The 144,179-nt window shown below is 41.6% G+C and overlaps 6 protein-coding genes, 1 non-coding gene and 2 pseudogenes across 10 annotated transcripts; 4 read left to right on the top strand and 5 right to left on the bottom strand.

Moving 5' to 3' along the window:
• Positions 1-10,929: 10,929 nt before the first annotated feature.
• Positions 10,930-12,103, top strand: Lce3e (late cornified envelope 3E). The gene is given in 2 exon segments (NM_001408839.1): positions 10,930-10,977; positions 11,587-12,103. A coding segment is annotated over 1 exon segment (297 nt). The 5' UTR covers positions 10,930-10,977; positions 11,587-11,603; the 3' UTR covers positions 11,901-12,103.
• A 3,968-nt stretch (positions 12,104-16,071) lies between these two features.
• On the bottom strand, positions 16,072-16,173 carry LOC120101192 (U6 spliceosomal RNA). Its single transcript, XR_015678796.1, has one exon. It is a non-coding gene; the product is annotated as a U6 spliceosomal RNA (small nuclear RNA).
• A 6,043-nt stretch (positions 16,174-22,216) lies between these two features.
• Positions 22,217-23,315, top strand: Lce3d (late cornified envelope 3D). The gene is given in 2 exon segments (NM_001402595.1): positions 22,217-22,264; positions 22,798-23,315. A coding segment is annotated over 1 exon segment (297 nt). The 5' UTR covers positions 22,217-22,264; positions 22,798-22,814; the 3' UTR covers positions 23,112-23,315.
• A 6,485-nt stretch (positions 23,316-29,800) lies between these two features.
• Positions 29,801-30,997, top strand: Lce3el2 (late cornified envelope 3E like 2). The gene is given in 3 exon segments (NM_001401891.1): positions 29,801-29,850; positions 30,438-30,474; positions 30,477-30,997. Coding segments are annotated over 2 exon segments (294 nt in total). The 5' UTR covers positions 29,801-29,850; positions 30,438-30,454; the 3' UTR covers positions 30,751-30,997.
• Positions 30,998-47,995: 16,998 nt separating this feature from the next.
• Lce3fl1 (late cornified envelope 3F-like 1) lies at positions 47,996-49,221 on the top strand. Its single transcript, NM_001401886.1, is given in 2 exon segments — positions 47,996-48,045; positions 48,644-49,221. A coding segment is annotated over 1 exon segment (297 nt). The 5' UTR covers positions 47,996-48,045; positions 48,644-48,660; the 3' UTR covers positions 48,958-49,221.
• Positions 49,222-66,224: 17,003 nt separating this feature from the next.
• On the bottom strand, positions 66,225-67,710 carry Crct1 (cysteine-rich C-terminal 1). Its single transcript, NM_001416389.1, has 2 exons — positions 67,640-67,710; positions 66,225-66,852 (listed from the first exon to the last, which is right to left on the bottom strand). Exon 2 carries the CDS (start codon positions 66,828-66,830, stop codon positions 66,528-66,530), a length of 303 nt encoding a protein of 100 aa, NP_001403318.1. The 5' UTR covers positions 66,831-66,852; positions 67,640-67,710; the 3' UTR covers positions 66,225-66,527.
• A 2,216-nt stretch (positions 67,711-69,926) lies between these two features.
• Positions 69,927-71,129, bottom strand: Lce1m (late cornified envelope 1M). 3 transcript variants are annotated; one of them, XM_087634212.1, is made up of 2 exons: positions 71,076-71,129; positions 69,927-70,697 (listed from the first exon to the last, which is right to left on the bottom strand). In XM_087634212.1, exon 2 carries the CDS (start codon positions 70,684-70,686, stop codon positions 70,192-70,194), a length of 495 nt encoding a protein of 164 aa, XP_087490338.1. In that variant the 5' UTR covers positions 70,687-70,697; positions 71,076-71,129; the 3' UTR covers positions 69,927-70,191.
• Positions 71,130-72,801: 1,672 nt separating this feature from the next.
• On the bottom strand, positions 72,802-106,839 carry Eno1-ps11 (enolase 1, pseudogene 11; annotated as a pseudogene). The gene is made up of 2 exons (XR_015672300.1): positions 105,195-106,839; positions 72,802-73,339 (listed from the first exon to the last, which is right to left on the bottom strand). The product of XR_015672300.1 is annotated as an enolase 1, pseudogene 11 (transcript).
• On the bottom strand, positions 73,006-73,956 carry Gapdh-ps60 (Glyceraldehyde-3-phosphate dehydrogenase, pseudogene 60; annotated as a pseudogene).
• Positions 106,840-144,179: the final 37,340 nt, after the last annotated feature.

Consider the following 144,179-nt stretch of genomic DNA (forward strand, 5'->3'; position numbering starts at 1 on the left):
TACCATGTATGTCTTTCTGTGATTGGGTTAGCTCACTCAGGATGATATTTTCCAGTTCCAACCATTTGCCTACGAATTTCATAAAGTCGTTGTTTTTGATAGCTGAGTAATATTCCATTGTGTAGATGTACCACATTTTCTGTATCCATTCCTCTGTTGAAGGGCATCTGGGTTCTTTCCATTTTCTGGCTATTATAAATAAGGCTGCGATGAACATAGTGGAGCACGTGTCTCTTTTATATGTTGAGGCATCTTTTGGGTATATGCCCAAGAGAGGTATAGCTGGATCCTCAGGCAGTTCAATGTCCAATTTTCTGAGGAACCTCCAGACTGATTTCCAGAATGGTTTTACTAGTCTGCAATCCCACCAACAATGGAGGAGTGTTCCTCTTTCTCCACATCCTCGCCAGCATCTGCTGTCACCTGAGTTTTTGATCTTAGCCAATCGCACTGGTGTGAGGTGAAATCTCAGGGTTGTTTTGATTTGCATTTCCCTTATGACTAAAGATGTTGAACATTTCTTTAGGTGTTTCTCAGCCATTCGGCATTCCTCAGCTGTGAATTCTTTGTTTAGCTCTGAACCCCATTTTTTAATAGGGTTATTTGTTTCCCTGCGGTCTAACTTCTTGAGTTCTTTGTATATTTTGGATATAAGGCCTCTATCTGTTGTAGGATTGGTAAAGATCTTTTCCCAATCTGTTGGTTGCCGTTTTGTCCTAACCACAGTGTCCTTTGCCTTACAGAAGCTTTGCAGTTTTATGAGATCCCATTTGTCGATTCTTGATCTTAGAGCATAAGCCATTGGTGTTTTGTTCAGGAAATTTTTTCCAGTGCCCATGTGTTCCAGATGCTTCCCTAGTTTTTCTTCTATTAGTTTGAGTGTGTCTGGTTTGATGTGGAGGTCCTTGATCCACTTGGACTTAAGCTTTGTACAGGGTGATAAGGATGGATCGATCTGCATTCTTCTACATGTTGCCCTCCAGTTGAACCAGCACCATTTGCTGAAAATGCTATCTTTTTTCCATTGGATGGTTTTGGCTCCTTTGTCAAAAATCGAGTGACCATAGGTGTGTGGGTTCATTTCTGGGTCTTCAATTCTATTCCATTGGTCTATCTGTCTGTCTCTGTACCAATACCATGCAGTTTTATCACTATTGCTCTGTAATACTGCTTGAGTTCAGGGATAGTGATTCCCCCTGAAGTCCTTTTATTGTTGAGGATAGCTTTAGCTATCCTGGGTTTTTTGTTATTCCAGATGAATTTGCAAATTGTTCTGTCTAACTCTTTGAAGAATTGGATTGGTATTTTGATGGGGATTGCATTGAATCTGTAAATTGCTTTTGGTAAAATGGCCATTTTTACTATATTAATCCTGCCAATCCATGAGCATGGGAGATCTTTCCATCTTCTGAGGTCTTCTTCAATTTCTTTCTTCAGAGTCTTGAAGTTCTTATTGTACAGATCTTTTACTTGCTTGGTTAAAGTCACACCGAGGTACTTTATATTATTTGGGTCTATTATGAAGGGTGTCGTTTCCCTAATTTCTTTCTCGGCTTGTTTCTCTTTTGTATAGAGGAAGGCAACTGATTTATTTGAGTTAATTTTATACCCAGCCACTTTGCTGAAGTTGTTTATCAGCTTTAGTAGTTCTCTGGTGGAACTTTTGGGATCACTTAAATATACTATCATGTCATCTGCAAATAGTGATATTTTGACCTCTTCTTTTCCGATCTGTAGCCCCTTGATCTCCTTTTGTTGTCTGATTGCTCTGGCTACAACTTCAAGAACTATATTGAATAAGTAGGGAGAGAGTGGGCAGCCTTGTCTAGTCCCTGATTTTAGTGGGATTGCTTCAATTTTCTCTCCATTTAGTTTAATGTTAGCAACTGGTTTGCTGTATATGGCTTTTACTATGTTCAGGTACGGGCCTTGAATTCCTATTCTTTCCAGGACTTTTATCATGAAGGGGTGTTGAATTTTGTCAAATGCTTTCTCAGCATCTAATGAAATGATCATGTGGTTCTGTTCTTTCAGTTTGTTTATATAATGGATCACGTTGATGGTTTTCCGTATATTAAACCATCCCTGCATGCCTGGGATGAAGCCTACTTGATCATGGTGGATGATTGTTTTGATGTGCTCTTGAATTCGGTTTGCCAGAATTTTATTGAGTATTTTTGTGTCGATATTCATAAGGGAAATTGGTCTGAAGTTCTCTTTCTTTGTTGTGTCTTTGTGTGGTTTAGGTATAAGAGTAATTGTGGCTTCGTAGAAGGAATTCGGTAGGGCTCCATCTGTTTCAATTTTGTGGAATAGTTTGGATAATATTGGTATGAGGTCTTCTATGAAGGTCTGATAGAATTCTGCACTAAACCCGTCTGGACCTGGACTCTTTTTGGTTGGGAGACCTTTAATGACTGCTTCTATTTCCTTAGGAGTTATGGGGTTGTTTAGCTGGTTTATCTGTTCCTGATTTAACTTCGATACCTGGTATCTGTCTAGGAAATTGTCCATTTCCTGAAGATTTTCAAATTTTGTTGAATATAGGTTTTTATAGTAAGATCTGATGATTTTTTGAATTTCCTCTGAATCTGTAGTTATGTCTCCCTTTTCATTTCTGATTTTGTTAATTTGGACGCACTCTCTGTGTCCTCTCGTTAGTCTGGCTAAGGGTTTATCTATCTTGTTGATTTTTTCAAAGAACCAACTTTTGGTTCTGTTGATTCTTTCTATGGTCCTTTTTGTTTCTACTTGGTTGATTTCAGCTTTGAGTTTGATTATTTCCTGCCTTCTACTCCTCCTGGGTGTATTTGCTTCTTTTTGTTCTAGAGCTTTTAGGTGTGCTGTCAAGCTGCTGACATATGCTCTTTCCTGTTTCTTTCTGCAGGCACTCTGCGCTATGAGTTTTCCTCTTAGCACAGCTTTCATTGTGTCCCATAAGTTTGGGTATGTTGTATCTTCATTTTCATTAAATTCTAAATAGTTTTTAATTTCTTTCTTTATTTCTTCCTTGACCACGTTATCATTGAGTAGAGCATTGTTCAATTTCCACGTATATGTGGGCATTCTTCCCTTATTGTTATTGAAGACCAGTTTTAGGCCGTGGTGGTCCGATAGCACGCATGGGATTATTTCTATCTTTCTGTACCTGTTGATGCCCGTTTTTTGACCAATTATATGGTCAATTTTGGAGAAAGTACCATGAGGAGCTGAGAAGAAGGTATATCCTTTTGCTTTAGGATAGAATGTTCTATAAATATTCGTTAAGTCCATTTGGCTCATGACTTCTCTTAGTCTGTCTACATCACTGTTTAATTTCTGTTTCCATGATCTGTCCATTGATGAGAGTGGGGTGTTGAAATCTCCCACTATTATTGTGTGAGGTGCAATGTGTGTTTTGAGCTTTAGTAAGGTTTCTTTTACGTATGTAGGTGCCCTTGTATTTGGGGCATAGATATTTAGGATTGAGAGTTCATCTTGGTGGATTTTTCCTTTGATGAATATGAAGTGTCCTTCCTTATCTTTTTTGATGACTTTTAGTTGGAAATTTATTTTATTTGATATTAGAATGGCTACTCCAGCTTGCTTCTTCTGGCCATTTGCTTGGAAAGTTGTTTTCCAGCCTTTCACTCTGAGGTAGTGTCTGTCTTTGTCTCTGAGGTGTGTTTCCTGTAGGCAGCAGAATGCGGGGTCCTCATTGCGTATCCAGTTTGTTAATCTATGTCTTTTTATTGGGGAGTTGAGGCCATTGATATTGAGAGATATTAAGGAATAGTGATTATTGCTTCCCGTTATATTCATATTTGGATGTGAGGTTATGTTTGTGTGCTTTCATCCTCTTTGTTTTGTTGCCAAGACGATTAGTTTCTTGCTTCTTCTAGGGTATAGCTTGCCTCCTTATGTTGGGCTTTACCATGTATTATCCTTTGTAGTGCTGGATTTGTAGAAAGATATTGTGTAAATTTGGTTTTGTCATGGAATATCTTGGTTTCTCCATCAATGTTAATTGAGAGTTTTGCTGGATACAGTAACCTGGGCTGGCATTTGTATTCTCTTAGGGTCTGTATGACATCAGTCCAGGATCTTCTGGCCTTCATAGTTTCTGGCAAGAAGTCTGGTGTGATTCTGATAGGTCTGCCTTTATATGTTACTTGACATTTTTCCCTTACTGCTTTTAATATTCTTTCTTTATTTTGTGCGTTTGGTGTTTTGACAATTATGTGACGGGAGGTGTTTCTTTTCTGGTCCAATCTGTTTGGAGTTCTGTAGGCTTCTTGTATGTCTATGGGTATCTCTTTTTTTAGGTTAGGGAAGTTTTCTTCTATGATTTTGTTGAAGATATTTACTGGTCCTTTGAGCTGGTAGTCTTCACTCTCTTCTATACCTATTATCCTTAGGTTTGATCTTCTCATTGAGTCCTGGATTTCCTGTATGTTTTGGACCAGTAGCTTTTTCCGCTTTACATTATCTTTGACAGTTGAGTCAATGATTTCTATGGAATCTTCTGCTCCTGAGATTCTCTCTTCCATCTCTTGTATTCTGTTGGTGAAGCTTGTATCTACAGCTCCTTGTCTCTTCTTTTGGTTTTCTATATCCAGGGTTGTTTCCATGTGTTCTTTCTTGATTGCTTCTATTTCCATTTTTAATTCCTTCAACTGTTTGATTGTGTTTTCCTGGAATTCTTTCAGGGATTTTTGTGTCTCCTCTCTATGGGCTTCTACTTGTTTATTTATGTTTTCCTGGAATTCTTTCAGGGATTTTTGTGTCTCCTCTCTATGGGCTTCTACTTTTTTATTTATGTTTTCCTGGATTTCTTTCAGGGATTTTTGCGATTCTTTCAGGCATTTTTGCGATTCCTCTCTGTAGGCTTCTACTTGTTCTCTAAGGGAGTTCTTCACGTCTTTCTTGAAGTCCTCCAGCATCATGATCAAATATGATTTTGAAACTAGATCTTGCTTTTATGGTGTGTTTGGATATTCCATGTTTGTTTTGATGGGAGAATTGGGCTCCGATGGTGCCATGTAGTCTTGGTTTCTGTTGCTTGGGTTCCTGCGCTTGCCTCTCGCCATCAGATTATCTCTAGTGTTACTTTGTTCTGCTATTTCTGACAGTGGCTCGACTGTCCTATAAGCCTGTGTGTCAGGAGTGCTGTAGACCTGTTTTCCTCTCTTTCAGTCAGTTATGGGGACAGAGTGTTCTGCTTTCCGGCGTGTAGTTTTTCCTCTCTACAGGTCTTCAGCTGTTCCTGTGGGCCTGTGTCTTGAGTTCACCAGGCAGCTTTCTTGCAGCAGAAAAGTTGGTCTTACCTGTGGTCCCGAGGCTCAAGTTTGCTCACGGGGTGCTGCCCAAGGGCTCTCTGCAGCGGCAGCAACCAGGAAGACCTGTGCCGCCCCTTCCGGGAGCTTCAGTGCACCAGGGTTCCAGATGGTCTTTGGCTTTTTCCTCTGGCGTCCGAGATGTGTGTGCAGAGAGCAGTCTCTTCTGGTTTCCCAGGCTTGTCTGCCTCTCTGAAGGTTCAGCTCTCCCTCCCACGGGATTTGGGTGCAGAGAACTGTTTATCCGGTCTGTTTCCCTCAGGTTCTGGTGGTGTCTCAGGCAGGGGTCCTGCCGCTCCTTGGCCCCCCCCCACGGGAGCCCAGAGGCCTTATACAATTTCCTCTTGGGCCAGGGATGTGGGCAGGGGTGAGCAGTGTTGGTGGTCTCTTCCGCTCTGCAGCCTCAGGAGTGCCCACCTGACCAGGCGGTTGGGTCTCTCTCTCACAGGGTCTGGGGGCAGAGAGCTGCTGCGGAGGCCCATATTCTTAAATTGCTTCAGTTGCCTAGAGTCGTGTGGGACAATAGGGAACTGGGGATGAAGGTGATGGTGGGTATAGATCTTCTTCTGATAGTAGTTGAAGTGGTATAAAATCAGTTACCATAAGTGTACACTTTGAATATCCTAAGTCACCAAAATCAACACCTTACAAATGTAGATGATCTGACATGTAACGACAGTCATGGTATGTATTGTCCATCTCTCCTCCAGGTTTGCCTAAGTGTGACTCAAGTAAGTGTCATTATGGTAACAAGAAAATCTTGAATTGGCCATTAGTTCTGCTAAGTAGGAAGGAAGGAGTCACCGCTGACGTAGAAGTCATATGATCTGAACAGAACACACCAATGAGGTAACCCTGAAAGGCTTCAGGCCTCTATCATAGCATCTGTGGGCATTAGTAAGCCAGAATTCCTCCTAAGACGTACTTCTGGATCAGCTGCTGCCTCCTATGGCTAAGAGAATGCCCATATTCCCTGAGGAGCCATGTGTCCCTTCTGGAACCCTGCACTGCAGTCCTCATATCCTTTGCTTTTTCAGGCAGGATAGGTTCTTCTCAGGGTAAAAGCCTCAATAGGCAGGAAGGGATGGAGCACTTGAAAGTACAACAGAATATAGCTTGCATTTCATCAGATGATTTTTGGCTGAACCTTTATGAATGTTTTGATGTGAAACTTGCCAAAACATGACAAAGGTTACTTTTCAAGTGTGTTTCCCAATAACTTAATGTTCTACCTACATTGTCAAAAATGATGTCTGTCCTTGCTTCTGAGAAATTAGAAAAGGTGAAATCAGTGTTTCACTTCTGTGAAGGACCTGAGGCTTGAGTCTTTTTGCAGCACAATTTAGAGAACTGTGAGTCCCATCTCTAGACAACGAAATTCTTACTCTCTCACTGTTTGTCCTATGTAAGCTCCCCTGGATCCCAGATGCATTCGCAATGTCATTCATGTTACCTGGTTCATGAAGCATGCTTCATCACATGATATCATTTAAATTACAGAGAAATGAATGGCTTATGTGAGAGGAACTTCCAGTAAGAAGGGCAAGTACAACATCTGGAAATCTGGTGGCCTTCAAGAAAACAGGGGTTTCCTCAAGACAGTCACGTAAAGACAGCTGGGGCTTTCTTAGCTCTTTCTCAAAACAGCTAAGACTTATTTCTTACAACATAATTATAATTCAAAGGTACTCCTAAGGTTGACTCTTCTAAAAGCACAGAATTAGGAGTTAGACTTTCCACATGAGATTTAGGGAAAGGAAATATGCATTCTACAACTGGACCTTAGGCTAAACACTAAGACTGTTGAAGATGATAGAAGGTCCTCACACAACAGGATCTTAGAGTAGATGGGCCTTAGATACAGCCCAGAATTCCCTGAAAGTACTTGCTAATTAGAACATGGACTTCATCAACCCTCCAGAATGTACCAAAGACCTGGGAACTGAGAGACTCTAAAGCCTCAAAGGGGGAACCGTAGGTGAAATGTGCTATAGTAGGCCGAGAGAATTTGTTCAGCCCCCCTCCAGCAGAAAGGGCATCAAGTGAGGGATAGGGTTGCCATCCCACAGTCAAAACTCTGACCTATAATTCTTTCTGTCTAAAAGAAATACATGGATAGAAATGGCGAAGAGCCTCAGGAAAACAAGGTCCAGCAACAGGCCCAAAGTGGGATCCAGCTCAAGGGGAGGCCCCAAGATCTGACATGATTACTAAAGCTATGGGCTGCTCACAAAAAGGGGCCTATCATGACTGCCCTCCAAAAGACACAGCAAACAGCTGAAAGACTCAGATATAGATATGTGAACCAAACAAATGAACAGAAGCTGCTGATTACACTGTTGAAATAGGGAAAAGGTGAAGGAAGCTGAGGAGGAGGGCCATCCTGTAGGAGGACAAGCAGTCTTAATTAACCTGGACCCCCAAGATTCTCAAACACTGGATCACCAACCAGGCAGCATACACCAGCTGAGATGAGGCCTCCAACACATATGCAGCAGAGGGTTCCCGGGTCTGGATTCAGTCAGAGAAGATGCATCTAACCCACAAGATGCTGAAGGCCCCAGGAAATTAAGAGGTCTGGTGGGATGGGTGGGATGGAGACATCCTCTTGGAGAAGAAAGGAAGAGGGGACAGTATAAGATGTAGAAAAGTTTGTGGGTGGACAGGGAGGGAAATAATATCTGGACTGTAAAAAAAATTGAAATAAAATGAATGTGCCCTTCTTCTAATGGTGCATTTCCCAAGGTGTGACACCATCAGCAAAACAAGTGAATGAGAAGACATAAACTGCCCATTCCACATCCATCTACAGCATTGCCATGTGGAAGGACAGGAAGATACCAATTACCCTTCCTTGTGAGCACCTTATCCTACCATGATAAGTTTTATAGGCATCAAACAATGCTAGTGACATGGACATCAAGAGAGAAATGGTGGTGGGGGTACATCACTGTCCGATAAACATACTTAGCTGCTTTTTCCTTTAATAAGGATTCATATTGTCACAAATGTCTCAAGAAAAGCTAGTGACATTAGTGCCAAAAAAGAGGATGTCAAATGGGAGGCAGACAGAAAGAGAGAGAGAGAGAGAGAGAGAGAGAGAGAGAGAGAGAGAGAGAGAGAGAGATCCTATTAAATAATTTTTCGATCTTTATTAAATTGGGTATTCTTATTTACATTTCAAATGTTATTCCTTTTCCTGGTTTCCAGGCCAACATTCCCCTAACCCCTTCCCTCCCCTTCTATATCGGTGTTCCCATCCCCATCCTCCCCTGATTACCACCGTCCCCTGCCCGCAACAATCACGTTCACTGGGTGTTCAGTCTTGGCAGGACCAAGGGCTTCCCCTTCCACTGGTACCCTTACTAAGCTATTCATTGCTACCTATGCAGTTGGAGCCCTGGGTCAGTCCATGTATAGTCTTTGGGTAGTGGCTTAGTCCCTGGAAGCTCTGGTTGGTTGGCATTGTTGTTCTTATGGGGTCTCAAGCCCCTTCGGCTCTTTCAGTCCTTTCTCTGATTCCTTCAACAGCAGTCCCGTTCTCAGTGCAGTGGTTTGCTGCTGTCATTCCCCTATGTATTTGCAGTATTCTGCCTGTGTCTCTCAGGAGAGATCTACATCCGGTTCCTGTCAGCCTGCACTTCTTTGCTTCATCCATCTTATCTAGTTTGGTGGCTGTATATGTATGGGCCACATGTGGGGCAGGCTCTGAATAGGCGTTCCTTCAGCCTCTATTCTAAAGTTTGCCTCCCTATTCCCTCCTAAGGGTATTCTTGTTCCCTTTTGAAAGTAGGAGTAAAGCATCTGCATTTTCGTCGTCCTTCTGGAGTTTCATTTGTTCTGTGAATCTAGGGTAATTTGAGCATTTGAGCTAATAGCCACTTATCAATGAGTGCATACCTTGTGTGTTTTTCTGTGATTGGGTTACCTCACTCAGGATTATATTTTCCAGTTCCATCCATTTGCCTATGAATTTCATAAAGTCATTGTTTTTGATAGCTGAGTAGTATTCGCTTGTGTAGATGTACCACATTTTCTGTATCCATTCTTCTGTTGAAGGGCATCTGGGTTCTTTCCAGCTTCTGGCTATTATAAATAAGGCTGCTATGAACATAGTGGAGCATGTGTTTTGTTATATATTGGGGCATCTTTTGGGTGTATGCCCAAGAGAGGATGCTCCAGACTGATTTCCAGAATGGTTGTACCAGTTTGCAATCCCACCAACAATGGAGGAGTGTTCCTCTTTCTCCACATCCAAGCCAGCATCTGCTGTCACCAGAGTTTTTGTTCTTAGCCATTCTGACTGGTGTGAGGTGGAATCTCAGGGTTGTTTTGATTAGCATTTCCCTGGAATAATTTTTTCTGTTAGGCCAATCAATCATTTCATCTCTCATTGACACAGGAGAATAAAGTAATGGTAAAATGTTCTAGACTGTCTCACATATAAGCCTCTTACATTGTATAAAGTGTTAAAACCAGGCATAAACAATCCAGAAAATGTGCCTCAGACCAAAAATATAAAAGTGTTAAATGAATTAAAATAAAATTTAAAATTATTAAATGTGGAACATGTTCTTTATTGGCCTTTTTAAATTTTGGTTTTTTGTGAGTGTCTCCATGTATGCCTATCTGCCACATTTGTGTTTTGTGACCATGGAGGTGGGAGAAGGCATTGAATACTTGGAACTGGAGTTGCAAACAGTTGTGAATATCCATGTGAGTGATGAGAATCAATCCTAGGTCCACAACAAAGCAACAAGCACTCTTAACTATGAGCCATCTCTACAGCTGTGTTGGTCATGTTTTTTTGGTAGCTATTTCTTTCTCATTAAAGCTGTAGGTGACAAACGTTAAATGAAACTCAATGAAAGCTTGCAGTCTATTTATAAGTAGATCAGTCTCATATATTATAAATTCTACTGAGTTGTTCTCATCAAACAACCATCAACTCAGTTCAACCTCCCTCTTCTCCAGAAGCACTATGATAAAATATCTGAGTGATGAAGCAATATGATAAAATATCTTGGATCAACAGCATTTTTTAGCTACTCTTTTCATCATCAGAGCTCAAGAATATAGTCAGTGGCTTCAAGCAGGTAAGGCCGTATACTCAGGATTACATATAAAGTGAAGCAAGGTTCACACCAAAGGCCCGGCACTGAAGACTGATGACAGAGCACAGAGATAGAATACAGCATTTGCCATGTGATTGATGACTCTGTATTTAAAACTGTGTGTACTAATATTTTCACCTCTTTCCTAGTACAATATCTACCCAAAAAGAGAAAATACAATAGTAACCTATTTCATGGCTTCCCAGGAAAACCACAGACACAGAGCTTGTATTTAAGAACATAAACAGAGCAAACGTGGTAAAGGTGTCAGAAGAACAGCCTCATCCCTTCCCCCTTACTACGCAGGCCTGGGTGAGAAGTCACAGAGACATCAACATTTCCTGGTTCCCTACTGATGGTGATTGTACTAGGAACACAGAGAGATGATGAATGGATGGACCTGGCTCTGTCAACTCCCCTGTTGTGAAAGCAGCAGCATGCTTGGGTTGTGCATCACACACCTGCCAAGGATAAAAGGGCTGCTGCCCTGGACTATTCACCCACAGCCTCTTCAGCAGAGCCCTCTTCTCCTGCCTTTGCTGTACCTGGTGAGTACCAAACTAGGGACAGAGCCTCAGCTAAGAGGGTATACAGATGAGAAGCAGGATTTGACCGAGGTGAAGGAAACAGAAGTATCTACTGAAGACAGCAGAAAAAGAACCTGCCAGGGGCCAGTAAAGAAGGAGGACATAGGCAGGAACCTCTGTGGGTACATCCAGACCTCTGATACCTCATAGACCTGTCTCTCAGCATTGCTTCTACTCTGCTGAGAGATCTGCACCAGTCCAGAGGTTTCTCTAAAAGTCATTTTCCCATTACCAGTATTTGCTACAGTTTATCAAAGAGCTATTAGAAGCATCACCATTCTCTACTGCAAGCACTGAAAATAAAAGAGAGTGTAGCAGGTCATGGAGATCAGTTAGTCTTTACCACTCTAAAGCTGATTGATCTGAGTGCATTAACTAGAGATGCATGCTAATCTGATAGTTTTGAGAATGCTGTATTCAGATGGATCTGTGCATCACTGGTCCTATTTATTTCATAGAAATATTGGTTTGGGAAACAGATAGGTCATGGGAGGCATGTGCTTGATAGACTAAGTCAGTAGACATTCACCAGAAGCGTCTCCCTATAATGCTTCTATCCTACTCTTCTAGGTCAAGTTCCTGCCAAGATGTCCTGCCAGCAGAGCCAGAAGCAGTGCCAGCCTCCTCCCAAATGCCCCTCCCCGAAGTGCTCCCCAAAGTGCCCCCCAAAGAGCACAGCACAGTGTCTGCCTGCAGCTTCTTCCTGCTGTGCTACAAGCTCTGGGGGCTGCAGTGTCCCCAGCTCTGAGGGAGGCTGCTGCCTGAGCCACCACAGGCGCAGGTCCCACAGATGCAGGCGCAGGAGCTCCAGTTCCTGTGACCGTGGCAGTGGTCAGCAGTCTGGGGGTTCAGGCTGTGGTCACTCCTCTGGGGGCTGCTGCTAACCTGGAGCATGATGCTGAGACATGAGAGTCTGGAGGAAAGACATATCCCAGGGGTCAAGGAGAGCCCAGCCAGTCTTGTCTTCTCTGATCCTGGAGAGCATTGTCTGCTTGTATGATGTCCAGGTCCCTCGTTCCCGCCCTTCCTGTGGAGTCCCATTGCCTATCCCTGATTTTGACCAAGAATAAACCTTCTGTTCCCATCACATTGGTATTTAACTGTCATTATTCCCTGTCCCTCCAAAGGTGACAATATGTGCCCTTCCTCTCTAACTCTAATTCTAGCATTACACATATCCAAAGCATAAAAACACCATAGCTCTACACCAGGAAAACTTTTAAGGTCTATCAGAAATGTTAATGTTCACTTGGGTTGAAGCATCAGAGGAGGAATTGGACAGGTCTGGGATTTGTAATGGGCAATGGTGTATCCTATGACATGTAGAATATATATTCATCTCACAGTAGAACTCTAAGCCTACTGTGAGGAGCTACTGTTTGGTATGTAAGCGATTTAGCTGACTTTGCAGTTAGGTGAGTATTCAAATAGAGTAGCCCATTCTTTTTAAATAGGGATGTTGTGACTTTCTGGGGATATCTAGAATATCCAAAAACAATTTTGATCATAAAAAATGGGCTTCAAGTCAGGAAAACACAAATTAAAACCACAATTAGATTCAATCTCACCTAAATCATTATGGCTACAATGAAGAAAATAAATGACACTGTATCAGGCAAGGTTGTGGGAAAAAGTAACTGTTTTGGAAATATAAATGAATGAAGACACTGTATAAGTGAGATTATATGTTTCTCAACAATCAAAACCAGACCCACCATTTAACTCAGCTATATTGTTTCTAGGCACAGATACAGAGGATATTTTATCCAAACACAGAGATACTTACATATCTCTGTGGCTTTCCATGTTTATTGCTTATGTATTCACAATAGCAAGGAAATGGAGCCAGCCTAGTGCACATCAATAGAAGAATGGAAAATTAAAACATGTAACATATTTCACAATGGAATTTTACTGAGTGAAGACTGAAACTGTGAAATTGGAAAGGAAATAAATGAATCTATAAATTATCATAGGAAGTGAGGTCACCCAAACTTCGAAAGAAAAAAACCTGAATCTCTCTCATACAAAGATATTTTAAGGTTTGTGTGTATGTGTGTAAGAAAGGTGTGTAGGTTTAGATAATAAAATTAGTTTGAAATCAGGAAATAAGTAAAATACCTAGTATTAAAGGGTGAGAAAGAAAGGAGACACAAAATGAAAGTGGAAAGGGAAGTAGGGCAGTGAGGAGTACAAGAGAAGAACAGGTGGCAGAAAGAGGAGAAAGAATGAAAATTATGTTGTTTTTCATAATTAAACATAAACCTTGTATGCTAACAATTTTTTAATTAAATAAGCTAGAGCTATGATCAGTGTTGCTTGCAGTTTTGTGGATAGAAGCCAGGGATAGCCCTAAACATACTACTGATCATAAGCTAGACCCTACATCAAGGAATATCCATTCTAAGACACCAGTAAATCAAAGACTGAAAAACTTCCAAAAATCAGTAAAGAAATAAAGACTATTGATATAGGAAGTACAGACACAACAAAACTCTAACAGAGAGGCCAGGTGAGCAAATTCAAGTTAAAACAGGGTAAGTCAGGAGGGCAGAGGGAGCTGCTGATTTAGAAAATGAGATTCTGACAGGTAGAATATCAGGCAGTTAGAACAAGGAAGAGGAGAACAGAGAAATACTGGTCCGAATATGGATGTATTTATCTGTCTGATCAATAGATTACTAGAACTTATTATGTGAAAAATTCCTCAGTATTAGGCACTCAATTTTGTAAGTAGCCTGTAAGATCATTTCTCAGAAAGTGCACACAACTTACAGTGGAGAAACTGATTTATCCCAGGAACCAGAATGAACACAGGTTATAAATCCCTGCTCTTAGCAATTTGGAACTTGACCCTCCCTTGAGATTTTTCAAGACCTCTGAAGGGACAATGATCTTTTTTTTCTCCATCTTTATTAAATTGGATATTTCTTATTTACATTTCAAATGTTATTACTTTTCCCGGTTTCCAGGCCAACATCCCCCTAACCCCTCTCCATCCCCTTCTATTTTGGGTGTTCCCCTTCCCATCCTCCCCCCATTACCACCCTCTCCCCAACAATCCAGTTCACGGGAGTCCAGCCTTGGCAGGGTCAAGGGCTTCCCCTGCCACTGTTGCCCCTACTAGGCTATTCATTGCTATCTATGGAGCCCAAGGTCAGTCCATGGGTAGTGGCTTAGTCCCTGGAAGCTCTGGTTGTTTGGCATTGTTGTTCATATAGGGTATCAAGCCCCTTCAGCTCTTTCAGTTCTTTCTCTGATTCCTTTTACAGGAGTCCTATTCTCAGTTCAGTGGTTTGTTGCTGGCATTTGCCTAGGTATTTGCTATATTCTGGCTGTGTCTCTCAGGAGAGGTCTACATCCGGTTCCTGTCAGCCTGCACCTCTGCTTCATCCAACTTACATATTTAGGTGGCTGTATAGGAACAATAATCTTTTATTGAGACTCTATCAAGTTGAATTTTCTTCTTATATTTAAATTTTATATTAAGAACTAATATCCTAATATATGACTCAAACACCATTTTAATAATCTGGCTCCTACATTTGGAATCTAGAATGTGAGACTCACTATCCCTCTAGATTGTCATCATTTCCTCCACTTGTCTCATTCACCTGCTAGGCACTAAAAAATATGACTGTGAAAGAGTGGCACACCAAACCCTGGAAACTATAGAGGTTTATTCAATTTATAAACCGATGCTGGGAAATATATGATTATCCCTATCCCAAGATCCAAGGACTCGGGGATTTTTAATCTTTATAACTTAATGAAGAAAATGGGTTCCAAAGAGTGGCATGAGATAACCTGGCCAGGATCAAGTGGAATTCACTCTCTAGAATAATCCAATTCCCTAAAGTGGGACCCTCAGCTGCCATGATTAAATCTATGAGCACAATATGCTCATGACTCACTACTGAAAGACAGTTCGATATCCTTTCATCGTGGGCCATAATGCTATGAAGATGTTTTGAAAAGATAACTCAATGCAGGTAAGCTTGATAAGCTGAGCAGGAACCTGCCACATAGTCTTGCTCTATAGAGCAAGAGCCATGAACCTAAAACAGAATCACCCTAAGGTGGGCACTGAGAACACTGTGGATTAGTGTCTGGACTTCATGTTCCATGTGTCTGGTTAAAAATCAGAAGGAAATGTATCTCCAGTGTTAACAGGAAATTTTAAAAAGCTAATTTGAATGCACCTTGTGACTACAATTCGTGTGGCTACATTAAGTCAACAGCACTGTCAGGTGTTCACAAAGTCACTGCTACCTTTATTTGTTATTAATCTGCTGATTTCCTCTCTGGATCCCAACCCAAATGAGGGAGCTCCTTCTGACCTATATGTGAAGCTTAGAGATATGCAAACTCGCAGACTCACAAGTTGTTCAGGAGATGTTGTTTAGGTTTTATTCTGACACCTGAACCACCTTCTGCTTTCACGACACCATAGCCTTTTCTCTCCTGGAACACCCATACCTTAAGACAGTCATCACCTATGGAGTTCAGGCGGCAAAGCCATCTGGGCTCCTGAATCAGCATTTTTACTGAGCATATTATTCAGCTCTTACTAGACATAAAATTTTATTCTCAGATGTGAGATCTATGTGCACAGTCTACTCTCTAGAGACCTCTCTGATCCTTGGGTTTCATGAATTACTCTCAGTACCCAGAACCAGCTACCCTCCCCCACTTTAGTGGGGTGGAGTTCCTCATCCTACTGTTCCTTCTGCATTCCCAACACTGTCATCTCTGACACCCTGCTGACCTCATATTAGGCACTCCTATGTAACTTTAAATGACAAAATGCTAACACATAGGGTAATAGAAAATTGATATGCGTGAACTCTTGCCTAAACCTGACTACACCTCTGGTGTTCGTCTGTGAGCCTGTCACTTGATGCACTGACTTGATTACGTGACTCTCTCTCCCGTTACATAGCAAGTTATCCAACCAGGACTGTGCATGTGCATTTGTGTTCGCATGTGTTTATCATCTCTTGGGTTAAATGTCTATCACAGTAATCTGGCTTTGAATATCCGTTTGAGTTCTGTTTAAATATGGACCACTTCATAAATTTGCATGTGATTCTTCCAAAGAGCTATGCTAATTTTCTCTGTATCATTCCAATTTTACAATATATGCTGCCAAAGCAAGCGTTATTTTTTTTTGAGAACTAAAAATAATCAGGTCCTGAAAGATGGCACAACAATTTAAGAGCAGGAGCTGCACTTCCAGATGATCCAGGATTGGTTTCCAGCATCCACATTGTGTATCACAGTTATCTGTAGATCAGTTCTAGGGGATTTGACATCCTCTTTTACCTCCATATACATGGCACACACATAGTAAACAGACAGACCTATGTAGAAGTAAAACTGCACTACCCATAAAAAATAAAAGAACATAAACAAGAAAAAAGTAGTTTTAAAGCAATCCTCAGTGAGGTTGAGAAGCAAATACTTAGGAGGCTTTAGGGCACTCCTCAGGGAATTTTCATGCTCCTTTCTCCTTTCCTTTCTTCAATAACTTTGAGCCTGTGAGCAAAAAACAAAAGGTCTTGTGATAAGGTCCTTGGTCCTGGACTCTGACTCAGGAATCTTTCCCCAAGATGTTCATGTAGATACATAGAGTGCTAAGCATCGGTCACTAAGGTGGCCTAGTACCAGCTCCTTGGAAAAATCCTTGGGTCTCTGAGTGTTGCAAGCATGTGAGGAGTTGGAGATGAGAATTTTAGGGGAAGAAGGCAGGAGTGAAGATAATGAGTGTTGGAAACTAGTACCAAGGGGGATTTTGTCTTTGAACTAGAAGACAATACACCCAGGAAATCCCATTCTACAACACTGGTTCTTTCCCTTCCTTTGATGTGATTCATTGAGGGGAAAAAAAGAAAAAGAAAGTTTCCTTACTTCAGATATCGGCACCCAGAGCAGATAAAACTAATGATTCTCTGAAACTTCAGTTTTGCATACCAATATTTATTGGGTTTAAAGGCAGCTGGATCACCACAATGCCCATCCAGCATAGGGGATGAGTCATGAAAGCTGCATCCCAGAAGCTCATTGTGTGACTTGCAGACGGCTCCAATGGATGTAAAGTCTGAATCCCAGCAATCATTACTATATACGTAAATCTTGGAGAGGGGTTTTGTGAATCCTTAAGTTTCAAGAGTTTCTTGGCCTCGTAAGTTTTGAGCCTGAAAATGAGCTATAAATTAGTACTTGTACATGACATTGGGAGTTACCCACCATTGTTGTTTTGTTTAACATGGGTGAATGGTTTGATAATTTGTTTCCATACATGCCTAGCCTGCACCTTAGCTCCATAATGATTTAATCTGTTTCTGAGTATCACTGCCCACTAACAAAACAAACAAATCACAGGAGCCCGGCTCAAGGAGGGTAACCACAGAAGAGTGACTAGATTTCAGTGCCTCACAGATGTTCATAAGACCTAGTTGTTTGAAGAGTGATAGGAAGTTTAGAGACACAGTTCTTTCCACTGTTGTTTCTAAATATCCACACATTTCTTTTAGCACAAATCTGATCAATAATGCCAACAAGGAGTGGTTTCCTAAAGAAATCTAGAAAATGTTACATGCTGTGAAGGGACTCTGGACAGTCCTAGTTTGCCAAACATGACTGCCAGGCACTGCCCCACTCTCCGATTCCCTTTACTTTGAGAAAGCACATTAGATTACGATTTTAAAACTAACCACCATTCACTTATTTAACCATTTCCTCCTCCTAAGCCTAACTACCATGGTCTAACTATCAAAGTTTGAAGATCAACAATCAAAACCACCCGTTTTGCCTGCCTAATTAAGTTGTTCAATCAAAATTTAATACCAGATCCTAGCATTGCATTTCTTCTTTTATCTTTATAAACTTGCATTTGCCTATGGACCACTCAGTCTCCTTTTTATCCAGAGGCAGTCCTATGTCACCACCCGCAGCCCCTGCACAGGACAAATATCCCTTCCTCCCTTTCCCTTGTTATTTATCTTTTATCCCAATCCTCTATCTCATGTCTTTGTCTCTATTTCACTGTCCTCTGTCCCTCTGAGACAAAAAACAAAACAAAACAAAAAAACCTCCTTCGAATCAGAGAAAGAACGGGAAGAGCTTGAAGGGGCTCGAGACCCCATATGAACAACAATGCCAAGCAACCAGAGCTTCCAGGGACTAAGCCACTACCTAAAGACTATACATGGACTGACCCTGGACTCTGACCTCATAGGTAGCAATGAATATCCTAGTAAGAGCACCAGTGGAAGGGGAAGCCCTGGGTCCTGCTAAGACTGAACCCCCAGTGAACTAGACTGTGGGGGGGAGGGCGGCAATGGGGGGAGGGTTGGGAGGGGAACACCCATAAGGAAGGGGAGGGGGAGGGACTAGGGGGATGTTTGCCCGGAAACCGGGAAAGGGAATAACACTCGAAATGTATATAAGAAATACTCAAGTTAATAAAAAAAAAAAAACCTCCTTTGTCCTGATAATTTTTGTTGAACTAAACAATACCAGTCCCTAAAACTACTATATTGTAAAGAAGGAAATGATCAGATGAACAATAGTTAAGACACTGATGAAAGAAATGTAAACCAAGCTCAAGAATATAAAGAAAAAGTAAAGATGGTATTCTATACTATCTACAAACAGTAAAAAATTAAATATAACCCAAATGTTAAAAACTGGGACATTGAAAGAACATTAAAAGAACAGGAATAACTCTACAAATCCTGATGATGGAAGTTTTACCCAGATAATTTTGTCTCCATATTGATCAGCTTTTTCAGAAACAACTTTTAAGAACTTTTTGAATTTTTATTTTACATGAATGGGTGTTTGGCCTCTATGGATATCTCTTTACCACTTACATACTTGATTCCCACAGAGGCCAGAAGAGGGTATCATACACCATGCAACAAGATTTACAAGCTATTGAGAGCCACCATGTGGGTGCTAGGAATAAAACCCAGGTCATCTGAAAGAGCAGTCAGAGATCTTAACCACTTAACTGTCATTTAGCTCTCCTTTTTAAATAATGAATCATTAGGGTTTTAAAAATAAGCTAAGTAAGAGCAGAACAAGAAGCTCATATTTTTAAATCGCTTCAGTTGCCTAGAGTCATGTGGGGCAATTGGGAACTGGGAATACAGGTGATAGTGGGTATGGATTTTCTTCTGATAGTAATTGAAGTGTTATAAAATTAGTCACAGTAAGTGTACACTTTAAATATCTTATGTCTACCAAACTGAACACCTTACACAGGTAGATGATCTGGCATGTAATGACAGTCATGGTATGTATTGCCCATTTCTCCTCCAGGTTTGCCTAAGTGTGACTCAAGTAAGTGTCATTATAGTAATAAGAAAATCTTGAATTGGCCACTAGTCTGCTCAGTAAGGAGGAAGGAGTCATCACTGAAGTAGAAGTCATATGATCTGAAGAGAATCCACCCATGAGGTAACCCTGAAAGGCTGCAGGCCTCTATCATAGCCAGAATTCCTCCTAAGACGTACTTCTGGATCAGCTGCTGCCTTCTGTGGATAACAGAATGCCAATACTCCCTGAGGAGCCATGTGTCCCACCTGGAACCCTGCAATGCAGTCCTCATATCCATTGCTTTTTCAGGGCAGAACAGTTTCTTCTCAGGGTAAAAGCCTTGATGGGCAGGTAGGGATGGAGTATTTGAAAGTACAACAGAACATGGCTTACTCTTTATGAGATGATTCTTGGCTGAAAGTTTCTGAATGTTTTGATGTGAAACCTGCCAAAACATGACAGAGGTTACTTTTCAGGAAAACAAGGTCCAGCAAGAGGCTCAAAGTGGGATAAAGGTCAAGGGGAGGTGCCAAGACCTGACATCATTACTAAGACTGTGGGGCACTCAAAAAAAAATGGGCTTATCATGATTGCCCTCCAAAAGACCCGAAATCAGCTGAAAGAGTCAGATGCGGAAACGTGCACCCAACCAAGGAACAGAAGCTGCTGACCCCCTCTGTTGAAATAGGGAAAAGCTGGAGGAAGCTGAGGAAGAGGTCAACCCTGTAAGAAGACTAGCAGTCTCAATTAACCTGAACCCCCAATATCTCTCAGACACTGGATCACCACAGGCAGCCTACACCAGCTGAGATGAGGCCCCCAAAACATATGCAGCAAAGGACTCTGTGTCTGTGTTCAGTCAGAGAAGATGCACCTAACCCTCAAGAGACTGGATGTCCCAGGAAATTTAGAGTCCATTTGGATGGGTGGGGTGGAGACATCCTCTTGGAGAAGAAAGGAAAAGGGGACAGTATGAGATGTAGAACAGTTGGTGGGTGGACAAGGAGGGATATAATATCTGGAGTGTAAAAGTAAATAAAAAATTTAAAATAAAAAATAATATGCCCTTCTTCTAATGATGCATTTCCCAAGGCCTGGCACCATCAGCAAAGCAAGGGAATGAGAAGACATAAACTGCCCATTCCGTATCCATCCACAGCATTACCATGAGGTAGGACAGGAAGATACCAATTACCCTTCCTTGCGAGCACCTTATCCTGGCATGATAATGTTTATAGGCACCAAACAATGCTAGTGACATGGCCATCAAGAGAGAAATGGTGGGTGGGGGTCCCTCACTTTCCAATTAGGATACTGAGCTGCTTTCTCCTTTAATAAGGATTCATATTACCACAAATGTCTGAAGAAAAAGCTAGTGACATTAGTGCCAAAAAAGGAGGACTTGAAATGGGAGAGAGACAGAGACAGAGACAGACAGAGAGAGAGAGAGAGAGAGAGAGAGAGAGAGAGAGAGAGAGAGAGAAATTCTATTAAGAAATAACTTTTTCTATAAGATCAATCATTTGTTTCATCTCTGATTGACACAGGAGAATAAGATAATAGGAAAATATTCTAAGCTATCTCACATACAAGCCTCTACATTGTATAAATGGTTACAACCAGTCATAAACAATACAGAAACACTTGCCTCTGTCTGAAAATATAAACATTACATAAATTAAAATAAAATTTAAACAAATTATTAAATTTTGAACATGTACTTTTTTAAATTTTGTTTGTATCAACGTGTATGCCTATGTGCCACATATGTGTTTTGTGACAATGGAAGTGGGAGAAGGCATTGCATATCTTAGAGCTGGAGGTGGAAACAGTTGTGAATATCCATGTGGTGCAGAGAACCAATACTAGTTCGCCAGCAAAACAACAAGTGTACTTAATTGATGAGCCATCCCTACAGCCATGATGCTCATGTTTTTTGGTAGCTATTTCTTTTTCCATTAAAACTGTACATAACAAACGTTAAACTGAAGGAAAGCTTGCAGCCTATTTAAGTACATCAGTCTCAAATATTATAATTCTACTGAGTTGTTCTCATCAAACAACCATCAACTCAGCTCAACCTCCCTCTTCAGCAGAAACCCTAAGATGAGATTTCTGAGTTCCATGAGATCTTCTGAGGGACTTCTATCATCAAGACAAGTACTTGGATCTACTTTGACTTTTTTCTTTTACCTACTCTTCTTATCATTAGAGTTCAAGAATATAGTCAGTGTCTACAACCAGATATGGCAGTATACTCTGGATTACATATGAGGCAAAGCAAGGTTCACACCAAAGGCCCTGCACTGAAGCCTGATGACATAGCACATAGGTAGAATACAGCATTTGCCATGTGATATATCATTCTGTATTTAAAACTGTGTAATTTAACATTTTCACCTCTTTCCTAGTAGAACGAGATCTACCAAAGAAGAGAAAACACAATAGTAACCGATGGTCATGGCTTCCCAGGAAAACCACAGGCACGGGGCTTGTATTTAAGAACATAAACAGGGTTGGGGATTTAGCTCAGTGGTAGAGTGCTTGCCTAGCAAGCGCAAGGCCCTGGGTTCGGTCCCCAGCTCCGAAAAAAAAAAAGAAAAGAAAAAAAAAGAACATAAACAGAGAAAATGTGGTAAAGGTGGCAGAAGAACAACCTCTTCCCTTCCCCTTACTACGCAGGCCTGGGTGACAAGTCACAGAGACATCAACATTTCCTGGTTCCCTACTGATGGTGATTGTACTAGGAACACAGAGAGATGATGAATGGTTGGACCTGGCTCTGTCAACTCCCCTGTTGTGAAAGCAGCAGCATGCTTGGGTTGTGCATCACACACCTGCCAAGGATAAAAGGGCTGCTGCCCTGGACTATTCACCACAGCCTCTTCAGCAGAGCCCTCTTCTCCTGCCTTTGCTCTATCTGGTGAGTACCAAACTAGGGACAGGGTCTCAGGTAAGAAGGTATACAGATGAGAAGCAGAATTTGACTGAGGTGAAGGAAACAGAAGTGTCTAGTGAAGACAACATGAAAAGAACCTGCCAGCATTGCTTCTACTCTGCTGAGAGATCTGCATCAGCCCAGAGGATTCTCCAAGAGTCATTTTCCCATTACCAGGATTTGCTACAGTTTAGCAGAGAGCTATTAGAAGCATCACCATTCTCTACTGCAAGCACTGAAAATAAAGGACAATATCTTGCAGGACAGGAAGATCAGTTACTCTTTACCTTTCTAAAGCTCATTGTTCTAAGTGCATTAACTAGGGATGCATGCTAGTCTATCTGATAGCCTTGAGAATGCTGTATTCAGATGGATCTGTGCATCACTGGTCCTATTTATTTCATAGAAATATTGGTTTGGGAAACAGATAGGTCATGGGAGGCATGTGCTTGATAGACTAAGTCAGTAGACATTCACCGGAAACTTCTTCCTATAATGCTTCTATCCTACTCTTCTAGGTCAAGTTCCTAACAAGATGTCCTGCCAGCAGAGCCAGAAGCAGTGCCAGCCTCCTCCCAAGTGCCCCTCCCCGAAGTGCTCCCCAAAGTGCCCCCCAAAGAGCACAGCACAGTGTCTGCCTGCAGCCTCTTCCTGCTGTGCTACAAGCTCTGGGGGCTGCAGTGTCCCCAGCTCTGAGGGAGGCTGCTGCCTGAGCCACCACAGGCGCAGGTCCCACAGATGCAGGCGCAGGAGCTCCAGTTCCTGTGACCGTGGCAGTGGTCAGCAGTCTGGGGGCTCAGGCTGTGGTCACACCTCTGGGGGCTGCTGCTAACTTGGAACATGATGCTGAGATCAGGGAGTCGGGAGGAAAAAAGAATCCCAAAGGTCAAAGAGAGCCCAGCCAGTCTTGTCTTGTCTGATTCTGCAGAGCATTCTCTGCTTGTATGATGCCCAGGTCCCTTGTTCCCACCCTTCCTGTGGAGTCCCATTGCCTATCCCTGATTCTGACCAAGAATAAAGCTTCTATCAACCGTCACACTGGTATGTCACTATCATTGTTCCCTGTCCCTCTAAAGGTGTCAGGTATATGCCATTCTCCTTCTCTCAATTCCAGTACTAAACACATCCAGAGCATAAAAACGTTATAACTCTACTCCAAGAAAACTTTTGAGAACTATCAGAAATGTTAATGTTCACTTGGGTTGAAGCATCAGGGGAGGAATTGGACAGGTCTGGGGTCTCTAACAGGCAATGGTATGTCCTATGACATGTAGAGTGTATATTCATCTCACAGTAGAACCCTAAGCCTACTGTGAGGAGCTTCTATTTGCTTTGATAAGTGATTTTTAGCATCTAATTAGTAAACACTGACTTTGCAATTAGGTAAATACTCAAATAAAGTAGCCCATTCATCTTTAGTAGGGAGGTTGTGGCTTTCTAGCGGGTATCTAGAAATACCCAGAGACAATTTGAGCCAAAAAAAATATATATGGGCTTCATGTCAGGAAAACACAAATTAAAACCACAATTAGATTCAGTCTCACTTAAGTCATTATGGCTACAATGAAGAAAATAAATGACACCATATCAGGCAAGGTTGTGCGAAAGAATAACTGTTCTGGAAATATAAATGAATGAAGCCACTGTACATCAGAATATAAGTTCCACAACAGTCAAAACCATACCCAGCATGTAACTCATTTATACTGCTACTGAGCACAGATACAGAGGGTATTTTATCTAACCACAGAGATATTTACACATCCATGTTTATTGCTTATCTATTCGTAGTAGGAAGGAAATGGAGCCAGCCTAGAAGAATGGATACTTAAATATTTAATATGTTTCACAATGGAATTTTACTTGCTTGTAAAGAAGACTGAAATTGTGAAATCTCAGAGAAAATGAATGGATATGTAAATTATCATATGAATTAAGGTCACTCAAACTCTACAAAACAAAATCTGCATCTCTGTCATACAAAGATACTTTCACTGTTTGTGTATATGTGTGTAACAGAAAGGCATGTGGTAGGTCTAGACTATAAAACTAGATCAATATCACTAAAAAAGTAAAAGACCTCATAGGAAAGTGGGGCAACAAAAGGAGACACAAAAACAAAGTGGAAAGGAAGTTAAGGAGGTGAGGAATACAAGGGAAGACCAGGTGGAAAGGGAGGAGGAAAGAGAATGACATTTAATTGTTGTTTCATAATTAAACATAAAACTTTGCACTCTAATAAAATTTTTAATTAAAAATTGTATAGGCTTCTGAACAATTTTGCTGGCAGTTTTGTGGATAGAAGCCAGGCATATCCCTAAACATGCTACAAATCACAAGCTAGCCCCTACACCAAGGAATATCCATTCCAAGACACCAGTAAATCAAAGACTGAAAAACATCCAAAAATCAGTCAAGAAGTAAACAACATTGGTATAGGAAGTACAGACACAACAAAACTCTAACAGAGAGCCCAGGTGAGCAAATTCAAGTTAAAACAGAGTAAGTCAAGAGGGCAGAGGGAGCTGCTCATTTAGAAAATGAGATTCTGACAAGTTGAATATCAGGCAGTTAGAAAAAGGAGGAGGGGAATAGAGAAATGCTGGTTAGAATATGGATATATTTAACTGTCTGATCAGTAGGTTACTAGAGTTTATCATGTGAAAAACTCTTAAGGGATAGACACTTAATTCTGTAAGTAACCTATAAGGTCATTTCTCAGAAAGTACACACATCTTACAGTGGAGAAAGTGCTTTGTCCAAGGACCCAGAATACACAGCTTATAAATCCCTGCTCTGAGCAAATTGGCACTTGACCCTCCCTTGAGATTTTTCAAAACCTCTGCAGAAACAATGATTTCTTATCTAGCTTCTGTCAAGTTGATTTTTCTTCTTATATTTAATTTTTTACATTAAGAACTAATATCCTAATATATCACTCAAACCCACTTTTAATGATCTGGCTCCCACATTTGGAACTTAGAATGTGAGACTCAATATTACTCTAGATTGTCCTCATTCCCTCCACTTTTCTCATCTACCTGCCAGGCACTAAAAGCTATTACTATGAAAGAGCCACTGAGAAACACCTAAAGAAATGTTCAACATCTTTAGTCATAAGGGAAATGCAAATCAAAACAACCCTGACATACCACTTCACACCAGTCAGAATGCCTAAGATCAAAAACTCAGGTGACAGCAAATGCTGGTGAGGATGTGGAGAAAGAGGAACACTCCTCCATTGTTGGTGGGAATGCAGACTGGTACAACCATTCTGGAAATCAGTCTGGAGGTTCCTCAGAAAATTGGATATTGAACTACCTGAGGACCCAGCTATACCTCTCTTGGGCGTATAACCAAAAGATGCCCGAACATATAACAAAGACACATGCTCCAATATGTTCATAGCACCCTTATTTATAATAGACAGAAGCTGGAAAGAACACAGATGCCTTTCAACAGAGGAATGGATACAGAAAATGTGGTACATCTACACAAGGGAATACTATTCAGCTATCAAAAACAATGACTTTATGAAATTCATAGGCAAATGAATGGAAATGGAACATATCATCCTGAGTGAGGCAACCTAATCACAGAAAAACACACATGTATGCACTCATTGATAAGTGGATATTAGCCCAAATGCTCGAATAACTCTAGATGCACAGAACACATGAAACTCAAGAAGGAAGACCAAAATGTGAATGCTTCACTCCTTCTTTCAAAGGGGAACAAGAATACCCTTAGGAGGGAATAGGGAGGCAAAGTTTAGAATGCAGGATGAAGGAACACCCATTCAGAGCCTGCCCCACATGTGGCCCATACATATACAGCCATCAAACTAGAGAAGATGGATGAAGCAAAGAAGTGCAGGCTGACAGGAACCGGATGTAGATCTCTCCTGAGAGACACAGGCAGAATACTGCAAATACATAGGGGAATGACAGCAGCAAACTACTGAACTGAGAACTGGACCCCGGTTGAAGGAATCAGAGAAAAGACTGAAAGAGCTTAAAGGGCTTGTGACCCCATATGAACAACAATGCCAACCAACCAGAGCTTCCAGGGACTAAGCCACTACCCAAAGACTATACATGGACTGACCCTGGACTCCAACTGCATAGGTAACAATGAATAGTCTAGTAAGGGCACCAGTGGAAGGGGAAGCCCTTTGTCTTGCCAAGGCTGAACCCCCAGTGAACGTGATTGTTAGCAGGAGGGCGGTAATGGGGGAGGAACGGGAGGGAAACACCCATCTAGAAGGGGAGGGTGAGGGATTAGGGGGATGTTGACCCAGAAACTGGGAAAGGGAATAACAATTAAAATGTAAATAAGAAATAACCAACTTAATAAAGATGGAGGGGGCGGAAAGAATAAAAGAACAAAGAAAGAATACTTAAAAAGAAAAAAGAAAAAGAAAGAGCCGCCCATCAAACCCTGGAAACTATAGAGGTTTATTCAATTTATAAGCCAAGGTTGGAAAATGTCTGATTATTTCCATTCCAAGATCCAAGGACTCAGGGTTTTTTTAATCTTTATAATTTAATGAAAAGAATAGTTTCCAAAGAGTGGCATGAGATAATCTGGCCAGGTCCAAGTAGAACCCACTCTCTGGAATAACCCAACTCCCTAAAGTGGGACCCTCAGGTGCCATGAGTAAATCTATGACCACAATATGCTCATGACTCACTACTGTAAGACTGTTGGGTATCCCCTCACCATGCTGTCAACACAGTGAATACTGTCAAGATATTGTGAAGAGATGACCCAGTGCAGGTAAGGTTGATAAGTTGAGCTGGGAACTGCTACCATGTATATATTGTACTGCTCTGTGAACCAAAAACCATGAACCCAGAACCAGTGGACCTCCAGAAGCACCAGAAAGTGGAAACTGAAACCCTCTCTGTACATAGTGGCTTTAATTTGTTTTGCCTATGTCTGGTTAAGAATGAGAAGGAAATGTATCTCCAGTGTTAACAGGAAAATTTGATAAAATTAATTTAAATGATCCTTGCATGGTGTGACTACATTATGTAAACTGCACTGCCAGATGTACACAAAGTCACTGCTACATTTATTTGTTATTAATCAGCTGATTCCCTCTCTGATCCCATCCCAAATGAGTTAGCTCCTTCTGAACTATGTCTGAAACTTAAATATATACAAAGTGGTAAACTCACAAGTGGTTAAGGAAATGTTTAGGTCTGGATCTGATATCTGAATTAACTTCTGCTTTCACCACACAGGAGTCTATCCCAGAACACCCATACCTTAAGGCAGTCATCACCTATAGAATTCAGGATGCAAAGCCAGGAATACTGGGCTCCTGAACCAGCATTTTTGCTGAGCATATTATTCTGCTCTTTCTATACATACAATTTTATTCTCAGATGTGAACTCTACGTGCACAGTCTGCTCTCTAGAGACCTATCTACTTCCTGGGTTTCATGAATTATACTCAGTGCCCTAAAACAGGCTACTCTCCACCTTTTTTGTGGGGTGGAGTTCCTCATCCAACTGTTCCTTCTGCATTCCCAATACTGTCACCTCTGACAGGCTGCTAACCTCATCCCAGGCACTCCTTAGTAGCATTAAATGAAAATATCCCAACGCATGAGACACTAAATACTAATAAGTGTGAACTCTTGCCTAAACCTGATTACTCTTTGGGTGTTTATCTGTGAGCCTGTCACTCAATGAAGTGATTACCTGACTGTCCCGTTACAAAGCAACAGGATCTTAGACTAGAAAGCAGATGTGGAAGATGATGGAAGGTTCTCTCACAACAGGATTTTAGACCAGAAAGCAGATAGGCCTTGTGTGCAGCCCAGAATTCCCTAAAAGTTGCTGCTAATTCGATTATGCCCTCCTTCTAATGGTACATTTCCCAAGGCCTGGCACCATCAGCAAAACAAGGGAATTAGAATCCATAAACTGCCCATTCCACATCCATCAACAGCATTGCCATGTGTAGGACAGGAAGATACTGATTACGCTTCCTTTTGAGAATCTTATGGGCATCAAACAGTGCTAGTGAAGTGGCCATTGAGAGAGAAAGAGGGGTAGGTACATCACTGTCAATTATCATACTGATCTGCTTCTACCTTTAATAAGGATACATATTACTACACATTCCTCTGAAGAAAAAGTGAATGACATTGGTGCCCAAGAAGAAGAATTCTAATGGTTGAGAAAGAAGGGTGGGAGGGAGATTGGAAGGGGGAAGGGGAGAAGGAGGAAGAGGGAGAGAATCTATTAAATAATTTTTTCTCTAACAGCAAGTAGTCATTCAGCCTCTGATGGTCACAGAAGAATAAGATGATGTGAAAATAGTACATCTATGGCATCACACATATAACCCTTTACATTTTATAATGGGCTATAACCAGACCTCAATAATTTGAGAACACATTTCTCTTTCCTAAAATATAAACTTGCTACATAAGTTAAAATATAATTTACACAAATTATTAAATTTTAATCTCTTTTTAATTTTGTTTTGTGTGGAAATGTTTGCATGTATGCCTATGTGCCACATATGTGTTTTGTGCCCAGGTAGGTGGGAGAAGGCATTGAATCTGCTGTAGCTGGAGTTGCAAACAGTTGGGAACATCCATGTGGGTGATGGGAATCAAACCTAGGTCCTCAGCAAGAGCAACAAGTGCTCTTAATTGATGAGTAATCTCTCCAGCCCTGTAGGTATTGTTTCTGGTAGCTATTTCTTTTTTTTTTCATTAAAACTATAGGTAACAAATGGTAAGCTCAAGGAAAGCTTGAAGCCTACTTAAGTAGATCAGCGTCATGAATGATAAATTCTACTGACTTGTTCTAATCAAACAACTATCAGTTCAGCTCAACCTCTCTCTTTGCCAGAAGCCCTATGATGAGATTTCTGAGTTCCATGGGATCTTCTTGTGATTCCTATCATCTAGAAACAGTCTTGGATTTACTTTGACATTTTACCTACTCTTCTCATCATCAGACTTCAGGAGTATAGTCACTGGCTACAACCAGATATGGCAGTATACTCTGGATTTCATATGAAGTTAAGCAAGGTTCACTCCAAAGACCATGCACTAAAACCTGATGACATAGCACATAGGTAGACTACAGCACTTGCCATAAAATATATGACCCTGTATTTACAACTGTGTATGTTAATATTTTCACCTCTTTTCTAATAGATCATGATCTACCCAAGAAGAGAAAATACAATAGTAACCTTCCCAGCAATCAAACAGGCACAGAGCTTATGTTGAAGAACATAAACTGACTAAATGTGGTAAAGGTAGTTGAAGAGCAGTCTCATCCCTTCCCCTTACTAGGCAGGCCTGGGTGAGAAGTCACAGAGACATCGTTTCCTGGTTCCCTACTGATGGTGATTGTACTAGGAACACAGAGAGATGAAGAATGGATGGACCTGACTCTGTCAACTCCCCTGTTGTGAAAGCAGCAGCATGCTTGGGTTGTGCATCACACACCTGCCAAGGATAAAAAGGCTGCTGCCCTGGACTATTCACCCACAGCCTCTTCAGCAGAGCCCTCTTCTCCTGCCTTTGCTGTATCTGGTGAGTACCAAACTAGGGACAGGGTCTCAGCTAAAAGGGTGTAGAGATAACAAGCAGGATTTGACTAGGGTAAAAGAAATAGAGGTGTCCAGTGTAGAGACAGCACGAAGAAGATCTGCCAGGGGCTGATAGACAGGGAGGAGAACTCAGGTAGGAGTCTCTGACACCCCAGAGTTCTGGATCTCAGCATTGCCTCCACTCTGCTGAGAGGGCTGCATCAGGCCAGAGGATTTTCCTAGAGTCATTTTCACAATACCTGTATTTGCAGCAGAGAGGTACCTAGAAGCATCCACACTCCCTTCTACAAGCAGGGAAAATGGAAGACAATAGCTTGCAGGTCATAGAGATCAGTTACCCTTTGCCTTCGTAAAGCTCATTGTTCTAAGTGCATTAACTAGGGATGCGTCTATCTGATAGCCTTGAGAATGCTGTATTCAGATGGATCTGTGCATCACTGGCCCTATTTATTTCATAGAAATATTGGTTTGGGAAACAGATAGGTCATGGGAGGCATGTGCTTGATAGACTAAGTCAGTAGACATTCACCGGAAACTTCTTCCTATAATGCTTCTATCCTACTCTTCTAGGTCAAGTTCCTGCCAAGATGTCCTGCCAGCAGAGCCAGAGCAGTGCCAGCCTCCTCCCAAGTGCCCCTCCCCGAAGTGCTCCCCAAAGTGCCCCCCAAAGAGCACAGCACAGTGTCTGCCTGCAGCCTCTTCCTGCTGTGCTACAAGCTCTGGGGGCTGCAGTGTCCCCAGCTCTGAGGGAGGCTGCTGCCTGAGCCACCACAGGCGCAGGTCCCACAGATGCAGGCGCAGGAGCTCCAGTTCCTGTGACCGTGGCAGTGGTCAGCAGTCTGGGGGCTCAGGCTGTGGTCACACCTCTGGGGGCTGCTGCTAACTTGGATCCTGAGGCAGAGACAAGGGATTTCAGTGGGAACAAGAAACTGAGAAGTCAAGGAAAATTCAGCCTGCCTTATCCATTCCCAGAGGCACTGCTGGATTCTTCTGTCCAAGGTTTCAACTCCCCTAGGAATTTCTCTTCCTGTCTGATGTCTGGGACCTTACAGTCCCCATTCCTGCCCTAGCTGAGGACTGCATATGTCCTACACATATGGATTTCAAAAATAAAACTGCTTGAACTGTAACTGCTAGAATCTCATGAGTCATTTTATTCTGTGCCACTCTTGAAGTCCCAGAATCCTTAGATCCTTGCCCATGGCAACCATCTCTTAGACAAATCCCTAGTTAGTTATACAATGAAGAAATAGCTGCCACCACTTCTGCCTGCTTATGGAAGGACTTCGGAGAGTCTTAGTAGAAGATGAGAGGAGGAAAGATTGTGGGTTGCTGTTGGCTGGTGCTCTGAAACCTCTGAAGGACTGTTTTTCCTCTGAAACATGATCCTGATTTAACCTGGAAATGTCTAACCTATGATGTGATACTTATTTTGGTGAACTGTTCTTAAAATCCTCATTACAAAGAAGGCATCAAAACCTTGAGGCAAAGGCATAACTATCAGCAGTGGATGAAAGGAATACAAAGCTCCCGGTCTGGTGATGGAGGTCAGTGAGAGTTTTTCCCTGGAAAGTTTGCATGTGTGAGAGAGGCCCATGTTCTGCTCCCAGCACAAGAGCATCAATTGATCGATAAGTAAATAAATAAACAACAAACGAGCAAGATGGGGAAGTAAAGGGATGGAGTGAGGAGGCTAACACAATTGTATGAAGATCAAAGGAAAAGAAATGAGATGATTGTTTAAGGGCAAGGAGAGATGATGTAGCCAGAGGTTTAAAGTTTAGTCTATGAGGTGACTGGAGTATGCAAAGGAAGACCTTTAGGGAAAAGATAAGGGGGAAATGGTGGCTTTGATGTGGAAACCATTTAAAAAGCAAATATTTATGCTTTTGAAACTACACTATCCTAATCCAACACGTGGAAGTTTCAACCTTAACACAGACTTGCTGTGACCTAAATTGTAAGATTTTAGTGCTTTGTGGTTGAAATAAAGTTTGTTCAAACTTTGATGATCAGAAAAACCTGAATGAAGTTTAATATTAGACATCTACTAACCAAATCTAGAAAGCAAGATATGCATTGAAGTAGAAGCCACAGTTCTAGCCTTAGAGTTTGCAATGACATCACTGGGAGCAGGACATTTGGCAGGTTGTAGACAGGAAGGGCAACCCAGGAAGAACTCTGTACACCTATGCCAGCCTGGGAGGTGTCACATACTAGGTATGAGTGACACCATATAAAGGTTCCACAGTTCAGTGCAGCCTCTCCACAGTGTGCCAGAGGCTGGTCAGAACTAGAGGGTCACAGGCTACTATCTGACAGAGGCTGTAAGCACCCTGATCCCCACTTCAAAAGTACAACAGAACCCCCTACTCGGGATAACTCTTACCCCAGTGAAGAGGAAAGAAAAGACTTAACAATAGATGCCTGAGTGGATACTAAGACCTGGGAGGCTGGGAGTAACAAGGGAACTAGTGATGAACATATCCACAGACCTCATGAGGATGACTGCAATAGAGTTCTAACTCCTAGACCAATTTATTCATTTCACACACTGTTATTGTCTGCTGTGCACTCTACTCTGGGCCCTACAGATTCAGCAGGGAGTCAGGGAAGCAGAATTTGGGTCCAAGAATAATGGACTGATTTTACAAGCAGTGAAGCACGATGGACCAGACCTCAAGGAGCAGCCACTCATTCTCTGGAATTGAGTGGACTCTGGCATTTACTTAATAAGTCCAGAGAAGACACCAGCTTGGGCAAAATATTGAAGCCTTTAGACAGTGGTGTTAGAGGTGTCAGTAAAAAACATGCATTTCCCAGCTTCAACACAAATCATTTATTACCACCAATGAGATGAAGTCAGTGCACGAGCATGCCTCTAGACTCGAGCCCTTCCCCACTTCCCTTCTTTCTCTCTCCACAACACCACAGATACCTGTGCTCCTTCCTTCCCATTACTATCACCTATTCATCACCTAAAAGGGAAGGCTTACTCCTTTAATTCCTCCTTTAACAGGACAATCAGACACATGGTTTTCTTTGATATTGATTAAAAATGATTATGCCTCATTATCCTTATATGTAATATTTGTGACTTAAAAGATTTAATCCATTCTGGAATGTAATTTTTAAAAGAGCAATGTGCTTCCATTGCTATAATAAAATGCAGTGATAAATACTGTACCACTTACCAAGCTGCAATATCCAAACCCTTAGTGAACTACTGCTGAACTATGTCACTACAGACTTCAATAAAATCACACCCAAAAAGGATTACTCACAGCTTAGGTAATCTCCCTATTCACCTCAACCTAGCTGAATCATTACCTCCTAGAACCAATCCTACAATTCTGACAATGGGTATCACTGAAATCATCAAGCTACCTGCACAAGGCTCTTCAATATATTTGAATTTTCAAGCCATGTCCCCTCAGATATGCTGAATTTCTTGTCCCTTCTCCTCTCACTTTAGAAAGACCAGATGTAAAGACAACAGAATTCAAAATCAGAAACATCCAATTCCAAAGTGATTTTGAACAAGTTCAGCTTCATTAAGACTTTCCAGCACCCTCCTATGTGTCACCTTCCCTCCCCACTAGTGCCATCTCTCTGCTGATGTAGATGACCTCAGTTCAAGGAGCCTCTCTCCTTGAGCCTTGGCATCAGACTGGCTTCCATGGACAGATCAATCACCTACAGTCCTAGGACTGCTGCTTCCTCAAATGCTGTTCTTACAGTTTTGATCAAAGCCTGCCACCTAGGGGTTGGGGATTTAGCTCAGTGGTAGAGCACTTGCCTAGCAAGCGCAAGGCCCTGGGTTCGGTCCCCAGCTCCGGAAAAAAAAAAAAAAAAAAAAAAAAAAAAAAAAACAAATACAAAGCCTGCCACCTAATGGGGATTGTAGAACATAGCTCAGAGACCCTCATTCTTAATTCTATACACCAACAGTGAAGCTTGCCTCTGTGGTTCATGCTTATTTCATTGTGACTGTCTGCTCTGATACATATGTGCTACTTAAGGACATCTCTGCTGTCCAGAATGTAAGGTGTGTTGCATCCTAGTGATGCACCAAACATTGAGTAAGTAGATGAGTGAGTGACAGAATGGAAAAGTTAGCTGGAAGGGAGGACAGAAAGTTTGAATCACTGGGCAGTCATTTGGGCAGTCATGTGCCTCCTCTGAGAATAACTCTTCTCGTCTTCCCAGGATGATGTGGAATGCCTGGGATAAAGAATAGAAAAGGTGGGAGTAGGAGGAGGGTGGGTGGGGAGTAGGGGGAGGGAGATGGGATAGGGGGTTTACGGAGGGAAAACCAGAAAGGGGGTAGCATTTGAAATGTAAATAAATAGAATAATCAATTTTTTAAAAATCTGTCTGGTTCAGCACATTCTGGAGAAGGAAGAATAGAAGAAATGGAGGAAGAAAAGGAGGGGATGGAGAGAAAGAGAGAAGAAGCAAGAGAGGGAGAGTTTGGAAGCTGCTTGAATTCTTTCTATCAGAATAGTTTACTCTCTCATCCTCTCCTCTTTCACCGCTGTGATATGGGTTGTGGACAGTGTGTTACAGTCAACTAGGCATCTCCGTGTAGTGCTGGATCTTTGACAATAGTGTGAGAACAAACTGAGGGCCCAATATCAGTGTCCTTCTCAAGGAACAAATGGGCTCACCTTCCACACACCCCATAAGTGACTCTCTCCACCTCATGGAACTTGATTGTCTAAGCATCTTGTCACAGAATGTTCTCTCTCTCTCTCTCTCTCTCTCTCTCTCTCTCTCTCTCTTTCTCTGATAATTGTTTAGTTATCATTTCCTAAATACTGTAACAACTTAGTCCCAACTGTGCTTCATCTTCAAAGACATTCTTAAAATGTAATATTAGAGGTTGTCTCCAAAATTAAAATGACATATAGGGAAAATATGTATCATTGTTTACAGAAACTCACCAAAGAACTGCAGATGTCATGATGGTTAGTTACTTATAGTTTTTATCCACTTTTGCAGCTAATTTCTCTGGGGTTAATCACTCTAATAGAATGTGTGTCACATTTTACTCTGAATTCTACTGTCAGGGACCAGGCATGGTCTTTACTAGTCACATACTATTGCCTAAGTAGAGTATAGGTAAATGTCGGGGCTTCCTGTCCTGTTGTCCATGCCTTGTCCTGTTACCAGAATGATTTTGGTCTAGTGCTGAGCTGGGGATATTTGATTCTATTACCCATCCTCAGGTCCCTACTCTTTCTTGGTACATCAGAGTTGCCCTTCAGTCCACAAGATTTTCTGATGAATAGTTAGCTGGAGACTATTCCTGTATCGGAAGTACTGGAGAGACCAGACCAGCATCTCTCAGAGAAAAGGCAGCAGAGGGTGTGGAGGGAAGGCAGCAGGAAGGCAATGGGGTGATGAGTACCTTTGTTGATGTGTCACAGGTTCTGTCACTATAATGCTCACGGTCTCAGCCACCTTTGTGTTCTTTATGTTCGCATTCTGAAAAATTTACTCATCCTGCCATACCTCCTCCAGGAAGCTTTCACTGAAAGGTTTAATCTCATCTCAGATTATATAGAGATGTTGGTAAACCAACTAGAAAATACTAAGAAGCCTTTTCTAGTGGGAGACCAAAGAAAAGGGGGTTCTTTCTCTAATAAGATCAATTTTATTTTTTCTGACATTTGCTTGGTTCAAAAACAAATCTACTCTATGAAATCCATCAGAGAAGAGATACTGACCAAAGGCTCCTATGCTTCTATGCTTCAAAGCTTGTTTGATTCTAAGATCATTAATTTCTTCAGATACTCTACCAATAAAACTAGCAGTGGAACTGACCTCTAAAGTGTATGCTCCATGTTCTGATGTGCACCCGGCTCCCAGAGCTGTGAAGCTTCTGGCACTGCAGCTGCTGCTTCAGCCATCTCAGATCTTTTCTCTTCCATTCACAACATACACAGAGCTCCAGCTGCTGTGAACCTACTGGGGCTTCTGGCTTCTACCTTTGATCTGGACCATGTAGCTGAGATGAACAGTTTTAGAGGGACCAGAAATTCAAAATGCAAAGGATAGGTCTCAACCTGGGGTGTGTTCCATAACTTCTCATCCCTGTTCTAAGCACCAATGCTCATCTCTAGGAGGATTAAGAATTTTCTATATGTGCCATGAGTAATATCCATGATCTAGGCAGCTCTTGGCAGCACTAATGTCTGTCTATGGAAAAGAAGCAAGGGTCTCTGTGACCTTACAAGCTTCAGAGAGAGGAGCCTCAGAAAGCAAGACAGTTCAGCTCAGCACAACTCAGTAGCCAATGTTGGTTCAAACTTCAAGAGTCCAATTCCAAGCAGTTTCTTTTAGGTATATTGAAGCACTCCCGAAATTGATTAAATCTATTCTGGTGATAATTAACTTAATCCCATGTTCACAACAAAGCATACATAAATCACCTTGAGGAACAAAGTAAGCTAAATAGAGATCAAATGTGACTACATAGAAACGTTTTGTAAAATCCATAAAGATAACTTCTATAGATTGAGAAACACAAAAGTATTATAAGGGTCTGGGGGGAAGATCCAAAAAGGCTCTAGTCACACAGATAGTGCAAAGGTCACCAGGTTAGTAAACATATCTGTTGCAAGTCCTCTGAGCAGATTACAGATATTGCAATCCTTCTCTTGAAAGATCAAGCCTTAAAATTTCAAGTTCCTCTTGTACTTATCTGTGACTTTGTGCCTCCTACCCTTCTTCACTTCTGTTCCAACTTTGTCTCTTCCTGGACTGCTTCACTGATATCCCTTTCTTCCTTCCTATGCTCAAAACTGTATTCAATTAAAAAAACACCAGACTACATTTCAGTCACAGACAGGGAGACCATGAGGAATTTGGATATTGGGAATGGAAAGAGGCTGGTGCAGCATGCAATGGCTATGAGAGTTCATCCACTTTATCTCTAGTGGCTCACAGAGAATTTCAATCCATCATGGTAATGAAAATATAACAGAGTCCATGACAGAAAAAACAGTATGGTAGCAAAAACTTACTATAGTGGTTTGAATGAAAAATATCCCTAGTCTTGGGCATTTGAATACTTGATCCCCAGTCAGTAGTGCTTTTAAGGGAGGATTAGGAAGTTTGATCCCTTGCTGGAGGAAGTATGTTGCTGGGGACAGACTTAAACTAAAATCCTCCAACCATTTCCAATTTGGTGCCTCTTCTCCATGCTTATTGTGAGAGGTGAGCTCTCAGCTCCTTCCACCATACAGACCATCCATGGTCATGTTGTCTCTGTGACTATGGACTCTAGCCCTCTGAAACCATAAGCCAAAATAAACCTTTTCTTAAATGGGTTGACTTTGTCGTGGTGTTTCATCAAAGCAAAACAATATCTAATAAACTCACCTCATGACTCAGAAACCATAGGCCAGAAGCAGCAAACACAAGAGGGCACAAAAAAAAGAGACAACTTTCAAATGCCCATTCCTATGGTCAACCAGCCAGACCCCACTTCCTAAAGGTTCTACAGCAACAGACCACAAACTAGCAGAGTAGAGGGTGTTTTTAATTCAAACTACAACAGAGGGGGAAAGGAAAGAAAGAAAAATGTCTGCAAGGGCACACAGAGACAAAAACAGGAGGAAAGTGATAAATAAAAAGAGATTATTTCCTGAGGTCTAATTTACACATAAGGTCAGAGATTGCAACTGCATATGTAGCAGAGAATAACTTTGTTAGGGAACCAGTGGAAGGGGAAGCCCTTGGTCCTGCCAAGGTTGGACCCCCAGTGCAGGGGAATATGTGGGGGAGGGACAGTAAGGGGGATGTATGAGGGGAATACCCATATGGGGGAGGGAGAGAGGAGGGGAACAGGGCTTATGGACAGGAAACCAGGAAGGGGAATAACATTTTAAATGTAAATAAAGAAATATATCTAATAAAAATTTTTTAAAAAGAGTTCAAATAAATACAAAAAAAAAAAAAAAAGACCAGAGCTTGGCCTACTGATTCTGTGCATCAAGGTCCTGAAATTTGTGAATGATGTAATCCTTAGTCTGATCTTTGGGTTGTATATTGTTCATCCCTATCTTTATGAAGGAGATCAACACAGATTAATTTCTCAGGGTCTCATACAATACCAGCCCACTTTTATGCTAAGTGGACTGTTGCTGACCTCTATGAAACCCAAGTTCCTCTAAAATGTTCTCAGAGATGTTTAGATACAATTAGTTTCCTCTGTGCTTATTTAATCTGCAATAGTTTGCCTTTAAATTTTACTTCACTAGAAACCAAAGCACATGATCCAGTTTTAAGAACCTGGTCTGCCAGAGTTTGCACCCAGCATGTGACACTCAACTTGTCCTCAGAGCTGAAGTCACTGGTCTTCATTACACAAAATGTACATTTCATCTGAGCTATTAAGTCTGTGGCTAATGGCCTACAGGGCCAAAAGTCAAGACTGACACTGAATGTTAATCAGGAAAGCACAGACATCCAAAAAGTTATTACAGACTAAGCTAAACTTAAGAGGGGAGTATAAAGAGAAGATAGCTAATGGAGGCTTGGGGTGGAAGAAATATAGCAAAGACAAGAGAAGGCCTCAGAGGAAGTTAGTTAAGACAATGTCTTCCAAGGATATCAGGACTGTGATGTTAATATTCAAACAAGCTGTGAGTTCACTGCAGCACACCAATGGCTACTCACAGTTTGAAAAGCTTCAAACAGCAAAACTTTCCATAGAAATACTAGGCTGTTAAACCTGACTCTAGAGAATCCTCGTCATCCTAGGCAGATGACACGGTACAGGCCTTAAGCTGCAAACCAAAGGCCTGGAGTTGCTTTGCTGATAAATCTCATCTTATCTATCCTGAACCTTTAGGACCATGAGGGGTATTCTGTAAAGATGTATATTCATCATTAAGAAATGCAAAGCAAACCTCAAAGCACTCATTCATTAATTCATTCATTCGATGAGTATGGTATCAATGATATTCAATGAGTTATGTAATATCGGTCCAGATATTCGAACCACTATGAAACCAAAGTCCCCATACCAATGGGTCTGCTGAAAAAAAAAAAAAAACAACTGATTTCCTTCTAAGGCAGGAGTCCTAAACAGAAGTATTTTAATTTTATTTCACTCTAGGTTATCGTATAGAAACTGCAACAGAGTCACTAAACTCAATGAAAGCATACATCATAAGGAAAATTTGAGAAAGGAACACCATTGTTTTGACGGGCATAAGAGGCTATTCTAATGCCTGCATGCTTCCATGCTCAAGGAAGTCCAACAGCTAAAAAGACAAAGGATAAATTGATGAGGCCAACGGTGAAAGGCTTGAGATTTAGTGTCCCTGTTTCCTTACCGCTCTCCTTTCCCCAGATAACAAGCCTCTGCCAAGGAGCACATCCATCAAGTATTTTCAAAGAGCTCCAGTTGTGCACTGGGCCATAATCTCTGACCATTTAAAAACAAATGGCCACACAGATAGCCTTTCCTGTATTAGAATAACATTATAAAATACATTTTATAATAAAGCTTCATCGGCTTTTGTCATTGTGCAATATATTTGAAATCTAATTGGCTGTCACATTCTTCTATATTTTGATACATTAGCTCAAGATTAAACACATGTACTGCTGTGATCATTGCAATGGGCAAACTCTGGAGAGCATATGCAACTCGACTAGTCACTCCCTCCAACATTTTATGTCAGGTTAGATATGTACAACTATTGCCATAGCAACCTTATTATATGACTGTTCATCACCATTATTCATCTTTAGGTTCACCACACTTGCCACACCAGCCAACTTGAATAACTTGCTTTACTACTTCTCTTAGAATTAGCTTTACAGTCCATGAGATAATGTATTTAACTGTCACAACTCCCACCAGGTAACTACATTAATTTCTAAGACACATAATCATATCCTAAAGATTTCTTACCCTGTCTATAGCTTTACATATTGGTACCTCTTCCAGACATTGCTACTTTCATGTAGTTATGAGGAAAAGTATGAAACGTTTCAAGTCTGAAGATGCTGATCTCCAACAATATGCTCATCATTCTGCTTCTGAGACCTAGGATGTCCCAGAACTGTCCTAAGCACCATTGTCCCTCAACACAGAATTGCTCCAACCTGCTGCTCTGCTTGATAACTTTGGGGTCTATATTTCCTTTAATTGTCCTGGTCAAATTTCTTTCTCTTGAACACAACAGACCTAGGAGATAGTATCTTCTTTGTTCTTGAGTCTCCCATGCTCAGAACAGTGTATACCATTAGCTCAATATGAATTGCTTGAAAAGTTGTATTATTTGAATGTGTGAAAAATCATGAATAATGAGGCTACAGAAAGACTGAAGAACAGATATTTTAATAACTTGGGACTTTTTTGAATACCTTCTTTCTCCAGAGTACTTAATATTTGTCATAAAGATACAGATGGCTGGGTTGCTAATGAAGAAAGCTGCACGCTAAATTATGCTTGCCACTTCTTTTCATCCACCCTTACCTACTTTCCAACTACAAAGTAAATTATGAAAAAACTCAGTTTAGTTAGGCACCACTGGAATCTGGATCCCTCACCTTGGCATTTATCTTTCCTCTGTTCCCAGGAACTATTCCTAACTGGTGGGTTCACAGCCTCAACCCTGAAACAGAAAAAAAAAAGCAATTCTTTTTTTTTTTTATTAACTTGAGTATTTCTTATTTACGTTTCGAGTGTTATTCCCTTTCCCGATTTCCAGGCAAACATCCCCCTAATCCCTCCCCCTCCCCTTCTTTTTGGGTGTTCCCCTCCCCACCCTCCCCCCATTGCCGCCCTCCCCCCAACAATCACGCTCACTGGGGGTTCAGTCTTAGCAGGACCAAGGGCTTCCCCTTCCACTGGTGATCTTACTAGGATATTCATTGCTACCTATGAGGTCAGAGTCCAGGGTCAGTCCATGTATAGTCAAAAAAGGCAATTCTTAAATAGGTGCCATCACATGCCATGGTTTTCATTTTACTTCACACAGCATCTAAACTTCCCCTAAGATGTCCTGAAGTAAAACCAGGACAAATCAAAGCTATCATTAGGGTCTCTCAAAGTCCCCGCCCCAATATCCTGCCTGGTTCACACCTGCAGCCTCTTTTTACTGAGCTTCACTTCTGGGAAATAGAGGGTGTGCCATATCTGCAACCCTGAAGGTTGCTTCTGCCTCAGCAACCCATCCATCAGCAGGGTTGGATGACCTAGTAAAACAAACAGATGATGTTTCCCTCATTCCATCATCTCTACATCTGGGCTGAGAAGTCCCAATGGGGAATCGTGATGATTGTAGTCATGGGGAGTCCTTTAAAGAATTGGTTTAACCTAAAGCATATACCACATATTGTTGTTAAACCCTATGCATCAGTAAATGGATGGTTTCCAGTCCTCACCATGGTCTGATCTTTGAAACATTAGCTTGGGTCTCATTTTTATAAGTCTCTTACTCAGCAAGATCTTCTTTTGTTTTCCCAGGCACTCTATTCTTGTGCTGTTTGCTCCTGATTATATCTGTCGAATGTCATTGCATTTTTTCAGTTGTCCTATTTACTTTCTCTCTCAACCACTCTGCAGTTGCCAACCCCACAATGAATGAACCTGAGTGAAGTTGAGACCTCCTAGAGATAAGACCTTTCCAAAAGTGTATCCCCTAAGCACTGAGAATTAACAAGTGACATGCCTACCTTGGATCTGAATAGATGGCCCATTCCTCTAGTGTGTCAACTCCTCTCCACTTATTCAGTAAAAATAATGTATTAAGATAACAATGTAAATAAAATAATTTTAGTGAGAAACTGAAGGAATATGGAGTAAGGATTGAAGCCAAAAGATGCTGGCAAAGTCATCTGCCTCCCAGAGGTTTCCTTTTTCCTTCTTCCCCATGCACTACAGGTGAGCAGCACACAGACATTCTTATCCTTCCACACCTAAATTCCTCTCCTCTACTTTGTAAACTTCTAAGATGCTCCTATCCTTTGAAGATTTCTTCTCTGATGTTCAAGAATTCATCATGTTCTCCTTTAACCCTTCCAGTAACATCCCAGTTTCCACTTCTAAATAACTTTGTAGCGTCTTCCTGTGGTCATTATGAAACCACTTTTCATGAACCACTTCTCACTTGTCCTCTGGGACCTGGAATCATAGAACTTGCTGTTCTGAACTGATACTGCAGAAAGCAGAGAATCATTTAGAGTCTCTTAAATGCCCATGGTTCAGTACACTAATATAAAAAGTGAGTGTTTTTGTTTTACTCTGTCTTCTGCCCCTTTGCTGTGTTGACTGAAGCATAGTATCTCATAGTGCACAAAGGTCATCTGTTATTTTCTGCTGTGAAGCTTTAGCCAGAATTCCAACATCAGAATAAAAGTCTAGTCTAAGCTTCTCTTACACGCTGCATCCACCTAGAACTTTCTCAAATAATACAATGAAGATATGGATACTTTCAAATGGCACAATTCATCACAAACGTAAAATCTATATAAGAACCTTACAGTACATATATGCAAACTGATATTAAAAATAGGTGGCTTCCAGGTGCCCCTTCCCCTGTTCCTTCAAAATGTCACAGCTGCTTGTTATAGGATACAACTGTTATGAGGATGGGAGGAACTGAGCTAAGGAACTAAATTGTAAGGAGAAGGAGATTATCTTTGTGTTGTTGACTCATTCTAGAATACCAGGAAGAATACTGAAAATGCACTCCAAAGACCTGACTTCAAAGATCCTGTACTGTTCCTTCCTGTAGTACCAATTAGAATGACTAAAGCATACAGTTCTGCCAAGATTCATCCAGCTAGACAAGTCTCTGTATTTCCTCGATGTGTTGAAACCATATAGAGCAGTTTCCACAGGATGAGAATCCTGGGATTGGGACCTTTGTACCCTAATGAGGAGTGAGCAGATAGTGATACAGGCTGTCATCACAAGATGGATGCTCTACATGGGTCATCACAGGGTGTATGCTATGTAGATCACATGATCTCATAAAGAAAAGGAAGTAAGGAACAGAACAGTTCACCAAGAGGTGAGATTAAAGATCTCCATCTTCAGGTGTCTCAGGAAGCTTCCAGATAGAGAATCTAGAAGGGGGCTGGAGGAAAGCCCTTTAGGAGACCTTATGTTGCATAAAGAGAGGTCAGACTATGTACTGAAAGTCTCTGGGAAGTATATTTTGGTCCTGTAAAACTTGCTCAAATGTGTGACATATGTCCTTGTTCAATTGTTGCCATCTCCTGATGTCTATTACCCATGGCTGCAACCCATAGGCAAAATGGCTGTATTCTGGCTACTATTATGACAAAACTTGCTTCTGATGACCATAGATATGAAGCAACAAAAGACATTTTGTGGAAAATCTAGGATCCAATATCTTTTTTCTTTTTACATACCCTATAGCATTTAGAATTTCTTTAGGCGCTCAATATCTTCATGTAATTAACTGTTCTGTAGTTGTCAATCTTTCAAAAAATTAGATCAATGAATAAACTGTGTACAATGTTAACCACTGTATCTCTATTGCTGGTTCAGATGACTGGCCTGTAGTTATTGCTAAGAAAAGAAAGAGCAGTATTATAGACTAGAAGAAGCTGACTGACTCTAAGAGCTAATGTATAATGTTCTGTTGGATACATTTCACAGATCTCTAACAGCAAACAAGGCTACTCTGGCAATGAGAGAGAAAACCACAAACAAAGTCTTTCTGAAGGCCAAAAAAAAAGATAAGGACATTATTTAAGCCACACACGACTAAACATCTACTTTTTCCTCTAATGTGAATGAATGCCACTTCTTTAACATTTAGAGCTTTAGCCTGCCTCATTGATCTAACTAAAAATGATGAAGATTTTCAAAACCTTAAAATCTTGATGAAGAAAAAATAATTAAGAAAGATTTAAATACTTCCTTGTTGAAAGTGATGAAGATTGCCAGTTGTATTTTTAAATAGCTTGTGCTTTTTGACACTATCCAGTTGATATAAACTTCAACTCCCCAAATGATATAACTAAAGTTCAATTCCTAAAACACTCATTTCTTTTAAAAAATGATTTTTAATAGTATAGGAGTTTTGCTTATGTGCATGCATGGAGATCACTTCATGCCTAGTGCCTGTGGAGGTAAGCAGAAGGCACTGGGTCCCCTAGAACTAAAAACAAGACATGTGTGAGCCAACCTGTGAGCACTGAGAAACAATGCTAGGCCAATTGCTCTGAACTACTGAGCCATTTCTCCAGTCCCTCATCAATCCTGTCTTAATGTTCCCAGCGAGTCAACTCCCTCCATTATGACAAGCCAATCAGCATGACTTTTGTTTTGCTATCTGGTGTTCCTGATGCTCTTTGGGTGGAGAATACTAACTGTGTTCAATAGCAGTCTATTAATGATCATTTGAAACAGAAAGAATTTCATTGAGGACAGATCCTAGTGATAGTAGTTAGGAAGGAGAAGGCATGTAGGCAAAGTTTTGGAGATTTCTGGGCAAGAAGATGTGATACCTCTAATGGGAGTCTCCAACTAAAAGACACCATAAACCTTTGAAAATGTCTAGAAATCTAAAATTTAGGACCTTCTAATAGAATTCACCTTCATTAGTCTAGCTTCTTTACTGTCTATCTCATATTCTCTTGGCTGCCACAGTGAACATAACATGGTAAAGTGATTTTTTAACATGTTGTGTCCTTCTTCAGCTTCATATATAGAATATGTTAGTTTGCTTTTCTGATGCAGTACTAAAACACTATAGAATTTATTTTGTCTTATTATTCCAGAGGAATCAGATGTCACAAAGGCAGAGTTTGCATAGTAGCGAGCGACAGTCATGGTGGCACAAACAGGAAGTTAAGGAAAAAGCGAAGAACAGAGAGCAAATTAGAAGTAGGCTATGCTTTTCATTTTCAAAGTCCACTCAGTGATATGTGTCTTCTAACAAGCCTGTACCACCTAAACATCTCCCAAACGATGCCACCAACTAGGGACCAAGTGTTCAAATTCCTGGACCACAGAGATGTCTCATCAAACCACCACAATGGGTAATCAATAATCTCATCTAGTACCGTAATAATCAATAGGATGCTAAACTATTAGAAGGAAAAGGACATTTCAGCATTTTTAATGATTTAACCTTTGAAAATATCCTTGGAGAAAGAAACCCCTGAAGTCAGAAGAAAGTCAGAAAGGAGAGTAGCTCAATTCTCCCACCTTCCATTAAGACCACAAGGAGACACGTGCTCCACTATGTTCATCGCAGCCTTATTTATAATAGCCAGAAGCTGGAAAGAACCAGATGCCCTTCAACAGAGGAATGGATACAGAAAATGTGGTACATCTACACAATGGAATATTACTCAGCTATCAAAAACAATGACTTTATGAAATTCGTAGGCAAACGGTTGGAACTGGAAAATATCATCCTGAGTGAGCTAACCCAATCACAGAAAAACACACATGGTATGCACTCATTGATAAGTGGCTATTAGCCCAAATGCTTGAATTACCCTAGATGCCTAGAACAAATGAAACTCAAGACGGATGGATGATCAAAATGTGAATGCTTCACTCCTTCTTTAAGAGGGGAACAAGAATACCCTTGGCAGGGAATAGAGAGGCAACGATTAAAACAGACACAGAAGGAACACCCATTCAGAGCCTGCCCCACATGTGGCCCATGCATATACAGTCAGCCAATTAGACAAGATGGATGAAGCAAAGAAGTGCAGGCAGACAGGAGCCGGATGTAGATCGCTCCTGAGAGACACAGCCAGAATACAGCAAATACAGAGGCGAATGCCAGCAGCAAACCACTGAACTGAGAACGGGACCTCCGTTGAAGGAATCAGAGAAAGAACTCGAAGAGCTTGAAGGAGCTCGAGACCCCTTATGAACAACAATGCCAAGCAACCAGAGCTTCCAAAGACTAAGCCACTACCTAAAGACTATACATGGACTGACCCTGGACTCTGACCTCATAGGTAGCAATGAATATTCTAGTAAGATCACCAGTGGAAGGGGAAGCCCTTGGTCCTGCTAAGACTGAACCCCCAGTGAACGTGATTGTTGGAGGGAGGGCGGCAATGGGGGGAGGATGGGGAGGGGAACACCCGTAAAGAAGGGGAGGGGGAGGGATTAGGGGGATGTTTGCCCGGAAACCGGAAAAGGGAATAACACTCGAAATGTAAATAAGAAACACTCAAGTTAATAAAAATAAATAAATAAATAAATAAAATAAATTTCAAGAGACAACAACAACAACAAAAAAAAAGGTGGAGTTGGCCTGGAAACCGGGAAAGGGAATAACAATCGAAATGTAAATAAGAAATACCCAAGTTAATAAAGATGAAAAAAAGAAAAAAGAAGGGGTAAAGAAAAGTAAGAGAGCTATAGCTGGAATTTTTAGACCCACTAGCAATTAAATAATGATATGGAGACTTACTAATTTTTAGCATAGCTTGGGCATTTAGCTTGTGCTACTCCCCAGCTAGCTCATCTAACTTAATCCTGTTATCCTAGCCCCAGACTTGTCACATGGCTAGCTAGCTCCTCACTTCTCTCTCTAAGTCCCTGTATATCCAACCACATCCCTGTCCTGTTAGTGAATCCCCTAGCCTCTTATTTCTCTCCTACCATCCCTGTCTCTACCAAGAAGTTCCACCTTCCAAAACCAACCAGAAAATGCCTTAGGCAGGTAAAGAAGAACAGAGACACACCTTCACACAGTGTGCTCCATCAGGAGGGAAGAAGTATATCATTACATAATATACTTATGTGAAAATTCCCCTTCAAAACCAATGTACAATGAATAGATCCAAATTTTAAACCTATCCTTTAATTTAACTATAACCAGTGTTCTGCTATAATTATGATGGTAATATGGGAAACAAATAGCAAAATAGTTTTGATAGTGGATGAATTCGAAGACAAATTCATCTCTAACCCAGTAGAAATAGAAGATTCACATTTCACAAAAATCATCTAAAAAGATAGGCAGCACTCATTACTACCACTCATATAATGCTAGCTACTGTGCAAAGCAGTCTCCATTCTCATCAGGTTGGTGCAAGCCTATAAGAGTGCATCACCAGCTGCCTGTTGATTGTTGATGTTCCTTCAGAGAAAGGAGGAGCAGGAAGGGTCCTTGGACCCTCATCTGAAGTTCCAGGTGTTTCGCTCACCCATTTTCGTTCAATTCTGCCCTAACTACACAAAACCTGGGTGTCTTGGGAGGTGCTAAGGTATAAGCTGGGGTAGCTAATTGGGAGAAACTCCATCTAGGTGGATCTGGAGAAGACAAGACTACAGTGCATTTGCCTTTCACACTCCTGTAGGCAACTCCTCATCCATACTTTATAAATTTTAGAAGTTCCCAGGATAATTTCATTAATCTTGATGTTCTCTATACTCCTCTAACATCAACCTTGTCATTAGCAGCATATTAAAAAGTCATTACCACTCATCGATCATGCTCCAAAATAAGGTTATCATCTTATACAATGCCTAAGAGTCCACAGAAAGGTAAATATGAAGAAAATCTTTTGCCACATTACATTGGAGTACTGTACTATTAATAATATAGGGCCTTCACAACATTGCTTCTCATCCATATCCTACCTGAATGTTAGTTCCGCCTCCCACAGGTTCAACCCACCCTCAATCCATTAGCTAATGGCATTTCGACTTCAAGGGCTGAGCGATCTGAGGGCTCAACACCCTTTAGAATCAGAAGCAAATTACATCCGACATTTGCATCCCATTAAAAACTCACACAGTACCATACATAGGTTTCTCTGTGTTTGCAGTTAGATTTGAAAAGGTCAAGGGCAGAAAATTATTCTTTGTTATCTCATATTCACAGTGCCCACAAAAATACAAAGAACAGACAGGTTAAGGTTAAAGCATATGGGCTGAGTGAGTGAAAGAAGAAATGGCAGATCAAAGGTACATCCTGGAAGCAATGACAGAGATCGTTTAATTCTTCCTTGCCAGGAATCTTGGAAACATGAGGAAGATGCTGGGAGTATTAGGTGCTGTCACCTCCTCTGTTGTGAAAGCAGCAGCATGCTTGGTCTGTGCATCACAGACTTGCCAAGGATAAAAGGCCTTCTGCCCTGGACCATTCACCCACCGCCTCTTCAGCAGAGCCTTCTTCTCCTGCCTTTGCTGTATCTGGTGAGCACCTAACTAGGGACAGGGTCTCAGCTAAGAAAGTGTAGAGATGACAAGCTGGACTTCACTGGGGTGAAAGAAACAGAGGTATCTAGCATGGAGGCAGCAAGAAGTGGATATGCCAGAGGCCAATAGACAAGGAGAAGAGCACAGACAGGAACCTCTCTGGGTAGATCAGGGTATTGGACACCCTGAGTCCTGGCTCTCAGCATTGCCTCCACTCTGCTGAGAGGTCTGCATCAGCCCAGAGGATTTTCCAAGAGTCATTTCCCCAATACCTGTATTTGCTACAGTTTAGCAGAAAGCTAAGTATCACCATCCCTTTCTTCAAGCAGGGAAAATGGAAGACAATATCTTGCAGGTCATGGAGATCAGTTACCCTTTGTCTTTTAAAGCTTATTGTTCTGAGTGCATTTACTAGGGATGCATGAGAATGCTGTGTTCAGATTTATCTGTGCCTCCATCTCCATGTTCCTGTTTATTTCATGGAGATCTTGGCTTTGATAGCAGATAGGTAATGCAAGGCACGTGTTTGACGAACTAAGTCAGTAGATATTCACCGGAAGCTTCTTCCTATAATGCTTCTATCCTACTCTTCTAGGTCAAGTTCCTGCCGAGATGTCCTGCCAGCAGAGCCAGAAGCAGTGCCAGCCTCCTCCCAAGTGCCCCTCCCCGAAGTGCTCCCCAAAGTGCCCCCCAAAGAGCACAGCACAGTGTCTGCCTGCAGCCTCTTCCTGCTGTGCTACAAGCTCTGGGGGCTGCAGTGTCCCCAGCTCTGAGGGAGGCTGCTGCCTGAGCCACCACAGGCGCAGGTCCCACAGATGCAGGCGCAGGAGCTCCAGTTCCTGTGACCGTGGCAGTGGTCAGCAGTCTGGGGGCTCAGGCTGTGGTCACACCTCTGGGGGCTGCTGCTGAACTGGACAGTGCAGCTGGGGATGAAACACTCTCAAAAACAAGTCTACAACCTTCCCCCATGTTCACTCCTCTTTTCTAGTTTCTCGGTCTTCCTTAAGTGTTGAAATGTTTCCCAGGAGAGCTCGGATTTCTCCTGGCTCTTCCCGTTCTCCTCATGCCCACAGAGCATATGTCTTGTTATCTTGAGAGTTTTTCATAACTGCCTGGGTGGTGATCATCCTGTACTTGACCCTGTGAAAAGTAAAGAACTTGTCTGTGTCTCTAGTGTCTTGCTCTGTGTGAGTCTCCTCCTGCTCTGTTCCTCTAGCCAGCACTCTTTAACATGTAGAGTAGATGCTATCTACACAGAAGAGCAGCATGTAGGGGATACAGGTGGCAGGGGGTATTGCTTCAGGAAGAAGAGAAGCCACTGGCTTTGATGCCTGTAGGAGACTTGACCACCCCGTAACATGTGTGGTAAGTGCTCTGACTGGTACCCAGATTCTATTATAAGGCAAAGACTAATATTAGAAGAGGTGGTCCATTGATTCCTAACAACAACAAAAAAAAAAAAAAAAAAAAAAAAAAACAGGAAATGGCCAGTCAAAGGAAACAAAAACTAGCAGACGCGTAGCTAAGAGTAAGGAAGTAAAGGAAGGCTACGGCAAAGCTGTAAATGGTTTCTCCAAAAATACCTGAGGACACCACTGAGAGATAATTCTGAAGTGGTTATGAACACCAGGGGAGAGCAGAGCTAAGTTTTGTTTTGTTTTGTTTTTTTAAAAAAAAGGTAAACTTGTGGAAAGAAAATTTTGGGGAAAAAAGACCCTAATTTTATAAATGAATGCTAACTTTAGATAAAATATTTACTGAGCATTTGGAATAAATAAAAGTTAGAAAAACTAAAGAAAAAGCAAGAGTTATCCTGATTCTTTGACATAATTTCTCAATTTTTCTATGAAACAATACTTTGCCATCACAGCTTGTCATAATTCACCAAAACTTACAGCAGCAAGCCTACAATCATTGTGCTCTTTTGGCTTCTTTCAAGCCAAGGAAAAGAATCTTTTCTAAATTACTAATCAGTGAAAGGTGATTCACTAGGACCCCACCAGGGAAGGAGAGTGCTATTTTAGACTTTACATCGAAACACAGTCACCTGATCATGTCACTTCATCTCATACCTAAACCATCGGTTTTGTTGTGAACTCAAAGTGGCGTTCTATACTGACTGGAAATGGTTGACATGATGATAAAGAAATATGATAATCCAAATCCCAGGGTATGCCTTAAAATAAATCTAAGAAAGCTTAAATATATCTTAGAAATCCTCGTCAAAGAATGGAAAATGAGAACTCAAAATGGTGCTAGTGAAGCCGTACCCATAGCAACTGTTCACACTACTGCGAGGTAGAAGCGTTCAGTGTGTCAAGTTCTGCACTGGATTCTAACTCTAATCCATAGCAATATACTTAATTTTTAGAAGACAAAAACTACTTATTTATAGTAAGTGAATAAATTAAGTTGTAATGCTGACTTTTTATGACTAAGATCCCATTAGTTGTACCTGGGTGTCTAGCTTCAGCCAGTTGCCCTTGTATGGAGATGGGTCCGACACCTCTATTTCTGACAAGTACTGTTGACCAACACAGAGATTTTTACCTGGTCCACCATCCACAACGATAGCAAGTAACAGTATTGGGATTTGTCACTCCTTAAGCTTACTGTCATCGAAAGGCTTTCACCTAAGGCATGAAGATGTCTCACTCATGTGACTTAAATTGTTCACCATATTGGATCCTAGCTACTTGGGTGCTCATCTGCCTCACTGTTCTTTCAGTCCCTCAAGAAAAGAACTTGCATTTTGTTCATTTGTGAGTCCTCTTCTCTCAGGAGAGCAAGTGTTTTAAAAGACAAGATCAGTGGCTATAGTAAATGCGTAAGTGAACTAATTAAATAAAGAATTAGGACACCTACGCTGCAGCACACACGAAGGACTGCCACTGGCACCAGAAGAAAACTTTCTAAGCCTCTTCTAAAATCCCTTGGCACCTGTCAGAGAGAAGCAAAGAACTTGGGTCTGGAAGGAAGGAAATGAAAAAGCTTCCCCTCACCAGAAATCTTCAACCTCACCCTGCCCATTCCCCCAACCCACCATCTGGCAGTGAGCTTGGGTCCTGAGAGAGAATTGCTTTAAACCCACAAAAAAACAACGCACGGATATACCCCAAGTCAGCACAAGGGTCTCTTATCATTTAAGCTGGTACATTTTTGCCTGGTTACTTTATTCAGCAAACCACTGTGCAGAAGCCTTGGTGCAGAGCCACCTAGCGGCCACTTGAGGCCAGTGTTCCTCAGTTCTCTGGAAAAGGCTCCTGCAAAGACCTAGACTTTCCATGGGTATGGGAGTGAAAATTAGTGGAACAAGTTTTTTGGGGGGTTTTCGTTTGTTCTGTTTTTAGGGAAATGGACATACAAGCTAAGTAGAGTATTTATAGCATATAGTCACAATATTATGACTAGATGGCATAAGTGGTACATTATTACTTAACAAGGACCAAACTCTCCTAACACATTAAGGAACACAAAATAAATTTTTACAAAACTGTTAAAAGACAAAGACAATACACAAAAGAACTATAAATGGAAAAAACAAAAGCAAAAACCTAGGCTGCTATAAGGTGGGAGAGAAGCTCCAGCCGAGGAGGGGAAAAGGGAGGGAGCGTGGCAGGAAAGATTCACGTTTTGCTTCCAGGTTGTCGTTGGAAGCAGACATAAGCAGAGAGACTTTTTAGGCTCAACATTAACAAAAGCAATGGTTTTCGCCTACACTTAGCTCTTAGTCCTGTAGAGTAATGGATACTGAAGTGTGTGTAGGTTGGTGCGCTCATGGCAGTGGTGGCAGAGTCCAAAAACATTAACAGGTCGTTTCATTTGGCGAACTAATAACTCCTGGGGAATTATTTTTATTATTATTATTATTATTATTATTATTATTATTATTATTATTATTTTAAATGTATGTGTCACTTTTTAGACTTGTAGAAATTAAAACTTGCCTAGATGCCTGCCTGCCCAATACTGTCCAGAAAATAGTCCAGGAAAAGGGGGAGAGGGCGGAGAAACAGGGGCAGGGGAGAGGGAGTAAAGGGAAAAGAGTCGATGGAACCAAAAGAGAGCGGGAGGGGTAAGAAAGAGAGGGTAAGGACAAAAAGAAAAGAGAGAAAGAAGGTGGTGGGAGAGCTGAGGGAAGCCACAGTGTAAGGACGAGAAAGGAAGGGGGAGGAAGAAAGGAAAAAGGGGAAAAGAAAAAGGAAAGGAATGGAAGGAGAAAGAGGACAGAAGGTTGGGGCTCGAAGGGAATCCATAGGGAACCAAGAGGAGGGAGAAAAAGGGAGGGAGGGTCCCAGGAAGGATTGGCATTTTGCTTCAGGTTGTCTCAGGAGGCAGACCGAAGCAGAAAGATGACTATGAAGTTTCTGTAGGCTTTAGAAGAATTTTATTGGTTGGCATGGCCAATTTAGCATCTCTTCTGAGCAACCCGGGAGAGCTGAGAGAACTCTGAGGAACCCTTCGGTGAGGAGCCCCTTTGGTGTTCAACCCCTTTAGTAATCAGTAATATCCTAGGAATCTAACATCCTTGCATGTACGCTTACCCTGTTAGAAATTTTACCCTGATAGAAGTCGGGGCTCCTATCTTCTGTCTACTTGCCAATACCATTTTAAATTAAATTAAACTAAATGAGGAATAAAAAAATTCAAGCCTGTTTTCATTTTAAACTTGGGGACCATTTCATCAATTGTTACTCTTAAAAGGTCCAAAATGACTACCAAGACTTTAGGAAACCACAGTTGTTCCCTGAACTATGTTTTTAGTTAATTTCAGGACCACTTTCCTCATGTGGACTGTCCCCACGCTTGCGCCTCGGGAGTTACTCAACATCTTTGTATCACTTCGCTCTTCATCATAGCAGCCTTAACAGGAAGTGACAACGTGCACCTGTGTAGTCACACGTTTCTTGTCTGTACACTCAGCAGTGCGTGGAATCCAAAAATAACTCTCATAGTTATGTTGCGTATCCTAGAGTGGGCGGGATCTTCCGTGAAGCAAGAAGTTAATTGAAATTAGACACCTAGCTAGCATTAAGTGTGAGCTAATGTCTCCTCCCCCTGACATCCCTAGGGCAGTCTGTGGAGGGCAGTGTGAGGCAGGGAAGCTGGGATCAAACTGGGCGGGGCCACTTCCTTTATTATTATAATTACTGCCTACCTGCCTACCTGCCTAAATGAAAGGGTTGGAAATAAGAAAAAAGGATAATGACCCAAAAAGTGAGCTATACCTCATTAAAAATAACTACAGAACAAAGAATGGTCAAGAGGAGAAATTAGACCTTGTTGAGTGTGCCTTTTCTGTTAGTTATATGCATAAACCAAAATAAAATTGTTAAACTCCCTAAAGGACAACACCAAACTAAAACAGCTGGGTTTAGCCAGTGTTATATCAAGTTGATACAGAGGAAATAAAAATTATCTCTAGCAACTTTAAACTGCTTGTACTGTACATCTTTTTTTAAGGACCAAATAAGTCTCAAGAAATGTATAAAGTATCACATGCTCTTATCAGTGATAACGATCATTATCATTTAGAACACAGCTTTACTGTAGAGTAAATTTAAAAATACCAAAATTTTCAAAATAGTAGGATATATAAGAAGAGAACCGAAGGAGTTAATTACATGTTCTGAAACACTAAATTTAAATTTGAAATATTATAAATTAATATTGTAATTAATAATTTTCTCTCTAAAATATACTATAGTTGTTCACCAAAAAGATCTGGCAATACTTCTTTTTAAAAAATAGTTCATTTTGCATCCATGGTGGCTACATTGAGGTCTCCAAGTGTTATTTTCCACTAAAGAAAAGTAGGGATTCTTGGAGAGACGCTTGTCTAGTTGAGGCTAGTAGTGCACAAGATGAACAATCATGCTGTCTCAGAACGCAGGGATGCTGTGGGAGCCTACTGAGGTTCTGGCAAAGCCACGCAGGAGACCATTTTAAAGGACTCTCACTGGACAAAAAAAATAAGACAAATATTCCATACCTAATCACTGCACATCAAAACAGAGGCCTGAGAATAGTAATGATCATTTAAGGTTACCTTTAGAAATTGACAATGTGTCAACTAGTTGCCCCCAAAATTGGACACATAGATGTTACTATGTTTTCTGTGTAATTTGCAGTTAGTGCTATGAAATAGTTGGAGGGAAAGTTCTTTAACAATTCCAGGTAATAAGTGAGAAATCTGTGGCAGAAAAGCTCCGTGTATTAATCCGTAATGAATTAATGAATGTAATGAAATAACTTCTCAAACAGTAATCAGTGAGAAGCACGTATACTATTAAGTGAAAGGTTTCTAGGCAGCTTTAAGATGAATAAATGACTGGTACTGCCAACATCCAAGTCTACAGATTGGTCTAAGGTAACATCACTCAAGTGGGGCAGGGCACATCAGACTGTGTGAGTCTCTGTGTAGTTGAATAGCAAGCATGTACAATCACACCAGAGTCTTGCTTGCCAGAAATGTATTTGAATCCGAATATAACTTAAGCTTCTATATATAATTACCAGTTTTCAAGAATTAGTGGGGAATGTAGGGACACCACAAGAAAAAGAAATGGCACCAAAACGGATTAATTAGCCTAACTCAAAATGTGCATGATTCCTTAAGTCAAGTAAGCTCTTCTATACAGAGTAAATGATGTGGGAGAAAATCGTCTGAAGACACTATTAGAGGCATGGCAAGCCAATGGGTGGCTCAATTTGCACCGAGAATCAAACAATCCAACTCTTAAACCACACTTTTAAGATTATTGCAAAAACCTGAGCACAAATGATTTTGTGTTCTGCCAGGAATAGCAATGACAAGCAAGTTATTCAAAACGCCTCATGTTAGAGACATTGGATGAGTATTAGGCGGCAAAAGATGTCCCTCTGGACTTAGTTTTAAAATAGTCAGAAGGGGAAAATCATTGTAGAGGTCCAGAGGGTAGAAAAAATACAGAGTAATTGGGGGCTCGTTATCCTGTTCTCTCTCTTTGTTCAGATGTGAAGCTTTTCGCTGAATTAATTAATTAGCTGATTAACTAGAAATGATTACCACATTAAGTTAGCCCAGGAAAGCTCTTCTTAAAGTGCCGGGATCTGTACAGAGAAGGGACAACTTTTCTCACAGGCAGACCGAGAGCAGATGGTGCCAAGATGGTTCAGAGAATAGCAGGAGGGTCAAAGGTGAATGCCAGGCTAAGCAAAGGGCCCAGCATGCCAAGCAGCCAAGCCTCCCACATGGTATGAGTTTGCCTAATCCCCAGTGCAGCGTTCCACTTCTGTGGGTTCACCTGAGGCTCATCCTTCTGCTCTCTGCACAGTCTGCTACCCCTGCCTAAATTACAGCCTGGACCCTGTCACTCTCTATCTTTTTACCGTTGTGTTTTCTTCAGTGTTTGTGGTTCTCTTATTGGCAGTCTGATTCTATTTATCTTCTGTCTCTATCCCTAGCAGAAGTCGTCAGGGAATTTGTCCCATTTTTTTTTTAGTCTTCAGCCCCTTCCATAGTGCTACACAGAGTTAACATACTTCACAAATATCTTCTGAATGAATAAATGATGTGCATCACACTGTACCTAATTACAGTAAAGAATTGGAGGCAATAATAAGGAGGTGGTTAAAAAAACAACAGATGACCATGAAATAAAAAACTATTTAGGCATGCAAAGCATGCTATGTGTTTACTATAACAAAAAGATGGTTTTACACTATTAAGAGAAAATTGGGGGCAGGGGGACTCAATCATAGCCTTTAAACAAAAAAGGTCAGCATAAAGATGAATACAGTGATATATAATCAAGCCAGTGAAAAACAGCATTGCAGCCTGAATAGGTTTATTAACAAGGGCAGCATAAAGAACGATCTGGAGAAGCACACATCAGCCATAAGATAGTTGTTATACTGATGTGAGTTATCTTTTGCTTATTTATAATTGCTCTTGTCCACAACTGATACAATGGGAAAGTAAAATGGAAAACTTACTTTAGCATCAAAACCACATATGTTTTCTTAGAATTTTTTTTCAAAATGAAATTAGTCATTGGACCAGTGGAGCTAATGCCCCATCTCTGATCCATTCAACGTTAACCAGGTCATGGCAGAGGGAGTGACACTGGGCAGATTACCCCACCAAAAACTAGAGGGGTAGGAAATTTGGGACTACGAATCTCCAAAAAAATTTCAAAACATATTTGGAAACTAAAGAAGTAATGTTTTTTAATCATCTCTGGTCTTCTATTGCTTGTAACTTAGTTATGGAATGGATATAATGCCAAAAATGAGTGCAGGTATTTTCCCAATGTTTCTGGACTGGGTGGAGTAGAGGGTTAATGTGCTACTTTGTATTTGAAATGCACCACACCTTGATGTAATTTTCTGATGAGTATAAAGCACAAAGCAAGGATTAAATTGCATAGTCTGAGCTGTCAACAATCAATCAACAGCTCTGTTGAGTAATTTCCATATACAAGCCATGGTGCCAAAATGGTAAAGAAACATCAAGATCTATACAGTCCCTGTCCCCAGGAAGGTTACTGTCTGGTGGTAGCATAGAAGATATAGTATGTAGCAAAGCAGAAGGGTCCAGGAGCTTCTAGGGCCTTGGCTTTCTTTTTCTTTTTCATATCAGTATCATTGCTTCCTCCACAGTAGCCTCAATTCCTCATTGCCCAGCCCACCCCACAAGACAACAGAAATCCTTTACCCTGATTCCCCTTAGTAGTAAAGACAGGTTAGGACTTCCAAAGAGCCAACTTCTGGTTTTGACAGAACTGCTTAATGGAAAGTTTTTACATGTATAGTCATCTCAAATGTTGGGGGCGGGGAGTGTTTAAAATGTACCTAAAGGAATATCTACACTTTCACAAAAATGAGAAAATGACTCACATCCCAGTTGAAGGGAGAAATAAAAGCAGAGCCAAAACAGGAACGCTCTAAGTGGCTTTCTGGAAGTAGAGACTATCATTTCCTAGAAATTTGAGGTCCAAGATTGTGAAGATCAGAATATAAATTTGAACCTAATGATGTGGGCATCCTTACTGTGTAAAATATGGGTCAGAAAGCAAGTGAGATGGTTTAACTACTGAAGGTGCCTGCCAGCAGAGCTGATGTCATGGCTTCTGCCCCTGAGTACACAAGGGCGATAAAAGAAAATAGAGTCTTGTTTGTCACTGAACTATTGACTTACTTCCATATCTCTAACCCACTTCTTCCACAGTGACAAAATACCTAAATCTTAGCAGATTCCTTGGCCACTCATTTAGGTAAGTGTGATCACGTGACTCACTCCTGGGCAATGTAGACATACCTCTAAGACATTTTTAAAGAACAGACCCTTTCCTTCTTCATCCCTTTCTTTTCCTGGCTTGGACTGTATGTACACTATTGGTGTGAAATTGTCATTCTGAATTCCACTTCCTCCCTTAGGGTGTCTAGACGAAGACGGTGTTCAGTGAAACAGCTCTCTTAGATGATATTCTGTGAAGCAGCTTGTTCTCTTTATTCAGGATGAACAAGAGCTATACGAACCTTGGGGAGTGAGAAGGGTTTTCAGGGCGAGAACACATTATTGGCTGCAGTAGATAAGGTGGGAATAATGCATTACTTACATGAAGAGGAATTCCAGGTGCTTGCTGGGCAAGTTCTTATCTGGAGAGAGGAAGTTGAACCTGTAATTTGGCCATGGACTCTGTGACTTTCCAGAAGTAGAGGATGTTGGGGGTCATTCGTGCTCTCCAGACCATGTCAGATAGAGAAGAGAAAAAATGAGTCTGTTTTACATTAAGCTCAAGATCTGTCTGGACTTGGTGGACTGTGACCTTAATACTGGGTCTCCTAACAGAAAATATAAACAGAGATGAAAAAACTAGCATCCTGGATTCAAGGGTCATCTATCTATGAGATATAGATCACGCTATAGATCACCAAGACTGGCTCAGCTGCTCTGGTTGGAAAGGCAGGTATCTGCTTCCTGCCTCACTGACCCCAAACTTCATGCTCTTAAAGGAGAGTGGCTTTTCCAAACAGAGAACTTATCGTTGTTAATGATATGAGTCCTATTTTTCCAGCTACAGCTAACAGGCTGTCAAAAACAAATGTTACTGAATAGGAAGTGATATGAAAAGCTAGATGAACCAGTCTCAGATTGCTACAGAGTCTTATATTGTAAATTACTTTTATACATGCAAACTGTAATACTATCATATGTCCTTTATTTGTAGCCAAAGCTAATCTTTCTCTGCACCCCTCGTCCTTTTCTGCAAATACAATTTAATATAGCTTTTCTTAGGACTATTTGGTTCTTCTCAATCTCTCTCTATTTTATGACTTAAATTCTTATTTACTGAATTTGGGGGTATTTTAACCATACCTCTTTCAAAACTCTTTATAGTTTAGAAAATATTTGGGTTCAGCAAAAGAGAGAGGAAGCAGAGGAATGTTCCATATACTCTGTACTGAAGCACATTTATAGTTCCCTCATTATCATTACCCACAATAGTACATTTGGTATAGTTGATGAGTTTATAATGACATAACACAGCCATCTAGAAACTATTACATTCATAATAAAATATCTTATAATTTTTATCTGATAGGTCGTTCATCAGAATATTTTTGGTAGCCTCACCCTATCTTTTATAGCATTAATTGTCTTGGAAGTTGAATTCATAGTTAAAAAATTGCAAACATACTTTAAAACCCATTCCACACAGGTGCATCCTAGTGAGACTTCATTTGCAGCCAGTGAACAGGGCTTGTGTTGAAAAGCAATCCCTTTAAATTAAATTTGAATTTGTTTCTGAGGATATTCCAGGTAATCTGTCACTTGTCTGAGATCAACCTTATGCTAATTATACAACTGCCTTGTCTGAGGCCTTTAGAGAGAATGACAGCCAGGTCTGACTTGCAGGCCATGCCTGTAAGTTTTAAAGGATGATTCTTTTTCCTCCGTGTAAGCCCAAGCTAAAACAGACATTTATTTTGTAGAATTCTTTTTCTAAGCAACCTTTTTAAAAAATTTTTTAATTATATTTATTTATTTACTCATGTGTGTGTGTGTGTGTGTGTGTGTGTGTGTGTGTGTGTGTGTGCGCGCACACACACACACACACACCAGGAATAATGTATGGAAGTCAGAAGACAGCTTACAGGAATCAGTTCTTTCCTTCCACCATGTGTAGCCTAAGGACTGACTGAATTTAGATCACCAGACTTGTCAGCAGATGCCCTTACACTCTGAGCCATGCTTGAGTCTTGCTAGACTAAACCATATATTGTTTGAAAAGAAATAAAAAGCTGAAAGTTAGATATAATCGTCCATCAGCATGGAAGATGTGTTCTAAGATCTCTGGGATACTGAAGTCCAAGGATACTCAAACCTCTCCATAAAATGGCGCAGTGTTAACATGTAATTATGCATATCCTCTTAAATTCTTTAAGTAATCTCTAGATTAGTTACAATGCCCAATACAATACCAATGCAATATTAATGTAATGCAAATACTTATTATATTGTATTGCTTAGGGAATAATGGCAAAATCTGTATATCGATGCTTTTATTCATGTTTTCAATCCACAGTTGGCTGAATGGATACAGGAAGAACCTGCAGAGGATGGAATCTATAATGAAACTACTTAGAATGTAGTGGTTTTCTAAATACAGAATACAGAAGTCCTGTGCATCTGATGACTGTTCCAGAAGGAAGCATCAAAGTGAGGGCAGATATTGGAAGAGATATCAGTTTAAAAAATTTCAAGACAGAATCAAAGTCATGAATCCTCAGTCATGAATTTCAAAAGAAAATGTAAAACCATATGAGGAGATGCAACCCGCACAAAAGAAAATTAGGCTTACAGCACCTTTTCAGCCATTAATGTCAGGAACCTCTGTAATCATTTGTCACCAGTGATCCAAAGTCACATTTTTCAACTTGGAATTCTATATTAAGCTAAATTGTCACTTAATGTTGAGGAAAGCTCTTTTCAGCTAAGAATCGTCTTACTTTAAAGGTGGATAAGAATAACTAACAGAATATTTAATTCATGAAAATAAAAACTGAATTTCAAAGAAAAAATGACCTAAAGTAATGGTAAGCATGGTGTGGTTGTTTGAATGAGAATGACCTCATAGACTTATTTGAATGTTTGACCCCTGGTTGATGGAACCATCTGGGAAGAATTAGGATGTGTGGCCTCATGGCCTTGTAGGAGGAAGTGTGTCACTGGAGGTGGACTTTGTTTCAAAAGTCACTACCACTCCCAGTGAACTCTTTCTACCTCCTGTTTGTGTATCAGGACACAGTAAATATAAATAACAAACCACTCAGGCAGGCTCTCAGCTACTGCTTCAGAGGATGCCTGCCTGCGGGCTGCAATGTCCCTCACCATCACTGATGGTCATGAACTCTACCTCTGAATCCAAGAGTCCCCAAATTAAATGCTTTCCTTTATAATTTTCCTTGCTTATTATGTTTTATCGAAGCCATAGAAAAGAAACTAAGACACAGGGAGAGGAAAAGCCAAAATGTAGATGATGGAGTAACACGTGCTGACAGTCAAAAGCAGCAGAGTGAAGGTGACTGCAGGGAGGGGCGGTCAGGACAAAGCTTCGATGACAGACAACAACAAAATGAAAGACAAGAAGAGGGGATTCACAGTTAACATGCTTTCACAGGTGTACTGCTCCAGAGAGAAGTGTCTCTGGCATGATATATATCACTTCTCTTTTACCTTATGCATAAAAGACTTGTAATAAAATACTCTACAGAACTCCAACCTCTCTGTAGATGGCTTGTTTCTACAAAAAGGGGAGGGAGGCGCGCGCGAGCGCGCGCACACACACACACACACACACACATATATACATATATATATATACATATATATATATATATATATCCAACACTAGCTAGCTCCCTTGTGTCACATGGGAGGTGACTTACCTAGATCATTGACTTACAATTTTTTTCCTCATTGTGTTAGTGGTGACGAGGAGAGTGATATAAAAGAGGGAAGAAACAGCAGAAAGGACAACTACTGGAGAAGAAAAGGCAGCCTGTGTAAACACAAAACAAACAGGAGGGAACATGTCACAGATTCCACAGCAGGGGCTGGAATGGTAAGTGCTTGCTTCACAACCAGGAGATTGTGAGTTCAGATCCCCAGCCAGGTCCAGCACAAGTCTCACCCCCAAAACCCCAACACCCCGACACTGGGGCAGGCAGAGACATGTGAATTCCTGGAGATTACTGGACAATCAGTCTACCCAAATTGGTGAGTTCTAGGCTCAGTCAGAGGGCCAGTCTTAAAAAGTAAGATAGAGGGTGACTGAGAAAAACACTGATGTCATGGGGCATGCATTAATAAATGAATGAGTGAGACTTCCCATAGAAAGAAAAAAGTCAGAGCCTTAGGTATAATGTTCAGACTTAAAAGAGAGACAGAGAATTGTGGGGATGGACTGACAAATTGGAACACTGATAGAAGAGCAGAGTCCAGGGTGGAAGGGTAAGCTTTGATCAGAACTGGGCAGTGCCTGACTGAGGCCGAAGACCCTTGGGAATGAGGACGGATCATTGTGGTATGTAGAGCTTGAGAGATGATTTGGTGACTGGATCTATATGATGTTGCACAATGGTTGGTGGGACAAGAATTACTTGGTGGAGGCAAGTACAGTAAGGGGTGTCTAGAGAACTGTGAATGACCGTTGGGAAATAGGAGAAGACACTGTCTGCCACATTAAGTCCGAACAGTGCTTTTTGTCGAGACCAGTTTGAACTGATACTTGTGTGGTGCTGATTTCATGTGATGGCTTCAATCACTTATCACACTACCTTGTATTTAACTCTCATTAACACGTCTTTTTCACATCATAAAGTGCCAAGGGTATGGTGACCAATCCCTCTGTTTTTAATGAGTGAAAGATTATAGTGATGAATGAACAGAAAATCGTGTAAGGACATGAAACAGAAGGAGACGGTTAAGTCTTTCTAGTTTTCAGGAACACATAATTACACTTCAAACTGGCAGAAAAATATGGTTTGGGGGTTGGAAGCAAAAAAACATGGTCTTTGAACACTGAAAATTCAGTTCACAAATAAGGAGATCCAACACAGCTTTATTGGAAACACATCATTGACAATAAAACTAACAGACACACACTGTCTGTAGTGTGTGTGTGCTGTGATGTGTAGGTGGCATACACACGAGTGTGCAGATGTATGTATCTGTGCATGAATGTAGAGGTCAGCAAGCTGTCCACTCTGCTATTGCTTTCCTTCTACTGCCTTGAGAACTGGACGCTTACCATTTCACCTAAGCCAACTGGCTGGCATGCTCTCCCAGGACCTGCCCATCTCTGTTCCCCAGTGCTTGGGTTACAGGCATGCACAGCCATGCCCAGATTTTGTTTTTTGTTTTCTTTTACACAGGTGCTGGGGATTTGAACACTGTTCCTCTTTCCCACTGAACCATCTCCCTAATCCTAACAACATTCTTAACAAGATGCATCACAGAATAAGATAGATTAGAAACCTTTATCCTTATCCTGGTCGGTATTTATAAGAGAGGAGGTGATACTTGCCTTTCTAGGGCTGTCATTTATCCTGAGGCAAACTGACATAGTTCAAATTTATCAGAGACAAATCATTCGAATCTGCTGCAGTGTCATCCACAGCAGAGAGGAGTTTTATTCTTACTCACTGTGATACCAATTTGCCTGTTTAACAAGTTCTACCAAATTAAGGAGGAAGGGACTGATGTCCCTCCAGATGGAACTTCTTGCTGTGTCTAATGGTGGCAAGGTTGACTAAGGAATGAGAGCCCCCGTGTGACTGACCTTACTAGGTGACAACATTTACCTTCTGCAACCTTGCTCTGTTCTTCTTATCTTCAGCCTGAATTTCTAGAACCCAAGACTTGAAAGCAGGTAAAACCTGAGTGAGTTTTCTGCCTTCATATTTGACCTCCTTTTGGAATTCAGCTTCTTCCTGCTCCTTCCCCTCAACTCACCTTGGTTGCCTAGTGGTGGCAAGGTTAACTAGGCAATGCATATCAACCAGGTATCTCCAGTGCTCAGTGTCTACTTTTCTAGTTTTACCCAAGCTTTCTATGATGAGTAAGACAGACCAGGTCTGAGTTTTCTTCTACTTCTCCTCCTCCTCCTTCTTAACTTTCATTGCAGAAGTGAAGCTACAACCATTGTCAAAATATTGGGTTCCCACCTCCACAAAGTGTATTCCTCTTTACCTAGATGTTGTCAAATCAGTTTTCAAAGGTTAATTACGTATTTGGCTACACAGCACTGATTTGTTCATGCCCTGGCAACTCCTCAAATCCAGCCATGGGTGGGATTCCCTCCTCTTTCCCCACCTCTTCTTTCATTCTCCACTTCTCTGTCAATGTTACTGTCATTTCCTGGTGACTAGACACAGAGCCCCAGTGACACTTTAACTGGTTTGTCTTCATATACCCCAATGCTACACCCAGTTCTCTCTATTCTTTTCTCTAGGTAAATGCTTTTCCCACCTGTCATTTCCTTTTCTTGCCCAATGCCAAATTCGGATCCTTATCTCAAGCCTGGGTCACTGTAGGTCCCCATTGATAGTCTTTCTAGGTTTCCAGAGTATCCTAATCTTTGCTGTAGACATTCTGTAGGTCAATTTTTGTCTTTCCAAATTCTTAAGAGTCGTTTTTCTATGCCACAAATACAACGCTGTTAAATTCCTATAATTAGGGGTTGGAGATTTAGCTCAGTGGTAGAGCACTTGCCTAGCAAGCACAAGGCCCTGGGTTCCGTCCCCAGCTCCGGAAAAAAAAGAAAAAAAAACCAACCAAATTCCTATAATTGGCATTTGAAGTCACCTGTAGCCTGGCCTCTCTTCTCTCCTCTGAGGACATGTTCTCAGAGATCTATTTGAAATCCCAGAAATACCTTTGATTCTGTCTCCTGCTTCCGTCAGAAATTTTCCTCCTTAGAAGTGCATAGTACAAAAAAGGTGTCCATAATGTTGATTTTGGAGTCAGAAGCACCCTGTTCAAAACTTTGTCCTCTGATTAGAAGTTGTGTCATCTTAAGATAGCTCTGTGCTTCTGCTTCCTTATCAAGAAACAGTGAGAACACTTTGCTCATGCCAGTGTTTTAAGCAGTAAATGAAAGAATGCCAGGTTCACAGTGTAAAACTGATCTTAGTAGCAAGTCTGCATGTCAAGCAGCTGGAATCCCAGATTTCTTTTCTAGTGAAGACAAAGTCCAACTGCCAATATGACCAGAAGGATATCTTAAATACCTGAAGCCTTGGGCTGCCTGGAAAGGAAGAACCCACAACCATGTGTATATCTCCCATACACAGATAAGAGGGAACCAGTGGGGCTGCCAACCTCACAGCTGGCCAATTGATAGACATAAATGTATCCATGGCCAAAGATGTGTATTGCTACAGACTCATATATCTTGCAATGAGTCACCATCTCTCCTTCCCAAAACTCAGTCCTTGTATTCCCTGCTCCTCACAAGGGCATTCTAGTATGTTCTGAGTCAGGCAAGCCCACCCTTCCTGCCTTGCTGTCCAACAAGTCATGAGGCCTGTTGCTTCACTACACATCACTGACTGGTGTGGAGGAGGCAGGTCCTCAGTGAGATCATCTATTTGTAAACAGTGCAATCAAAGATGGAATCACAGAATCTCAGAACCTGAAGTGGGAGGCAGAAGAGGACTGTCCTTCCAACCACCCCCATCATAGGACGTCATCTAGTCTCAACTTTAAACAGCATGGATACATCAGTGGTGCATTTCTAACTCTGCCTCTGAGCAAATACTTTAGCAGATGGCTGCTGGGCAGGTCCCACACAGAGCTCAGCAATCAAGCTGCAATTTTCTAAGAGCTTGGGTGTGTCCATAGAAGCCCAAGTGTCCCTTCTTTCAGGCAGTGGTGGTTTCCGGGATTGCAGTAGAGTAGATTCAATGGCACTGAGTGGATTCCACAGACTTAGATGCCTGCAGATCTCAGTTTAAGTCTTAACCCCTGCCATTCCCCATCAGAGGCCTAGGACACTAACTGACTGTGAAACTTGGCACAGATTACCCAGAGTCTCTGAATCCCAACCAACTCACACTTTAAAAAGTAAGGCAATTAAAACCTGTTTCTGAGATTATTAAAATTAAATGAATATATATGCATACGTTCTATGCTATACCTTGTGTCTGGAACAAAATTAATATTCAACAAATGTTAGCTATTTTGTGCTATTATGTTTTACCACTATTATACAATCTCTTTTGAACCTAAAAGACATCAGGCTAAGGGGTCTTATCTAACCTGAACATAAACTCTATGCTTACAAAGGCTCCAACTGTCACAGTCAGGGGAAACCTGTGGTTCCTGATCATACCTCAGCTGCATGAATAGATCAAACCTAAAAGAGGGTGAGTTTCAGTCTCCTGGTAAGCACAGAAAATGTTCTCATCCAGCAAGCAAAAGTCAATGGTCTTCCAGCAGGAAAAAAAAAATGAGGAAGGGCTGGAGAGATGGCTCAGCGGTTAAGAGCACCTGACTGCTCTTCCAGAGGTCATGAGTTCAATTCCCAGCAACCACATGGTGGCTCACAACCATCTGTAAAGAGATCCGATGCCCTCTTCTGGTGTATCTGAAGACAGCTACAGTGTACTTATATATAATAAATAAATAAATCTTAAAAAAAAAATGAGGAAAGGATAGGAAAAGGCGGAAGGAGTAGAGAAGAAGGGAGGAAGGGAAAAGATGAACAAAGAAAAAGAATGTTCAGCAAACTGAATTCAAATTCCTGAACTTGCCATTTCAAACCAGACTCCCTCGTGGCCTAGGGCGGGGGCGGAGCTTCCTCAGGGAGGAACTCCAGTTTCCTGACCACCTAGAGCAGACCAAGCTAAGCAACGCAATTAGCAAGATGATCTCCTGGATCTTGCAGGCATATCGAAGTGACTCTATCTAAGCTTAACATCAGTTTCCCTCTGTAAAATGGATGCGGCAGCAGCCACCTCAGAGAATCAAAACACAAAGTAGATGGGACTGCCAACCCCAAATCCTTAGAACTCACAGAGTTGAAGTGTTCTCCTTCAGGCGTGAGTCTTTGAGGGGTAGTATAAAGGGCAATAAAATAAGAAAAATGAAGGCACGGATGAAGGAATAAATAGGGAAAGAAGCGTTCATAGGAGGTAGAAGCTTTATTATGATGTCTCCAGGCAACAATCAAATCAGTAGCCTGTTTTGAACACTACTGTGCACACCTCCTGCCCATAGCATGGTCTAAGGTCCCACCCCTGACTTTTGTATTCCCTGGGAGGAAAATCAACTTTAGAGGACAGGTCTAAGAACAGAGTGAGGTTTCTGAACATCAAAGTGCAGTTAGCTTAAGGGAGAACCAAACTCCTAGTCCGGTCCTGCCTGTTTCTACTATGGAGGACAGGGTGAGAGCAGCAGAGCTGTTCGCGAGCAGCTCGGTGGGCTCTCAGCAGCCACCAGAACAGCAGCCTGAGCTCTGATTGTTGCAGGAGCGTTGAGACCTTTGGCTTCCTCCGCAGCAGCAGCAGCCGCCAGTGCGCTGACGGCGGCGTCTCCTGGGAAAGCAGCAGCAGCCGGTGGAACTGGAGCCACAGCAGCCAGAGTCACCACCACAACCGCCCCCGCAGCCTCTGCAGCATCCGCCATCACAACAAGATGAGGAGGACGTAGGGGCCGGAGTCGGGGCGGAGCAAGGGGCGGAGCTCTGGGAAGACCCTTTGGAAAAGCCTTTGGCGCCCTGCTGAGACATCTCGGCGTTTGTCAAGACGAATCTGAAAGAAAGACAACCTTTTTTAAAAATCCCGCCTTTTCTTCCTGTCGTGGAACACAGAGCTTTGGGCGTTTGGCTTACAGAAAAGTCTGTCTGACTTGGGGCAAGAGGGCTATGAGAAAGAAAGAAAAAACAGGGAGGGAGAGGGGAAAAGAAACAAACTCAAACAGGTGCTTCCAGTGGCAGAGGCACAAAGCAGGAAACAATATAAAAAGGATCGATGCAGTTTCCCTGACTGACATAAGGACCATCCAAGGTCTCTATGGTGGAAAGTAAAGAGCATACGACTACGATTTATCTGCATGACTCAATTAAAAATCTCTTGGCTTCAGCCCTTTCCCAACTGTATTTTGACCACACAGCCTTACAAGTGGTAATTTCAGTTGTATTGTATAAGCATCACCTCGGTCAGAAAACACAAAGACTATTTTTGTCCCTCTGTCTTGGGTACAGAGAATCCAAAAACACAAAAGCATATTCTGCACACCCTTTCTTGCCTGTCCTCCACATTATAAGGGAAAGGCATCTGTCATAGCAGAGAACGGGAATAACTTAACCAAGGTACCTAAGACCTGGTTACTCAAGCTCTTCTCAGACTGGAAAACCTTTCAAAGGTCAGGGCCATGCCAGGCCTTTGCATCTTCATATGCAACACAAAAGGCTGGCTCACTAGAAACCGGGTTCCAAGCCCATCTTCCCAACAGCTACATTCTGGTGGCTTCCTCCCTCCTCCTTTCTGTCTTCCATTCTTCCCAGCCTCCTCTCCGAGACCCTGCTTAGATACTTACTAGACTTTGGCTCCACAGGAAGATCCACTCAGTTCTCCAACTGGAACTTGACACCTGCTAGGCAGAAGACTGAACAATGTATGGCCAGAGAAGCTTTTATAAGATTCCAGCAAGTCCAGGTACTTGGGAGGAGCCCATTTCTCAACAGACATGCTCAGCTGACACTTGCATCCCAGAGGCATTCATCACTCAGATAGCACTGTAGGTGGTGCACGTGGACAACCAAGTCACTTCACAGAGGTGCCAGGATTGCTGTGGTGTGTTTACTTTTCAAACCGGACACTGTTCATAGCTGGGAGGGCTGTATGTGAGCTCAGAAAAGGCCTGGAAGGTCAAATGAGGAGAGGTCTGAGGTTCTCTCTTAAACACTGTACACACAAATACACAGGCACAAACAGCTGGGGCAAAGGGAGAACACCTGTACTGTTCCACTTTCTCACACACTTATTCAAGTACAGCTATCTCCTTATCATTTATTGTCTTATTTGCATCTCTATAGCCCTTGATTCTTGTCTTTGCATAGCAGGCTGCAGGCTATGTGATGAACCCTCTGGGTTTGGTCCAGATGCTTGTAGAGACTGAAGACAATGGTTGGGATGGGAATCCCAACAGTGGTTTCTTCCTATCACCATTGACAGGAGGAATAATGCAGACAAGGTTAAGAGACCAATAACACCAAAAACACCAAAAGAAGTCACTTTATCATATTTCCATAATGTAATCCTAATGGATCTCAGACAAAAATGGGTGAGATGTCCGTGCCTATTGGAAAATAGGAAGCTGGCTAGCCTCGGAGCTCCTGTTTCTGATACCACCTTCCTTAAGGATAGATTGACCCTAGGACTACTGACAAATAGGAAAAAGACAAAACAGCACAAAATGAAAAGGATAAAATAAAAGAGCAAAAAAGAGGGGAAAATAAAAGGGAAAATGCCTCGAAAGTTCCCACAGTAACTGTTGCGTTTTAACTAGCTGATTTATAAAACTGGAGGAAACTTTGGAGGTCAACTGCCTCTGAACTGCCTTTCAATCATCAGAACTACCTGGTCATACCAACCATGAGTATGAGACATAAGAGAATCTAAGACTAAGAATTCAGGGATTAAGAGTGAGATAGGTTTTGGGGTGCATTGCTGGGTGTGACATGAGGAAACAGACAAGGAAGTACAAGTCATAGAAGATACCCGTTTCATTTGCCATGGCTTTAGATCCTGATTTACAGGTTGCCTACTGTAGCAGAGCACCTGGCAAGAAGAGGTCAGATTTTCCAAGAAGAAAGATCAAAGTCAGAAAAGAGAAGGAAGTGATGAAGTAATAAGGTCGATGCGGGCTCTCCTCTAGAACATTATGCAAAAGGTAAAGAAAGGGGTTGGGGATTTGGCTCAGTGGTAGAGCACTTGCCTAGCAACTGCAAAGCCCTGGGTTCGGTCCCCAGCTCCGAGAAAAAAAAAAAGGTAAAGAAAATCAGAGATAGGAATCAGTATAACGAGGTCAAGTAGATACTCACTGTGTGGACCTCTTACACCAACTTTATGCATCACTGTTAACTCTTACCAACTGAGGAGCTAGCTGCTTATTTTGCATAAAAAAGCTGACTCTTCTTATCTCTTTGATCGTAAATAGTTTTAGTCCATCCCAATCCCCAACATGAACACCCAAACTCAGTGACTTAAGTTCTCTTGATTCTATTACACATACACATGCACACACACACACACACACACACACACACACACACACACACACACACACACACAGAGAGAGAGAGAGAGAGAGAGAGAGAAGCGCACGCACAAGCTACTACCACTACCATCAGATGGGGGTAATTGTTGGCTGAGAGTGTGTCTTTATCCTCTATTCAAATCCAAACCTAAAATTCAGGGTTCCAAGAAAAATGGATTATAATACTTCACACCTGTCTCCTCAGCTTACCTCTCTAGAAATGCCCCACACTCAGCTCTCCTGGCTAGCCTGCGGACAATCATCAGACAGCAGGGTGTCCATTCACTAGAACCCACAATGTGCACTCCAGGTGATCTTCTCTGTGATTAAGAGATAAACTTGTCTGGGCTCAACTTATCCTTTATCCCCCTGTGCAAGTTGGTATAAGGGACACAGTTCTCAGACCTGATTCTTTTCTTCAACCTTAAAGTTCCAAATTCAGAGTACTAAGTTTTAAGTGGATTTGGTGCCAAAATATGCACTTTACATAAAGAAAGGGACTATGGCTGGTGTGGAGGGAGGGAGTTGGAAGAGGTAAACAAAGCCACATTGCGAGGCCATGATGTCAGGAATCAAAAGCTTTATTATTGCCCAGAAACAAGCTTCAAAGCTGAAACTCTTTTCAAACAGTAAGTTGTGTCAGAAAAATAACAAAGCCAATGAATCTCAGAGCTGAGATCTCAGTACCTCACGGTAGATGAGCTTTAGGGAGATGAAGAAGGGCATACATAGAGTTCTAGAAGTATTTCTGCAGGAAACCCAGAGAAGAGGGGGACCCTCTGCTGGCAGGTCTTCGGCCAATGCTACTTTCCATGTTCTTCATCTCCAGGTCAGCAGCAACCTCCAGAGCAGCAGCTAGAGCCTCCAGACTGCTGATGGCTGCTGCTGCCACCACTGCTGCCACCGCTGCTGCCACAGCAGCCACTACTGCTGCCACCACTGCTACCACCACTGCTACCACAGCAACTGCTGCCACCGCTGCTGCCACGGCTGCTGCCACCGCTGCTGCCACCACTGCTGCCACAGCAGCTGCTGCCACCGCTGCTGCCACAGCAGCTGCTGCCACCGCTGCTGCCACCGCTGCTGCCACAGCAGCTGCTGCCACCACTGCTACAGCATCCAGAGCTGTGACGTCGGCGACGGAGAGAGAATCGGGGCTTGTGGTGGCTCAGGCAGCAGCTGCCACCCCCAGAGCTGCAGCAGCCCCCAGAACTGGAGCCACAGCAGCCCCCAGAACCCAGGCTACAGCAAGAAGAAGGAGGGCACTTTGGGATCTTGCATTTGGGAGGGGGCTGGCACTGTTGCTGGCTCTGCTGGCACGACATCTCAAAAGGAACTGGATAAAAATGAAAATAACACAAAAAATATAAGTTCAATAAGCTCAAATGTTGCTTTGAAGACTGAACTATGAATTTACAATATGTTATCTCTACAATAATTAGAAGTTTGGAAACGCAATCCCCTAAATTCATTTCAAGAATAAAAAATACAAATAATCCCAGTATAGGCACTTCTTCCTTTCAATTAAATTACTGTAAGGTCAAAAAGATACTAGTACAATCATCCATTACCTTTCCCTTTCAAAAAGACCCTTCCCTCCTAACCCTCTTCCCCCCTTGTTCATCTTCAAAATTATCCTCAGTTCCATCCACAGTCTCTTCTGTCCAGAAAACCAGCCATAGAGTCTCTCTGGTCTGGGAGATGTTCTACCTGCCTCAGGCACAGGAGTAGATCACTCAGCAAGTAATGGAGTGAGGTGCTATGAGAATCGTCTGCCTTTTATACGGTTCTGCTCTGACCTGAGATTCCCCATGTGTGGGATACTGATAACATCTTTCATGAGGGATATGTATGACTCCCTCCCTTTACATCCCAAAGATCTAATTCCTCCCTCTAAAAGCATCTGAGGTATTAATGCACAAAAAAGGCCTCTGAGAATTGCAAACCTGCAGGATGGTGGTGGAACATTGCACACTACATATAGCTCTTGTCTGTCAATCTCACAAACAGCTCTGCTATGCTCCCTATTTCCTGAGCTGAGCCAGTTCAGCTCTAGAGCTCAGAGGATAAAGATAACATCTGTTTGTTCTTCAGAATAGAAAATAGAGGATATTAAATGGCCCTTTTACAATATGGACAAGAAGCCAAAATAAAACCCCTGGCTTTGAGCTAAAGTGGCTCTTTTCATTCTTAGGTGGTGCCATAACCTTGACCAAGAATGCTGGATATTCTACTGATGTTATTTCATGCAGGTCTAATGGAGATGATAGAGGTGGTTGGGATTCAGCCCATGAGCATTTGGCACTAATAGATTCCTTCAAGTGGCCAGAAATCATTGAAGGCCCTGTTTCTACATATGGTCCTAAAGAATAGACCTCCGGCTGGCCAAACATAGAAGGACCATGTGTATACAGAGGGTGAAATGAGAGGAGAAAATTTAGCTGAAGTTGCCAGAAGAGGAGCTTCAGCTGTAATCATCCCAAAGGAAAAAGCTGAGAGATCCTTTTTTCATAGATGACCTGAGGTAATGATGTTTCTCCCAATGCTGGGGAAAGAGGGCTGGGGGACTGTGCAAGGAGCAAATATTTTGAGCACCTATGATGGAATACAAAGCATATTTTCCCTACAAAGAATGTTCCATGGATAGATTAAATACCCTGGGAAGTCGCCAACATTGATTGAGCTTGGAGAATGGTCAATAAGTAGACAGTTCATAATGAAAGGTTTAAGGAAAGAACTGGAGATGGGGAGGGCAGCAGTGTCTGGGGGCCATTCCTGGGTGGATGGACTGTAGTGGGAAGCTCCATGCACAGTCATAACCCACATTCCAGGGCCAGTTTTCAGCTTTGCTCCCTCCACCCATACATTCTCAAGCAACTTGCTTAATTGTCTCTGTAAAATCAGGCTAATAACAGTCCCCAGATCAGTAAGTAAGGCACTATGGATAAAGATCTCAGAGCAGAGCTAGACCTGTGAATATAAAATGCAACTTTAAAAAGAATCTGCCTGGACGTGCTGATGTGCCAAATGACACCCATCAATACACATAATCTTTGTGTTTTTAAGTATCAGCTTAAAAATATAAAAACTTAGGGAAAGCTATGGAATTTCAGGAGTAATCAAATCACTATAGATCCCATCTCTGCTATATGTGTATCCTAAAACTATGTGAGACGAGGAAAGAATGTTTACCTCAAAAGGCCATTTGCAGATTGAGCTAATCGTCATTACACCCCTGGGATAATGCCTAGCACATAACACAACCGCTGATGTCACATGTATTCTCTGATAACAAACAATTAAGAGTGTTTACGTGTGATTGGTGAATGAGGGTATACAGACACCATTCTCATGAAAATAATGTCACTTGTAACCCCATCCTCAAATATTTCACTATTTTCCTCCCTTTAATTTTTACTACGTATCAGTTGTTTTTTGCAGGTGCAGCAAACGTTATTGATGGCATTCAAGAGAGTAGGGAGGGCTCCCGAGGCCCCTCCTGTTATTATGGGGATCTGGGATGGAAACTATGAGGGAGATGCTCAGTGTGGGGGCTGAGTTGAGACAGGGACTCCTCAGCAACTGAGGGCCTCTCTCTTGCTCTCAGTTTCCTTGCTGGGCTGAGGTGCGTGGTCGAGGGTTTCTTACTCCTTGGAGGCCATGTAGGCCATGAAGTCCACCACCCTGTTGCTGTAGCTGCATTCATTGTCATACCAGGAAATGAGTTTTACAAAGTTGTCATCAAGAGCAATGCCAGCCCCAGCATCAAAGGAGGAAGAGTGGGAGCTGCTGTTGAAGTCACAGGAGACAACCTGGTCCTCGGTATAGCCCAGGATGCCCTTTAGTGGGCCTTCAGATGCCTGCTTCACCACCTTTTTGATGTCATTCAGGTGGCAAATCAGATCCACAACTGATATATTGGGGGTAGGATTACGGAATCCCATGCCAGTGAGCTTCCCATTCAGCCTTGCCCACAGCCTTGGCAGCACCAGTGGATGCAAGGATGCTGTTCTGGGCTGCCCCACAGCCATCATGCCACAGCTTTCCAGAGGAGCCATCCACAATCTTCTGAGTGGCAGTGATGGCATGAACTGTGGTCATGAGCCTTTCCATGATGCCAAAGTTGTCATGGATGACCTTGGCAAGGGGCTAAGCAGTCGGTAGTTGAGTTGTCATATTTCTTGTGGTTCACACCCATCCCAGACATGGGAGCACTGGCCAAAGGGGCAGAAATGATGACCTTTTTGGCCCCACCTTTCAAGTGGGCCCTAGCCTTGTCCCTGGTGTTGAAGATGCCAGTAGACTCCACGACATACTCAGCACCAGCGTCAGTCTCCCCATTTGATGTTAGCAGGATCTCACTCCTGGAAGATGGTGACGAACTTCCTGTTGATGACAAGCTTCCCATTCTCAGTCTTGACTGAGCTGTTGATTTTGCCATGGGTAGAGTCATACTAGAACATGTAGACCATGAAATTGAGGCCAATGAAGGGGTCGTTGATGGCAACAATCTCCACTTTGCCCGATGCAGAGAAGGCAGCCCTGGTAACCAGGTGCCCAATATAGCCAAATCTGTTCACACTGACCTTCACCATCTTGCCTATGGGGGAACTGCACAGGAAGATGCAGCTCTCTCTGGAACAGGGAGGAGCAAAGAGTCCTATCTATCAGTTTTAGTGATCTCGGTTTTGCATCAGCTCTTCGTAATTGTCATCAGCTTATTTATGTAAGGGGTTTTCCTATTAAATTTTCTTTTTCAAAAAACAGATTTATGTATTTATTTATTATTTATAGCGTTCTACCTGCATGTATAATTGCACACAAGAAGACAGCATCATATCCCATTACAGATGGTTGTGAGCCACCGTGTGCTTGGAATTAAACTCAGGACCTTTGGAGGAGCAGCCAGTGCTCTTAACATCTGAGCCATCTTTCTAGCTCCCTTAAAATTTCAATCAAGATTTTAATGGGAACAGTCCCCTTGTACTCCACTTGAAGGGTGAAAGCCAGAAGATCATTTCATAGACAACATGTCCATATGGCAGGAGGCATTAAGACCTTAGACAGGTTCCATGTTTGAGTCGAGGCTCCTCAGTTAGCATCAGTGTTACCTTGAAGAAATTATTTTAGCCCTCACACTCACTAGCCTCGTTTTCAAAATGAAGAAATAAATACCATTTATTTCCCTGGGTCATTGACAGAGTGACTAACATTCATAAACCTCTTAGAATAGTACCTAGCATATATAAGAAGTACTTGATATGTATTTTTTAAAATGATACCTGACACCATTTTACTTATGAAGTTCATAACACAGGGTACAGGTTGGACTTAAAGACTATGGGGGGTGGGGGGTGAAATGCTCTTTCAGTTGCTAGATCCCAGCAAGAGCCAACCTCTCTTGCTGAGAAGTATAAGAGGATGCAGAATTTCTGGAAAAAGAAACTCAATAAAAGCTAAAGGGATCATATGTTTAATACGTGAGTATGATAAAGTATAAAAGAAACAATGCCCATCTGCTTACAATTGTTTGGATGTGCATCTGTCCACGTGACTTCACAGGTAAAGGCTTTGTGTTTAGAAATCTCTGAGAGACCTAAGTTGTTGCTTTGTAAGCCGTAGAGGCTCACTTTTCATTTCTTCATCAGGTTGGATTTGCCACTTGGAAAAGAGCACAGATACCTCCAAAAAAATCTAAACTAAGGCTTTTTTTCAACAGTCTATGTACAGTTCATGGAATGATAGAATATCTGGGAAGGATGCTGACTGTCATTCATAGATGGCAGTTCCCAACCCTAGAGGCCACAGCATTCTCCAAGAGCTCACTGGGTGGTTCCAATGCAAATCAGGCCAGAAGATCATTGGTTTAGACCAAATACATCTGTTTTAGACAAGAAAACTGAGACTGGAAAGAGGCTTTTAGTGACTCGAATAAGGTTAAAGGTGGAGTTGGACTTCAAACCCTCACCAACCATCTCTCCATCATAGCACTCTGCCTCTCAGATGAATTTAATTTCTTACTGTGATTTTTTTTTTCTAACAAGAGTTACTTTGTAAATCTGTAGGCTCTCCAGCTGAAGTTTGGACACATCTGGGGAAAAGGGTATATTTCCATAGAATGTGTACAGACATTTCCTTTGAATCACTACTGAATCAATGCAACATGAGATACATAGCATTTACACTCTATGTGGTATTTTAAGCAATATAGATGTAATTTTAAGTATGTTGTAGGAAGTACATAGGTTGATGCAAATAATTTTCCTTGTATATAAGAGACTTGGACATAATGGGAAGGGAGGTAAAGCGGGATTCACAGGAAATCTAGGACTAATCCCTGGGAATGCCTGGAATTTGCTTACTAAGCATGCCTACTGAAGTTGGAGGGAAAATCATAATCATGGCCTGAATGGCACTTCTTCAAAATTCATTGTTACCTCTACTCCCCTCAACAACTACAAATGAAGTCTCTGTCTGAAAAGGATTGTCAGACATCACCAGGGAGGGGCTATGGGCAGACCCCAAGAAACCTTCCTGGGGCAACATCACTATGATAACTCTCCTGTGGCCTAGAAGTTTAGCCTTGTCCACACCAGACTTATCACTGCATCTAACTCACAGACACTGATGACATCAATGAGATTCAAACATGTAGGAAAACTGGAAGAAGTAGAAGTGCAATCTGGACATCTGAGCATGAGGTTGAGAGACCTTTGATGGTGAACAAAACTAGACAACCCCATCATATCATATGAACACTTCCATTCTTGTACAGATCCCGAGGGTAGTCCTTGAAACTCTGTCCTCTGGCTTTCCTTTCTCTGTCCCTCTCTACCAATCCGGCTCTGGAAACTGGTCCTAGGGAACAGGGGCTTGGCACAGTGTTATTCTCATCCTCCACATGCTGATCCAGGATTGAACATTTAAAGATCACATACACACATACCCTTTTTGGACAGCATTTCTCTGTGCCATCCTGAAACTTGCTCTGTAGACCAGGCAAGCCTTGAACTCAAAGAGATCCACCTGACTCTGACTTCCAAGTTCTGGGATTAAAGATGTGGGCCACCACAGCCTGGCTTGTTTGTGTTATTTTTAGTACTCATGATTGCCTTGGTATAGTCTCTGGTAGTCAGTGATGCCCATCCCCATTCCTCAAACTTGTGAATGATTTTTTTTTTACCTTATACAGTAAAATGGACTTGGCATGTTTGACTGGGTCTTGAGATGGGAAGACCTTCTTGTATTACAGAGGTGGGTCCAATGTCATCATGAGTGTTCCTCTAAGAAGCAGGCAAAAGGATGAGAGCCAGAAAAAGAAGATATGACAAGGGAAGCGGTTGTTGAAATGAGGCATTTTTAAAATGGAGGAAGGGTTCATAGGCTCAAGTGTTTGGATTACCTCTAGAAGCTGGAAAACACAAACAGCTTTCTTCTTCCTACAACTAAAGGGTGTGCTGGGGGAGAAAGCTTCTAAAATTTCAGTGCTATGAATCTGAAAACCCCATTTTCTTCCTTCTTAGACACTGTTGTCTCCAAGAATAGAATATTTAAAAGACATAGTCAAAAGCAGGAACACTCAAGGTGTATGCATGAATGCTTTCTGAGAAAAACCTACTTCCCGGGATTGAGGCAGCTCAGTCTGGCAATGTATACCTGGTCCTTGATCTTTCAGATGCTCATAGCCAGCTGTGATGTTATCTCCCTCACGAGGAACATTTTCACAGCTGGAGCCTAAGGCAGGAATGCACCAGGATCCTCTAGAATGAGTAACTGGAGAAAGGAGGATCCCTCCTCTTGGAGAATAAATAAATACATTGAGTAAAAATAGCCAGTGAGGCTCCTAGGAGCTCATGCACTGAGGCATCTTGTCTTTCCAGCCTGGGGTGAAGTGGCACGCTCAGGTGCAGTGGGGAGGGGCTAGCTGCACAGGGGCCAAGCACACTGAGGCAGCTGCAAAGGCTCCACTGTCCAGCAGGTGACACTTCCTCTGAGGAGCTTATCTGACTCTCACAACTGCACAAAGCTGTGTGTCCTTCTTTGCCACTGTTGGAGAAACTATTCTAGCAGAGATATTTTTTTAAAATATATAGTTGTCTAAATTCATCTGAGAACCCACAGAAAGCCAGGACTTGGGTAGGAAGGAAGGAAGTAGGATGGTACTCTCCATCCACCATCACCCAGTAGGAGTCCTAACAGTCAGCATCCGAATGGAGAGTTCCCACAGAACTATAATAGGAATAGACTCTGATGTGTAGGGAACAAAACCCAGGCAATGTGAATTTAGACAAGTGGTGTATACAGTGAGTTACAATAGTACACTGGCTATATCATTTTAGCCTTTAGAGAAGTTAATATAGTATATAAATTTGTACTAATGGAGCGACATCAACATGCCAACAGCAATTCTTTCTGAGTGGGAAGTGACAAACATTTTATTTATTTGTTTCTTTGTTTTTCCATACATGTATTTTCTAATCATACTTTATTTAGTTAGTTAGTTGACTTGTTTATAATTTTCTTTACTTATTGTTTAAGTTACCATAGAGACACTATACAGACCAAAATAGTTAGAAAAGTCCCCACCAGAATGACATTTTGGATTCTACCTCATTTTTATGTTGAGTTTTCTTTTAGCACCAGGCAATATGCTTGTCATTGGAAATACAAGGATGGGATTCTTTCTTACAGTCATGTCTCTGAGAGTCAGAACCCCTATCCCTACCTATCTAGTGTATTATCCTTCTGTTGAGTACCCAGAATACAGAGCTAAAATATAGCACATGCCCTAAGAATACCTGCTGAGTGCAACCATGCTGCAGGAAGAAACCATGCTTAAGGGTGGTGTGGGAGGACCAAGAATAGCAGTGTTGGTACCACAGTCAGGATAACTCATGTAGCCTGGCCCTGAGCTCCAACTGGGGACTAAGAATACTGGTTTCAACTCTTTGTATGTCAAGTCACTGCCAAATAATACCAGGGACGTATTGTTGATTTAATTAAAGTGTTGGCTCCAATAATGAGAAAAGTTAGCTCTCAACCTCAACCCATGGAAAGATATCATCTTCCCCTTGGAGATCTCAAAGCTCAATTGACTATGTTCATACTCCAAAGGTTAAAGATATTTAATTTGACTTTATACACCTGAAGCTTAGCTCTAGAGCACAATGCAGACAAAGTAAAGGGAAGGAAGGGAAAGGGGGAAAAAGGAAAGAAAAGGAAGATGGAAGGAGGTTAGAAAACAACAGACAGAATGGGAGGGACAAGTAGCTTTTGCATTGTGCTCCTTTCTATTTCAGGTAAGGGAGAGTCTGCTGATTTTAAACAGTGAGCCAAAGTGACTCTTGCTTGATACAAAAAAATAAAAAATAAAAATAAAAGCCCAGAGATTCTCGAACCAGGACTCATAATTGCAGTTGGAGCTGCTCTTTCCTCATCACTTTTCCTTCGATGTTGGATGCTACGTGCCCACCAGGTTCACTCCAGCTCAAGGCTGAACCTGTCCTGCCATGCCAGAACTTCAGTGGCCTGACCAGCCATGCTTCTGCCTCTAGAGCACAAGCAAAGTGTGGCTGAGTCATGTTTCAGGCATGTGGACAATTTCACAGATGCCTGAAGGCTCTGAGTTAATGACGAAATGACCAAGAATTTCCTGCTGCCTTTGTGCCAATCCTTTCCATAAAAATCCAGTATAGTTATCTGAGAACTGACTCCATCCTAGGTTTGCAGACACACACACACACACACACACACACACACACACACACACACACACACATACACACACTCATGTAAGCACTTGCCTCAGTATTCACAAATCCTCTTGCTTCCTTTAATGTCTTCCTATGTCATCCCCTTGATGCCATGTGACTATATCCTCTCTCCTCCCATGTCCCCATCATTTGCCCTACCCTCTGATGACATCAGCCTTTCCACTGACTCTCAGTTGAATTGAGTGGGCATGCTGTTTAGCACTGAAAGGCTCCAACTTCATGCTACACCCCCAGGCTTCCTCAATTCTAATATGGTCAATAATGTAGGCAGTTAAAAAATGTTAGAAAAGGCATGCTATGGTTGGAGAAAACTGCTCACAACAGTCATAGTGTATAATACTAACAGTGCCTCCTTGAAAGCTGCCTCAACTCTATCAGTTAAGATCTTAACATGGCTTAGGAGCCATCTTGCCTTCTCCTTGTTCATCACCCCCACATCTAATGAAGCACATGGATTTCTTCCTTCCAACCACTCCCTCTTTCCTACAGATACTTCCCATCTTTCTAACAGATGAAGAGTCGGAGCTACTTAAAACTTTAACGACTCCCATACTATTTCCAAAGGAAAATAAAAATCAAATTCCCCCAAAGTACCCAACTTCTTAATAACTTAACATTATCTAACAATTTATGTTCCCTGTATCATGTTGTGGCATGACCACATTTTTGCCATCCCTGAATGTGCCCAGATGTATCTTCCCCTTAGGGATAGCCTTACTTTCTTAATGTGCTTTTCAGATTCCTGCCAAGGACTGTGTCTAAGACAGACCCCAGCTACTCCTACTGCAGAGTGAGCCATAGAGTAATGACTGTCATACTATATGCTTGCCAGCCTTTGCTGATGAATTCGGAGTCTGCCCAGCTCAGGGTGGTAGGGTTCTTCCTTCCACATGGCTTAGCACATCATTAAAACTCCAAGGAGACCTTCTGAAAGTCTGACCCCGGCTTCTCTAAGGACAGGTGCCTCAGCTTATTCATCACAGTATCCTCAAGGCCAGACATGGCTCAGAGCATTCAGCAAATAGTTATTGGGTGAAGAAAGAACCAGTGGAAGAATGAGAGCATGCGTCATTGTCCTAGAGGGAGGAGGGCCCACAGGGCCAGTGTGGCTGTAGCACAGCTGGTTCTGACCTTGACTCAGTCTGATTCAATTGGAAACTGTGACTGAAGTCTCAGCATGTTGTCTCGGTCTCCCAGGGATGCCTGGCAAACAACCGGTGTTTGAATTCCTAGGTAAATTAGGTGACGTCATACCCTGCTTGAGCTATTCTTAGATTTCTCAGATCACCTGGAGTCTATCAGGTATCCGGGATACCTCTTTTTTTTTTTTTTTTTTTTTTTTTTTTTGGTTCTTTTTTTCCGGAGCTGGGGACCGAACCCAGGGCCTTGCGCTTCCTAGGTAAGCGCTCTACCACTGAGCTAAATCCCCAGCCCCCGGGATACCTCTTCTTATCCAAAGATTGACTGCAAGAAGTCAGGACAGGTGCTCCAGCAATAACATACCTTTATCACTGCTGCTCTTTGAAGTGACTACCTCACTGACCACATCAGGACTGAGGGAGTGTAATGGTGACGAAAAGGAACCTTGCAGTGTTCAAAGGAGTGTCCATTCAACCCACTGAGTGCCAGGAAGATTTGGGGAAGTCTTATGGGAAGATTAAAACCTAATTGATTTCTGTTGCTGAATCCTCTCCCCCAACACACACACACACACACACACACACACACACACACACACACTTCAGACAGCTGCCTTAAGTGGAGAAAAAATGGATCTCCAATGTGATGGTTTAATCTCTACTATTCTGAGGAGGTTCACCTGTGGAATCTCTTTGAATGAGCTTTCTGGATGTCTGTCAGTTCCTAGCATACACTGAAACATCCTAGTGATCACAGTCTTCTGTTACAGACAGAGTTTAGATCCTGGACCAAACTTCAGGTACCAAATAGGTCTGATAGTTTTAGATTTATGATGTATTAATAAGTCCCAGAAGATACTTGGAACATAATAGAAGCTGAGTAAATATTTGCAGTAAGAAGGAAGTGGGACAGAATGAAAGAAAGGAGGTAGGAAGCTAAGTTGACTACTGTGCTTGAACTAGCTCAGATCAATCTGGCAAGAGAGAAGTTATCGGCGTGACTGGACACTATGCAGCCAATGAATGATGCAGAAGCCACCTTCTCAGACATCTGCTACCTCATACCAACCTCCAGACTCTTGGATACAAAAGCTCATTTACTTGAGCAGAAAGTTTGTTGAGTCAGAAAATGTCTTCCTATAGGCACACTTTATGGTACATAACCAGTGCCCTAAAACCTTTTGTTGCCATGTCTTCCAGATGTCTCTTCTTGGGACTTTACATGAACATCTCTTCAAAAATCATCCCTGAGACCACAGAAGGACCTTGTCTCCAAAATACCAGCCTCAAAAGCACTTTGTGCCTCAGCTACCAAGGTGCTATTTCCCATTGGGAACCAGGATGCAGGAGACTGGATGAATTCTGTCAGGAGAGTAAAACAGGAGGACCAGTGTGGAACTACTTAACTTTAAGGTTGAAACAGTTTAACAGAGTACATGCAGTTAAATAAAATTAAATAGAGAGAAATCTATCCTTGAGTCTTGGCTCTATCCTGTCAATATTAAAACATTGAGCATCATTCATTCCTTCTTTGAACCTCAATTTATTATCAACAAATTGAATGTTTATCATATGCTATCTAATCACATGACCTCACATAGAACAATATAGGACTTGGTGAGCCATAAAGTATTATGAAAATATAAGTTAATAATAATGACAGAAAAACAACCAGCTAACAATGATGTGATAATCAACTTGTGAATGGTATTGTCCCTCACATAACCTGAAGCTCTATGTGATACCCCTGGTTCTAGAGGCCAGAGAATAGCAAATCATCTACTAGACAGAACTGACAGGTAAGACATGAGCATCAATAATACTTCTCGGCTTTGCTGGTACCTACCTAGAAGACAGTACTAAGGACTTTAAACACTTCTGACCAAAAAATAGCAATAATATCTGGAAGCTAATTTCTGTGACCCAGCCTTGATACACTCTTCTAGTGGCTGGAGAATGAATACTTTGGTCTCCCTAGCTGGTTATGCAGGCCTCCAGGAACCAGAATGTCATGTGAGACAATAAGCTTGGCTTGGGAAGTCACTTTGCCTCCCAAGACCTGTGTAACCTCATAAGGACAAGGAGGAAGTTGAAGAGATGAATTCTACAAGTCCACCACACTGGAGTGGATGTGGTAGAACTGTCTCTAAGGTCTCCCTTGGGTTCACTCCTTGGGAACCAATGGTCCATGGAACTGTGGCTAAGATCCAAACACCAGCAATGCCTTCTACCAAGTCACATCACATAAAAAAGCTGGTACTTGGAGCTGCTGTTGGCAGGCTCATGGGCTGGTTGGTTATCACTCAGTCTTCAAGAACAAAGGAAGTAGCATCAGACTGCCAGGCATTGTGTGGATCTGCAAGGCATGCATGGGAAGAACATGCAACCCCTGCCCTTAGGTGAAGGCCTTGGGTGAAGACAGGGCTTGAGTGGATAGATGCCTAAGCACACACTTATGAGAAAATGTACTGGGTGCTGTTGAAGCTCCCAAGATACCTCAGTGGTGGGGATAACAGAAAATGCTCTGTTCTCCTTTCAGAGTCCCATGCTGCCTTGCTAGGGGACAAATGCCTTCCTACCAGCAGCCTGTTTATACTTCCAACATTCTAAGCTAGGAGCTAGATTCTCAATGCTGGCATCAGATATTTAGATTACATTGGGCAAATTATTTAGCTTCTAGGACTCTTGGTTTCTCAGCCATAAAGTAGTGCTTCATTTTCTCACTAATAAACCAACTTATCTCTGAAAACAACAACTGTGCTGGGCTGGGGGACACAATTTAAGAGCACAGTAGCAAGTACAGAGATGACTGCTGATTTTCATTACTGAAGGTTCACCAGGACAAATACTGAGCAAGGACCCAACATGTGTTCAAAGTCTGTGACACTGAAGAACTTCAGGGAGGTAGGCCAGCCATGATCCCTCCTAAGGCCCTATGCACAGTCAGCTACAAGATAGATGGGAAAGTGCTCCTTAAGCCTCAAAGCACTGTGTAAATAGCATCTGCCTATCTATCCTGTGTCTGTTGCCTCTCCCACATAAAACTAAAATCAGATTATGAGCAAGATAAACAAGCCACCACTCAGATATCGTCATGCAACAGGTACTTCTTCATCATCCCTCCCAAAGTAAATATTATGTTACCAGACCAGGACAGGGATATTTGGAGGCTAACTACTAAGCCCCAGGTCACATAAGCTCAGGAATCAGACACAAAGGTCAAACAGGTGCCTCTCTGTTACTACCCACTAAACACCGCAGTGTTTCCTGTTAGTGTGTTCACCCCCACTCAGCTCCCCAGCTTCTGGGTGAGCTGGGGAAGAACACACTCACCTGAAAGATGCTAAGAAAAAAGAGAGTCCCCATCAGGAAAGAGTGGCTAGTAAGATTGTGAGTGGTCCTGTGCCAGAGAACCCCATATACACCTTGTCTGATGTTTGCCCTTATTTCAAAGGCCATATCTTCATGGGAGACAAGCATAGTCATGCTATGAACTAACTCCAGCTCAGCTATCCACCACAGCTGACACCAAAGGGACAGACACAGAAACCAAGGTTCAGAAAGGAAGTACATATCTAAGGAATAAACTGAAGAGTGCACAGGGCCTGTTTCTGAGCCTGCTCACATCACTGCACTGTGGAGTGGTTCCACAATGCCAAATTATCCAGACTGATGTCTGCACTTCTCAAGTTCCATGGAGTCCCCTCAACCTTTCTCTGCACTTGCAGAATCTATTACTTGTCTGTGAACCATTTGAGGCTTGTGGTTAGGCATTCTACTTCCCAATAAAGCAAAGATCTTGAGGATCTGTGGTTAGGTATCAGGAGTAGTAGTGCCAAGTAGTACCAGGACAGATGGAATAGTCCTATATGATGATGCAGTGGTTACTAAAGTAGATGGAGGAGTCTTGTACAGTGACTCAGTGACTACTGAGACAGATTTGGGCTTAGGTACCAAGAAGAGTCCTGTACAGTGAGGCAATGACTACCAAGACAGATGGAGGAGTCCTGTATGGCAATGCACTGACTACCAAGACAGATTTCTACCATGAAGAAGCTTGGGACCAGAGTCAGAGTAGAAAAGTTAGCAGAGCCTAGTAAGAGCACCAGTGGAAGGGGAAGCCCTTGGTCCTGCCAAGACTGAACCCCCAGTGAACGTGATTGTTCGGAGGAGGGTGGTAATGGGGGGAGGATGGGGAGGGGAAGCCCATATAGAAGGGGAGGGGGAGGGGCTAGGGGGATGTTGGCCTGGAAACTGGGAAGGGAAATAACAACCGAAATGTAAACAAGAAATACTCAAGTTAATAAAGATTAGAAAGAAAGAGAGAAAGAAAGAAAGAAAGAAAGAAAGAAAGAAAGAAAGAAAGAAAGAAAGAAAGGAAGGAAGGAAGAAAGAAAGAAAGGAAGGAAGGAAGGAAGGAAGGAAGAAAGAAAGAAAGAAAAAGTTAGCAGAAAGTGACAGATATGGAACCTGCATTTTCTGCATTCCTGCCCCAATAAGCCAGTCTCCCTCTTGGGGCAACAATCCTAACCCACATAGCAAACCACAAGCCTGCTTTCCCAAGGCTCAAGAAATCGTGGATGAATGTTGGTCTCCATCTAGAGCTAAGCACAGATACTAAGGCCTCCATAGCCCCAACTTCTCTCTAAAAGTGTTACCCTTTGATTGAAACCCCCTCTGGTGGTATGGTAGGAAAACCCACCCTTGGAAGTTAAACTCATTTGAATCTAGGTCTTGAGAGGAATTATTTAATCTGTCTGAGTCTCAATTTCTAATTGCATAATGAATAAAAATACTGTCCAACTTTGCAATTTGGTTTGAGAATGTGACCTCAAATCTGAACTTAACAGCATGGTGCCCAACAAGTAAAGCATTCAATTAGTGTGTTACCTTCCCTTCTGTAAATCCTTGCTTTTTATGATAAGGATTCAGAATAGTTCATTGGGTCTATTAAAAAGAAAAAGAGTAGACACAATATGCTGGAGGTGGAATCAGAAGAGAAACCACTGAGAAACTATTGAATTAGCCTTCTTCTGCTTTAGGATTGAGACACCTGCCCATTGCCTGCTTATAATAACTAAGAGTAGGTTGCTTTAGGTCCTAGGCTTGTACTTGAAGCCCTCATTCCTACATCTTAATTTCAAGTCTTTGAAATGACAAGTCAGTGGTCCAGTAACTATTTATTAGACCAGTAGTATCTTCCACACTTCAAGCCTGAAGTAGAACAAGGGGAAAAACACCAAAAGAACGAACTTAAACATGAACAAGCTATCGCCTTTGCTGCATATGAACAGACAACCTACTGTGGAAACAAAATCATACAAAGGGAACTGTGCAAAGTCATAGATGTGAAAGCCAATGGGTTGGGTTTGAGTCCCAGCTCAACCTTGAGTAGATATTTAATTTCTCTACAACTAGATTTTTTTTGGACTAGATATCTACAAAATGGAATGATTGTTGATAGGTAAATAGGAAGATAACAAATAAATAATAGACAGATTAGATAGAATATAAAGCAATTTATAAGGATATATTTCATCTTTGCTTTATGTGTGTACATGCGTATATACTTACATGAAGTATAATACAATAAAAATTCTAGGAATTGTATTAAGCAAAAACACTTTAGTGTCTTGCATACAATAATCATCATGTAAATGTTCATTGTTTTCTAGATGTTACATAGAAGCATCCACAGTTGCCATAGAGGAAAGCACAGAGAATTCTGATTCCTTGGAGAAGGAGCTTTGCAATTGCCAGCAACAGCTTCCTAGATGCAGTGCTATTTTTGACTCATGCTTTTGACTCTGTCTCCCCCTAGTGCCCTACGTATGCAAAGCAAATGAGATACTCAATGTTTTGGGCCAAATACTGTGACATATTAAAATCCCAATCCCTAGAGATTGGATGGCTGTGTGATGTGGCTGCCAGGGAGCAATAGAAAGGAGCAGAGTGGGAAGAACGGATGGGTAAGGATCCCTCTGAAACAGTGAAAGAAATCATTTGCAAAGACTGCTATAAACCAAGCATCACCAACCAAATAGCTTAAATAACAGATTGTGAGATGTTTTCTCACCATTCTGTAGTCTTTAGCACCAGGAAGTTAATAGGCCTGATGCCTTCCTGGTCTTCTATCCTTGGGTTGTAGATGTCCATCTTTAACATATGTCTTGGCAGATTTTCCATCTATGCCTGTATCCCAAACCTTTTTAAGAACACAGTCATTGGGTTGCAGCACACACTACTAACTTCATGTAAACTCAATTACTTTTAACGATCCTGTTTTTGGATACAGACACATTCTGCAGCACTGAAGTTTATATTTTAACATGCAAATTTTAGGAGGGCACAATTATTCCTATAATAATAGATAAGAGACACAGTCCACTTAGGGAAACAAAACTAGTCATTCCCACAGAGATCTTGGAAAGAAGGACAGAGATGAAATTGGGACAAGTAGGTTAACGCCTGCAATTATACTTAGCCCGTGAAAGACTTAGGTAGATAGAAAGTCTGCAAAGATCTCAGGGGAGCAAGAAAGTTAGGCAACTTCTGGAGGATTGCTTTGAAGTTCTGGCATTCTGAGAACTAGGAAATTAATCACATCTCCTTTCCTTTCCACAGTACAAGAGATGTTGGTTCTGACTCCCTCTACAGCAGCGGTTCTCAGCCTGTGGGTCACAACCCATTTGGTAGTTGAACAAGTCTTTCATTTGGTGGTTGAACAAGTGGCTTATCAGATATGCTGCATATAAAATATATACATGATGATTAATAACAGTAGCAAAATTACAGTTATGAACTAGCAAGGAAAATAATTTTATGGTTGAGGATCACCACAACATGAGAAACCATATTAAAGGGTTGCAGCATTGGAAAGGTTGAGGACCACTGGTCTATAGCTTCCTGCTAGACTTGAAAAATAGTAATCGATTTCCACACTAAAAACTAATAACAAAGAAGGAACAGAATAGAGATGACTGATACTAACTTTCCTCTCTAGAACATTAGCATTGCTTGACTTGACTGGAGGTTTTTCAGAAGCCCGCATTAGCAAGGCTGCCTGTAGCTAACCTGATTTAGAGTTCAGCCCGTTGGAAAAATCTTCTTTTCAAGGAATTTGGGGCAATCTTCAACATCATTATAGGAAGTAGATTAACTCCGGGCTGTGTAGTACAGTAGGACAGAGCTGAAGCAAACATATGACTAATAGTAAAGTTAAAATAACAGACTAGCTCAACAAAGCCCCAGAAGACTCTAAGTGGTTAGATCTGGCTTACTTCTAATCTCTTTGCCAACAGGTAGGTATATTATCCTTAGCTACATGGTAAGTTTATGGCTGGCCTTGGCTACCTGAAAGTCCTATCTAAACAAACAACAAAGCACAATAATTTATGCATGCAGTGACTTCTCTGTAGCTCTGTCATCGTGCATTGTTTTTAAAATATGTATTTCTTTACACATATTAATTGACACATGAGGCAGAGATGCTATTTCATGATTCCTAATAATAAACACTGAACTGTTAATAAAAAATAACAATGCTCTTTTTAGTTAATTTTATTTGGTTTCTTTCATAAGAATATTATTAATTTCTTTGTTAAGTGGCCATTGTGAGTTGATGCATTCAGCAGTCAAGTCATGACAAGTTTTTAAAAAGTACTTTCTTAATTGTCCTTCACAGAAGACAAATTCTGTCTTCCACAGGCATCTACACACACACACACACACACACACACACACACACACACACACACACGTATACTATGATCCCTCATTCTGAATCACAGGCATGTGATGTTTGAAGCTATCTCCTCTTTGAAAGAATCCAAACATATTAAAAGTGCTACACTGCTGGCTTCAAATAACCACACTGGAGACCAAATTTAAACATTTATTAGAATATAAAATAAAGCAAATCTATTGTGTCTTTATTTTTCTGAAAGAATCATTAAATCATATTTATGATTTAAAATATTAAAGACTGAGTAAAGGCTAATTTCTAATCAATTCATCTCCTTGTAATAATTGTTCAAGTTTCTTTATCTTCTCTTTTTGTAAGTTTTAAAACAATACTGTGTAATGAGCACTCCATCAGAGAAACCTCTTAGTATGGATGGAATTGCATAAAATTCCCAGGTTGGCTGAATAACTTTTAAAAACTAGATTTTTTATTTTATTTTATTAGCAAAAGGTAACAATAATTTAATTTTACGTAGATAAAAATTCTCTGTAAATAAGTTAGACAGAACCCTAAAACATGGTTTCTGTATCATGATTTCATATGAAGCATAATTCATGCTTGATATTCTGAACTGTAGTAATTTTCCCAGTGTATTCCAACTGACAAAAGCCAAAAAGAGATGGTATTAATAAAACAATGTCACTACATTTTTATTGAACCCATTTATCATTAACTCTCTCCAGCTCCTCTCAGGTACCCTACCTCCACCCCATAACCCTCCTAACTTCATGTTTTCTGTTTTGGTTATTGTTATTGTTGATACCCCCTGAATCTGGTTAATGCTAGCTATCCTTACATGAATGGGTGTGGGGCCATTCACTAGAGCATATGCAACCAGTGACCATGTCCCTAAAGAAGGGAGACTCTCCCTCCCTCAGCAATCGCCAGCTTCCAATAGCTCCTCAGACGGGGATTGGACCTTTGGAGCCCTTCCCCTCCCCCATGCATTTTGGCTAACTGGCTTGATCTTGTGCATGTCACATACAAGGAACCACAGCCATTGTGAGTTGATGCATTCAGCAGTCAAGTCATAATCAGACGTCTGCATTTGACAGTTCTGCTCCTCACCCATCAGCTTTTACAGTTTTCTACCTATTCTTTCCCCCACAAAGTTCAATAGCCTTGGATGCAGGGGCAGAGGATGTTTAATACAAATGATTCATCTAGAGCTCCATACTCATAGTTACAGATATTTGGCACTTTGACCAGATGTGAGTTTCTGTGGATATAGTGAACGTGTGTGTGTGTGTGTGTGTGTGTGTGTGTGTGTGTGTGTGTGTACCTCCAGGCAGTTTCCATAAGGCTTCTTTATGCATCCTTATTTTTTAGGCCCACACCCTATCACCCTGTCCACATTGTCACTTAAACTTTTACCCTAGAGTACTCTCTACCCTATACTTTCATGTCACCTGTGTCTTTGCTTTGTCTCATATGTTTAAGTTGTAGTGCATGTGGATTAGAAATGAAGAATTGGTATCAGATTCATTAAAGGAGAGAGGGTAGTAAAATATAGGTAAAAGGGAAATAAGACTGTAGGAGGCAGAAAGACTCAAATATGGGAGTAAAGAATGAAAAATCAAGAGGTGAGTGAACAGTTAATGAAAATGAAGAGTTTGAAAGTTATATGAAAACTTATGATCTTTCAACCCAAGTAAAAAAGATGATCAGTGGGGACAATATATAATATCATATTCTGCTTTTACTTGACAATTAGGAACTTCTGCTTAGTTATACAATTCAATACCATATTATTTTTGGCAAGGAATATTCCACCAAAGTGTGCTGCTCTAACATGGGACAGATGCAATATTTTAATGAATTTATCAATATCTTTTAATTCTGAAAAAATGTTTAAATATCTTTGCTTTAATGAACACTATTAAGAAAATGAAAAGATAACTTTGAGGTCACATGAAATAGTTGCATATCATACACATATAACATAAAACACAAACATAACTATTTAGCACTTCTAAATAAAGATTACAATTCAACCACGAAAGACCAATTGACCCACTTAAAAAGAGAAAAAATTTTAACAGGTATTTTTTTCTGAGGAGAATATCGAAATTATTAGTCATTAGGAAAATGGGAATAACACAGGAAAATACCTTTTGGCACTGAAATTAAAAATATAGGCAATAACAGATGTTAGAGAGGACATTGGGGAAAAAATGAAACCTTAACCTCATACTGATGGAAACATAAAATGGTGTTCTAATTTGGAAAACTATTTAATGGTTCTTTGAGAAAAGTAAATAACCAAACGCACAAAATAAAGAAAGAATATTAAAAGCAGTAAGGGAAAAAGGTCAAGTAACATATAAAGGCAGACCTATCAGAATCACACCAGACTTTTCGCCAGAAACTATGAAGGCCAGAAGATCCTGGACAGATGTCATACAGACCCTAAGAGAACACAAATGCCAGCCCAGGTTACTGTATCCTGCAAAACTCTCAATTAACATAGATGGAGAAACCAAGATATTCCATGACAAAACCAAATTTACACAATATCTTTCTACAAATCCAGCACTACAAAGGATAATAAAGGGTAAAGCCCAACATAAGGAGGCAAGCTATACCCTAGAAGAAGCAAGAAACTAATCGTCTTGGCAACAAAACAAAGAGAATGAAAGCACACAAACATAAACTCACATCCAAATATAAATATAACAGGAAGCAATAATCACTATTCCTTAATATCTCTCAACATCAATGGCCTCAACTCCCCAATAAAAAGACATAGATTAACAAACTGGATACGCAATGAGGACCCTGCATTCTGCTGCCTACAGGAAACACACCTCAGAGACAAAGACAGACACTACCTCAGAGTGAAAGGCTGGAAAACAACTTTCCAAGCAAATGGTCAGAAGAAGCAAGCTGGAGTAGCCATTCTAATATCAAATAAAATCAATTTTCAATTAAAAGTCATCAAAAAAGATAAGGAAGGACACTTCATATTCATCAAAGGAAAAATCCACCAAGATGAACTCTCAATCCTCATCTTCGATTGGTTTATATACAAGTGTGCAATTTCTAGGCTTGAAAGTAAAATGATGCTATCTGGTGCTGGATAGAGGAGCCTTATTTTTTATTATGGCAGCTTGCTATTTTTGTAACATGGTGATTTGGTTGAACACAATAAAGTACAGTAGTAACTGATCTCCCCCTCTTGCTGGATAAGTGAGGAGATGATTAAATGTTGATGTCAGCATCCATGAGCATATTCAGATGAGCTTCTGCTTCTGTTGAAAAGGATGCTGTGTTTGATTGTGGTCCGAAGCTTTGAAGCACTACTTGGCATCTCCTTCCTTGGAGGTCTCACTGTTTTAACATAACAGATTTGATAGCTTGTTGGTAAGGTGAGGTCCAGCTTGTCTCCACTAGGTCATCTTCATGTGAATCCGGTGGTTATACGGTTTTGTTCTAGGGATATTTCATTTTTTTAATAACGGTTTTAGCTGACATTCATAGAGAGAATGAATCCTTAGAACTGTGCCACTAGTGAAAGGAAATCCTGTCTAGAGTATGTTTCTTTACAAAGCTGTGTCACACCATCCTTTGGGCCCTCTGCTGGAAAAGTAGAATCAAGTCTCAAATAATGCCTTCTAAATTGTATCCTCTAGTATTATAGATGTAGGATAGTACTGTATCATACCTCTGTGGATGTAAAATAGCTTGTACCTGCTTTATGATACGTAGTAGTGACCGTGCTTTATCAGAGCTGTTTTTAATGATGTTGCTCAGAATGTTTTCTTTCCAGATGATGATTGAGAAGCTAATTTTAAAAAAAATGGTGCCAGGTACCACAAGAGTAACAGAACTGTGCTGTTTTCTCAGGTTTTGTTTTTTTACATTTTTTTTTATTAACTTGAGTATTTCTTATATACATTTCGAGTGTTATTCCCTTTCCCGGTTTCCGGGCAAACATCCCCCTCCCCCCTCCCCTTCCTTATGGGTGTTCCCCTCCCAACCCTCCCCCCATTGCCGCCCTCCCCCCATAGACTAGTTCACTGGGGGTTCAGTCTTAGCAGGACCCAGGGCTTCCCCTTCCACTGGTGCTCTTACTAGGGTATTCATTGCTACCTATGGGGTCAGAGTCCAGGGTCAGTCCATGTATAGTCTTTAGGTAGTGGCTTAGTCCCTGGAAGCTCTGGTTGCTTGGCATTGTTGTACTTTTGGGGTCTCGAGCCCCTTCAAGCTCTTCCAGTTCTTTCTCTGATTCCTTCAACAGGGGGCCTATTCTCAGTTCAGTGGTTTGCTGCTGGCATTCGCCTCTGTATTTGCTGTATTCTGGCTGTGTATCTCAGGAGCGATCTACATCCGGCTCCTGTCGGTCTGCACTTCTTTGCTTCATCCATCTTGTCTAATTGGGTGGCTGTATATGTATGGGCCACATGTGGGACAGGCTCTGAATGGGTGTTCCTTCAGTCTCTGTTTTAATCTTTGCCTCTCCCTTCCCTGCCAAGGGTATTCTTTTTCCTCATTTAAAGAAGGAGTGAAGCATTCACATTTTGATCATCCGTCTTGAGTTTCGTTTGTTCTAGGGATCTAGGGTAATTCAAGCATTTGGGCTAATAGCCACTTATCAATGAGTGCATACCATTTATGTCTTTCTGTGATTGGGTTAGCTCACTCAGGATGATATTTTCCAGTTCCAGCCATTTGCCTACGAATTTCATAAACTCGTTGTTTTTGATAGCTGAGTAATATTCCATTGTGTAGATGTACCACATTTTCTGTATCCATTCCTCTGTTGAAGGGCATCTGGGTTCTTTCCATTTTCTGGCTATTATAATAAATAAGGCTGCGATGAACATAGTGGAGCACGTGTCTCTTTTATATGTTGAGGCATCTTTTGGGTATATGCCCAAGAGAGGTATAGCTGGATCCTCAGGCAGTTCAATGTCCAATTTTCTGAGGAACCTCCAGACTGATTTCCAGAATGGTTTTACCAGTCTGCAATCCCACCAACAATGGAGGAGTTTTCCTCTTTCTCCACATCCTCGCCAGCATCTGCTGTCACCTGAGTTTTTGATCTTAGCCAATCGCACTGGTGTGAGGTGAAATCTCAGGGTTGTTTTGATTTGCATTTCCCTTATGACTAAAGATGTTGAACATTTCTTTAGGTGTTTCTCAGCCATTCGGCATTCCTCAGCTGTGAATTCTTTGTTTAGCTCTGAACCCCATTTTTTAATAGGGTTATTTGTTTCCCTGCGGTCTAACTTCTTGAGTTCTTTGTATATTTTGGATATAAGGCCTCTATCTGTTGTAGGATTGGTAAAGATCTTTTCCCAATCTGTTGGTTGCCGTCTTGTCCTAACCACAGTGTCCTTTGCCTTACAGAAGCTTTGCAGTTTTATGAGATCCCATTTGTCGATTCTTGATCTTAGAGCATAAGCCATTGGTGTTTTGTTCAGGAAATTTTTTCCAGTGCCCATGTGTTCCAGATGCTTCCCTAGTTTTTCTTCTATTAGTTTGAGTGTGTCTGGTTTGATGTGGAGGTCCTTGATCCACTTGGACTTAAGCTTTGTACAGGGTGATAAGCATGGATCGATCTGCATTCTTCTACATGTTGCCCTCCAGTTGAACCAGCACCATTTGCTGAAAATGCTATCTTTTTTCCATTGGATGGTTTTGGCTCCTTTGTCAAAAATCAAGTGACCATAGGTGTGTGGGTTCATTTCTGGGTCTTCAATTCTATTCCATTGGTCTATCTGTCTGTCTCTGTACCAATACCATGCAGTTTTTATCACTATTGCTCTGTAATACTGCTTGAGTTCAGGGATAGTGATTCCCCCTGAAGTCCTTTTATTGTTGAGGATAGCTTTAGATATCCTGGGTTTTTTGTTATTCCAGATGAATTTGCAAATTGTTCTGTCTAACTCTTTGAAGAATTGGATTGGTATTTTGATGGGGATTGCATTGAATCTGTAGATTGCTTTTGGTAAAATGGCCATTTTTACTATATTAATCCTGCCAATCCATGAGCACGGCAGATCTTTCCATCTTCTGAGGTCTTCTTCAATTTCTTTCCTCAGTGTCTTGAAGTTCTTATTGTACAGATCTTGTACTTGCTTGGTTAAAGTCACACCGAGGTACTTTATATTATTTGGGTCTATTATGAAGGGTGTCGTTTCCCTAATTTCTTTCTCGGCTTGTTTCTCTTTTGTATAGAGGAAGGCAACTGATTTATTTGAGTTAATTTTATACCCAGCCACTTTGCTGAAGTTGTTTATCAGCTTTAGTAGTTCTCTGGTGGAACTTTTGGGATCACTTAAATATACTATCATGTCATCTGCAAATAGTGATATTTTGACCTCTTCTTTTCCGATCTGTATCCCTTTGATCTCCTTTTGTTGTCTGATTGCTCTGGCTAGAACTTCAAGAACTATATTGAATAAGTAGGGAGAGAGTGGGCAGCCTTGTCTAGTCCCTGATTTTAGTGGGATTGCTTCAAGTTTCTCTCCATTTAGTTTAATGTTAGCAACTGGTTTGCTGTATATGGCTTTTACTATGTTTAGGTATGGGCTTTGAATTCCTATTCTTTCCAGGACTTTTATCATAAAGGGGTGTTGAATTTTGTCAAATGCTTTCTCAGCATCTAATGAAATGATCATGTGGTTCTGTTCTTTCAGTTTGTTTATATAATGGATCACGTTGATGGTTTTCCGTATATTAAACCATCCCTGCATGCCTGGGATGAAGCCGACTTGATCATGGTGGATGATTGTTTTGATGTGCTCTTGAATTCGGTTTGCCAGAATTTTATTGAGTATTTTTGCGTCGATATTCATAAGGGAAATTGGTCTGAAGTTCTCTTTCTTTGTTGTGTCTTTGTGTGGTTTAGGTATAAGAGTAATTGTGGCTTCGTAGAAGGAATTCGGTAGGGCTCCATCTGTTTCAATTTTGTGGAATAGTTTGGATAATATTGGTATGAGGTCTTCTATGAAGGTTTGATAGAATTCTGCAATAAACCCGTCTGGACCTGGGCTCTTTTTCGTTGGGAGACCTTTAATGACTGCTTCTATTTCCTTAGGAGTTATGGGGTTGTTTAACTGGTTTATCTGTTCCTGATTTAACTTCGATACCTGGTATCTGTCTAGGAAATTGTCCATTTCCTGAAGATTTTCAAATTTTGTTGAATATATGTTTTTATAGTAAGATCTGATGATTTTTTGAATTTCCTCTGAATCTGTAGTTATGTCTCCCTTTTCATTTCTGATTTTGTTAATTTGGACACACTCTCTGTGTCCTCTCGTTAGTCTGGCTAAGGGTTTATCTATCTTGTTGATTTTCTCAAAGAACCAACTTTTGGTTCTGTTGATTCTTTCTATGGTCCTTTTTGTTTCTACTTGGTTGATTTCAGCTCTGAGTTTGATTATTTCCTGCCTTCTACTCCTCCTGGGTGTATTTGCTTCTTTTTGTTCTAGAGCTTTTAGGTGTGCTGTCAAGCTGCTGACATATGCTCTTTCCTGTTTCTTTCTGCAGGCACTCAGCGCTATGAGTTTTCCTCTTAGCACAGCTTTCATTGTGTCCCATAAGTTTGAGTATGTTGTATCTTCATTTTCATTAAATTCTAAAAAGTTTTTAATTTCTTTCTTTATTTCTTCCTTGACCAGGTTATCATTGAGTAGAGCATTGTTCAATTTCCACGTATATGTGGGCATTCTTCCCTTATTGTTATTGAAGACCAGTTTTAGGCCGTGGTGGTCCGATAGCACGCATGGGATTATTTCTATCTTTCTGTACCTGTTGAGGCCCGTTTTTTGACCAATTATATGGTCAATTTTGGAGAAAGTACCATGAGGAGCTGAGAAGAGGGTATATCCTTTTGCTTTAGGATAGAATGTTCTATAAATATCCGTTAAGTCCATTTGGCTCATGACTTCTCTTAGTCTGTCTACATCACTGTTTAATTTCTGTTTCCATGATCTGTCCATTGATGAGAGTGGGGTGTTGAAATCTCCCACTATTATTGTGTGAGGTGCAATGTGTGTTTTGAGCTTTAGTAAGGTTTCTTTTACGTATGTAGGTGCCCTTGTATTTGGGGCATAGATATTTAGGATTGAGAGTTCATCTTGGTTGATTTTTCCTTTGATGAATATGAAGTGTCCTTCCTTATCTTTTTTGATGACTTTTAGTTGGAAATTGATTTTATTTGATATTAGAATGGCTACTCCAGCTTGCTTCTTCTGACCATTTGCTTGGAAAGTTGTTTTCCAGCCTTTCACTCTGAGGTAGTGTCTGTCTTTGTCTCTGAGGTGTGTTTCCTGTAGGCAGCAGAATGCAGGGTCCTCGTTGCGTATCCAGTTTGTTAATCTATGTCTTTTTATTGGGGAGTTGAGGCCATTGATATTGAGAGATATTAAGGAATAGTGATTATTGCTTCCCTTTATATTCATATTTGGATGTGAGGTTATGTTTGTGTGCTTTCATTCTCTTTGTTTTGTTGCCAAGACGATTAGTTTCTTGCTTCTTCTAGGGTATAGCTTGCCTCCTTATGTTGGGCTTTACCATTTATTATCCTTTGTAGTGCTGGATTTGTAGAAAGATATTGTGTAAATTTGGTTTTGTCATGGAATATCTTGGTTTCTCCATCTATGTTAATTGAGAGTTTTGCAGGATACAGTAACCTGGGCTGGCATTTGTGTTCTCTTAGGGTCTGTATGACATCAGTCCAGGATCTTCTGGCCTTCATAGTTTCTGGCGAGAAGTCTGGTGTGATTCTTATAGGTCTCCCTTTATATGTTACTTGACCTTTTTCCCTTACTGCTTTTAATATTCTTTCTTTATTTTGTGCGTTTGGTGTTTTGACAATTATGTGACGGGAGGTGTTTCTTTTCTGGTCCAATCTATTTGGAGTTCTGTAGGCTTCTTGTATGTCTATGGGTATCTCTTTTTTTAGGTTAGGGAAGTTTTCTTCTATGATTTTGTTGAAGATATTTACTGGTCCTTTGAGCTGGGAGTCTTCACTCTCTTCTATACCGATTATCCTTAGGTTTGATCTTCTCATTGAGTCCTGGATTTCCTGTATGTTTTGGACCAGTAGCTTTTTCCACTTTACATTATCTTTGACAGTTGAGTCAATGATTTCTATGGAATCTTCTGCTCCTGAGATTCTCTCTTCCATCTCTTGTATTCTGTTGGTGAAGCTTGTATCTACAGCTCCTTGTCTCTTCTTTTGGTTTTCTATATCCAGGGTTGTTTCCATGTGTTCTTTCTTGATTGCTTCTATTTCCATTTTTAATTCCTTCAACTGTTTGATTGTGTTTTCCTGGAATTCTTTCAGGGATTTTTGCGATTCCTCTCTGTAGGATTTTACTTGTTTATTAATGTTTTCCTGTGCTTCCCTAAGTGTGTTCATGTCTTTCTTGAAGTCCTCCAGCATCATGATTAAATATGATTTTGAAACTAGATCTTGCTTTTCTGGTGTGTTTGGATATTCCATGTTTGTTTTGGTGGGAGAATTGGGCTCCGTTGATGGCATGTAGTCTTGGTTTCTGTTGCTGGGGTTCCTGTGCTTGCCTCTCGCCATCAGATTATCTCTAGTGTTACTTTGTTCTGCTATTTCTGACAGTGGCTAGACTGTCCTATAAGCCTGTGTGTCAGGAGTGCTGTAGACCTGTTTTCCTCTCTTTCAGTCAGTTATGGGGACAGAGTGTTCTGCTTCGGGCGTGTAGTTTTTCCTCTCTACAGGTCTTCAGCTGTTCCTGTGGGCCTGTGTCTTGAGTTCACCAGGCAGCTTTCTTGCAGCAGAAAATTTGGTCTTACCTGTGGTCCCGAGGCTCAGGTTTGCTCGTGGGGTGCTGCCCAGGGGCTCTCTGCAGCGGCAGCAACCAGGAAGACCTGTGCCGCCCCTTCCGGGAGGTTCAGTGCACCAGAGTTCCAGATGGTCTTTGGCTTTTTCCTCTGGCGTCCGAGATGTGTGTGCAGGGAGCAGTCTCTTCTGGTTTCCCAGGCTTGTCTGCCTCTCTGAAGGTTTAGCTCTCCCTCCCACGGGATTTGGGTGCAGAGAACTGTTTATCAGGTCTGTTTCCTTCAGGGTCCGGCGGTGTCTCTGGCAGGGGTCCTGCCGCTCCCCCACGGGAGCCCAGAGGCCTTATACAGTTTCCTCTTGGGCCAGGGATGTGGGCAGGGGTGAGCAGTGTTGGTGGTCTCTTCCGCTCTGCAGCCTCAGGAGTGCCCACCTGACCAGGCGGTTGGGTCTCTCTCTCACCGGGTCTGGGAGCAGAGAGCTGCTGCGGGCCGGGATCCGCGGGTGTGGGACTTCCGGTAAACACAGAACGTGCCCGGTCCTAGAGAAATTCTGCTTCCGTGTGTCCCAAGCTCACCAGGCAGCTTTCTTGCAGCAGAAAATTTGGTCTTACCTGTGGTCCCGAGGCTCAGGTTCGCTCGTGGGGTGCTGCCCAGGGGCTCTCTGCAGCAGCAGCAACCAGGAAGCTACTTTTTTTTTTTTTTTAATGGAGTGTGCTGGATGTCTCTACAGTTTTGTTCAGATGACTGCAGAACCTGGAAAAGCTGTTGCTGCTGTTGCTGCATAACACACTGCTATTATTGGTCTTTTTATATAAATATAAATATATATATACAGATATATAATTTGAATTTTTTGAAACTTTACCTGTGCTGTCAACTTTCGAAAAAAGTATCCCCGTTTACTGTGTTGAGTTGGCACAGTACAGAAATTAACAGCCATATTGGTCTAGAAATGTTGAACTTAAGTTTTTTCCATTTGTACAGGGGTAACACACTGTATTAAATATGTAAGGTCTTATATACGTGGGTTTGATTACAAAAACTAATAAAGTATTCTCTAAATTAAAAAGAAAAAAAAAGAAAAGTAAATAAGACTCAGCATATGACTAATCACACCCCTTAGTGTGTGTGTGTGTGTGTGTGTGTGTGTGTGTGTGTGTGTTATACATATCTACATACATGCAAGAGAACTGGACTCATATTCATGTAAAAACAGATAAATTGATATTCATTGCAGTCTCGAAAACAGGGCTATGATAGACCATCAAATCTTATACAACAATAAATGTAATATTTCTCAGTCACAAAAACTTCTAAGTATGGACACCTGTAGCAACTGGAATGAACCTTGGAAATAATATGGGGAAATGAAAGGCTCCAGACACAGAAGACAACATACTATGTTACTCTGTTGTGCAAAGCATGCAGAGGGGCAGCAGCATAGGGATAAAGGAGATTGCATGTTCCCAAGGCTCAGGAGTGGAGTATGGCTGGAACAGTCAGTAGAAGCCAACAGGTTTCTATTTGAAGTGCTGAAAATGTCTGGAGCCAGATAGCTGTGGTGTTTGTAACACCTGGTAAATATACTAATCCTACATAAATTACACCCTTCAAAGGGTGAATTTTGTTCACACACACACACACACACACACACACACACACACACACACAACCGATCCGCTCTTACCTCAAATGGGTTAAGAGATAGTTCGTTCTAGAGCCAAAATGAATGACCATGGCCTGGGAACACAAACTTAGATTATACTCCCCTCATTTTCCAACACTTATAAATCAAGACACTTTCCAGATACATTGGTAGAAACATGAGGCAGGGGCACCTCTGCTTATAAGCCTCAGGTGCCAAAAATTAGTTTTTGGGTTGGAGGCTGGAAGTCCATTCATACATCCCAAAGCATTTGCCTAATAGTCACAAAGATGTTTGATCACACACAAAGTTAACCAGTAACGTTATGTCTGAGGCTTAGAGAGTTTAGTTGTGGGCCTCCAACTTTCTAACCTCTTCACAGTCATTGCAATTCCAGTCAGCCAATCAACCTTGCAGAATGTTTCATGTAGCTGTGGCCTTTCTTCTGGGAACTTCAGTTAACAGTCTTATGAAGACACTGGGGTCTCACTTGGGTCTAGGATGACCTAGATTCTAAAACCTTTTTTTTGCTAACTCAAATGAAGAACAACCAGTTTTGTTCATTCTCTCTCTCTCTCTCTCTCTCTCTCTCTCTCTCTCTCTCTCTTTCTTTTTTCTTTTTTTTTGGAGCTGGGGACCGAACCTAGGGCCTTGAGCTTGCTAGGCAAGCGCTCTACCACTGAGCTAAATCCCCAACCCCTGTGCCTCTCTTTTATCTTGGTTTTAGTATGGGGTCTCAGGCAACACCAGGTCAGAGTATGTCACCAGAACGTAGACCCCATTGGTCTTAGAGCCATTTTTCAGGCAGTCAGATCAGTGATCTGGTTACCTCTTGCCTCAGGGGAGTCATCTTGTTGATATCCTCAGCAGTGAAGGACAGCTATTCATAGGGAAAGCAGAATATTGTCCTTCATGAACTACACACCTCCTCCCCTTTGGTGGTGAGAGGCACTCTTTCTCTACAGATCATATTGTGGGCATGTGTGAAAATAAATCATAATGCCTGTCCATGTATCTGGTGGCATGTGGTTCTGGGTTCCCCATTTTTGCTCAGGGTGTCCAAGCACTGATGGACACCAGGCAGTGAAGGACAGAGCAGAGCTAAGTTCCATGGTTGGTTTTTTCCCTCAGGATATTCAGCCACAGCTACACATCCTGACCCAGCAACGGATGCAAGGTGGTGGAAGTATCTCCAAGGACTGTAGCATTACAACTCTCTTAGATGATATTCAGTGAAACAGCTTGTGCACATACACTTTATTCAGGATGAATCAAGGTTTATATGAATGAACTTTGGCGAGTGGGAAGGGGTTCTTTCAGTGAAGTTTCATTGGCTGAGGCTTAAGGTTCTTGGAATACCTCATTTGCATGGAGAGGCATTCCTAGGAATCCCAGGTACTTGCTGAACAGGTTCTTATCTGAAGTGAGGAAGTTGAACCTGTAATTTTGCCAAGGACTGTTTGACATTCCTTAGGCAAAAGACTGGGGGTTGGGCTCCCAGATCAGGCAGAGAAGAGGAAGCCCTGCTAAGAAAAGGGAGTCCTCCATTTTTCACAGAGCTCAGGAAAGCTGTCTGGACATGGTAGACTACAACCTTAGTAGCAAGGTATAACAATGGTAGGCTTTCCTTTTCCCCTTCTGAGAGCCTGGGTCAGACTGATCAGTTTTACTCTCTGAACTGAGGTACCTTAGGTATTTTGTTTCATGGACAAACAGATTGTCAAGATTTTGAGACATCTCGAATTTCCAAGGCTGAAGCCAATGTCAGAGCTGTATTTAAAGAAAGCCTCAAGTGCCTTTTGTTCAGTCTCAGTCAAAATTAGGGGCTCAGTGCCCCTTCATTTTGCTGGTGTATAGAAGCCTTACTATTTCCACAAAACTATTTCCAGAGGCAGCAATACCTAGCTGTACCAAGGAACTCTCAAAGTTTCTGTCTTTGGAGTCATGATTTTAAGGATAGTAGCAATCCTATTCTAAGACAGGCTCCTTTTTCATCTGGAAACCAAGATTGGAAGCTGTAGAGGTGAATAGTTAATCTGCTTTGAGCTCAGTCCCATATGGTGATCCTACTTCTCAAAGTTCTAGCTAAAGCAACTAGACAACAAAAGGAGGTCAAAGGGATACATATCAAAAGGAAGAAGTCAAGGTATCACTATTTGCAGATGATATGATAACATACATAAGAGACCCCAAACATTCCACCGGAGAGCTCCTATACCTGATAAACAACTTCAGCAAAGTGGCAGGACATAAAATTAACTCCAATAAATCAGTAGCCTTCCTTATACAAATGATAAACAGGCTGAGAAAGAAATTAGGAAAATAATACCCTTCACAATAGCCACAAATACTACAAAGTATCACCAAGCAAATGAAAGATCTGTACAAGAACTTCAACCCCTGAAAAAATAAAATTAAAGAAGACCTCAGAAGATAGAACAATCTCCCATGCTCATGGATTAGTAGGAGTAACACAATGAAAATGGCCATCTTACCAAAAGCAATCTACAGATTCAGTGCAATCCCTACCAAAATCCCAACACAATTTTTCACAGACATGGAAAGAACAATTCTCTACTTCATATGGAAAAACAAAAAACCCAGGATAGCCAAAACAATTCTCAACAATAAAAGAACTCCTAGGGAAATCACCATCCCTGACCTCAAGCTGTACTACAGAGCAATAGTGATAAAACCAGCATGGTATTGGTACAGAGATAGACAGGTCAATTAATGAAATAGAATCAAAGACCCAGAAATAAGCTGATACACTTATGAATACTTGATCTTTGGCAAAGAAGCCAAAATCAGACAGTGGAAAAAAGACACCATTTTCAACAAATGGTGCTGATCTAACTGGCAGTCTGCCTGTAGAAGAACACAAATTGATCCATTTTTATCTCCTTATACAAAATTCAAGTCCAAGTATATCAAGGACATCCACATAAAACCAGATATGCTGAATCTAATACAAGAGAAAGTGGGGGAAAGAACCTCGAACACATTGGCAGGGGAAATTTTCCTGAAAACAGCAATGGCTCAGGCTCTAAGATCAACTATAGACAAATGGGATCTCATAAAATTGAAAAGCTTCTGTAAGGCAAAGGACACTGACAATAAGATCTTGACCAGTCCTACATCTAATAGAGGGCTAATATCTAAAATATGGAAAGAACTCAATAAGTTAGACACCAGAAAACCAAATAACCCAATTAAAAAAATGGGGGACAGAGCTAAACAAAGAATTCTCAACTGAGGAATCTCGAATGGCTGAGAATCACCTAAAGACATGTTCAGTATCCTTAGTCATCAGGGAAATACAAATCAAAATGACCCTGAGATTCCACTTTACACCAATCTGAATGTCTAAGATTAAAAACTCAGGGAGAGCAGATGCTGACAAGTATGTGAAGAAAGAGGAAAGGATACACTCATCCATTGCTGGTAGGATTGCAAACTGGTACAACCACTTTGGAAATCAATCTGGCAGTTCCTCAGAAAATTAGAAATAGTTCTACCTGAAGATCCAGCTATACCATTCCTGGGCATATACCAAAAAGATGTTCCAACATATAACAAGGACATGTGCTCTACTATGTTCATAACAGTGTTATTTATAATAGCCAGAAGCTGGAAACAACCCAGGTCTCCCTCAATGGAAGAATGGATACAGAAAATGTGGTACATTTATACAATGGAATATTATTCAGCTATTAAAAACAACTTCATTAACTTTGTAGGCAAATGAATGGATCTAGAAAATATCATATTGAGCAAGATATCCCAGACGCAAAAGGGCATACACGATATGTACTCACTGATAAGTGGAAATTAGCCCAAAAGCTCAGAATACCCACAATACAACTCACAGACCATATGAAGTTTAACAAGAAGGAAGGTCAAAGTGTGGATGCTTCAATTCCACTCAGAAGGGGCAAGAAAACAATCACAGGAATCAGAGGGAGGGAGGAATCTAGGTGGAAGAGAGGAGGGGAAGGGGAAAAAGGGTAGGCAGGACCAGGTATGGGAAGAGAAATCCAGAGAGCCAGGAGAATGAACAGAAATAAGTAGCAGACAGGTGGATAATGGGGATAGGGGAGACCACTAAGAAGTCCCAGACACCAGGGATGGGAGAGGCTCCCAGGACTCAATGGGTATGACATTAGCCTAAATGCCCAACAACAGGAAGATAGAACCTGAAGACCAACCACCTCCAGTTGATAGACATGACCCCCAATGGAGGGATGGAGCCACCCAACTATCTCAAAATTTTTACCCCAGAATTGTTCCTGTCTAAGGAAATGCAGGGACAAAAAATGGAGCAGAGACTAAAAGACAGGTCATCCACAGACTGCCCCACCTTAAGATCCATACCATCCACAGACACCAAATCCCAACACTATTGCTGATGCCAAGAAGTGCAGACAGGAGCCTGATATGGCTATCCTCTGAGAGGTTCTGCTAGCACCTGACTAAGACAGATGCAGATAGTCACAGCCAACCATTGGACTGAGCCTAGGGTTCCCAATGGAAGAGTTAGGGGAAGGACTGAAGGAGCTGAAGGGGACTGTAACCCCATAGGAAGAACAACAATATCAACTAACTCACAGAGCTCCCAGGGACTAAATCACCAACCAAAGATTATACATGGGTGGGTCCATACCCCTTGCTACATGTGCAGCAGAGGACTGCCTTATCTGATATCAATGGGAGGGGAGGCACATGGTCCTGTGGAGGCTTGTTGCCCTAGTGAAAGGGGATGGTGGAGGGGTGAGCCAGGGGTCAGTGGGTGGTGGAGCACCCTCTTAGAGGCTAAGAGGAGGGGATGGGGTGGGGGATTTGCAGAGGGGAGACTGGGAAGGAGGACAACATTTGAAATATAAATAAATAAAATAATTAATTTTTAAAAAGCAGATTTTAAATGTAGTAAGGAATTATACTGTTTTGCCAAAATAGTAGGAACATGTTCTATTCTAAGCTGTGTATATTCTGTTATTGTTAATAAGTGAAACATGGTCTTGTGATTTTTTTTTATAGTTTTTACTATCACTCATTTGATTCTAGAACTAAATGTTACAGGTGGTATCTATGACGTGAATAGATTTTAGGCAGATAGTCCTGTTCCAAATTGAACTTTCTCTTTGTTCAGTGATAACTATGGTAGTATATTTTGTTTCTTGCTTCCTTTTTTAAAAAGAAAAAGGAAAAGGAAAAAAATCTGAACAACTATTATTATCTGTTGAGATAGTGCTCCTCCAGTATCTCCTGATTAGACCTACATGGGATCAAGGCCTAAAGTATTTATTCACCTGTATACTTTAATTCTCCCTAATATACAGATTAATATCTCTATGGGTATATATGTCCCCTTTCTCTTTATATAATTTGAATTAACATAAGCTTCTGTTTTAAATGTAGTAAGGAGTTATACTGTTTTGCCAAAATGGAACAAATTCTTTTCTAAGGTGTGCACATTCTGTTATTGTTAACAAGGGAAAGTCCGTCTTGTGATTTTCTGTCTGAAATAAGTTTTTTCTACTTATCCCACTCTTTGACCTTTAATTTAAAATCAAACACCTCAATATATTTATTCATCTATTTAACTTTAATTAATTTCCCTCCTACTTACTGTATAAGCCTCTTTCCAAGCTCTAAATTTATCATAACGCATTGAACAATCCCAGAATTTCCATTTAGACAACATTCAAAACAATCCGAGTATTTGCCCTAGCATAGACCTTTTTTTTGGGGGGGAGCCTTCTGCGACTTTTATTTTTGCATGTAAACCACTGGGGGGAGTCTTGATGGTGTGGGCACTCTAGAGATTAGGCTGGAGTTCTTAGGGCTCCAGACACTAGTTGGAAAGTCAGATGACAGAAACAATGATTCAGACCAATCACAAAGCTGGGGTTTCCAGCAGGGGTCCAGGTGGTCAGGGGTGGACATCTAAGGAAGCAGTGACATGGGAGGGGCAAGCATTGGACCAGCCTTGAGCTGCCTGGATGACATCAGGGACAGAGGATCTGGTAGCTCCGGGGATCTCTGGTCCATGCCTTACTTGGCCAGAGGGCTCCTGAAGGACCTGCCAGCAAACTTGGCTTTTCTGCCCAGCTCCTCCTCGATTCTAAGGATCTGATTGTACTTGGCCAGGCGCTCAGATCGGCAGGGAGCACCAGTCTTGATCTGCCCAGTGCAGAGTCCCACCACCAGGTCGGCAATGAAAGTGTCCTCAGTTTCTCCAGATCGATGGGACACCATGACACCCCAGCCATTGGACTGGACCAGCTTACATGCCTGCAGAGACTTGGTCACAGAGCCAATCTGGTTCACTTTGAGCAGGAGGCAGTTGCAGGACTTCTTGCCTGCAACCTTGTCGATCCACTTAGGGTTGGTCACTGTGAGGTCATCCCCCACCACCTGGATGCCTGCAGTAGCTGTGAACTTCTGCCAAGCATCCCAGTCGTCCTGGTCAAAGGGATCTTCAATGGACACCACTGGGTAGTCCTTGGTGAAGGACTTGTACAGGTCAGCCAGCTGGTCGGGTCGGCTGGCGTCATCCGGAGACTTGAAGTCCAGGTGATACTTGCCAGCCCTGTGTAACTCGGAGGTAGCCACATCCATGCCGATGACAACCTGGTCAGTGTAGCCGGCCTTTGCAGTGACAGACTTGAGCCCCTCCAGTGCTTCTTTGTTCTCCAGGATGTTAGGTGCGAATCCACCCTCATCACCCACATTGGTGGCATCTTTCCCATACTTCTCCTTGATGACATTCTTCAGGTTGTGGTAAACCTCTGCTCCAATACGCATGGCTTCCCGGAAAAAGGATGCCCGCACAGGCAGGATCATGAACTCTTGCAGGGCCAGCTTGTTGCCAGCATGAGAACCACCGTTGATCACATTGAAAGCTGGGACGGGCAGGATGACTTCAGGGTTGCCAGCCAAGTCTGCAATGAGACGGTAAAGGGGGACCCCCTTCTCCATGGCACCAGCCTTGCAGACAGCCAGGGACACTCCCAGGATGGTGTTTGCACCAAACTTAGATTTATTCTCCATGCCGTCCATCTCGATCATCAGCTGGTCAATCTTCTCCTGCTCTACAACATTCAGTTTCTTGCTAACCAGAGCAGGTGCAATAGATGTGCTCAACAGCCTTTGAGACACCCATCCCCATGTAGCGGGTCTTATCATTGTCTCGGAGTTCTAGGGCCTCGTAGATGCCAGTGGACGCACCGCTGGGTACCGCAGCTCGAAAGAGACCTTTTGTGGTGTAGGGATCCACCTCAACAGTGGGATTCCCACGGGAGTCAAAGATCTCTCTGGCATGGATCTTGAGAATGGACATGGCGAAGTTCTGGCAGTAGGATTGCTGCGGAGGAAGGAAAGAGGGTCGTATAGACACCGAAGGGAGTCTTCGGCATAGACCTTTTCAAACTTTCTTTAATTAATGCATTTTTCTCATTCGCTCTCTCTATCTCTGTGTGCCTTTGTTTCCTATATTTGATATTAAAGGCCTAGATTTCTTTATTCCATTTATATTTTAAAATATTTAAACAATAACCATTAATACTCCCTTCTACTTTAAAAACTACAAAACCAAATTTCATTCATTTCTTTTATCTGGTGGTAAGAGGTAGCTTCTACCATCTTCCTCCCCCCCACCCCGTCTCTGTGTCTGTCTCTGCCTCTGAGCAACCTGTCTGTTTGCACAACAGGGGTTCCCACAAACTGTGAGCTCAAACTCTTTCTACAGTTCTGAACCGGGTAAGAAATTCCATGTGGCTAGGACAAAATCTGTAGCCTGCTAAAAGGCCAGTTCTCTCCTCTCCTAGTCTTACATCATGCTGTTTACGTAGTCCATCTGAGAATCTCTAAATAATTTTTAATAGTGAGTTCTTGCCTACCACGTTGCATACCATCTGTAGCAGTGAATAGTTAATCTGCTTAGAGCTCCTGTCAGGTGATGGAGCTTCTAGTCACCCACCACAGCCCTCTGGATTCATGCATGAAACACACACACACACACACACACACACACACACACACACACACACACACACACACACAGAGCATTATTTTTATCATGCCTTACTAGCACAGTGACTGAGAACTTCCTGAACTTTCCCATGGCTAACACACACTCCCCTCTGGTATTTCTGGCTTAACACCTTTTAAAATCTATATTTCATCTCTGCTACCCCAGACTCAATCGAATCTGTGGCCACTTACCCGGATTCTTACATGTCAGTGGGTACTTTAGTCTCATCTTTCTGCTCTGGGGTCATGGCGATTCTGTCTGTTCTTCCTTCCCCTGCATCCCTTGCTCCTGAAATCTAAAAGTCCCACTTTCACTTCCCTGCCCAGCCATTAGCAGTACAGCAATTCTTTATTACCAATTGAGGCCAGCTTGGGTCAGGAACCCTTAGCTTCTGGAAGTTCAGTTTTTGGGAGCCAAATTAAGACAAAGCATTAGAACCAATCCCCAACAGGAAGCAAAGTTGGGCTTTCTTAGCCAACATTGTATGCCAAGATTTATAACTCTTAGAGCAGTCCAGTGGGTCTTTTTATAATTTAAGTTTAGAGGCTAAGAGGAGATAATTTACATATTGTAAGAGTATGGTCCCAGTAAACCTCTGTTGGAAGGACTAGAGATCAGCATTTATTGTCTCATCAAACAGGGTTGGAGAGTTTTTTTTTTTAATTCTTGGGGCAACCTGGTGCAGGTATGCTGCCCACTGTCACCTCCCTGTAGGTCTGTCCATTTAAAGCAAAGATGGGTGGACTAACCTCTGCCAGTGTGAGGCTGAAGAACACATCTTTCAGGTCCAAGACAGCGTTTACCTGTCTCTCTGGAGGAATTAGACCCATGAGAATCAGAGCAGAAGAGCTATGTTCCAGGGTGACTGCCAGAGGTCCCCAATGCCTGTCTCTCTAAGCCAAGCAATATGGACTGCAATCCCCCCTGTTACTTCCAGGGCCATTGGGTATTGTTTAAACTGAATGGGGGTAGCTGTACTGTTTAGTTGAACAATTATAGAAACTTGGTGTTGGACCAGTCTTGGTTGGTTTCTGCCCATCCCCTTGGGAATCTAAGAGGTAGCCCAACTGCAACTTTTGATTGAGGAAGCAGTACTTTCAGCCAGGAGATATTCTTCTAAAAGAGGACAAAACATCAACATTTTTCTGGGTATCTGAAGTCCAACTGCATCTGTTCTTTAGAGAAGGTGACAGTGGTTCTCAGATTATAAAAGAAAGTTTTTGTCTCTTAATTGGTTCTGTTGCTAAATACCATTTGAGCTACCTCTGGCAACTGGGACCTTTCTATATCTTTAAATTTTTCTTTTTTTTCTTTTCTTTTTTTTAAATGTATTTATTTATTATATGTAAGTATACTGTCGCTATCTTCAGACACAACAGAAGAGGGCATCAGATCTCAGTATAGATGGTTGTGAGCCACCATGTGGTTGCTGGAATTTGAACTCAGGACCTCTGGAAGAGCAGTCAGTGCTCTTAACCACTGAGCCATCTCTCCAGCCCCCTTTAAATTTTTCTAACACTTAAAACTTTTTTAAACATCTGGGACTGACTGGGTGAAAACGCAAATCTTTTTAGCAGCTGCCTTTAATCCTTCTAAAAATGACCAAGTAAAAATTGTTTAAAGTCTCCTTGATCAGTACTAGACAGAAGAAAAAAAATCCATTTTATCTAGGCTATATGTCAGGCAACAATTTTCCTACCCCGCCCTGTTTTTCTATTTTTTTCAGAAAATGGTGGGTTTTGAGTTTTTCGATTATATGGATCATCGGTCGAGAGAGTAACATCAATCAGAAAAAAGAAAGGAGGAGAGCTCCCCCCACTTCCGGGTCTGCTGAGAGCAGGTGGGATGCAAAAGAAACTTTGCCTGCTCAACCTGGCCTCAGCAACCCCATGACGTTACTGAGCAGTTTAAAGGAGTCGCGAGCCGCTCCTTTTCATTGTCAACCTGACTACATCTGGAATCAACTAAAACCCAAGTATCTCCGTACACCTGTGAGCGATATTTTTCCTAATTAAATCTTTTGAGATGGGAGAATCTACATTAAATCTGGGTCACATCTTCTGCTGGTGGTCTATATAAAGGACACGGAAGACGGAACAACTACTGGATTCTTGGACCTTCTCTACATGGCAATCCCCCTCTGGGCATCTTTATCTTCCACAACCTGGTTCCTTTCTTTCTTTGTCTCAAAAAAAAAAAAAACTAGCAGTAGGTAAATCACAGGTGCCTGGTGTCTGCCCCTGGCCCTCCTCCATTCTCACCACTGCCTGAAGAGAGGATTTGTACCACACGGATCTCTAGCCACATCTGTGTCTCTGGGACGCCTCAGACACAGACTGCTGGCTTTTTTCCCCACCCATATAAATGCCCATCAATTTGGTAAATTTTAACAAATTCACCACTCTCCACTTCTTGGTGGATATGATATGATAGAACTGTTGTTGCCACAACTGATTGCCCTTCCCCCATCCCTTGTTCTGGCTTCCCTTCCTCTAGACTGCAGACACTAGCACCCTCTCTGCGTATTTTAGTTCTGATTTCCAAATTCTCACTGCAAATGATTCAAACTCTTATACTTAACTCTCTCTGCCTACTCTTAAACATCTACCTTCCTAAAAATCTTTTATCTCTAATATCTTTTTATTCTTCTCTCAAAAAAATGTTTTAATTAAACAGCCGAATTCCTTGGTTCACGTCGGTTATGAGTCAACTGCTGGGCACTGGGAAGAGGACCACAGTGGGGCCTGGGGAAGCAAGATCCCAACTCAGGGCTGGAGGGGTGGGGGTAGGCTCTACACCTTTTCACAGTGGAAGGAGGGGAGGCAGACCCGCTACACCACCACACACCTGCCATGTAACTTTAACATCTTAAGATATTAAAGCAACAATTAAAATCCAGGGTCAAAATAGTAATTAAAAGTCTATGATCAGGTAATCTTAAATCATGTGACATTCCATTCCTGGATGTAACCAAGGTTTGGTTCAGTTACCCTTAATTAAGAAGGGCTGGAAAAGGCAGAACTATAGCTTCAGTGCCATCTTGGTTAAGGGCAGTCACATGACTGGCAACCATCTCTGTGGTAGGAAGTCCTAGCTTCAACCACCTTCTTGATTGAGAGCAGTGGCATAACTGGCAGCCATCTTTGTTATGAAAAATCCTGGCTTCACTGTCATCTTGCTTAAGGGCAACAACATGTGACCCAAGCAAACCAGAAAAACTAGTTCTCAGAGATACTTTCATTGAGGTAAGATTTTCATAGGATTTCTATCCTGTCTCTGTAAATTGTTAAAATGTTGCTCTATCTTTTCACTCTATGTTTCACTATGTTTTGTAAGACTCTCAGAGAGAATCTTCCCTCAGGAGGGAGATCCTCAAGCCCCAATGACCAGTCCGAGTCCACCGGCTGTAATCTGCAAGAGGATTTTTATTGATCAGGATACACAGGTATCTGTGGGCGTCTCAGTCAATTTGGAAGACTGGCGCACGCCTACCAGAACCAGGGACGGGCTTTTTATAGTGTTTTGGGGAGCAGAAGCAGGCTTACAGAAGCAGATGCATAGTTACAGGGATATGATTGGTGGAGTAAATGAGGCATACGTGTATGTTACCTATTTTGGCTATAATCATAACAGTGAGTTAGCAAAAAGTACATGGTGGTCAGGGCTTCCGGGGGGTCAGGGACTTTTTCTTTTTCCTGCCAGGTGGCCCATGGAGCAGTGCCCATAATTTAGTCTGGTTTCTGCATTTTGTTTTCTTTTCTGGTCTGTTTCGTCTAAATGATGGGTCAGCTTGTCCCACATATCTAAAAACTTACTTTTTACTTCTATAGTTGAGGGCCTTGGGCTTGTACAATTCCCTTTCTGGGAGGGAGTCTTTCAGTTTTAATATTACTTTAGAGGTTTACAACATTAAAAAGTTTAAAGATATGTTTAGCCTTGGTTTTGCTAATGTTATAATATAGCCTTGTATTTTTATAAGCTATAGGCTTTTATAGTGATACACTATATAAAAGTCAAAAGTTCACAGTCTCTTTAGGAGCTGATTATAAATTTAAAAGTTTTGTTTGACACTAAAAGAACTTCCATTCAAAATCATGATTTTTTTTTTTTTTTTGGTTCTTTTTTTCGGAGCTGGGGACCGAACCCAGGGCCTTGCGCTTCCTAGGTAAGCGCTCTACCACTGAGCTAAATCCCCAGCCCCCAAAATCATGATTTTTAAGGCTAAGACCTAACAGGCTTTAGTCTCAAAAGCCATTGTAATGGCGCTAAGCTCATAAAATTACTATAATTAAATACAAGCTGATATTAACCTTATAAATAATATCTCTCTAACATATTCAGGAATATATTTAAAGCCATGCTAAGAACCAGTGCAATTAATCACATTATTAAGCTTTACTCTCCTGCTTTATGTTTCCTAGTTCTAGCTAGAGCAGATAACTAAAAACCAGGCACAGATTGTCTAACTCAAATATATTTAAAAGATACTAGCTCTCAATCCTGTCGGACACCCACTGCATATGGTGTTCAGTGTTTAACTTACTGTGACAGAGACTCCAAATGTTAACAGTGACACCCCAAGGCCTCCCAGAAGATATGGGCACAGGGACAAAGTGAAGGGTTAAAATTTCTAAAAGTTAGTCATGAACAAAGTCCAGACATGCCTGAGAGAATTTGAGATAGGGCTCACTGGCCCAACTATCAGCTCCCAAGGACACTGGCCATCTGGAGCCACCCCCTCCCCTTCCTTCACTCCCTGAGGATGGGTCATCCCCCTGCTGCAGTGAGATGAGTTGCCCTGCCCACATTGCTGAGATGCTAGATTACACGTATGCTTTGTTGGTGTAACTCCGTGCCAAAAGTAACTGTGCACCCTTTGTATTAGCCAATTATGTGTATCCACACGAAACCCCTGGTTTTCCCTATATAAGCCCCTGCCTAGAGAGGCTCGGGGCTTGACTCAATCTCCTGTGTGAGATATGTGTCAGCCCGAGATCTCGTAAATAAAACTGCCTCTTGCTGATTACATCAAGACCGGCTTCTCGTGTTTCCTGGGGGTACCCCAACCCGTGACTGGAGCGAGAGTCTCCCCAAGTCTGGGGGTTTTTCAAAAGGACTCTACCTGGATTATGGTGTGACAACCACTGGGTGACACTGCCCCAATACCTTACCCACTGCCACAAAGGTTACCTGGAGAATTGAATGTCTCATATTGCTTAAGACATGATGAGGTCATCTCTCCCATGTTCCTCTTCCAAATTAAAAAAAAAAGCCTCTGATCTTCTGGATCTGATGGCCAGATGCCTCTTTCTGAGTTGCAATGGAGACCACAGGGATCTGGGGTGACTATTTAGTCAGTAGACTATAGACTATCTTTCCTCGTTATAATTAATAAATGACATCTAGAGTATAATGTATCCTTCTCAGGTCTCTGATTACATTGACAGATAAGCTAACTACCTTGACAGCTAGAGAACAGACAACCAGCTCCTTAACTCAAGGTAATCCACCACCAGGTTAGCTCGTTAGTCAATGCAGTAGCTAATAAAGATTACCAAATCTCTTAGAAAAAACACAAAAGGTTTGCCTTATTCGCAAGCTTCGTGAAAAAAGATACACAGGTTTCAGATGTAAAGTTTATGTAAGTTATGAGGATCTAATTAAATGTTTGAAGGTCCAGGGAAGAGTTTTGAGGTTGGTAATTGTAAGATATAAAAGTTGGAGGACATAAAAATTTGGATGGTGATAGGAAAATAATTTAAGGTACAAAAATGCTTCAGATTTCTTCTCCTCACTATGCCATTGTTATATTAATACTTCAAAAGTTCAGAATTTTAACATTAATCAATGGAGTTTTGATAAATTAGCCTAACTCTGATAAAACATTCCTCTATATGATCCACTTTCATAAGCACAAGTTCAAGCTTTTAAGTTTCCTTTGTCTTTTAAATATAGGCTTAAAGATCTTTCTCATTATGTTAAATTTGTATACGTACAGTCTTCTGGATAAAGAGGAAGAGCACCTCTTGCTCCTTCTGCTCTACGAAAGGCTTTTTGTTCCCTGAGCTCACCTTAAAGAATATTCCTGTTGTTAATAAATTTATCTCTCTTGTAAAAGATTCTTAAAAGTTCCAGGAAACCCACTCAATCTACCTCTCATAGATCAAGTGAACTCCATCTGGATAAGGACCTTTGTCAATCAATAGCCTAAGTTCCCCACCTGTTGCCTATTTCAGACGGTGAAATTCCTCACTATCTCATGGTTTGGGAATTTCCCTCCCCAACCAAGACCATGGGACTAAAGGTTTCAAATGTACACCAAAGAAAAAGGTTTTCTCCCAAATCTATTTAACTTTACTTTCTGCCTTTAATATATGTGTGCATACATACATACATACACACACATACAAACATATATACACACACACTTATATTCTATAAGTTCTGTTTCTATAGAGAACCCTGAGTAATATAGGGAACTTGTGTGGTACCCCAGATCTGTAATAGCAAAACAAGACAGGATTCTGCTTCTGGATGAGAGCCTTGGGCTCATACAGTGAATGTCTGGAGAAGTGAGTGGTCTGATCTGAGGCATTAAAGGGAAATCAGGAGGGGCCTAGGGTGCGTCCTGACTATTCTGTTTGTTAGGGTGGGCTTCCCTGGTGCAAGTATGAGCATAACACAGCACTGCCTGCCTCATTCCTCTCCTACACAGAAATAAGGTCATGTGTGTGAAGAAATGAGCTGTAAACAAAGGCAAGCCTTTGTCCAAAGGTCTCCCCCTCCAGCATATGTCTAGTAAGTTAATATAATCTAGACAGTTCTCAGAGCACTTAGCCTTCATACCCATACTTACTCCTTGATGGGGAGAGAAAGTGGAAAGATCCAGAAACCAACAGTAAGCTTCAAACTACTGATTAGGAGCTCTATTCTAAAGGCCACTGAGACTCGTGGCTGTAAGTAGCACAGCCTAAAGATGTGAGGAGTGAATCGAATCCCCCAATTTATAGCTTCCCAGGACACTACTCCTATCACAAAACTGTGTGAGAAATCCTTGCAAACAGATACACAAAACTACCACCAGGGGGAGCTGAGGAAAATTCTGTCGTCCAAAGGAAGATGGATGTTATAGAAGCTTGTACCCCACCCCACTCCCATCCACAGTACTGCCTCTTTCCTTTTACTCACTTGGGGTTTATTTGGTTATGTATTTATTCATTCCTTCTTTCCTCCTTTTACTTTCTTGTCCTATTTGCCCTACTCCACCTCACCTCTCTAACTCTCTTCTTTCCCTCCTTTTCAGAAACAAATATTTCTGAACCCTGTTGGAAAACAAACACAGACTCACTCATAGGGAGTACAGGCCTCCTCCCACAGAACTTGCTCTAGTTCTCCTTCCTCCTCCTCTCCTCTTCTCTCTTCTCACCAATCCCTTCTCTTTCTCTCTCTCTCTCTCTCTCTCTCTCTCTCTCTCTCTCTCTCTCTCTCAATTCTCTCTCCTTCTGTTCTGGGGCCTCTACCTTTTTCCTTCCCTCCTATTTCCTTCTAACTTCTCCCATAATACCATTCATTAACCCTTTACCTTATTTTTATTAGTTTGGTTTCTTTTCTGTTCCGTCTGGTGTTCTTTGGCATTACTTTTAGAAATAAATCATGAGAGTCTACCGCAACGTTCAGAGGCACAGCCAGGCATTCTCTGGAAATGACGAGAGTCTTCCTTGACCTCTGGGGGCTTAGCTAGGTACCGTCTGGGCATCTGCTGTGCAGTCTTGATGGTACTAACTTAACTGCTTGACCATATAAACATGCTTCCACATGGCTATTGCAGTACAGAGAGCCCTGACCTTTGTGTGTAGTAAACAGTAGCGAATGAATAAATAGGTGCTTTGTAGGCCTGGAAAGAACATCCCTGAAAAGAAAGACCTAAAGACAGTAGCAGCTCTGACAAACTGTGGTGGAACAGTCATGAATTAGCCTTAGATAGCCATTAAGGTTAGCTGGCAACTGCATGGGGGTTAAAGCCCCTGATACTTAGCTCGTCTTCCTTCCATGCTTCTCTAAGTATGAGCTATGGTGATTTTACAAAGGCCAGAGCTTTAGAATTGCTAGAATTGATGATTTAGCTAAGCCCTCAGCCCCATCAAAGGCAGTGGATACACAGAGGGCTGATATTACTGATTCTCTGCATTCCTCCGTTTGGCGGTAAAATAGGCAGGAACCAGGTTAGGATGGCACATGGTAGCAGCTTCAGTTCATACCAGAGTCTGCTTCAGAGAAAGTGGAAACCAACCCTAGAACCAAATTCCCTCTTGCCTGAAGCCTAACCTGGACAGAAGGTAGGGTGCAGTGCCCCCAACAGCCACAGTCTCTGCTTGTATGGGAGGCCTCATCATTCCCCAGAGGTCACTATAGGTTATGGTAAGGGACCTCAGCACATTCTATGCATATCTCACTCAGGCTCAGCATCCTTGGGAAAAATCTTCCTCCTTGTACAGATACCACTACTCCACTGGCTTCTCCTGCTTAAGTATCTCTCAGGGGAAAAAAGGAACATTGTTCCCACTATATCATCATCATCTTGCTCTTCTGAGGCCATAGGTTCAGAAGTGCTTCCTTATTATTTTGAGCTTCTGTCCACTGGCCACATTTATACCTGTTCAATACTGATAATAAACCTCTCTCCAAATGATAACCCATCTGGAACTTTAAAACATCTTAGTTCTCCCTTGGACTTCCCTCATATGTAGATCCCAGATTGCTTTCTGGCATGAATGGCTTTACAACACATGACTCTAGGTTGTTTCATCTTTCTGACCCTTCTTGTCTGACATTTCTAGCTGTTTGTGGTAAGCAAAAATGAACTTGACTATGGGTAGTCCACTACCAAACCATAGCACAGCCACCAGGGCCTCCTTCACAGGACAGCCTCCGATGTCCTTATACAGCCCAGGACCACCTGCCCAGGGAGGAGATGCCCACAGTGGCTGGACCTTCCTATACATTAATCATCAGTCAAGACAACCTCTCACAGGCATGACCACAGGCCAACCTGATGAAGGCAATTCTTCAATTCAGATATCCTCTTTCCAGTTGACTCTGAGTTGTGCCAATTGACAATAAAAACTAACCAGGACAGGCAGGAACTATGTCAAGATCAGGAAAACAATAGTGACAAATAAGGCAAATAGGCAAGGGAGGACCATAACGTTCTAAAAGATTCTAAAATGGCTGAGAAGCAATTTGGTGGTATATTTAAAGACCTAGGATGGTTACAACTTCTGCAAAGGTGATGGTGGAAGAAATAAGTATACTGGAAAGATATGAATACATTCCTTATCAGAATGCAGTCTTTGCTCAGATGAGCTTATGTGGATTCATGAGGGCATCAGAGACCATGCGTTTGGATTGTTTTAAGGATGGACTCAGGATAAAGGAGTGGGGTCAGTGAGTGGTCTTTCTGGCTATAAGCACTTATTTTAAGAATAAAAAAGAATAGGAAGTTAAGGGGTAGCCTTTTTATCCATTTTTCCACAACAGTGGTTGTTTATTAAGCAGGGCCAGTTCTGTAATTTTCAGGGCCCAGTGTAAAATGATAATATAACACAAAACCGTTTGTTGAAAAACACTAAGCATTTCAAAACTCAGTTATGATAGGACATACCTGTAATCCTAGGAATTGGAGGCAGAGACAAGAAGATCAGGAGTTCAATGTTACCATTCTCTGACATATATAAAGTTTGAAGCCAGGCTGAACCACATAAAACTTTCAAGAAAGAAATGTAGGAAGGGAGAGGAAAAGAGGAACCAGGATAAAGAGACCCAAAATTCCCTAATAGTGAGAGTCTTTCTCAGTGCATATCTGTGGTTGTGCAACATGCATGCCCACGAAGTTAGTCATGACCTAAAGCAGATGAGCATGTGGCTACAGAAGCAACATCTGATCAGTTGGGTCACATCTCAGCCTAACTTCATTCTAAAAATATGTCATTGAGCAACTTAGGGGCCAGCAAACCCTTCTTAAATAAAGGATCATGCAGTAAACAGTTTAGACTTAACAAACCATTGTGTATCTGCAGCAACTACATTATAGTATGAAAGCAGCCACAGTTGCAAATGACAGGACTATGTCCCAATAAAACTTCATTTATGGATCCAGGCTAGATATAGTCCACAGATTATAGAGCAAAACCTTGCTCTGCACTTTGATTTCTTCTTTAAGAGATGAGAATAATCACAGTGTCCTACTACAAAACTGTTGTTAGAATTAGATAAGAGAGTGTAAACACCAAGAGAGGGCTTTGTGTGCAGTCAGTGCTTAGGATAGATTGAACTACCATAAGGGCACATGCAGGTATGATGAGACAGCAATATGATAAAGGGTTCCAGAGATGTATCCTATCTCATTCCACCAACACACAGACACACACACACACACACACACACGCACACACACACACACGCACACACACACACACACACACACTCACACACACACACACACACACACACACTCATCTGCTTCAACTTCTGCTTCTCTCCTTCCTGTGATAACTTTTTCTGTAGAAGGTCATGAGATGCTTTTGAGGGTCAAGAGCAATAGCCAAGGTCTGGTTCACATCTGTGATACTTGAATGATACAAGAATAGGTAGGCCTGAGAATTAAAAAGTGACATAAAATGACTCATCCAAAATGTTACTGAAGTTGTTCTGTAGTGACACTTTAAACATGTTGTACAGCCATATAAGTATAGACTTTAACTTAATTTGAAGTTTGGATAATTTGTCATACTGAGTCTCTCCAAATATTTACTGGGACCCTACTCAGTCAAGGAAGAGTCTACCAGGTATTTCCCTCCAGATACCTGGGTATTTGGTATTCAAGTTCATCTGAAGTTCACTGTTAGATTACTTGTAATTATTTCATGTAATTAGTCTCATATATTATATATTGCTCAAAATATGCCAACAACATAATAGGTCCACAGACCTTAGTTGATCACTTAGCACAACTGACTGTACGATATAATTTAGGAATTCAGGAACCCATCCTGAGCTCAGCATGTTGAGAGCACCACCAGTCAAAACTAAAACAAAGACCTACTCCATCTAAATCCATAGTTCTGGAAAGGTCTCTAAGTGTATTAATCCTGCCTTTTGGCTTTGGTAGTTATCCTGTAGCTAACTGTTCTTGTTAACTGCAGTATGTCAACCCAGGACATGGCTTTCGTGCTTAAAAGCTCATCTTAAAAAAGTCCAGGGCTACACTAGGATCCAGAACACACAATGTAGTCACCAGCTGGCTAATAAAGACTTTCCATTGGCTTAAGCCTTTGTTCGAGTAGTCTTCTCTGGTGGATTCCTCACAACAAAGCTGAGGAGATAGACCAATGAAAAAAGTGCTTGCTGCACAAGCATGTAAATATGAGTTTTAATTTCCAGAACGAGGGGTAGTGTACTCCTTTAATGCTAACACTCAGGAGGTAGAGGCAGGTGGATATCTATGAATTCATGGTCAACCTAATCTACATAGCAAGTTCCAGGTCAGTCAAATATACATAGTGAGACTTTATATAAGAAAATTTTCTCTGACTGAATGCAAAGAGGGAGCAAGCTCCAAACATAGATGTATCACCAGTACAATATTAAGTGAAGGAAATAGATGTAAAACAGCATGAAGCCTATGACTTCATTTATTTCTACTTACATGACACATCAAGAAGAGATAAAAGAAATCTGTGGAGAGACAGTTCAGAACAGTGGTTCTCCTTTGCACTGCATGAAAGAGGGCATGGGGCAGCTTCTTCAGGCATTGAAAATTCCCTCTATACTGACCTAAGTGTGATTACATAAGTGTGTGTGTGTGTGTATACATATGTATGTATATAATGTATATATACACATGTATACATATATATGTATATATATGAAAAACTCTGCTAATGGAAAGGTATACATGAGTATTAATAAAATGGTTAAAACATACTCTATTTAAATAATGGTAAGACAATCCATGTCATAAATAATCACTTTTAATTTTTTCCTCTTTGCATTATGTACAAGAGGGTGTCCTTTCAAAGAGTGAGTATTAGGTACCTAATGCTTGCCTTTGACAACTTGTCCAGTCTGGCTTTCCAGTTCTTCATACATTTACCCACAGTTAAGAAAGCCCTTTCAAAGAATTCACGGGAAACTCACAGTCACACATTTACAGTGACAAACAGAGGGGGGAAGGAAGGAAGGAAGGAAAGAAGGAAGGAAGGAAGGAACCTAACAATTGGGTAAGATGTAATAAGGTATCTATGTGGCCAGATTTAAAAAGGTAAGCCTGTCTTCATATAGAAGAATTAAAATAAATCTATACTTATCATCCTGCACAAAATTCAATTTCAGATGGATCAAAGACCTCAACATAAATTAAGACACACTGTGTTTAAAAGAAAAAAAACTGGGGAATATCACGAAAGATTTTATGAGAAGAGAATACCATTAGTATAGGCACCAAGATCAACAATGGATAAATAGGACTTTATAAAAGTGAAAAGCATCTGTATGAGAAAGGACTCTGTCATTCAGGCAAAATGACAGCTTACAGAATAGAGAATGATTTTTACCAACTACACATCTGATAAAGGGATAATATCCAAAATACATAAAGAACCTTAAAACGTAGATATCAAAAAAATCAAATGACCTAGTAAAATAGGATATAGATGTAGCAGTTCTCAAAAGATGAAATATAAATGAACTACAAATGGCTGAGAAACATCTTTAATCATCAGGGATATTCAAATGACAACTACTTTGAGATTTCATCTTATGACAATAAGAATAGCTAAGATAATAAAAAGGAGTGATGTAACAGCTTATGCTGGCAAGGATGTGGAGTAAGGGGAATACTCACCCACTTGTGTGAGTGCAAAGTTGTACAGTGAGTATGGAAATCAGTGGGGCAGTTTCTCAGGAAGATGGGAATTGATCTACCTAAAGATCCAGCTAGAGCACTTTTGAACATGTAGCTAAAGAATATTTCATCCTCCGACAGAGATAGGTGTGCTCAACCATGTTCACCGGTTCTCTATTCAAACTGTCAGAAATTATTAAGAACCTGGATGTTTCTCGAGAGAAGGATAGATAAATAAAAGGTGGTATATTTATACAATGGAGTATTACTCAGCCATTTAGAAAGATCATGATCATGAAAGTAGAGAGGATGAGGGAAAAGAGTTCTGGGGTGGGGTGGGGGTGGGGAATATAGGGAAGGATAACTAAAATTAAGGGCCATTTAAGAGGTAACTAGTCTGGAAGTCTTATACAGTAGAAGCTTCCTAAAATATATACCTATATGAAGACAATCTAAATGAAATTGCCAAATAATGGTGGAGACAGTTCCAAATGGCCATCTAGTATCACCAAGTGAAGCTTCTAGTGTAAGGATTGGGTTACATCTAATTCAGTTATCGGCCAAAGGAGACAAGTTGGAATCCCCAACCAACCTAGGCTGTTTTCAAGACCATAGGTTCCTCTCTACAAATTGATGACAAGATCCTGTTGCTAAAGATAGCATCTATACAGACTACTGAACATGAAGAAGTCAAGCTGGTGCCTACACAAAAGCCTTCACCCCTATGTGCTAGCATATCTGCTAAAGGAAGTTATTCTGCATGCTACCGAATGAGAAACACCAACCCAGCCACAATTTACAATGGTGCACAATTGTATCCTGCCTGCAAGATATGCTGGTGCAATTGTGGCACTAAGTTTGTAGGAGTAACCAACAAATATCTAATTTGAATTAAGGTCCACCCCATGAGATAGAACCCATCCCTGACACTGCCTGGATGACCAAGAGCCTGAGACTAGATAGCTCAGGGATCTAAGATAAAACCAAATACTATTGTTCAAAAAAAATTACCCCCACCAAAAAAGTATTCCTAATGACTTCTGCCTAGCTCAGTCGCCATCAGAGAAGCGTCCTCCTGCAGGGGATGAGAACAAATACAGAGAACGATAGCCAGGTCTTATAAAGAGAATGAGACCTTGGAGCACTAAGCCTAAAACAGGATGCTCCTTCCCACCAGGGCTCAGAAAGGAGCAGTAGAAAGAGTGTAAGAGTCAGATGAGATAGAGGACATCAAGGAAACAGGAGCCTCTAAATTAACATGATCAAAGCACAAGTGAACTCATAGAGACTGAGGCAGAACACACAGGGCTTTGTCAGGTCTGTATCAGACTGAGTCCTAGAGCTGAAAAGAGAAATGAACCCATGACCCCACCCCTCAACCAGAAGCAATTTCCAATGAATAACCACTGGCAACTGGAAATTAAGTTTTCTACAAGGGGTCTTACTGGGGAAATAAACTACTCTTAACGGTAGGCTGCAGAAATGGCCAAAAGGAATAAAAAAAAACTCAGTGGCATCGTTGGAGATTTCTTTTCTCATAATGTCCTATCAGGAATTTTCCCTTCTGTTTTTAAGACTTTTATCGTAACATTTATTTGTTTGTTGAAAATAGATTCTTCTCTCATATAATACATCCTGACAACGGTTTTCCCTCTGACTCCTCCCAGGTCCTCCTGCACCTCCTTGCCCCACCCCACACTTACTCCCCCTCCATTTCCCTTCAGAAAGGAGCAGGCCTCCAAGAGACAACCAAACACAACAAAACAGCATACAACAAGACAAAGCAAACCTCTCATATACCGACAGGGAAGGAAACCCAATAAAAGCAAGAGTTCCAAGAGCAGGTAAAAGAGTCAAAGACACACCTGCTCTACTCTTAGGAGTTCCACAGAAACACCAAACTAACAGCCACAACCTATACTCAGAGGATGTGGTGCAGACCCTAGCAGGCCCCGTACTTCTGTAAGCCCATAGAGCCCTTATTAGTTGTTTTACTTGGCCACATTCTCCAACTGTCCTTCATCTGCTTTGATTCCTATAATCTTTCCTCCCTCTTGTCCATGGGGATTCTTGAGCTCTGAAAGGAGAGACCCAATAGAGACTTCCAACTTAAGAGTCTCTCTCTGCAAATGTGTGGTTGCAGGCCTCTGTGCCTGCTCCCGTCTTCTGCTGGAAGAAGCCTCTTTGAAGAAGACTGGACAAGGCATCACTCTATCAGTATGGCGGAATATCATTAGGAATCATTTTAATGATTTTTTTTTCTTCAGTTGTATTTGGTTTCTGACCATCCTAGCAGGGTCGGGCATGAGATCCCTATTGTGGAGTGAGCTTCAAGTTAGACCACACATTGGCTGGCCACTCATGGCCATAATTCTCCACCATTGTCCCAGTACATCTTGAAGAAAAGAAAGATTATAGGTTAAACATTTTTGTGGCTGGATTGGTGTTCAGGTTTCTCTTTCGGTAGCCTACAGAGTACTTCCCACACCACAGAGACTAGAACTTGGTGGTCAAGCTCCATGCAGGCACCAGTTCACTCTGTATCCTCTGTTACTAAGAGTCCTCACTGTGTTTATCATTTTATTATATTTTGTTTATATATTTTCTTCTCTTTTTTGACTCTATATGTTCCTTGCATGTATAGTATGTCTTTCAGCTTTTATAGGGGGTTCCAGAATGTGCAAACAAGTGGGTCTCTGTTTCATGTGCCTTCTCTTAGATCTTTTCTTCTGTTTTGTCCAATTCCAATGTGTTAGGTTTTTTATATTATTGAATGTGTCTTATTATTATCCCTTGGGAGCCTGTTTGTCTTCTAATGAGAGACAGAAAAGGAGTGGGCCCAGATGAGAGGGGAGAGGGGGAGGAACTAGGAGGAATAGAGGGAGGGGAATCTGTAATCAGGGTATTTTCAATAAAAGGGAAAAACAAGGTGGGACTGTGTTAGCAAACCTCAAAATGCATGAAGTTAATCTGTGTGAAAGCCAAGACTTCAGCATCTGAAATTTTGTGTGAATCTCGACATCTATGAAGCTCTTTAAAGAGATGCTACTGAGTTGCCAGCATCAAGAATTAGAGGCAGAAGTTTGCAGAAGCAATCATCCTTTAGAAGGTTGTCATTGGATAACGACATTTTCTACTTGTATAAACTGTACGTATGTGGGTGTAGGATGTTTTCAGCAGTCTCCCATATATCTTTCTCATAACAGCACTGAACACCTCATATATTCTCAGACCTCAGAGTCATTTTAGGAATCAGAGACAAGTGGTGCTGACTCCCTAATCCTCCACTAGAGGGAGACAGACACAGCAGATACAAAAGAGGTGGAAGTAGGACATCTTAGGAACAAGAGGGACCAGAGTGTTTGGGGACTGTTGGGGATGGTTTAGAGTAGATAGTTTTTGAAGTCTTGATAGTTTAACTGAAGGTGGGGGTATGGTGGTGGTAAACACACACTGACACAAGCAGACAAAGGTAGATAGAATGATGATACTATAAAGAATTATAGACACAAAGTGCTTTGGAAAACAAACAAGAACTGATTTGCTAGAGTCACAAACCCAGGAGGACTCTGTGTGTCACTTTGAGGTAGACCTAAAGACAAGTCCTTGCATGAAAATAGATGCCACATGTAAACAGCAGGTGGCGCCACTCTTCACTAGGCATGTAACCTCGGAGGATCTTTTTTTTCTTCTTCTTCTTCTTCTTTTTTTTTCTGGCACAAAAGCCAGGAAGGAACTAAAGATGGATACCTGTCCACAGTACCCAGACTCCAGTCTACACTCCAACACATCCAACACACACAAAAGAACACACAGATCTTCCGTAAAGAACTCCTGAGCTCTAGTCCCCATCAGCCACAAGAAAGGAGCACATAGATTAATGTCTAATACCAATTGTGCTATCAAGTTTTCATGCTTCCTTAACTAATAAGGAGACATACAGAGAAACGCAAAGTGCCCTGAATGCTTCACTTCCTGAGGAAGTGCACTGACCTCTCAGGGACTGGAAAGCATATAGTGCCCCAGGAGCCATGGACTCTAACATGTCTCTCATGGCAGCAAATGCCAACTCTGTGGTTTCCTGCACAGGCCATAGGTGAAGCCAGGACAAATGTGCCAGTGAGCCTAACACATACAAACTACGTCAGACAGGCTATTGTTGCTGGAGAGCAGTGAGAGAGGGACAACAGATGTGCATTACCACATCTGAAGTTTGTATTGCATGGTGGGCCTCACAAGGAACCTACACATGCTCACTGATCAGCTCCTCTTGGATATGGCTATAAATCCACTTACAAGTTGGAAAATTGAGAAGCAGAAATAGTGTACTGCTTTCCCATGGTCAATGAGCTAATACGTTAGATATTCTGGTTCTCTTAGTAGTCAAAGTTTGGCAGGACGATTGGTCTTAGATATTAATCTTATGTACCCTACATACCTTGCAAAAGTCATTGGTTTTTGGCAACTATAACTGTATTGATACAATTGCCATTATATTCTGTTTTTGATAAAGGTATAGAGTCTGACTGTTCTCAATAAAATTGTCACAGCCTCAGATATGCTGTGCCCCATCCAACCAACCTGGTTTAATTCCTTTTACTCATATTAGTTGACCTTGACCAATAAAGAAGTAAGCACAGGCACTTACAGGCCTGGAATTTTCTTACCAAGTTATCTCTTTGGGCCACCACTCCCTTACCTCATTCATAGTTTTTAGTAAAGCTTTAGTGTGTTAAAAGTAAATTTACTCCCTGGCCCTCATACACCCAAGCCTCTTTTTAAAAAAATTTTTATTATATATTTCTTTACTTATATTTCAAAGGTTATTCCCCTTCCCGGTTTTCTGTCCATAAGCCCCCATTCCCTACCCTCCCCTCCCCCTTCCCCTCCCCCATACGGGTGTGTCCCCTATGCATCCCCCTTATTGCTCTCCCCCATATTCCCCTGCACTGGGGGTTCAACCTTGGCAAGACCAAGGGCTTTCCCTTCCTCTGGTGCCCCAACAAGGCTAGTCTCCGCTACATATGCAGCTGGAGCCCAGGGTCAGTCCATGTACAGTCTTTCGGTAGTGGTTTAGTCCCTGGAAGCTCTGGTTGGTTGGCATTGTTGTTTGTAATGGGGTTGCAAGCTCCTTCAACTCTTTCAATACTTCCTCTAATTCCCCCCAAGGGGGTCCTATTCTCAGTTCGGTGGTTTGCTGTTAGCATTTGCCTCTATATTGGACGTGTTCTGGATGTGTCTCTCAGGAGAGATCTATATCCAGTCCCTTTCCGCATGCATTTTTTAGCTTCATCAATCTTATCTAGTTTTGGTGGCGGTATATATATATGGGCCACATGTGTGTCAGGCTCTGAATGGCCATTCCTTGAGTCACTGATCTAAACATTGCTTCGATATCCTCCTATGAATATTTTCCCCCCTTTTAAGAAGGATTGGGAGCATCTCCATTTTGGTCATCCTTCTTCTTGAGCTTCTTGTGGTCTGTGGATTGCATCTTGGGTAATTTGAGCTTTTTGGCTAATATCCACTTATCAAAGAGTGCATACCAAGTGTGTTTTTTCTATGATTGAGTAACCTCACTCAGGATGTTATTTTCTAGTTCCATCCATTTGCCTATGAATTTCATGAAGTCATTGTTTTTGATAGCTGAGTAGTACTCCATCGTGTGGATGTACCACATTTTTTTAATCCATTCATCTGTTGAAGGGCATCTGGGTTCTTTCCAGCTTCTGGCTATTATAAATAAGGCTGCTTTGAACATAGTGGAGCATGTGTCTTTTTTATATGTTGGGGCATCTTTTGGGTATATGCCTAAGAGAGGTATAGCTGGGTCCTCAAGTAGTGCAATGTCCAATTTTCTGAGGAACCTCTAGACTGATTTCCAGAATGGTTGTACCAGTCTGCAATTCCACCAACAATGGAGGAGTGTTCCTCTTCCTCCACATCCTCACCAGCATCTGCTGTCACCTGAGTTTTTGATCTTAGCCATTCTCACTGGTGTGAGGTGGAATTCAGGGTTGTTTTGATTTGCATTTCTCTAATGACTAAGGATGTTGAACATTTCTTTAGGTGCTTTTTGGCCATTTGATAATCCTCAGCTGAGAATGTTTTGTTTAGCTCTGTACCCCATTTTTTTTATCTTTAAGCTTTCTCTTAGGTTTTTTTTTTTATTAACTTGAGTATTTCTTATATACATTTCGAGTGTTATTCCCTTTCCGGTTTCCGGGCAAACATCCCCCTCCCCCCTCCCCTTCCTTATGGGTGTTCCCCTCCTAACCCTCCCCCCATTGCCGCCCTCCCCCCATAGACTAGTTCACTGGGGGTTCAGTCTTAGCAGGACCCAGGGCTTCCCCTTCCACTGGTGCTCTTACTAGGATATTCATTGCTACCTATGGGGTCAGAGTCCAGGGTCAGTCCATGTATAGTCTTTAGGTAGTGGCTTAGTCCCTGGAAGCTCTGGTTGCTTGGCATTGTTGTACTTTTGGGGTCTCGAGCCCCTTCAAGCTCTTCCAGTTCTTTCTCTGATTCCTTCAACAGGGGGCCTATTCTCAGTTCAGTGGTTTGCTGCTGGCATTCGCCTCTGTATTTGCTGTATTCTGGCTGTGTCTCTCAGGAGCGATCTACATCCGGCTCCTGTCGGTCTGCACTTCTTTGCTTCATCCATCTTGTCTAATTGGGTGGATGTATATGTATGGGCCACATGTGGGGCAGGCTCTGAATGGGTGTTCCTTCAGTCTCTGTTTTAATCTTTGCCTCTCCCTTCCCTGCCAAGGGTATTCTTTTTCCTCATTTAAAGAAGGAGTGAAGCATTCACATTTTGATCATCCATCTTGAGTTTTGTTTGTTCTAGGGATCTAGGGTAATTCAAGCATTTGGGCTAATAGCCACTTATCAATGAGTGCATGCCATGTATGTCTTTCTGTGATTGGGTTAGCTCACTCAGGATGATATTTTCCAGTTCCAACCATTTGCCTACGAATTTCATAAACTCGTTGTTTTTGATAGCTGAGTAATATTCCATTGTGTAGATGTACCACATTTTCTGTATCTATTCCTCTGTTGAAGGGCATCTGGGTTCTTTCCAGCTTCTGGCTATTATAAATAAGGCTGCGATGAACATAGTGGAGCACGTGTCTTTTTTATATGTTGAGGCATCTTTTGGGTATATGCCCAAGAGAGGTATAGCTGGATCCTCAGGCAGTTCAATGTCCAATTTTCTGAGGAACCTCCAGACTGATTTCCAGAATGGTTTTACCACCGGGCTGGGGATTTAGCTCAGTGATAGAGCGCTTACCTAGGAAGCCCAAGGTCCTGGGTTCAGTCCCCAGCTCCGAAAAAAAAGAAACAAAAAAAAAAAAGGAGCAGAATGGTTTTACCAGTCTGCAATCCCACCAACAATGGAGGAGTGTTCCTCTTTCTCCACATCCTCGCCAGCATCTGCTGTCACCTGAGTTTTTGATCTTAGCCATTCTCACTGGTGTGAGGTGAAATCGCAGGGTTGTTTTGATTTGCATTTCCCTTATGACTAAAGATATTGAACATTTCTTTAGGTGATTCTCAGCCATTCGGCATTCCTCAGCTGTGAATTCTTTGTTTAGCTCTGAACCCCATTTTTTAATAGGGTTATTTGTTTCCGTGCGGTCTAACTTCTTGAGTTCTTTGTATATTTTGGATATAAGGCCTCTATCTGTTGTAGGATTGGAAAAGATCTTTTCCCAATCTGTTGGTTGCCATTTTGTCCTAACCACAGTGTACTTTGCCTTACAGAAGCTTTGCAGTTTTATGAGATCCCATTTGTCGATTCTTGATCTTAGAGCATAAGCCATTGGTGTTTTGTTCAGGAAATTTTTTCCAGTGCCTATGTGTTCCAGATGCTTCCCTAGTTTTTCTTCTATTAGTTTGAGTGTGTCTGGTTTGATGTGGAGGTCCTTGATCCACTTGGACTTAAGCTTTGTACAGGGTGATAAGCATGGATCGATCTGCATTCTTCTACATGTTGCCCTCCAGTTGAACCAGCACCATTTGCTGAAAATGCTATCTTTTTTCCATTGGATGGTTTTGGCTCCTTTGTCAAAAATCAAGTGACCATAGGTGTGTGGGTTCATTTCTGGGTCTTCAATTCTATTCCATTGGTCTATCTGTCTGTCTCTGTACCAATACCATGCAGTTTTTATCACTATTGCTCTGTAATACTGCTTGAGTTCAGGGATAGTGATTCCCCCTGAAGTCCTTTTATTGTTGAGGATAGCTTTAGATATCCTGGGTTTTTTGTTATTCCAGATGAATTTGCAAATTGTTCTGTCTAACTCCTTGAAAAATTGGATTGGTATTTTGATGGGGATTGCATTGAATCTGTAGATTGCTTTTAGTAAAATGGCCATTTTTACTATATTAATCCTGCCAATCCATGAGCATGGGAGATCGTTCCATCTTCTGAGGTCTTCTTCAATTTCTTTCCTCAGTGTCTTGAAGTTCTTATTGTACAGATCTTTTACTTGCTTGGTTAAAGTCACACCGAGGTACTTTATATTATTTGGGTCTATTATGAAGGGTGTCGTTTCCCTAATTTCTTTCTCGGCTTGTTTCTCTTTTGTATAGAGGAAGGCAATGATTTATTTGAGTTAATTTTATACCCAGCCACTTTGCTGAAGTTGTTTATCAGCTTTAGTAGTTCTCTGGTGGAACTTTTGGGATCACTTAAATATACTATCATGTCATCTGCAAATAGTGATATTTTGACCTCTTCTTTTCCGATCTGTATCCCCTTGATCTCCTTTTGTTGTCTGATTGCTCTGGCTAGAACTTCAAGAACTATATTGAATAAGTAGGGAGAGAGTGGGCAGCCTTGTCTAGTCCCTGATTTTAGTGGGATTGCTTCAAGTTTCTCTCCATTTAGTTTAATGTTAGCAACTGGTTTGCTGTATATGGCTTTTACTATATTTAGGTATGGGCCTTGAATTCCTATACTTTCCAGGACTTTTATCATGAAGGGGTGTTGAATTTTGTCAAATGCTTTCTCAGCATCTAATGAAATGATCATGTGGTTTTGTTCTTTCAGTTTGTTTATATAATGGATCACGTTGATGGTTTTCCGTATATTAAACCATCCCTGCATGCCTGGGATGAAGCCTACTTGATCATGGTGGATGATTGTTTTGATGTGCTCTTGAATTCGGTTTGCCAGAATTTTATTGAGTATTTTTGTGTCGATATTCATAAGGGAAATTGGTCTGAAGTTCTCTTTCTTTGTTGTGTCTTTGTGTGGTTTAGGTATAAGAGTAATTGTGGCTTCGTAGAAGGAATTCGGTAGGGCTCCATCTGTTTCAATTTTGTGGAATAGTTTGGATAATATTGGTATGAGGTCTTCTATGAAGGTTTGATAGAATTCTGCACTAAACCCGTCTGGACCTGGGCTCTTTTTCGTTGGGAGACCTTTAATGACTGCTTCTATTTCCTTGGGAGTTATGGGGTTGTTTAACTGGTTTATCTGTTCCTGATTTAACTTCGATACCTGGTATCTGTCTAGGAAATTGTCCATTTCCTGAAGATTTTCAAATTTTGTTGAATATAGGTTTTTATAGTAAGATCTGATGATTTTTTTAATTTCCTCTGAATCTGTAGTTATGTCTCCCTTTTCATTTCTGATTTTGTTAATTTGGACGCACTCTCTGTGTCCTCTCGTTAGTCTGGCTAAGGGTTTATCTATCTTGTTGATTTTCTCAAAGAACCAACTTTTGGTTCTGTTGATTCTTTCTATGGTCCTTTTTGTTTCTACTTGGTTGATTTCAGCTCTGAGTTTGATTATTTCCTGCCTTCTACTCCTCCTGGCCGTATTTGCTTCTTTTTGTTCTAGAGCTTTTAGGTGTGCTGTCAAGCTGCTGACATATGCTCTTTCCTGTTTCTTTCTGCAGGCACTCAGCGCTATGAGTTTTCCTCTTAGCACAGCTTTCATTGTGTCCCATAAGTTTGGGTATGTTGTATCTTCATTTTCATTAAATTCTAAAAAGTTTTTAATTTCTTTATTTCTTCCTTGACCAGGTTATCATTGAGTAGAGCATTGTTCAATTTCCACGTATATGTGGGCATTCTTCCCTTACTGTTATTGAAGACCAGTTTTAGGCCGTGGTGGTCCGATAGCACGCATGGGATTATTTCTATCTTTCTGTACCTGTTGAGGCCCGTTTTTTGACCAATTATATGGTCAATTTTGGAGAAAGTACCATGAGGAGCTGAGAAGAGGGTATATCCTTTTGCTTTAGGATAGAATGTTCTATAAATATCCGTTAAGTCCATTTGGCTCATGACTTCTCTTAGTCTGTCGACATCACTGTTTAATTTCTGTTTCCATGATCTGTCCATTGATGAGAGTGGGGTGTTGAAATCTCCCACTATTATTGTGTGAGGTGCAATGTGTGTTTTGAGCTTTAGTAAGGTTTCTTTTACGTATGTAGGTGCCCTTGTATTTGGGGCATAGATATTTAGGATTGAGAGTTCATCTTGGTTGATTTTTCCTTTGATGAATATGAAGTGTCCTTCCTTATCTTTTTTGATGACTTTTAGTTGGAAATTGATTTTATTTGATATTAGAATGGCTACTCCAGCTTGCTTCTTCTGACCATTTGCTTGGAAAGTTGTTTTCCAGCCTTTCACTCTGAGGTAGTGTCTGTCTTTGTCTCTGAGGTGTGTTTCCTGTAGGCAGCAGAATGCAGGGTCCTCATTGTGTATCCAGTTTGTTAATCTATGTCTTTTTATTGGGGAGTTGAGGCTATTGATATTGAGAGATATTAAGGAATAGTGATTATTGCTTCCCTTTATATTCATATTTGGATGTGAGGTTATGTTTGTGTGCTTTCATTCTCTTTGTTTTGTTGCCAAGACGATTAGTTTCTTGCTTCTTCTAGGGTATAGCTTGCCTCCTTATGTTGGGCTTTACCATTTATTATCCTTTGTAGTGCTGGATTTGTAGAAAGATGTTGTGTAAATTTGGTTTTGTCATGGAATATCTTGGTTTCTCCATCAATGTTAATTGAGAGTTTTGCTGGATACAGTAACCTGGGCTGGCATTTGTGTTCTCTTAGGGTCTGTATGACATCAGTCCAGGATCTTCTGGCCTTCATAGTTTCTGGCGAGAAGTCTGGTGTGATTCTGATAGGTCTCCCTTTGTATGTTACTTGACCTTTTTCCCTTACTGCTTTTAATATTCTTTCTGTATTTTGTGCGTTTGGTGTTTTGACAATTATGTGACGGGAGGTGTTTCTTTTCTGGTCCAATCTATTTGGAGTTCTGTAGGCTTCTTGTATGTCTATGGGTATCTCTTTTTTTAGGTTAGGGAAGTTTTCTTCTATGATTTTGTTGAAGATATTTACTGGTCCTTTGAGCTGGGAGTCTTCACTCTCTTCTATACCTATTATCCTTAGGTTTGATCTTCTCATTGAGTCCTGGATTTCCTGTATGTTTTGGACCAGTAACTTTTTCCGCTTTACATTATCTTTGACAGTTGAGTCAATGATTTCTATGGAATCTTCTGCTCCTGAGATTCTCTCTTCCATCTTTTGTATTCTGTTGGTGAAGCTTGTATCTACAGCTCCTTGTCTCTTCTTTTGGTTTTCTATATCCAGGGTTGTTTCCATGTGTTCTTTCTTGATTGCTTCTATTTCCATTTTTAATTCCTTCAACTGTTTGATTGTGTTTTCCTGGAATTCTTTCAGGGATTTTTGTGTCTCCTCTCTATGGGCTTCTACTTATTTATTTATGTTTTCCTGGAATTCTTTCAGGGATTTTTGTGTCCCCTCTCTATGGGCTTCTACTTGTTTATTTATGTTTTCCTGGAATTCTTTCAGGGATTTTTGCGATTCTTTCAGGCATTTTTGCGATTCCTCTCTGTAGGCTTCTACTTGTTCTCTAAGGGAGTTCTTCATGTCTTTCTTGAAGTCCTCCAGCATCATGATCAAATATGATTTTGAAAATAGATCTTGCTTTTCTGGTGTGTTTGGATATTCCATGTTTGTTTTGATGGGAGAATTGGGCTCCGATGGTGCCATGTAGTCTTGGTTTCTGTTGCTTGGGTTCCTGCGCTTGCCTCTCGCCATCAGATTATCTCTAGTGTTACTTTGTTCTGCTATTTCTGACAGTGGCTAGACTGTCCTATAAGCCTGTGTGTCAGGAGTGCTGTAGACCTGTTTTCCTCTCTTTCAGTCAGTTATGGGGACAGAGTGTTCTGCTTTGGGGCGTGTAGTTTTTCCTCTCTACAGGTCTTCAGCTGTTCCTGTGGGCCTGTGTCTTGAGTTCACCAGGCAGCTTTCTTGCAGCAGAAAAGTTGGTCTTACCTGTGGTCCCGAGGCTCAAGTTTGCTCGCGGGGTGCTGCCCAAGGGCTCTCTGCAGCGGCAGCAACCAGGAAGACCTGTGCCACCCCTTCCGGGAGCTTCAGTGCACCAGGGTTCCAGATGGTCTTTGGCTTTTTCCTCTGGCGTCCGAGATGTGTGTGCAGGGAGCAGTCTCTTCTGGTTTCCCAGGCTTGTCTGCCTCTCTGAAGGTTTAGCTCTCCCTCCCACGGGATTTGGGTGCAGAGAACTGTTTATCCGGTCTGTTTCTTTCAGGTTCCGGCGGTGTCTCAGGCAGGGGTCCTGCCACTCCTGGGCCCTCCCCCACGGGAGCCCAGAGGCCTTATACAGTTTCCTCTTGGGCCAGGGATGTGGGCAGGGGTGAGCAGAGTTGGTCTCTTCCGCTCTGCAGCCTCAGGAGTGCCCACCTGACCAGGCAGTTGGGTCTCTCTCTCACTGGGTCTGGGAGCAGAGAGCTGCTGCGGGCCGGGATCCGCGGGTGTGGGACTTCCGGTAAACACAGAACGTGCCCGGTCCTAGAGAAATTCTGCTTCCATGTGTCCCAAGTTCACCAGGCAGCTTTCTTGCAGCAGAAAAGTTGGTCTTACCTGTGGTCCCGAGGCTCAAGTTCGCTAGTGGGGTGCTGCCCACGGGCTCTCTGCAGCGGCAGCAACCAGGAAGACCTGTGCCGCCCCTTCCCCCTTCCGGGAGCTTCAGTGCACCAGGGTTCCAGATGGTCTTTGGCTTTTTCCTCTGGCGTCCGAGATGTGTGTGCAGAGAGCAGTCTCTTCTGGTTTCCCAGGCTTGTCTGCCTCTCTGAAGGTTTAGCTCTCCCTCTCTTAGGTTTTTAATCTAGTCCTTAAATCTCTTATTTGATCTTCTCTAGACTAATTGCAGTTATCACAAGATGAATTTATTATCTACAAACCAAAATCTCTGACATCACAACCATAGCACTGTCAAGCATGTTAACTACTAAGCATTTGAGAAGTACACAGTATCTTCTCCTTTTAGCCTAATGTGCAAAATTAGCATCTTGTTGTTTTATCTCTTTCTGAAGCCATCCTTTATTCCAACTGTTTTGCACCAAGTTAATTCTGATTCCCATTTACTATGTCTCCATAATAACAAAAGGTCTTAACATTTGTTTCCCCATTGTCTCTAACCCTAGCAACCTCTTCACTGTCACTAGACTTTTTTTTTTTTTATTAACTTGAGTATTTCTTATATACATTTCGAGTGTTATTCCCTTTCCCGGTTTCCGGGCAAACATCCCCCTCCCCCCTCCCCTTCCTTATGGGTGTTCCCCTCCCAACCCTCCCCCCATTGCCGCCCTCCCCCCATAGACTAGTTCACTGGGGGTTCAGTCTTAGCAGGACCCAGGGCTTCCCCTTCCACTGGTGCTCTTACTAGGATATTCATTGCTACCTATGGGGTCAGAGTCCAGGGTCAGTCCATGTATAGTCTTTAGGTAGTGGCTTAGTCCCTGGAAGCTCTGGTTGCTTGGCATTGTTGTACTTTTGGGGTCTCGAGCCCCTTCAAGCTCTTCCAGTTCTTTCTCTGATTCCTTCAACAGGGGACCTATTCTCAGTTCAGTGGTTTGCTGCTGGCATTCGCCTCTGTATTTGCTGTATTCTGGCTGTGTCTCTCAGGAGCGATCTACATCCGGCTCCTGTCGGTCTGCACTTCTTTGCTTCATCCATCTTGTCTAATTGGGTGGCTGTATATGTATGGGCCACATGTGGGGCAGGCTCTGAATGGGTGTTCCTTCAGTCTCTGTTTTAATCTTTGCCTCTCCCTTCCCTGCCAAGGGTATTCTTTTTCCTCATTTAAAGAAGGAGTGAAGCATTCACATTTTGATCATCCGTCTTGAGTTTTGTTTGTTCTAGGGATCTAGGGTAATTCAAGCATTTTCTGTACCCCATTTTTAATAGGGTGATTTGGCTCTCTGTAGTCTAACTACTTGAGTTCTTTGTGTATTTTGGATAATAGCCCTCTATCAGATGTAGGATTGGTAAAGATTTTTTCTCAATCTGTTGGTTGCTGTTTTGTCCTAATGACAGTGTCTTTTGCTTTACAAAAGCTTTGCAGTTTTATGAGGTCCCATTTGTCAATTCTTGATCTTAGAGCATAAGCCATTGGTGTTTTGTTCATGAAATTTTCCCGAGTGTTTGAGAATCTTCCCCACTTTTTCTTCTATTAGTTTGAGTGTATGTGGTTTGATGTGGAGGTCCTTGATCCACTTGGACTTAAGCTTTGTACATGGCGATAAGAATGGATTGATTTACATTCTTGTACATGCTGACCTCCAGTTGAACCAGCAGCATTTGTTGAAAATGTTATCTTTTTTTCCATTGAATGGCTTTAACTCCTTTGTCAAAGATCACATGATCATAGGTGTGTGGGTTCATTTCTGGGTCTTCAATTCTGTTCCACTGATCCACCTGCCTGTCTCTGTACCAATACCATACAGTTTTTATGACTATTGCTCTGTAATACTGCTTGAGGCCAGGGATGGTGATTTCCCCCAGAAGTTCTTTTACTGTTGAGTATAGTTTTCGCTATCCTGGGGTGTTTTTTTTTTTGTTATTCCAAATGAATTTGCAAATTGCTCTTTCTATCTCTATAAAGAATTGAGTAGGAATTTTGATGGGGATTAAATTGAATCTGTAGATTACTTTTGGCAAAATGGCTATCTTTACTATATTAATCCTGCCAATCCATGAGCATGGAAGATCTTTCCTTCTGAGATCTTCCTCAATTTCTTTCTTCAGAGATTTGAAGTTCTTGTCATACAGATCTTTCATTTGATTGGTTAAAGTCACACTGAGGTACTTTATCTTATTTGGGACTATTGTGAAGGGTGTTATTTCCTTAATTTCTTTCTCAGCCTGTTTATCTTTTGAGTAGAGGAAGGCTCCTGATTTGTTTGAGTTAATTTTATACCCTGACACTTTGCTGAAGTTGTTTATCAGGTTAAGTAGTTCTCTGGTTGAACTTTTGGGATCGCTTAAGTATACTATCATATCATCTGCAAATAGTGATATTTTGATTTCTTCCCTTCCAAATTGTATCCCTTTGACCTCCTTTCACTGTCTGATAGCTCTGGCTAGGACTTCAAGTACTATACTGAATAAGTAGTGAGAGTGGGCAGCCTTGTCTGGTCCCTGATTTTAATGGATTTGCTTCAATTTTCTCTCCATTTAGCTTGATGTTAGCTACTGGTTTGCTGTATATTGCTTTTACTGTTTATTGTTTAGGTATGGGCCTTGAATTCCTATTCTTTCCAGGACTTTTATCATGAAGGGGTGTTAAACTTTATCAAATGCTTTGCTAGCATCTAATGAAATGATCATGTGTTTTTGTTCTTTCAGTTTGTTTATATAATGGATAACATTTATGGTTTTTGTATATTAAACTATCCCTGCATCTCTGGGATGAAGCCTACTTGATCATGATGAATGATCGCATTGATGTGTTCTTGGATTTGGTTTGCAAGAACTTTACTAAGTATTTTTGCACCAATATTCATAAGGGAAATTGGTCTGAAGTTCTCTTTCTTTGTTGGGTCTTTGTGTGGTTTAGGTATAAGAGTAATTGTGGCTTCATAGAAGGAATTTGGTAGTGCTCCGTCTGTTTCAATTTTGTGGAATAGTTTGGACACTATTGGTATGAGGTCTTCTATGAAGTTCTGATAGAATTCTGCACTGAACCCATCTGGACCTGGGCTCTTTTTGTTTGGGAGACTTTTAATAACTGCTTCTATTCATTAGGAGTTATGGGGTTGTTTAGATGATTTATTTGTTACTGATTTAACTTTGGTACTGGTATCTGTCTAGAAAATTGTCCATTTCCTCCAGATTTTTAAGTTTTGTTGAATATAGGCTTTTGTAATAGGATCTGATGATTTTTTTTAATTTCTTCAGATTCTGTAGTAATGTCTCCCTTTTCATTTCTGATTTTCTTAATTTGGATACACTCTCTGTGACCTCTGATTAGTCTGGCTAAGGGTTTATCTATCTTGTTGATTTTCTCAAAGACCAGCCCCTGCTTTTGTTGATTCTTTGTATAGTCCTTTTCGTTTCTAATTGGTTGATTTCAGCTCTGAGTTTGATTATTTCCTGCCTTCTACTCCTCTTGGGTTTATTTATTTCTTTTTGTTCTAGAGCTTTAAGGGGTGCTGTCAAGCTCCTGACATATGCTCTCTCCTGTTTCTTTTTGAAGGCACTCAGAGCTATGAGTTTTCCTATGAGTACCGCTTTCATTGTTTCCCATAAGTTTGGGAATGTTGTATCTTCATTTTCATTAAATTCTAAGAAGTCTTTAATTTCTTTCTTTAGTTCTTCCTTGACCAAGTTGTCATTGAGTAGAGCATTGTTCAACTTCCATGTATATGTGGGCTTTCTGTCATTATTGTTGTTATTGAAGACCAGTCTTAGTGCATGGCCATCTGATAGGAGGCATGGGATTATTTCTGTCTTCCTGTATCTGTTGAGGCCTGTTTAGTGACAATTTTGGAGAAGGTTCCATGAGGTGCTGAGAAGAAGGTATATCCTTTTGTTTTAGGATGGGATGTTCTGTAAATAACTGTTAAATCCAATTGGTTCATAACTTCTGTTAGTTTCTCTATGTCTCTGTTTAATGTCTGTCTCCATGATCTGTCCAGTGATGACAGTGGGGTGTTGAAATCTCCTTCTATTATCGTGTGAGGTGCAATGTGTGCTTTGAGCTTTAGTAAGGTTTCTTTTATGAACGTAGGTGCCCTTGCATTTGGAGCGTAGATATTTAGGATTGAGAGTTCATCTTGGTGGATTTTTCCTTTGATGAATATGAAGTGTCCTTTCTTATCTTTTTTAATGACTCTTGTTTGAAAGTCAATTTTATTTGATATTAGAATGGCAACTCCAGCTTGTTTCTTCAGGCCATTTGCTTGGAAAATTGTTTTCCAGCCATTTACTCTGAGGTAGTGTGTGTCTTTGTCTCTGAGGTGTGTTTCCTGCATGCAGCAAAATGCTGGGTCCTCTTTACGTATCCAGTCTTTTACTCTATGTCTTTTTATTAGGGAATTGATTCCATTGATGTTGAGAGATATTAAGGAATAGTGATTGCTGCTTCCTGTTATTTTTGTTGTTAGAGGTGGAATTTTGTTTGTTTGTCTCTCTTTTGGTTTCATTGCAAGGAAATTATATTCTTGCTTTCTGTATGGTGTAGTTTCTCTCCTTGTGTTGGAGTTTTCCATCTATAATCCTTTGTATGGCTGGATTTATAGAAAGATATTGCGTAAATTTGGTTTTGTCATGGAATATCTTGGTCTCTCCATCTATGTTAATTGAAAGTTTTGCTGGATACAGTAACTTGGGCTGGCATTTGTGTTCTCTTAGGGTCTGTATGACTTCTGTCTAGGATCTTCTGGCTTTCATAGTCTCTGGTGAAAAGTCTGGTGTAATTTTTACAGGTCTGCCTTTATATGTCACTTGACCTTTTTCCCTTACTGCTTTTAATATTCTTTCTTTGTTTTGTGCATTTGCTGTTTTAACCATTATGTGACAGGAGGAAGTTCTCTTCTATTTGGTCCAATCTATTTGGAGTTCTGTAGGCTTTTCGTATGTTTATGGGCATCTCTTTCTTTAGGTTAGGGAAGTTTTCTTCTATAATTTTGTTGAATATATTTACTGGCCCCTTAAGTTGGTAGTCTTCACTTTCTTCTATACCTATTATCCTTAGGTTTGTGTCCTGGATTTCCTGTATGTATTGGGCTAGGAGCTTTTTCCTTTTTACATTATCTTTGACAGTTGTTTCGATGTTTTCTATGGTATCTTATGCCCCTGAGATTCTCTCTTCTATCTCTTGTATTCTGTTGGTGATGCTTGTGTCTACGGCTCGTTTTCTCTTCCTTTGGTTTTCTATATCCAGGGTTGTCTCCCTTTGTGCTTTCTTTATTGTTTCTATTTCCATTTTCAATTCCTTCACCTGTTTGGTAGTGTTTTCCTGTAATTCTTTCAGTGACTTTTGTGTTTCCTCTCTAAGGGCTTCTACTTTCTTACTTGTGCTTTCCTGCATTTCTCTACGGGAGTTCTTTATGTCTTTCTTAAAGTCCTCCATCATTATGAAACAATGTGATTTCAAATCTAGATCTTGCTTTTCTGGTGTGTTTGGATATCCAGTATTTTTTTTTTGGTGGGAATACTGGGCTCTGATGAAGCCAAGTCATCTTTGTTTCTGTTGATTAGGTTCCTGCGCTTGCCTCTAGCCATTGGGTTGTCTCTGGTGTTTGCTTGTCTTGCTGTTTCTGGGAGTGACTTGACCCTGCTGTAGGCCTCTGTGTCAGCACTCCTGTAGAAATGTTTTCCTGTTTTCTTTCAGCCTTTCCTGAGAACAAGTGTTCTGCTCTCAGCTGTGGCAGCACTCCTGGAGACTGTCTTCCAGCTTTAGGCACAGGCAGGAATCAAAGGGTCCTGCCCCTGATTGCTAGTGTAGGTCCTTGCACCCAGTGGGCACAGTTGGCACTATGCAATTCCCTCTTGGGTCTGGACTGTGGGCAGAGGGTGTTCTCCTCTGACTTCTCAGGAGTATCCACACTTCTGAGGTTCCAGCTCTCTCCCCCATGGGATTTGGGTGCAGGGAGCTGTTTGGCGGGATCAGGTCAGTCCTGGGCGCAGACCAGAACTGCAGGTACTCGTGACTGTCTGTTCCTATATCCCTTTGTCCAGAGGCACTGTGCAGTTTCCCCTTGGACCAGGGATGTGGGCCAAGGTGTGCAGAGGTAGCTGTCTGTCCTGCACCCTCGGGATGTCTGCACTCCTGGGTGATCAGCTCTCTTCCCCATGGGATTTGGGTGCAGGGAACTCCTCCCAAGCCTCTTTATGTGGCTCTTCTTTTACAGTCACATCCACCTTAGATTGTGTGCAATTTATTATTTCAGTTTATTGTTCACTGACTGCATCAAAGTCTTATTTACTGTTAACAACATTGAAGGGATATATGTATGAAGAATTAAATATTTATTGTTTGTATAAATGGATGGATGGATGGATGGGTGCTCTTCCACCTCCAACATTCAGATTTTTTTTTTACCTGTCAAACAGGAAATAAAACAAGAGATGATTGCCCACAGGTGAGACAGAAGGAAAGGGAGAAGTCCACATAAAGACAATATCCAAGATGATCTCCAAGAACATGAATGAGATTAAAGAGCAAGCCAAGCAGATGCCATGGAAACAATGCAGGACAGAAGTACTGATTCCCTCACATCTCCTTTGTTTAGACTCACCCTGTGCAATAGCATGAGAATTTGCCAAGCTCTGGGAAATGTGCCAAGGGTGGGGTCTTAGACTCCTGTCTATTGCATTCAGCAATAGTCTGGTATGGTGGAAGAAGGTAAGAATTGGTCCTTGCTCTGAGATTTCTGTGTCTCAAAGAAGCAACCACAGAGGTCAACACCAACTCTAACACTATTCAGTTGTTATCATGGGCAGCTCTGAGCATGATTCATATCCTTGTTCAACAGCAGCAGTAATGGCCATTGCCCACGTCTGCTCACCCCAGGATACATTAGATTTCCCTTACAAGGTCTTCAAATCTGCTATGTTTGGTGCAAGGTTGTGCATTTCAGAACTTTGCCTGTAGAGGGAGCCAGAGTACCACAGAGTCCCAAGCCTACCCATACAGGGCTGCCACAGAAATCAAACATAATTCTTTGGGGTGTTCCCAGATTCGGTCTCCTCTCTCTCAGTCCCCTCCACTCTTCTTGTCCTAGAAGCAGTCCCCTCCACAAAGGCTATCACCATTCAAAGTGACTATGTAATCAAAATGCCTGCTCCATCATTTTGTATATTGTTCTGGGTAAGTGACAAATTGCTTTGATAAAACTAATAGGGTACAGGTGTTATGTAACTCTTGCTCCTCATAAGCAATGTACGTGTTTTAACAGGTGACTTATTGAAGATATATTTGCAGGATGTTGTACACTTCAGATGCCAAAACGAGGCATCTGGTTTACCTCACTCTTATCTGTTTCATGAGTAACATGGAAGATGGGTGTGGATCCCGGGGGCCTTTTACTAACTTGAACAAAAAACATTCCTCATTCACCATGTTGGCCTATAACACAACAATTTCACACAGTCGAAAGTAAGATTTCACTCCTTCACCTGAACCCAAATTCGGTTTCCCTGTAGGGGAAGATCTGTAGATCTCTCTTTCATTTTTCACCTCACATATTTTTGCTTCTGTTATTCCACCCTTTTGACCCTGTGTGAGGCTCCTACCCCTGGCCACCTGAAGGCATCTCCCTTGAAGGGAGGTAGGGGAGCTGCACCTCCAGAGTGAGTCCATCTGAAGGCTTTACTTACACCAATATCTCACCCTTTTGGACTCCCAACACATTTGACTCCAACTCAGAAGAGCAAGCCTCATGGAAGTCTAATTGTCCTCTGCTACAAAGCACACAAGGGCAGAGCCCACCATGTAAGACTGTTATAAGGAATGAACAAAATCAAGATTTTAATACTAGTACTGTGCCTGGCCGATGTCATCATTCTGTGGGGTACAGTTTCTCGTTCAGGACTTCAGTCAGGGTCTAACAGTCTAAAGCAACCACCTCTACCATCTTCCCTAAAATACTATGTTACTTAAGTGTCCACCCCCGTAGCTCACCATTCTGTCAAGTTTGCTCTGGGCTTCTTCTCCAGGTATTCTGCAACTACAGTCTTAAAGACCAAGAAACCCAAGTCTCGCACTCCTGTGAAGAATTAAACATGAAGCTTAGTTGGTCTTCTTGGGCTCAGTAACTCTCATGGAACTGATTCTTTCATATTCAGGATCTTTCTATCTGCCTTGGGTTCTGGAAATTTGTCTCCCAACAGGCAGGCAGTGAGTATGGTGCTGCAGTCATGAGGCAGAACTGTTCTTCACACATTTACCCTAAATAACAAAAGCATTGTAGACTTTGTTCCTAAAGGGCATCAGAGAACCCACAGCCTCTGCTCTTTCCTGGTAGATGCTGGTCTGTCCTGATCTACTTCCTCTGCTCTTCTTACCAAAGTTTTTTAAGTCCCTAAGTGAGAATGGTCATGAAAGAATCTTGTAGATATCCCAGGATGGCCCCTTAAAAATAGTTATAGCTTTGAAGACTAAATAGGCTTGGTGGAGGGAGCAGAAATTTTACCCTTGGTGGGAAAAGAGTTGGTTGAAGTATGGGTAGGAGTGTCCTTGAGATATATCCACCCTGCCCCCTCCTCTCTACTCTCTACCATGCATACTTCACACTCACTTGTACTCAGCCTCTCACCCCTCAATTCTCCATTTAGGAAATGTCTGTCTGCCGCGCCCAACCTCGACCAGCAAGGAAGACACGGCCACAGGAGATCTTCTTCAAGCAGTTTTATTCAGGAACCTTGATTCAATCTTGTGACCTCTCTCTCTTCTGGCTCTCTCTCCCCGGGAACGCCCTGCACCACACTTAAATAGCTAGCACTGGCCAGTCCTAGCAAGCCATGTGGGTCATGTAGATAGGCTGTCACTATTCGGAAGCTAGCGGGTCAGGCAGACATAGCCAAATAAGGACTTGTTTATTGCAAGGAGCGCTCGCCGTTGGGAGGGTGGAAGGCGGAAACCAGCGCCATCTTTGAGGCGCTGCACGTCGAAGCTCTCTACATCTGTCAAGGACCATGGAATGGCAGGCAATCATGGAGTTCCCTGATCTACCTGCCTTGAGAGTCTTTTGTCATAGGTTTTCCAGGTTAGAGTCCATAGAAGCCTGACAGCACAATTGGTCTTAGATCAATCTTGTGTACCCTGTATAGCTTACAAATGCCATTGGATCCTAGCAACTCTAACTAAATTGATTCTCACCACTGATACAATAGTCTGTTTCTGATAAGGATATAAAAGGGTCTTATTGTTCTCAATAAAATTGACATACCCTCAGTTGTGCTATGGACCATCCAACTGGCCTGACTTAATTCCTTAAGGCCCGATCAGGTGACCTTGCCCTTGTAAGGAAGTGCTGGCACTTACATGGATCCATTTCTGAACATAAAAGATGATATCCTACCTCACCTGCAGAAAATTCAGGTGTTTGAGCAAAGAGTTTGTGAGTGTGGAGTGGAAGGAATGGAGGATGTCATGGTTTTTCAATCAATTCAGAATATTAATAGGATAGAAATATATTTATAATCTTCCCTCTGTTTTTTTCTCCCTTTGACAGAGTCTTACTATGTACCTCAGACTGGCTGACAATTTGAAGCAATGGTGTAGTCATCCTGCCTCAGACTCCTGAATGCTAGAACTGCAAGCTTTTACAATTTTACTCAGCTTTTATGATTTCAGTTTGTAATCCCTTGGGAAGACCACAATATTGATATTAAGCTAATGAATTATAAAATGTAAACCTCATTTTCTGGTGAAAATGGAGATACAGAAATGGTTTTATCATTCCCCCAAAACAACTGGGACACCTGACAAAATACAGAGAACAATGTTTTCAAAGCATTGAGTCAGAGCAAGCCAAGATCGATAGATGAGAAACAAGCAAACTAAACCTTAGAGATGTTCAGCTTCCTAATGTGGGTTTCCAGGCTGTAGCACAGGGAGGGAACCAGGCGAAACTAGTGTTCTCCCAGTACCAAAGAATTAAGGTTGGTTCTGAATGACCTCAGGAGTTAAAAAATTGCACATTATACACACACATACACACACACAGACACACAGACACATAGACACACAGAGAGAGAGAGAGAGAGAGAGAGAGAGAGAGAGAGAGAGAGAGAGAGAGAGAGAGCATGTACATGTGGGGAAGGGTGCTCTGACAATCAGGAGTGGCCCTCTCAAATCTGTAACCCTGAAATGCTAAACTCTTATCAGTGAGGAAGGTTTCTTAGGCAAGGGAAGGAACCACCACTCCCAAGCAGGACTCACCCATGGTTACAAAGAGCGCCATGTCTTCACAGTGAACAGCCCAAGACTCACCAGGCAGTAGTTAGATGCACTCAATTCTCCATCCATGTCTTCTGATACAAAAACGAAAGGAGCAGTACTCACAGGGTTAAGCACTTTGGGTTCTGGTATTGGGGGTAGAACCAATAGAGCCTAGAATACTATATTAACAAAGATTAGTCATGGGCTGGGGGTATAGCTCAGTGGTAAAGTGCACGCTGATAGATCCAGTAAACATGGGCATTGGGGACACTCATACTACACTATAGAAAAAATTCAGCAGCAGCAAAGAAGATGGTTGTGGGGACTCATATCAAGTTCCTCGAAGGAAAAAACTAAAGTTTCTGAGAAGGAAATTAACTGGATGTGACACAAGTCCATCACAGAAGAGATGGGCTTTATTAGCAGTCAAATGCCACAGAAGAAAGAGTTCATACATCTGGAAACCTTGCTAGAGAGATGATTCAAGGTTAATCAGAGGAAACAAAAACTATAAAATGAGTTAGAGTGACCAAAAACAAGGGGCAGTCAACTTCGTGTGCCCTTGATAGCTGGAATCT

Source organism: Rattus norvegicus, chromosome 2, assembly GCF_021556685.1.
Source record: "Rattus norvegicus strain SHRSP/BbbUtx chromosome 2, alternate assembly SHRSP_T2T, whole genome shotgun sequence".
Taxonomy (NCBI): Eukaryota; Metazoa; Chordata; class Mammalia; order Rodentia; family Muridae; genus Rattus; species Rattus norvegicus.

Excerpts from the sequence above, each read along its gene's own strand:
- Crct1 (NM_001416389.1), bottom strand. The coding sequence starts at position 66,830 with ATGTCTCAGCAGGGCGCCAAAGGCTTTTCCAAAGGGTCTTCCCAGAGC.
- Lce1m (XM_087634212.1), bottom strand. The coding sequence starts at position 70,686 with ATGTCGTGCCAGCAGAGCCAGCAACAGTGCCAGCCCCCTCCCAAATGC.